Below are 144179 nucleotides of genomic sequence, written 5' to 3'. Positions count from 1 at the left end.
TGCGTCTCTTATCTCTCCACACCAGAGTCAGCTGTGGTCTCTATGCGTCTCTTATCTCTCCACAACAAAGTTAACTGTGGTCTCTATGCGTCTCTTATCTCTCCACAACAAAGTTAGCTGTGGTCTCTATGCATCTCTTATCTCTCCACACCAAAGTCAGCTGTGGTCTCTATGCGTCTCCTATCTCTCCACACCAAAGTTAGGTTAGTCTCTATGTGTCTCTTATCTCTCCACAACAAAGTTAGCTGTGGTCTCTATGCGTCTCCTATCTCTCCACACCAAAGTTAGGTTAGTCTCTATGTGTCTCTTATCTCTCCACACCAAAGTTAGCTGTGGTCTCTATGCGTCTCTTATCTCTCCACACCAGAGTCAGCTGTGGTCTCTATGCGTCTCTTATCTCTCCACAACAAAGTTAGCTGTGGTCTCTATGCGTCTCTTATCTCTCCACAACAAAGTTAGCTGTGGTCTCTATGCGTCTCTTATCTCTCCACACCAAAGTTAGCTGTGGTCTCTATGCATCTCTTGTCTCTCCACACCAAAGTCAGCTGTGGTCTCTATGTGTCTCTTATCTCTCTCTCCACACCAAATTTAGCTGTAGTCTCTATGCATCTCTTATCTCTCCACACTAAAGTCAGCTGTGGTCTCTATGCATCTCTTATCTCTCCACACCAAAGTCAGCTGTGGTCTCTATGCGTCTCCTATCTCTCCACACTAAAGTCAGCTGTGGTCTCTATGCATCTCTTATCTCTCCACACCAGAGTTAGCTGTGGTCTCTATGCGTCTCTTATCTCTCCACACCAAAGTTAGCTGTGGTCTCTATGCGTCTCTTGTCTCTCCACACCAAAGTCAGCTGTGGTCTCTATGCGTCTCTTATCTCTCCACACCAGAGTTAGCTGTGGTCTCTATGCGTCTCTTATCTCTCCACACCAAAGTCAGCTGTGGTCTCTATGTGTCTCTTATCTCTCTCTCCACACCAAAGTTAGCTGTAGTCTCTATGCGTCTCTTATCTCTCCACACCAAAGTCAGCTGTAGTCTCTATCCGTCTCTCATCTCTCGACACCAAAGTCAGCTGCGGTGGCATGCATGTAAATGCAATGAGAACAGTCCAGAGAGAACACACACTTATTAATCTGATACCATTGTAACACACTTGAAAGCATAAGGCTCTGGCTTTACAAGATTATTTTTGTATCCAACTGGGTGAGTACCTGGAGTGCCTTGACACTGGAAAGAAAAAAGGAATTTGTGTTTTATGATTATTTGTGTGTGTGTGTGTGTGTGTGTGTGTGTGTGTATGATTTTTATTTTATTTTATTAGGATCTGCAATAACTGACACCCATGGCGATAGCTAGTCTTACTGGGGTCTGATACATAATGCAAGATACATTACAGACAAAATACTTTACAATTTACATGCATTTAAAAACATTAACGTGTAGTGTGTGTGTGTGTGTGTGTGTGTGTGTGTGTGTGTGTGTGTGTGTGTGTGTGTGTGTGTGTGTGTGTGTGTGTGTGTGTGTGTGTGTATCTATCAGTTACACATACATGTCAGTACATACACACAAAAACAAGGTCACATGGGTGAGAGGCGTTGTGCCGTAAGGTGTTGCCTCATTTGATCTTTGAAACAAGGTTTGCTGTTCACTTGCGTTATATGAGATGGATGGGGAGTTCCATGCAATCATGGCTCTGTATAATACTGTACATTTCCTTGAATTTTCTCTGGACTTGGGGACTGTGAAAAGTTCCCTGTTGGCATGTTTGTTGGGGTAAGTGCGTGTCTGCCAGTGCTGTGTGTATGATGACACAGAGCAATTTGGAATTTCCAACACATGAATGTTTCTTATTGTTGGGTTCTGAGAATATGAAATATACTTGCCGCTTTCTTTGTGGAGTGTGGTGTCAAAAAAGCAGATAATCTTTTTATCACTGATAGACCTCCCCATTTTTATTTACAACCATTGAAGCAATATGTTTTGACCATGACAGTTCCCAAATGAACTGGGGCTCTGGAGCTGAGTGGTGATCTGAGAGCAGAGGACCGAGATAGGCATTGGTACAACGCACATCTTGGAGCTTTAGCTCTGCCAAATAAGGGACACCATTCTTCCTGGGTTCCCCGAACACTACTCTTTCTCTCTCTGTTCCAGGACAGGCAGCTGTGCGGATCTGGATATCGCCATACAGAGATGTTCATTTTATTTTCTATGTTGTCATGTCTGTCTTTCGCCCTCCCTATTTTGTCTTATAGCAGGAGAGTTCTTTAGGGGGGTTGGCATAGTAGTGCAGGGCCAACGACGGGCCCCATACTCTGTTCAGAACCAGGGTTAGATTGTAGTGCCTTTCACCATATTGTTTGCAGTGCCTATATTGTTGCAATGCCATTTCAGAATAATGCGGGGTGCCACTTCCGCATGGCCGATACTTACCTGAGGTAGTAAGGGGGAAGGCAACCTACCTGAGGGGAGGCTCTACTGTGTCGACACAGTCTGCTGTGGGGAAACGGGTCCTGATCCATGTTAACCCATGAATTTCAATTAAAATTGACCTTAAGCATACTTACCTGTTCTGGTGTTCTGTGCTGGGGTTGTGTGCTGGGGAACATTGAATCCTGTGTTGGGTGGAGTTAAAGGGGTTCACACTAAACTGACATAATCATTCAAATAATTGGCAACATCAAATGGTTTTGTGATAGATAAACCATCTGATTCGATGAAAGAGATTTGAATGTGTGTTTCTGCCCATAATTTTTAGTTCAGTCACATCATTTCTTAATTTGCAGTAAATCAGATGTGCAGCCAGACTTATTAGCCACTCCTTTTGCCCCGTCCCGTTCAAACCATACAGTTGTTCAATTCCTCATCAATCCATGGAGCCTTGACAGTTCTAACAGTCAGTTTTTTAACAGGTGCTTGTTTATCAATTGGAAGAAGCAATTTCTTAAATTCCTCAAGTGCCATGTCTAGATGCTCCTTATTAATCACATCAGACCAACAAATGGTTTTATCATCCACATAAGAGGCCCCGGCAAAATTTGTTTTTTTGCGTGATCTCTTATACACTATTTTAAGCCCAGCTTTTGGAACCTTGGCTTTCCTGGATGGAGCCACTATATTGTGATCACGGCATCTAACTACCACGGATACCGCTTTAGAAAAAAGTTACACAGTATTAGTAGAAATGTATTAGTAAAAAAAAGCGATCACATTTTCACCCAATCAATCTCTTCTCAATTTAATCTTGTCTTTACTAATATGTCAAATTTGTTTAGATTTAGAATGGCCCATTATCACATGGACAGGAGGGAAAATACATGCCATCTATATGCTCTCAAATAGAGATGGAGTCTGTGCTCTTTCCCACCGGTCCGCTCGGCTACTTCAGTTTTACAGCAGAGAATGTGCTCAGAAACAAATATAAATACACTTATTTCCCTGCATGCATCAACCACTCTTTGAAGACCATGCTCTCGCTGCCCAGCAGGTGATATTCCACTTGAACTCTGTATGCCATGGACTCTCAAACCTTGTTCCTGCAGGTGAAATCTGTTTGTGGTAACATGTTTTTCACAAAAAAAAAGATATTTTCACTAAACTGTTGACAGCCCGCCTGCACGCTCGAGAAAGGAATTAAGGGAGAGAGGAGATGGAAACGCACAGTGGTGAGATATTCTGTGTAGCTGAAGGTAAATGTCACTCAATTAATTATGAACATGTAAACAATTCCCTATTACCTGGCTATTCAAAATCAAATACAAATTCACTCTATTTTATAACAGAGAGGAAGGTATAGATCAGACTGGGCAGTTATTGGTTTTATGGTGAATATATAAGAAGGATACGTGTGGAGAACTAACATGAACTAATGTCTTATAATGGGCATACACTGTTGGCTAAGCTTTTGGATTGATTTTGATAGGATCTGCTGGTCGTCTGCCAATTTTCAAGATCAGAGTGAAATCCTCAGGCTGTAGGCCTAGAATGAGACGTCTTTCATTGTTACACAGTGTGAGAGGCTCAACGACCTCCGATTAATTGGCCCTGCATTCTCCTGACCCCTCAAAGACACTACGGGAACCACAGAGGAATAACCCATGTAAGTACTGTATTAAAAGATAGCACACACACACACACACACACACACACAGCGATGGAGGAGTGCTATAACTGCCATCCTCCACAACACACAAACCCCCTGGTCTCTTTTATTTATTGACATTTCCATGTTTCTAGTAGAACTCATACTTTTTAGCTTGTGTGGAATTTCCACGAGGGAAATACCATGCTGGAGTCATATTAGATTGTTCCTCGTCATCTCTCTTCATCTCTTTCTTTGACTTGGCCTATAGTGAAAGTATGTGAGGAGAGAGAGAGAGAGAGAGAACTTAACCTGGTCGCTGTGGCAACGGCTGTCAGGTAACCTTGCCTCCGAATCAGGCTGCTGACTAAATGAAACGTAATGGGGGAAACTAGACAGTAGAAAGAGAAGGATACGGGGAGGTTCAGAAGAGGTCTGGGAGGGAGAGAATTAGACAAACAGAGTGAGTGAGCAAAAGAGTGAAAGTGAATTGGTGGAGTAATTATCTCCTATCCTCCGCTGCACTCTTTATTTTGAAGTGTGATCTTTATGGAACAAAGGCAATTAACCCTCCATCCACAAGATGTTTTTTTTTTAATCAGTCCCCATAGGAAGATAGGGAAATATTAATAGAACTCATCTGTTGGAAAACATGCTCAGTCATGATCCCTATCCACATCCTCGTTTCTTTCCTAATCCTAGTCTCAACCACAACCCTAACCTAACCCCAAACATAGCTTTGTCCACATCCTGTTTCAACCTTAACCATCAGCCCTAACCCTAGCTTCATATCCACATCCTGGTGCAACCCAAAACCTAGTCTCAACCTCAACCCTAACCTAACCCCAACCCTAGCTTCATATCCACATCCTGGTTCAACCCAAACCTTAGCCTCAACCACAACCATAACCCTAGTTTCCTATCCACATTCTAGTTAAACCCTAACCCTCAACAACAACCCTAATCCTAGTTTATTATCAACATCCTGGTTCAACCCGAACCCTAGCTTCATGTCCACAGCCGGGTTCAACAGTAACCCAAGCCTCAACCACAAACCTAACTCTAACCCTAGTTTCCTATCAACATCCCGGTTCAAACCTAACCCTCAACCCTTACCATTCTTATACAGGATGGTGACAACAATGCCATGCACTGTATATACCACAATAATGTACACTGAACAAGAAATGTAACCTGGTCGATATGGCACCGTCTGTCAGGTAACCTCGCCTCCTAATCAGAGTGCAGATTAAATGAAAAGAAATTGGTAAAATGAGACAGTAGAAAAAGAGGGATAAAGGGAGGAAAATGAAAGGTGTGGGGGGGGAGAGAATTAGACAGAGTGAATTGGTGGAGTAATTATCTCCTATCCTCCGCTGCACTGTTTTTTTTATGGAACAAAGGCAATTAGTCCTCCATCCACAAGATTATGTTTTCTAATCAGTCCCCATAGGAAGATAGGGATATTAATAGGACTCAAACATGCTCAGTCATGATCCCTATCTTAAAAGATCTTCATGTCCACATCTTGGTTCAACCCTAATTCAAGTCTCAACAACAAACAGAACACTAACCCCAACCCTAGCTTCATGTCCACATCTTGGTTCAACCCTAATCCTAGCCTCAACAACCCTAATTTAACCCGAGCTTCATGTCCACATCCTGGTTCAACCCTAATCCTAGTCTCAACCACAACCCTAACCTAACCTACCCCCAACCTGAGCTTCATGTACACATCTGGTTAAATCCTAATCCTAGTCTCAACCAAAACCCAAACCTAACCCTAGCTTCATGTCCACATCCTGGTTCAACCCTTATCTTGGTCTCAACCACAACCCTAAACTAACCCTAGCTTCATGTCCACATCCTGGTTCAACCCTAACCCTAGACTCAACCCTAACCTAACCCTATCCACATACTGGTTCAACCCTTATCTTGGTCTCAACCACAACCCTAAACTAACCCTAGCTTCATGTCCACATCCTGGTTCATCCCTAACCCTAGACTCAACCACAACACTAACCTAACCCTAGCTTCATATCCACATCCAGGTTCAAGCATAATCCAAGTCTCAACAACAACCACAACCCTAACCTAACCCTAGCTTCATGTCCACATCCTGGTTCAATCCTAATTGTAATCTCAACCACAACCATAACCTAACCCTAACCTGAGCTTCATGTCCACATCCTGGTTCAATCATAATCCTAGTCTCAACCACGACCCTCAGCCCTAACCCTAGCTTCATATCCACATCCTGGTTCAACCCTAATCTTGGTCTCAACCACAACCCTAACCTAACCCTAGCTTCATGTCCACATTCTGGTTCACCTCTAACCCTAGACTCAACCACAACCCTAACCTAACCCTAGCTTCATGTCCACATCCTGGTTCAATCCTAATCCTGGTCTCAACCACAACCCTAACCCTAGCTTCATGTCCACATTCTGGTTCACCCCTAACCCTAGACTCAACCACAACCCTAACCTAACCCTATCTTAATTTCCACATCCTGGTTCAACCCTAACCCTCAGCCCTAACCCTAGCTTCATAAGTCAGGAACCAATACACGCAGTCATTCACGAAAGCTAAGGCCAGCTTCTTCAGGCAGAAATTTGCATCCTGTAGCTCCAACTCCAAAAAGTTCTGGGACACTGTGAAGTCCATGGAGAACAAGAGCACCTCCTCCCAGCTGCCCACTGCACTGAGGATAGGTAACGATAAATCCATGATTATCGAAAACTTCAACAAGCATTTCTCAACGGCTGGCCATGCCTTCCGCCTGGCTACTCCAACCTCGGCCAACAGCTCCGCCCCCCCCGCAGCTACTCGCCCAAGCCTCTCCAGGTTCTCCTTTACCCAAATCCAGATAGCAGATGTTCTGAAAGAGCTGCAAAACCTGGACCCGTACAAATCAGCTGGGCTTGACAATCTGGACCCTCTATTTCTGAAACTATCCGCCGCCATTGTCGCAACCCCTAACGGCCATCGATAAAAGACAGTACTGTGCAGCCGTCTTCATCAACCTTGCCAAGGCTTTCGACTCTGTCAATCACCATATTCTTATCGGCAGACTCAGTAGCCTTGGTTTTTCTGATGACTGCCTTGCCTGGTTCACCAACTACTTTGCAGACAGAGTGCAGTGTGTCAAATCGGAGGGCATGCTGTCCGGTTCTCTGGCAGTCTCTATGGGGGTGCCACAGGGTTCAATTCTCAGGCCGACTCTTTTCTCTATACATATCAATGATGTTGCTCTTGCTGCAGGCGATTCCCTGATTCACCTCTACGCAGACAACACCATTCTATATACTTCCGTCCCGTCCTTGGACACTGTGCTATCTAACCTCCAAACAAGCTTCAATGCCATACAACACTCCTTCCGTGGCCTCCAACTGCTCTTAAACGCTAGTAAAACCAAATGCATGCTTTTCAACCGTTCGCTGCCTGCACCCACACGCCTGACTAGTATCACCGCCCGGGATGGTTCTGACCTTGAATATGTGGACATCTATAAGTACCTAGGTGTCTGGCTAGACTGTAAACTCTCCTTCCAGACTCATATCAAACATCTCCAATCGAAAATCAAATCTAGAGTCGGCTTTCTATTCCGCAACAAAGCCTCCTTCACTCACGCCGCCAAACTTTCCCTAGTAAAACTAACTATCCTACCGATCCTCGACTTCGGCGACGTCATCTACAAAATAGCTTCCAACACTCTACTCAGCAAACTGGATGCAGTTTATCACAGTCCCATCCGTTTTGTCACTAAAGCACCTTATACCGCCCACCACTGCGACTTGTATGCTCTCTAGTCGGCTGGCCCTCGCTACATATTCGTCGCCAGACCCACTGGTTCCAGGTCATCTACAAGTCCATGCTAGGTAAAGCTCCGCCTTATCTCAGTTCACTGGTCACGATGGCAACACCCACCTGTAGCACGCGCTCCAGCAGGTGTATCTCACTGATCATCCCTAAAGCCAACACCTCATTTGGCCGCCTTTCGTTCCAGTTCTCTGCTGCCTGTGACTGGAACGAATTGCAAAAATCGCTGAAGTTGGAGACTTTTATCTCCCTCACCAACTTCAAACATCTGCTATCTGAGCAGCTAACCGATAGCTGCAGCTGTACATAGTCTTATCGGTAAATAGCCCACCCAATTTTACCTACCTCATCCCCATACTGTTTTTATTTATTTACCTTTCTGCTCTTTTGCACACCAATATCTCTACCTGTACATGACCATCTGATCAGTTATCACTCCAGTGTTAATCTGCAAAATTGTAATTATTTGCCTACCTCCTCATGCCCTTTGCACACAATGTATGTAGACTCTTTTTTTTCTACTGTGTTATTGACTTGTTTATTGTTTACTCCATGTGTAACTCTGTGTTGTCTGTTCACACTGCTATGCTTTATCTTGGCCAGGTCGCAGTTGCAAATGAGAACTTGTTCTCAACTAGCCTACCTGGTTAAATAAAGGTGAAATTAAAAAAATAATCCTGGTTCAACCTTAATCCTAGTCTCAACCTCAACCCTAACCTAACCCCAACCCTAGCTTCATATCCACATCCTGGTTCAACCTTAATCCTAGTCTCAACCTCAACCCTAACCTAACCCCAACCCTAGCTTCATATCCACATCCTGGTTCAACCCTAATCCTAGTCTCAAACCGAGCTTCATATCCACATCCTGGTTCAACCCTAACCTTAGCCTCAACCACAACCACAACCATAACCCTAGTTTCCTATCCATATCCTAGTTCAACCCTAACCCTCAACAACAACCCTATAACCCTAGTTTATTATCAACATCCTGGTTCAACCCGAACCCTAGCTTCATATCCACATCCTGGTTCAACCCAAACCTTAGCCTCAACCACAACCATAACCCTAGTTTCCTATCCACATTCTAGTTAAAGCCTAACCCTCAACAACAACCCTAACCCTAATTTATTATCAACATCCTGGTTCAAACCTAACCCTCAACCCTTACCATTCTTATACAGGATGGTGACAACAATGCCATGCACTGTATATACCACAAGAATGTACACTGAACAAGAAATGTAACCTGGTCGATATGGCACCGTCTGTCAGGTAACCTCGCCTCCTAATCAGAGTGCTAAATTAAAAGAAATTGGTCAAATGAGACAGTAGAAAAAGAGGGATAAAGGGAGGTTCAGGAAAGGTGTGGGGAGGAGAGAATTAGACAGAGTGAGTGAGCAAGAGAGATGAATTGGTGGAGTAATTATCTCCTATCCTCCGCTGCACTGTTTTTTTTTAAAGTGTGATCTTTATGGAACAAAGGCAATTAATCCTCCATCCACAAAATGATGTTTCCTAATCAGTCCCCATAGGAAGATAGGGATATTAATATAACTCAAACATGCTCAGTCATGATCCCTATCTTAATTAAAAGATATACATTAAGCTTCATGTCCACCTTCATGTTCAACCCTAATCCAAGTCTCAACAACAACCACAACCACAACCTAACACTAACTTCATGTCCACATCCTGGTTCAACCGAACCCTAGCCTCAACAACCCTAACTTAACCCTAGCTTCATGTCCACATCCTGGTTCAACCCTAATCCTAGACTCAACCCTAACCTAACCCTATCCACATCCTGGTTTAACCATAACACTAGCCTCAACCCTAACCCAAACCCAGCTTCATGTCCACATCCTGGTTCAACCTTAATCCTAGACTCAACCACAACCCCAAACTAACCCGAGCTTCATGTCCACATCCTGGTTCAACCCTAATCCAAGTCTCAACCACAACCCTACCCCCAACCTGAGCTTCATGTCCACATCCGGGTTAAATCCTAATCCAAGTCTCAACCAAAACCCTAACCTAACCCTAGCTTTATATCCACATCCTGGTTCAACCCTAATCCTGGTCTCAACCACAACCCTAACCCTAGCTTCATGTCCACATCCTGGTTCAATAGTAATCCTAGTCTCAACAACAACCACAACCTAACCTAACCCTAGCTTCATATCCAAATCCTGGTTCAACCCTAATCCTAGTCTCAACCACAATCCAAACCTACCCCCAACCTGAGCTTCATGTCCACATCCGGGTTAAATCCTAATCCTAGTCTCAAACAAAACCATAACCTAACCCTAGCTTCATATCCACATCCTGGTTCAACCCTAATCCTGGTCTCAACCACAACCCTAACCTAAACTTCATATCCACATCCTGGTTCAACCCTAATCCTGGTCTCAACCACAACCCTAGCTTCATGTCCACATCCTGGTTCAATATTAATCCTAGTCTCAACAACAACCACAACCTAACCTAACCCTAGCTTCATATCCAAATCTTGGTTCAACCCTAATCCTAGTCTCAACCACAATCCAAACCTACCCCCAAACTGAGCTTCATGTCCACATCCGGGTTAAATCCTAATCCTAGTCTCAACCAAAACCATAACCTAACCCTAGCTTCATATCCACATCCTGGTTCAACCCTAATCCTGGTCTCAACCACAACCCTAACCCTAGCTTCATGTCCACATCCTGGTTCAATATTAATCCTAGTTTCAACAACAACCACAACCTAACCTAACCCTAGCTTCATATCCAAATCCTGGTTCAACCCTAATCCTAGTCTCAACCACAATCCAAACCTACCCCCAACCTGAGCTTCATGTCTACATCCGGGTTAAATCCTAATCCTAGTCTCAACCAAAACCATAACCTAACCCTAGCTTCATATCCACATCCTAGTTCAACCCTAATCCTGGTCTCAACCACAACCCTAACCTAAACTTCATATCCACATCCTGGTTCAACCCTAATCCTGGTCTCAACCACAACTCTAACCCTAGCTTCATGTCCACATCCTGGTTCAACCCTAACCCTAGACTCAACCACAACCCTAACCCTAGCTTCATGTATACATTCTGGTTCATCCCTAACCCTAGAGTCAACCACAACCCTAACCTAACCCTAGCATCCATATCCACATCCAGGTTCAATATTAATCCTAGTCTCATCAACAACCACAACCTAACCTAACCCTAGCTTCATATCCAAATCCTGGTTCAACCCTAATCCTAGTCTCAATCACAACCCTAACCAACCCCCAAACTGAGCTTCATGTCCACATCCGGGTTAAATCCTGACCCTAGCCTCGACCACAACCCTAACCTAACCCTAGCCACATATCCACATCCAGATTCAACCCTAATCCTGGTCTCAACCACAACCCTAACCTAACCCTAGCTTCATATCAACATCCTGGTTCAACCCTAATCCTGGTCTCAACCACAACCGCAACCCTAACCCTAGCTTCATGTCCACATCCTGGTTCAACCCTAACCCTAGCTTCATGTATACGTTCTGGTTCATCCCTAACCCCAGAGTCAACCACAACCTAACCTAACCCTAGCTTCATGTCCACATCCTGGTTCAACCCTGACCCTAGCCTCGACCACAACCCTAACCCAACCCTAGCTTCATATCCACATCCTGGTTGAAACCTAATCCTGGTCTCAACCACAACCCTAACCCAACCCTAGCTTCATGTCCACATTCTGGTTCAACCCTAACCCTAGTTTCAGGTCTACGTCCTAGTTCAACCCTAACCCTAGTTTCATGTCTACATCCTAGTTCAACCCTAACCCTAGTTTCATGTCTACATCCTAGTTCAACCCTAACCCTAGTTTCAGGTCTACGTCCTAGTTCAACCCTAACCCTAGTTTCAGGTCTACATCCTAGTTCAACCCTAACCCTAGTTTCAGGTCTACGTCCTAGTTCAACCCTAACCCTAGTTTCATGTCTACATCCTAGTTCAACCCTAACCCTAGTTTCAGGTCTACGTCCTAGTTCAACCCTAACCCTAGTTTCATGTCTACATCCTAGTTCAACCCTAACCCTAGTTTCAGGTCTACGTCCTAGTTCAACCCTAACCCTAGTTTCAGGTCTACGTCCTAGTTCAACCCTAACCCTAGTTTCAGGTCTACGTCCTAGTTCAACCCTAACCCTAGTTTCAGGTCTACGTCCTAGTTCAACCCTAACCCTAGTTTCAGGTCTACATCCTAGTTCAACCCTAACCCTAGTTTCAGGTCTACGTCCTAGTTCAACCCTAACCCTAGTTTCAGGTCTACGTCCTAGTTCAACCCTAACCCTAGTTTCAGGTCTACGTCCTAGTTCAACCCTAACCCTAGTTTCAGGTCTACGTCCTAGTTCAACCCTAACCCTAGTTTCAGGTCTACGTCCTAGTTCAACCCTAACCCTAGTTTCAGGTCTACGTCCTAGTTCAACCCTAACCCTAGTTTCAGGTCTACGTCCTAGTTCAACCCTAACCCTAGTTTCAGGTCTACGTCCTAGTTCAACCCTAACCCTAGTTTCAGGTCTACATCCTAGTTCAACCCTAACCCTAGTTTCAGGTCTACGTCCTAGTTCAACCCTAACTCTAGTTTCATGTCTACATCCTAGTTCAACCCTAACCCTAGTTTCAGGTCTACGTCCTAGTTCAACCCTAACCCTAGTTTCAGGTCTACGTCCTAGTTCAATTTGAACCCTAGTTTCAGATCTACGTCCTAGTTCAACCCTAACCCTAGCCCCAAACCTTACCGTTCATATACAGGATGGTCGACAGCCATACGATGTACTGTATATACCACAAGAATGTACACTGCACAACATGTTTAAGGCAACATGCAATCATTTCTAAGGTTTTACTGACTTACAGTTCATATTAGGAAATGAGTCAATTAAAATAAAGATATTAGCGCCCTAATATATGGATTTCGCATGACTGGGAATAAAGATGTGCATCTCTTGGTCACAGATACCTTTAAAATGAAGGTAGGGACGTGGATCAGAAAACCAGTCAGTATCTGGTGTGAACACCATTTGCATAATGCAGCACGACACTTCACCTTCGCATAGAGTTGATCAGGCTGCTGCTTTTGGCTTGTGGAATGTTGTCCCACTCCTCTTCAATGGCCGTGTGAAGTTACATGCTGTCGTACACGTCAATCCAGAGCATACTCAATGAGTGACATGTCTGGTGATTATGCAGGCCATGGAATAATTGGAACATTTTCAGCTTCCAGGAATTGTGTAAAGATCCTTGCAACATGTGGCCGTGCATTATCATGCTGAAACATGAGGTGATGGCGACGGATGAATGGCACGACAATGGACCTCAGGATTTTTCCACGGTATCTCTGTCCCTTCAAATTGCCATCGATAAAATGCAATTGTGTTTGTTGTCCATAGCTTATCCCTGCTCATACCATAACCACCATGGGTCACTCTGTTCACAATGTTGACATCAGCAAACCGCTCGCTCACATGACGCCATACACCCTGTCTGCCATCTGCCAAGTACAGTTGAAAACGGGATTCATCCATGAAGAGCACACCTCTCAACTTGCCAGTGGCCATTGAAGGTGAGCAATTGCCCACTGAAGTTGGTTACTACGCCGAACTGCAATCAGGTCAAGACCCTGGTGAGGACATCAAGCATGATAGATGAGCTTCCCTGAGACAGTTTCTGACAGTTTGTGCAGAAATTCTTCGGTTGTCCAAACCCACAGTTTCATCAGCTGTCCGGGTGGCTGGTCTCAGACGATCCCTCAGGTGAAGAAGCCAGATGTAGATTTCCTAAGCTGACATGGTTACACATGGTCTACGGTTGTGAGGCCAGTTGGACGTACTGCCAAATTCTCTAAAACTATGTTTGAGGTGGCTTATGGTAGAGAAAATGAACATTCAATTATCTGGCAACAGTTCTGGTAGACATTCTCATGCCGTCAACATGCCAATTGCAGGCTCCCTCAACATGAGACATCTGTGGCATTGTGTTGTGTGACAAAACTATATATTTTAGAGTGGCCTTTTATTGTCCCCAGAACAAGGTGCACCTGTGTAATGATCATGCTGTTTGATCAGCTTCTTAATATGCCAGTTAGTTCGGCAGCTGGGGTGAAAGAGGAGCGTTTACAAAAGAGGAAACCAAGTCTAGATTTAACCTTAGCATGCAGCTTTGATAAGTGCTGAGAGAAGGACAGTGTACCATGTAGCCATACTCCCAAGTACTTGTATGAGGTGACTACTTCTCTAAATCCTCAGTGGTAGTAATCAAACCGGTGGTGAGAGGGGTATTCTTCTTACCAAACTACATGACCTTTGTTTTGGAGGTGTTAAGAACAAGGTTATGGGCAGAGAAAGCTTGCTGGACACTAAGAAAGATTGGTTGCAGGACTTTTAACACAAAATCTGTGAGGGGCCAGCTGAGTAAAAGACTGTACAATCTGCACATAAATGGATGAGAGAGCTTCCTGCTGCCTGAGCTATGTTGTAGATGTAAAGTGAGAAGTGTGTGGGGCCTAGGATCGAGCCTTGGGGTACTCCCAGACAGCAGATGTTCTGACTTTATACACTGCACTCTTTGAGAGAGGTAGTTATCAAACCAGGCCAAAGACCCCTCAGAGACACCAATGCTCCTTAGTCGGCCCACAATAATGGAATGGTCTACCGTATCAAAAGCTTTGGCCAAGTCAATAAAACTAGTAGCACAACATTGCTTAGAATCAAGGGCAATGGTGACGTAATGTAGGACCTTTAAGGTTGGAGAGACACATCCATAACCTGAGCGGAAACCAGATTGCAAACAAGAAAGAGTTGATTATTGGCAAGTTTTTCCAACACGTTCGATAACCAGGGCAAAACAGAAATAGGCCTATAACAGTTAGGATTAGCTTGATCTCCCCCTTTAAATAAAGGATGCACCGTGGCTGCTTTCTAAGTAATTGGAATCTCACCAGAAAAGAGAGATGTTAAAAAGGTCAGAGAGGTTCTGCGACAATAGGGGCTGCAACCTTAAAGAAGACAGGATCTAAACCATCTGACCCAGATGTTTTTTTTTGGGTCAAGTTTAAGGAGCTCCTTTAGCACCTCAGACTCAGTGACCGCCTGCAGGGAGAAACTTTGTAGAGGGGCAGGGGGAAAAGAGGGCGGAGCATCGGGGCTATTCGCATCAGAAGGGGTGGGAGACGAGGAAATGTCAGATGGGCAATGAGGCATCGCTGAGTCAAATAGGAATCCTGACTTAAGTAAGTGGTGATTAAAGAGCTCAGCCATGTGCTTCTTGTCAGTAACAACCACATCATCAACATGACGGGACATGGGCAGCTGTGAGGAGGAGGGTTTATTCTCCAGCTCTTTCGCCGTTTTCCAGAACTTTTTGGGGTTAGACCCACAGAGAGAACTGCTCCTTAAAGTAACTAACTTTAGCCTTCCGGATAGCCTGAGTGCACTTATTTCTCAGTCAGCTTGAGTATGCGTGTGCTGAGCGTTACGCCAAATGGAGTAATTATGCCAGATCACGGTCGAACCAGGGGCTGAACCTGTTTTTTCTATATGGGGGCGTGTTTGTAAACAATACCACTGAAAATATAGACAAAGAAGGTCCAAGCATCTTCGACAGAGGGGATCTCTGCCAATGTATAGATGCCAGGTCATGACCGAAGGCTTGCACATTCAAGTTTTTTAGCAAGCATCTATGACACACCAGGACAGGTCGTTTCACTGAGCAGACATTACGAACACAGGCTGCAAAACAATGATCACTCAGGTCATTACAGAAAAGACCAGACTGATACCTATCAGGATTATTTGTGAGGATAACATCAAGGAGAGTAGCCTTTTTTGGGTGTTTAGAGTCATACAAAAAAAAAATAATAATAATAATATTTTTGAGAAAGATTTATGGAGTCCCATTGCTTTAGGACTTGATCAGGTGGTTTAAACATGTCCCAGTTTAGGTCACCTAGCATGACAAATTTAGACTTAGTGTAAGGGGCCAGGAGAAAGCTTAGGGCAGGTAGGGTATAGGCCGGTAATGATGGTGGACGATAACACAGAGCAACAGTCAACAAAGAGCTATTTGAAAGTTGAATGTTTAAAACCAGCAAATCAAATTGTTTGGAGACAGACTTGGTGAAGACAACTGAACACCACCTTTGGAAGATCTGTCTTTTCGAAAAAGGTTCTAACCAGAAAGGTTAACATGTGTGTTCAAATCACTTCCTTAACCACGTCTCAATAATGACCAAAACATCTGGATTGGAGCTCTGAACCCACACTTTCAATTGATCAATTTTAGGTAATAAGCTTCTGGTGTTAACATGCAGAAAACACAAGCTTTTACGAAAGCAAAAATTAGTGATCAGAGCACAAGTCAGAATTAGGGCTAGCAACAGCAGATGGACCAGGGTGTACAAGGAGAAAGGAGGCTGTGAATGGAGCGTGAAAGCAACATTAAGGATGACTCTGAGAACAGAGAGCTAGGGAGAAAAATGAAAAGAGGCAACGATGAGAAGGGGAGGAGTGGGCTGAGTGTGAGGAACTGTGACAGAAGGTGATAGGAGTGAGAGAGGAGAAGAGAGTAGCGAGGGACTTGGAAAATGGGAAATGCATTTGTTTTTGCAGTCAATGGCAGGAGTCTGACTGAGGATCAGGTGTGTGTGTTTGGTTTTATTCTACTTGTGGGGATCAGGAGGACATCTCGCCGGTCCCCACAAGGAAAAGGCTATTTTAGGCTTAGGGGTTAGGGTTATAATTAGAGTTAGGGTTGCAATTAGGGTTTGGGGTTAAGGTTAGGGTAAGGTTAAGGGTTAGGATTAAGGGAGATGTCATGCATCCTCTGAATATCATTATTGTTTGTCCACAGAGCACCGACATATATTCCAGGGAAAGCAGGGGAGAACACACACACACACACTGTGCTGTTGCATAAGCTCCTTGAGATGCGAGAACAAGGGCTCCTTATGGTACTCTTCAGGGTGGCTGATGAGTATGGGAGGATCAGACAGAGGACGAGAGGACGAGGAAGATAAATCGATATCCCCTCCAGACCTGAGCAGTGTGTTTCTCGCAAGATCACTAACAGCGATTGCGTAATTGCTGTGATATCACATTAGACCGACAGTGCGGTAGAATGATGCTAGGTTTTCGAGACAAGTGCCACAGCTTAGCACAGCAACTACTGCTATTATTGCTGAGCACTTGAACACTACCAGCGTCATACTACTACTGTTAGGATCAACACCATTGCTACTACTACTACTACTACTATTAATATTAATAGTACTACTACTACAGCTCTCTCTCTCTCCACCCCCTCTCTGTTATTGTGCTTAATCTGCCTCCCAGCTGTTTTTCTGTCTCTCACCCCCTCCCCTCCTTTGAACCCCTCCCCTCCTTTGAACCCCCCCCCTCTCTCTCTTCCTGCTGCTGTCTGCTCAGCACTAATCATTTTACACAGTCATTTTAGGGGTACATGTGGCCATCAGTCGTTGACACTATGGCATTTTGGGGAGCACACAATTAGCAGGAATCTTTCTACGCAAATTACCTCAAAAACGGATATCATTCATAACCTGGGTCTTTGAGCTCTAGATCAAAATATGACATCATCGACGTTCTATCTCGATGATGTCATCTAATTCAACCACTAGGGTGCCAGACTTCCGCATTTAACAACGCCGCATTCTTTCCTTGCTTTGTCATAAGATAAGTAGAAACCTGGCCCTGGCTAATATATTAAGCAGTACATGTACCATATATTAAGTATATTATATTGCTTTTAGGTAAAGTAAACGGGGATACCTAGTCAGTTGCACAACTGAACGCATTCAATTGTGTCTTCCACATTTAACCCAACCCCTGTAGTTGTACTTTGTTTGAAGCTTTGTGTGTGGGGGGAGGGAACGGATAGTGTTTCACTGTGCCTTTAAAGAGGTCACGCAATCCATACTGGAGTGGCCCATCACTACAATAGGGAGATCTCATACATAATGGATTGAGCTGCCAGCAGTGGTGACCACAATATGGTGTGATTCCATTCTCTCTTTCCCCCTCTTTCACCAATAATCTCTCTCTCTCTACTCTCTCCTTCTCCACATCTCTCTCTCTCTCCATCACCCTCCCTAAACTCTCAATCTCCCATTGCTACTCTCTTTCCCCATCACTCTCTACTCTCCTCTCCACCCTCACTCCTCCACTTTCTTCAGATTGACATGCTCTCGCTCGCTCTCTCGCTCGCCCGCCCCCACCCAGCCATCCAGCCATGACACACTGGTTCTGGCGGAGCATGAGAAGTACTGGGAATCACTTTTGGGGAGAGTTTCTGTATTAGTTCAATAATTTGTGTGCGTGTGTGTGTGTGTGTGTGTGTGTGTGTGTGTGTGTACCACGTGATCCCGCACCCCACACCCGTTGCACGAGCCAATCAGGTCTTCGGGACTGAGTGCAATGCCGGGTTGGCTCCATGCAAGCTGACGGATTGGATCGACTGACTGACTTGACATAAACCTCTTGGCGCCGTTGGGAGCATAGGGCGTCCACCATGACCCTCAACCTCACTCTTACCTGAGCAAGGGATTTTTGCCAGAAGATCCCTACTTTATTCAGTTCTTGAAGAGTGGAGCATCTCCAGTTTGTTTTGGCCTTCCCTGCTTTCGTTTTCCGTATGGGTTGTAGTCTTATGTTTCATGTGTGTCCAGTCCATTTCCTTCTCCTGATTACATTGCTGATGGCCTCCTGTTGATTTATTTTTTCTTCTACAGGTTGTGGTTGTATATTTTGTTTAGCCACCATATCCTCACAATGTATTGCGGGGAGTTTTCGATACAGACTACTTTATTGATAAGGGATTGTGTGGTTTTCCATGTTTTACAGCCATAGAGAAGAACAGATGTTACGTTTGTGTTGCAGATGTGGTTCTTGGTGTTTATGGAGATCTGTGATGAGACCCACATTTGGGGCGGAGCTTCCTGAAGGCATGTCGAGCGTTGATGAGGTGTACTGTGGCTCGACATCCTTGTCAGTCCCTCGTCAGTGCCTATGTTGCTTCCAAGATAGAAGAAGTCAGGCATGTTTTCAACAGTTTCCCCCATCTACAATGCATTCGTAAAATATTCAGACCCCTGGACTTCTTCCAGATTTTGTTACATTACATCCTTATTCTAAAATGGATTAAATTGTTTTTTCCCCCTCATCAATCTACATACAATATCCCTTAATAACAAAACCAAAAACAGGTTTTTATACATTTTCTCATTTACATAAGTATTCAGACCATTTACTCAGTACTTTGTTGAAGCACCTTTGGCAGCAATTACAGCCTCGAGTCTTCTTTTGGGTATGACGCTACAAGCTTGGCACACCAGTATTTGGGGAGTTTCTCCCATTATTCTCCGCAGATCCTCTCAAGCTCTGTCAGGTTAGATGGGGAGCGTTGTTGCACAGCTATTTTCATGTCTCTCCAGAGATGTTTGATCAGGTTCAAGTCCGGGCCACTCAAGAACATTCAAAGACTTGTCCCGAAGCCACTCCTGCCTTGTCTTGGCTGTGTGCTTAGGGTTGTTGTCCTGTTGGAAGGTGAACCTTCACCCCAGTCTGAAGTCCTGAGCGTTCTGGAGCAGGTTTTCATCAAGGATCTCTCTGTACTTTGCTCTGTTCATCTTTCCCTTAATCCTGACTGGTCTTCCAGTCCCTACCACTGAAAAGCATCCCCACAGTATGATGCTGCCACCACCATACTTCACTGTAGGGACGGTGCCAGGTTTCTTCCAGACGTGATGCTTGGCATTCAGTTCAATCTTGGTTTCATCAGAACCAGAACCATCGTTTCTCATGATCTAAGAGTCTTTAGGTGCGTTTTGGCGAATTCCAAGCTGGCTGTCATGTGCCTTTTACTGAGGAGTGGTTTCGTTCTGGTCACTCTACCATAAAGGCCTGATTTGTGGAGAGCTGTAAAGATGGTTGTCCTTCTGGAAGGTTCTCCCATCTCCACAGAGGAACCCTGGAGTTCTGTCAGAGTGACCATCGGGTTCTTGGTCAACTCCCTGACCAAGGCCCTTCTCCCCTGATTGCTCAGTTTACCCGGGGGGGAAGCTTTAAGAAGAGTCTTGGTGGTTCCAAACTTCTTCCATTTAAGAATGATGGAGGCCACTGTGTTCTTGTGGACCTACAATGCCGCAGACATTTTTTGGTACCCTTCCCCAGATCTGTGCCTCAACATAATACTGTCTCGGAGTGCTACGGACAATACCTTCAACCTCATGGCTTGGTTTTTGCTCTGACATGGACTGTCAACCTTATATAGACAGGTGTGTGCCTTTCCAAATCATGTCCAATCAATTGTATTTACCACAGGTGGAGTCCAATCAAGTTGTAGAAACATCTCAATGATGATCAATGGAAACAGGAAGCACCTGAGCTCAATTTCAGGTCTCATATCAAAGGGTCTGACTACTTATGTAAATAAAGCATTTATTTATTTATTTTCATACATTTGCTTTGTCATTATGGTATATTGTGTGTAGATTGGTGAGGATATTGTTTTATTTAATCAATTTTAGAATAAGGCTGTAACGTAATAAAATGTGGAAAAAGTCCAGGGGTCTTGACGAGAGAGAGAGAGAGAGAGAGAGAGATGCAGAGAGAGAGAGAAGGAGAGAGAGAGAAGGAGAGAGGGAAATGTAGATAGGAAAGGACACATGGGATGCAGCTGGGAAGTTTGATAGGCTATGGTTTCTCCCTGCCTCTCTCAATGCAATTCAAGGGGCTTTACTCTCTCCATTTGCCCTCCTCTCCTCCCCACCTCTCTTCCGCTCTTTGTAAAGCCTCGTCTGATTCCATGACAGAGTTGCACAATGGCAGTGATAGAAACAGCGAGAGATAGTGGACGGCTCACTGCAAAATAGAGGTGGAGCTATACTGTACTACACTGAAAATCGTATATACGTTTTGAATATCCAGTGTCTTAAAAACCCATACGGGCTGGGTATCTGAAAAATGTAAGACACGGAAATAACAAATAATTAAATAAATCAAATCATGTACTAGAACCTCGATTTAACATCACATTATTAAAACAAAAATGTACAGCAGAAAGTTTTTTTTTTTTTTTAAATACCAAGGCACTCTTCAGATTTTTGGCAACACAAAAAAAAAAAAAAAAAATTGGTATTTTCACAAGGACATCAAAATCACACTCTCCTGTCTCTCCTATTCCATTTTTTTTTGTGCTCAGGGATGCGTTTCGGGAAGACATACCCATCCGTCAACTTGACGCTCCATTAGAGCGAGCAGCAGCGTGTTGTTGGGCGAAACCTTGAGATGAGCCATGGCTCCCTGAGCTAATGGGGAAGAACACTGTCTGTACTTGGGAAAACAATGCCTCTTGTGTAAAGGGCCTTGTCTGGTCTGGATGGATGGATGGATGGATGGACGGACGGACGTCTGGTCTGGTCTGGTCTGGTCTGGTCTGTCTGGAAGAACACTGTCTGTACTTGGGAAAACAATGCCTCTTGTGTAAAGGGCCTTGTCTGGTCTGGATGGATGGATGGACGTCTGTCTGTACTTGGGAAAACAATGCCTCTTGTGTAAAGGGCCTTGTCTGGTCTGGATGGATGGATGGACGTCTGTCTGTACTTGGGAAAACAATGCCTCTTGTGTAAAGGGCCTTGTCTGGTCTGGATGGATGGATGGATGGACGTCTGTCTGTACTTGGGAAAACAATGCCTCTTGTGTAAAGGGCCTTGTCTGGTCTGGATGGATGGATGGACGTCTGTCTGTACTTGGGAAAACAATGCCTCTTGTGTAAAGGGCCTTGTCTGGTCTGGATGGATGGATGGACGTCTGTCTGTACTTGGGAAAACAATGCCTCTTGTGTAAAGGGCCTTGTCTGGTCTGGATGGATGGATGGACGTCTGTCTGTACTTGGGAAAACAATGCCTCTTGTGTAAAGGGCCTTGTCTGGTCTGGATGGATGGATGGACGTCTGTCTGTACTTGGGAAAACAATGCCTCTTGTGTAAAGGGCCTTGTCTGGTCTGGATGGATGGATGGACGTCTGTCTGTACTTGGGAAAACAATGCCTCTTGTGTAAAGGGCCTTGTCTGGTCTGGATGGATGGACGTCTGTCTGGTCTGGTCTGTCTGGATGGACGTCTGTCTGTCTGTCTGGTCTGGTCTGTCTGTCTGTCTGGTCTGGATGGATGGATGGATGGACGTCTGTCTGGTATGGTCTGTCTGTCTGTCTGGTCTGGATGGATGGATGGATGGACGTCTGTCTGTACTTGGGAAAACAATGCCTCTTGTGTAAAGGCCTTGTCTGGTCTGGATGGATGGATGGACGTCTGTCTGGTCTGTCTGGATGGACGTCTGTCTGTCTGGTCTGGTCTGGTCTGTCTGTCTGTCTGGTCTGGTCTGGTCTGTCTGGATGGACGTCTGTCTGGTCTGGTCTGGTCTGGTCTGGTCTGGTCTGGATGGATGGATGGATGGATGGACGTCTGGTCTGTCTGGTCTGTCTGGATGGATGGATGGACGTCTGGTCTGGTCTGTCTGGATGGACGTCTGTCTGTCTGGTCTGGTCTGTCTGTCTGTCTGGTCTGGTCTGGTCTGTCTGGATGGACGTCTGTCTGGTCTGGTCTGGTCTGGTCTGGATGGATGGATGGATGGATGGACGTCTGTCTGGTCTGGTCTGGTCTGGTCTGGATGGATGGACGTCTGTCTGGTCTGGTCTGGTCTGGATGGATGGATGTCTGTCTGGTCTGTCTGGTCTGTCTGGTCTGGTCTGGTCTGGTCTGGTCTGGATGGATGGATGGACGTCTGTCTGGTCTGGTCTGGTCTGTCTGGATGGACGTCTGTCTGTCTGTCTGGTCTGGTCTGTCTGGATGGACGTCTGTCTGATCTTGTCTGGTCTGGTCTGGATGGATGGACGTCTGTCTGGTCTGGTCTGGTCTGGTCTGGTCTGGTCTGGATGGATGGATGGACGTCTGTCTGGTCTGGTCTGGTCTGGTCTGGTCTGTCTGGTCTGGTCTGTCTGGATGGACGTCTGTCTGTCTGTCTGGTCTGGTCTGGTCTGTCTGGATGGATGGATGGATGGACGTCTGTCTGGTCTGGTCTGGTCTGGTCTGTCTCCTGTGTGAAGTAGGTCTCCCTACTATGGGGTGTAACTGGTTTATGAGAGACTGTACTGTGTCTACCATATGAGTCTGCGGTCTTTCAGACTTGAGTGTCTTTCTTGAGCATCTCTCCCTCTCATTTATGTGCCATCCCTGTAAATGTTTCTCCCTTTTTTCTCCCCAAGTACTTCCACACACAGGGTTTGACTTCCTCTGTTGCGAGTTTGTCATTCCATCCACGATGATGACCCTGTCCATTTATATTGCGGTGATATTAGTCACACTGTGGTACCCAAAATACTTTGTGTTCTGACTAATCAAAAGGTTCTGGGATTTTCCTGCCACCCACCGAACCAACAAAGCCAATATCTCGAGACAAACAATCTCAAGCCACGATCCAGAAATAACTGTCCACTACCCATCCTTTGGGAAACCGCCTTAGAGGCAATACTGAGCTTTGGCCTTTGGGGGTGATCTAGAGCCTACAGGGGTCCTCTAAATTAATAGAAATATTGTCCAGAAAATACCTAATTGGAAAGAGAAAATGGTTCCCCCCTCACATAATTCATATTAGAGTTCAGGAAGCAGTAGACCTGGCACAAATCATGGTATATGACAGGACCTTTAAAGGGAAAACTCCTCTGCCATGCTTTTTTTGAATTATTTAGAATAATGGAGTTAGTACTGTACTGCTGCTTTGCGAAAACTGCGGTAATGTTCACACATTGTTCGTTATGATCACATTTCTGTCCTGATCGCTCTTTCATTCCTCTCCTCCTCTCCTGTTTCACTCTCCTCTGCCCTTCTCCTGTTTCACTCTCCTCTGCCCCTCTCCTGTTTCACTCTCCTCTGCCCCTCTCCTGTTTCACTCTCCTCTGCCCCTCTCCTGTTTCACTCTCCTCTGCCCCTCTCCTGTTTCACTCTCCTCTGCCCCTCTCCTGTTTCACTCTCCTCTGCCCCTCTCCTGTTTCACTCTCCTCTGCCCCTCTCCTGTTTCACTCTCCTCTGCCCCTCTCCTGTTTCACTCTCCTCTGCCCCTCTCCTGTTTCACTCTCCTCTGCCCCTCTCCTGTTTCTCTCTCCTCTGCCCCTCTCCTGTTTCTCTCTCCTCTGCCCCTCTCCTGTTTCACTCTCCTCTGCCCCTCTCCTGTTTCACTCTCCTCTGCCCCTCTCCTGTTTCACTCTCCTCTGCCCCTCTCCTATTTCACTCTCCTCTGCCCCTCTCCTAGTTCACTCTCCTCTGCCCCTCTCCTAGTTCACTCTCCTCTGCCCCTCTCCTATTTCACTCTCCTCTGCCCCTCTCCTATTTCACTCTCCTCTGCCCCTCTCCTGTTTCACTCTCCTCTGCCCCTCTCCTGTTTCACTCTCCTCTGCCCCTCTCCTGTTTCACTCTCCTCTGCCCCTCTCCTGTTTCACTCTCCTCTGCCCCTCTCCTGTTTCACCCTCCTCTGCCCCTCTCCTGTTTCACTCTCCTCTGTCCATCTCCTGTTTCACTCTCCTCTGCCCCTCTCCTGTTTCACTCTCCTCTGCCCCTCTCCTGTTTCACTCTCCTCTACCCCTCTCCTGTTTCACCCTCCTCTGCCCCTCTCCTGTTTCACCCTCCTCTGCCCCTCTCCTGTTTCACCCTCCTCTGCCCCTCTCCTGTTTCACTCTCCTCTGCCCCTCTCCTGTTTCACTCTCCTCTGCCCCTCTCCTGTTTCACTCTCCTCTGTCCATCTGTGAATGAAACAAACTGAGTGACTCAGAAAAAAAGTTTAATTTTAGCATCAACACGTAATTCCCTCTCCCTTGCCATCGCTTCTATAAATACACATCAATTTTTGTAGGGGATGGGGCGAGGGATGGAGGTTGCCTGGCAACCACATCCTGTCTTGCATGTCACATGAAATAGGTTTACTAGCACTGAATTCAGGAGTAGTAGCACACTGGTGGTATACAAAGCTTGACATAGTTGCTGGCAGCAGGCATCACATCAGAAACCCACACACATTCAAACACACACACACACACAACTACTAACAAGAGAGTCTCCTCACATCCATTTGCCATGGGGTGACAAAGAGGTGTCTGTCAAAGATTGTATGATTTTACTGTAGGCTAAATGTTAGATACAACTTTACGTGTTACTTAAGGCTGGAAAATGGAATGAAATGGAAGCAGAGGGAAATAGGGAACTGTGTGTACCAGATGACCTTTCTGCACATCATTCTGGATGACAGCACATCGTAAATGAGCAGCAGAGCTGATATGTGGATGAGAGAGGAAGTGATTGCTTCACTTTTGGTGAAGTGATTGCATATAGGTCGCAAGTGGGTTTGTGGGCATGACTTCGGAAAACTATCTAGCGTCTCTCCTCGAACCCCCCCCTCCCGCTCTCTCCTACTGTGGTATCGTCACCACAGAGGGGGACTTTATTCAATGAAGAGCAGCACTTTAGCAGACAAGTGTCATTCGACATGTTCCAAGCGATGTTGAGGTGAGAAACATTGAATAAGGCTCAGCTCAGTCGGCTAGATGTACCAACGAGGAAGTGATCGAGGAAGTGAACGATCACGCCTCTGAGCGTTCACATTCACGGCTGACGTCAGGCCCACCGCTCCCATTGGAGGAGGTAGAGCCACCGAGTATTCCGATTGGGTGTTAGGGGCCAGCCTGTTGCTGGGTTGTTTCCATGGTGATCACGGTTTTTCCGCGCCACATCGGGAGTCAGGGAATTCATGGAAAAGAGGAAATGGTGGGCGAGAGAGGGAGAGACTAACACATGGTTCAATTAAGAGAGAGAGAGAGAGAGAATTCTGGGATTGTTGTAGGCAGTTAAGATGGCTGACTCAGATGAGAGACAAGGGGCTTAGCAGATAGTTAGCATTGATCTAGAATCAGTTGTGTTCATTTGCTCATAATTAGTATATCTGGGTCTTTCCACGAAATAAGTGCCTTTTGTATCCCTTTAATATTTTAAGTAGACATGCACCAATATTGTATTTTAAAACCATGTTACAAATGGAGTACCTTTTAAAATAGACTACATGAAGAATTCAATAAATCAGATTTTTTTATATGAATAATGAGCATCGTGACATGTCCCACAGTCAACTCGGTGTCACTTCTAGGAAGATTTTAACCCACGAGATCCCAACATTTCTTCAAGTTTCTCCATCACCGAACTCTCGTTTTAATATGGCAAAACTATCACTTCTTGAATATTTTTTTCCAAAAGAAACATTAAACATCTAATAGTTCTAACATCTAACATCTACTGTTTTTGGCAATTTTCTGGTGTTTTTTTTACATTTTTTTGTGGGGACATTTTGTTAGTCCCCACAAGGTCAAATGCTACTTCTAGAGGGGTAAGGGTAGAGAAGGGTAGAGAAGAGAAGGGTAGAGTAGAGAAAGAAAAAGCAGCTGGAGAGTGAAGCCGCTTATTCCCATTGAAAAAGCAATATGAAAATCTCAAGGCAACTGATTTAATGCCAGTAGTTAATCCCGTGAGATGATGGGCCACTCTCAGCTCTACTCCCCACAGAACACAGTGTACAATACCACAATAATCACACAGTGTAGCCATTTGTTTTCCTACAAGAAACCACTATTTGGGGGCTAGTCCAGGATTTTAACCCTGGACCTCTCATAGCTCAGTATGCTGCGAATCACCAGAATGAGTTTGTAATAGTTTTGAAATAAAAACTTCTTCATCCCACTCAAAACATGTACACAACCCTATCATAGCAGAAATACCTACTAGGTGTACTGATTGTGCTATAGTTAATTGAGTGTGCTGCATTGAGGACCTAGTTGAAAACAGCACATGGCCTTGTCATGTGTATGACCGTCGGGTGTTTCCTTACAGACATTTCCATTAACAGAATAAGGTATGAAAAGCGTCATTATCTTGCCAGTCAACACCCCGCCTGTTCACATGCACACATCATGGTTGATCTCTGCAACCCACTGCTCCCTCTGGTGGCCGGTCTGGGTAAAACGTTTCTCCTCTGATTTGGAATTACTGGATGGCGAAGTAATTATATGACGAGATGTAAACATGATCATTTTTAGATTCTAACCATTAGGTAGTGTTTGTAAAAAAAAATATATATACATAATTTAAAAAAAAGTTGGATTCACTAAAGCAGGAAAAGTACATATGTATATATTTGTTTCCTTACCTTGAGAGTTTTGGAGAAGGAAAGACCCCAAATCCACACTGATTTAGCCACTGCCACCAATAGCTAATATTTGCATTTTCAGACCAAAAACCAATCAATGTATTCAGATTAGCATGTTTTAAATGTCATGCCCAAATATGCTACCAAATACTTTATTTAGTGTCACAAAGAGGAGCGATTTCACTGAAATGACATGCAAACAGAGAATATCAAATTAATAAAATCTTACCACCATATATCACTTCAACATACCAGACACACATTCATATCAGTCAGTGTTTTAATCCCAAATTACTAAATCAATTAATTATTTGATCTATAGTGTGTGTAGTTTAATGGAAGGTGGATATTGAGGTAATAGGAAGAGCAGGCACAACGATGATCTGAAATAGCTGCAGGCAAAAAGCTATTCCTGGTGATTTTCTTAAACACCCCCCCACCCACAAAAAAAAAGCATGTTATAATCTGCTGTTATAAATCTGGTCTGTGTTGGCAACTCGAGCCATGTTGTCAAACTGTTGATCTTATGGATCAGAGAAGGGAAGAAGTGTTGTTTGACTCCGAGGCCTACTTACAGATACAGCCACTGGTAGTACTTGGGTGAATATATTTAATCTCCATCACTAAGCACTCTAACCATAATTGAAAGTGCTTTAATATCAGACACTTCCTTCATCTTCAACACAAGGGTTAGTGATGTAGCATTAGCATCATTTTGGTTCCAGTCTCATTTAAAACCGCAATCTGGGATATTTACAGCCATCATCATTAATAATTTAAATTAATTATATATATATATATCCATTGATTCCTGTGGAATATCCTTTAGAAATGCATCATGAGTTTACCACAACTGTCTTCTATCATGTCCCAAAATGTAAGGTTGTTTTGTTCCATTATAAACAGTGTCTTTGTAAAACAATGCATAACTTTAAAGTACTTTTACAATTATCATGTGGATGTCATGGACTGTCAGTTCTTGCAGAAAGAGCCCCGTTTATGAATTTGAGGATTCATTGGAGGGGGTTACATGACCCCAGCCTCATCCCTCATCTGTATACCAAAACAAGTGACGGACAGCCCGTTTGGCTGGGGGGGGAAAACAAATCCCAGACTGCACCTTTAACGCTCCCTAGTGTGTTTAATATAGGCTTCAACACGCATCCGCATGCCTGGCTCAGTAGCTCAAAATAATGACAACACTTTTCACAAGCATCACGTCTAGTGGCGCCTAACATTTTTTTTGCGGCTAAAATAATACTCCTGGATTTGTCTGTGCTTGAGCCTCCGGAGGATATGTTTACACACAAATCTCAGGCATACTGTAATTTGCCATGTTATATGTTTTTTGGTTTTGTTAAAGTGTGAAAGTACCTGCCGCTTTGAAATGTGCTCTGGGGCTAAAATGTTGGATGTTGTACTAGCTGAAAATGATCTTAAAACATGTTCTGTCATGTTGACCCCCCCCCCCCCAAGAGGCCTATAGACCTATAACACTAATTAAAGACAGAGGTTAACAAATGCATGGTGACAGTTCTAAGGCCAGGCTATATCACTTGGGTGCTGGCTATAGAATGGTAACAGACACATACTTGTCCAGGGGCAACGAAGGGCAATCAGTGTCAGCTACCACTGGACATTATACTGCCACAGGATGTGATGCTGTCAGTGACACATGTTGGTTGGTCATTTAGGAGCCTTAAAGGACTCAAGGCTTGGAGGTCGTTGTGACTCAGTAGAAGTTTAACAGAATACAGCGAGACATTCAGGGCCTTTGGTTTACATTTTATTCGACAAGACAATGATCCTGAAAACATATAATAGGTTTTCAGAAAAGCAAATTACATTTTTAAAAAAGGGGGGGGGAAGGGAAATTAAGAACATGTTTACAAAAAAAAAAATCACAATGATCTCAAGTGTTTGGCTTTCCACAATCAGAGGTTACCTCGTCTTTTTTTAATCTCATATTTATTTTCTAAGACAGAAACAAATGTGTAAGTGAACAAGCTAAAAAAAATAAAAGTAACGAAGGCACATCTGGCTTGGTGATGAAAAAAAATGCGACAATGAATGTGAGATAATTAAACAAGCGGGGAAGGAAGAAGACCGGATTCAGATTAGCGTTAATCGCTAACATTCAGTTTGTATTTTTTGGCATTAAACCTATCGGGACGGAGGCAAACACACACTGCAACTCATGCTGCAGCGAGAAATCGTTATCAGATGCCTTGACTATAAAACAACAGAACTAAACAGAATGCTGACTCATTGGTCTTTGATAATAACAAACCCAGGGGGCCCAATGATTGTCGTTTTCTAAGCTCAATATATCAACACATCTTAAATGTTGAGGCTCTTTTTATAGGCAAAACACAAAACAGTACAATATATTTCCGACGGCAATATGAGGCAATAAATAAAAAAATAAAAAAAGAAGATGGAATCACAGTTTATAAAAGCAAATTTTAAAAAATGCAGTTCATTTCCCTTTGAACTCTGACCTGTGTAAGGGCTATAAAATTCAGATGTGATTGTCTGACACTGCACCACTTTATGCGAGCCCGCCGCCTACAGTCATACGTGTTCAGAAATGGCGGCACGAGTCTTTTTGCACAGAGAAGAAGTTGAGCTACCCATAGTTCCATGCAGCATGCAGACATTATCTTTAAAAGAAACACCATAGAGACCCGAAGTGCCACCAAAAGCCAATGAAAGTTGTTTTCAAAGTGATTGTCACATCAAAAAAAAAAACGACAATAGCGCAGTGGAGCACTGACTGTGATTGAATAAAGAACCGTGAGGTAGGCACTTACTACTGTGTTATATTTCTCTGTGTCCGTATGCCCACCTAGCAGTCTATATACCATATCTATTTTTTCCACATCTGTGCAGCAATCATTAGTGCCATAGTATCTATTTATTTACTTACAAAGCTACATGTGCTTTTTGTTCACGTTTTGTCTTCGCGTCGTTTTATTTAATTCAACAACCTAATGTACTTAGCGAGTATAGCCTCGCTTGCCTCTGAGGTGACGCGGACAGATCAATGCCCTCGTGGAATTGTGCGACTCAAGCTCTTTGGAACGGCCAGAACCAATGATTTTGGTTCCCATTACTCAGCAAGAGTTACATACAACTCTGTTTATTGCGCCCTGCAGTAAGCACTGTGGACAGAACATAGTCGTATGCTGACTGACTTAGTATCAGCTAAAAGCTATCTCAAGTCGTGCTGTGCGCCTTCTATACGGCCTAAATCACCCCGCTGCTCCACATCCATGTGTTTGTGCTTGAAGTAGACTATACAATGGAGGAACGCAAAGACATCGACAACATTCAAAAAGTATAAGCCCTGGTGTGTCTGTAAGTAGCCTTGGGGAAAAAGTGAGCCAACTGATTGAAACAAGCCACCGATCATGCCATGCAGAGTTACAAGGGCTAAAATCCACACAGCATTTTTAGATTAAAAACATAAGCCTTGTGACTGACAACCTCAATACCCGTTAAAGTAAAATGTATACTTTTTTTTCTTCCAATTTCACATGGAAACTGACACCCCTATACATAGAGGTTCTTGAAAACACCTACACTCGTTTTTTTGTTTTGACATTTTACACATTTCACCGACAATATATTAAATCAGCATTATTATTTACAGTGTTCGTTGATAATTTGGTTCACTTTGACATCTTTGACCAACTTGACACGGTCTCACATAATTGTTCATCAATGACGTTTTGCACATTTGTGTTTCGGTACATAAAAGAATAAGACTAAAATAGAGAAGATTTCAATTCATATTTCACTGCGTGTAAAATAAACAGCATATATTACAGCGTATAATAGCCACTTCATCTACATAAATTGGTACTAATGGCAGAATTTTCCAATATATGCTGGGTATTTTGACACTGAAAATACAATCCTTATAATTTGAACTTAAATGTTAATCTTTCCTGTGTGTGTGTGTGTGTGTGTGTGGCGGGGGGGGAGGGGGGTTTGCACACTCATCGATAATTGTGTTTGCATTGTGTGCTTTGCTGGAAACAAAGATGTCACACTTCGATACCCTAACAACGTAGTATTGCCAGCTCTTGCAATTTAGATTGAACCCAAAACATGAGTCAGATTCTTAAACGTTGTCATGTTGCAATGTTATAAAGCAGTGACAACCTCATTCTGTTCATACTGCCATAAACGGCATTTTGGTGAGGATGCTTACTGTACATTATAAACTGGGTGGTTCGAGCCCTGAATGCAGATTGGCTGAAAGCTGTGGTATATCAGACCGTATACCACAGTTCTAATTACGTTGGTAACCAGTTTATAATAGCATTAAGGCACCTCGGGGGTTTGTAGTATATGGCCAATATACCATGGCTAAGGGTTGTATCCAGAAGAACAGCCCTTAGCCGGGGTATATTGGCCATATACCACACCATCTCTGGTCCTTATTGCTTAAGTATAACACTGCAACATTCAAACAAACAGTTTCGAGTGATAATTCTGGTGATATTTTGAATTGTGTTTCTGGTGATATTACCTTTCCGGAATCACAAGAGTAGTAAACACTGCATTTAGGTTCTGATCACATCGGGAGGCTGGATTGGTCCAGAGCCTTCCTGGGCCTACAGGCACGTTGTTGTTGTCGTCGTCGTCGTCACGGAGGCTAAAACGTCATCTGCTAAACATACATGGCTGCCGACACAAAACTTTCTCCGCGGGCCACAGTGGTCGACGGCGGCTCGTCAACGTGGTGACCGCCCGCGCCGGAGTACGGCGGCAGGGCTCCGTCATTTAGCGTGTCGTCGACATCGGCATACCGTATCGAGTCCTCCAGGACAGCAGGGCCGCCGCCATTAGCAGCCCCACCGCCGGCGGCGTTTTCATCGTCATCGTCGCAGGCATCCAGATCCTGTAACAGCAACAGATCCCGGTTGAACCAGCAACAACTCTCAAGAAAATGTCATCAACTGTGGTATGGTAGACAAAATCCACTCCTTGACCATGCACCATTCAATAGTTTCACAATAGGTTCAAATAGCTTTTTTTGCTTACATAATAGTCAAGATGTTGAGGGACCATGCAGGCAGAACGTTATAATATAGTACAAAAGGGTGAGTAATCGGACGATAGAGACGAATCCAGAGTCTAGAAAGCAGCCGGCTGTACCTCATGAAGGGTAAAGGTCGTACAGGTAGTAAATCAACGACTATAAACAGCACTGTGTGAAAATGGAGACAGTCCGGGTTGTGTTCATAAGGCACCCAATGGCAGACAACAGACTGAAACATGGAGCAACTACCTGGACTAAAGTACGATAGGAAACATTCATTTTTTGGGGGGGGTTTTCTGGTGTGACCTAAAGATCACAACCCAGAGAATGGAGATTGGAGGATGTCCTCTTACCGTGACAGGCTCTCCGCTGGTCTCGTAGTAGACCTTACTTAAAGGCTGGGTCTCCGTCAACTCCTTCGTCACTGGGTCCGTGACATGCTTGTTCAACTGTGGGTAAAGTCAGATAACTGGGCCACTCATCTCCAATCAATAGCCATTAGCCCCATTACGAACTGCACTCCGTGTGGTTTATGACCTTCAATAATAACGAGCCCTGAGTGACAGGGAACGTGGACCACTCACCATCTCTGTGGAGCTGCCGGTCTTCACAGGCGGAGGGGGCTTGTGCTTGGGAGGACCACTGATTGGATGAGAGAAAAGGAGGGCAGGGGGAGAGGTTAGTGCAACTCACTCTGTCCACACCAAACAGATATTGAGTGAGTAAAACTCAATTGATTGGAGGAAAGATATGGATTTGCTAAATCGTACATATTGGAAAAAAAATATGACTGAGAAATCGCTAAGAGTGTCCTGAAAGGACAATTTGCTGAGAGCGGGGACACTCACTCTCCGTTCTCTGCGTTCTGCTTGCGTTTGCGGACCAGCACGATGGCAGCGCCCACGATCGCCAGCAAGAGGACCACACCAATGATGCCTCCGATAATGCCAGCAGTCGACGGCCCTGCTGTTTTCTTTCGCTGCTCTGAAAGAGAAGACGACGCGGGGGTACTTAGGATTTCGTCCAATTCAAATATATGTCATCACTCCTTGTGATAAGAGCTGGGGGGGGAACATCAGCTGTTAGAAATCAGAATCCAATCAGAAGTGTTAAATGAAAACAGCTGTACTGAAGAACAGGGGCCTGTTCAGGAGGATATTACAGAACATTCCAAAAAAAAAGGCGTCACACAGAACAGACATGACTGTTCATTCTATTTCTCTCTGCAACATTCAGAACGTTTCTCACCATCGAACGCACGCCAGGAAATGAGCTGTTAGGCATTTAAACGCCTGCCACACATCTTATCATCCCCCGATGTTCTGCGTTGACCTCAGCCTCCTTGCTCAATTATGCCTATGTTTGTGATTTCCAGAGGGCATTGAGGCTGAGTGAGGCGTCTAAATTAAATGTAAAAGCCTCTCATTATGTTGGTTTTAACCAGCTTGCAGTTTCCACAGACTGCCACTAGACCACTATTATCCTCAATATCACATTGGAGGACAATGGCGGTCGACTTCCTCTTTTCAGCCACATGGTGGTGTGCTGTTGCCAAGCTAGCACCTCGCTGCTGAGAGTGAGTGAGTGAGAGCATAAATTACTTTGTGGATTCTCACTCCGGCTTGCGTCCATATCAGAGATTCTGACTACGGGTGATTCCACTGGGAACGGCGCAGACCCGCGCATCTGTTAGCTGTGTAGGTGTAGTGGAGTCTGCTGTATCTACGCCGGGGACACGTTCAGAGACACACACTCATAACAACCTCAGTCAAAGCCGAAAAGAGACCGGTCAGCGTCAATCATTTGCTATCGCATAAACATGAAATGGAGAAGGGAAGGAGGGAGATATGGGGCGGTGGCCAGGGCTCGGTCCTGAATTGCTCGCTCTCTCTCGCTCTTTCTCAAAGCTGGATCCGCAGACACACACACAAAAATCTATACAGACAGAAGGCCCCCCCCTCCCCCTCCCCCTCCCTATTGGCATCCCTCTGTGGGTACCCTAGCTGCTGATCTGATGTGCTGTGCTTGATATCAGCGTTTACATTAGCAGCGTTTACCATTAATGTTTTCAGATAAAAATTAAACTGTATTTTCAATAAATAATGAGTCATGTTAGTTACTGCATTAAAAACAAGCCGTCTAACATGGAGGAAATTAACTGGTCTTAAAACAATTATTGACGGAAAAAGAAAACAAGCTGTCGTTACACCCATCCCTGTTTCAGTCTGCTTTCTTATGTTCAGTCTGTTTTCTTATGCCTGATGAATATAACCCTGTTTGAAGGGCGGGAGGGCTGAGGGAAGGAGGTAAAAGAAACAGACGATTGTATTGGCTGGGAAAAGGGGGGTAACGATAGGGGGTGCCCACCCACCCGATACCCACGGGTTTGGCAGAGAATGAGGGCCAAGACAGGGTGGGGGTAAGAAGAGAGGGAGGGAGCGAGAAAAAGGATTTGGATCAGATTTTGTCAGGGTGGATACAAGAATGGGGCGTGGTGGAGTGGAGAGGGAGACGATGTCATTGGAGACTGATTAGCTCACATAACAGATGTGATGTGAATAGACAAACCCCTGAGCACACTCAAACACACACTAAGACCCACCCCACACACACACACACTCCTACCCAGTCATCCTAACATATTCTACCCCATATCTCTCCCAGTTCAGTCACTTACCAATACCATTCTGTCAGCCCAGATTGAAAGAATGAGACTATCCCGAATCCACATTTTGTTACATTACAGCCTTATTCTAAAATGGATTAAATATTTATTTCTTGTCAATCTACACACAATAAACCATAATGACAAAGCGAAAACAGGTTTTTATAAATATTTGCAAATGTATTAAATATAAAAACAGAAATACCTTATTTACATAAGTATTCAGACCCTTTGCTATGAGACTTGAAATTGAGCTCAGGTGTATCCTGTTTCCGTTGATCATTCTTGAGATGTTTCTACAACTTGATTGAAGTCACCTGTGGTAAATTCAACTGATTGGACATGATTTGGAAAGGCACACCTGACAGTGCATGTCAGAGCAAAAACCAAGTCGAGGGAATTGTATGTAGAGCTCCGAGACAGGATTGTGTCGAGGCACAGATCTGGGGAAGGGTACAAAAAAATGCCTGCAGCATTGAATGTCCACACAATGACCGCCCGGGCAAACTGAGCAATCGGGGGAGAAGGGCCATGGTCAGGAAGGTGACCCGATGGTCACTCTGACAGAGCTCCAGAGACTGGGGCGAAGGCTCACCTTACAACAAGACAATGACCCTAAGCATACAGCCAAGACAACGCATGAGTGGCGCTTGGGGCAGGTCTCTAAATATCCTTGAGTGGCCCAGCCAGAGCCTGGACTTGAACCCGGTCAAAAATCTCTGGAGAAACCTGAAAATAGCTTTGCAGCAACGTTCCCTGACAGAGTTTGAGAGGATCTGCAAGAGAGGAATGGGAGAAACTCCCCAAATACTGGTGTGCCAAGCTTGTAGCGTCATACCCAAGGTTGTAATCGCTGCCAAAGATGCTTCAACAAAGTACTGAGTAAAGGGTCTTAGTACTTATGTAAATGTGATCATTTTCTTCTAACATATTTTCAAAAAATTCTAAAAACTGGTTTTTGTTTTGTCATCATGGGGTATTGTGTGTAGATTGATGAGGGAAAAATGTAATGTAATCCATTTCAGAATAAGGCTGTAATGTAACAAAATGTGGAAAAAGTCCAGGGGTCTGAATACTTTTGGAAAGCACTGCATATACATAAGATGTGTGAGGCTAGAGAGAGAGATGGGAGGGAAGGATGGTGCTAGGAGGGAGAGCGGAGGAGAGCGACAGGGGTGCGAAGGCTCTGAAGTGGGGCCAATAGAGGCAGACTGTAAAAGGTCCAGCGTCTCTCTGGGATACGGTTTAAGTGACAGGGAGGAACAACTAGCGAAACAACCCCTCACAGTCGGCCTGGCTCTCATTGCCATTGGCATTCTGCTGCTACACTCCTCCGCAAAACTCCCAACTGGGACAGCTCTCTCTATCTCTCTCGCTCTGTCTGTCTCCATCTCTCTCTCTCTCTCACAGTCCATTGCTCACTTTCCCTTCACTGGCAAGCAAGCTCTGAAATGTTCTCTTTTAGTCACACACTCGGTCAGACACAGAAGTACACACACACACACACACACACACAGCCCTTTGGGCCGAAAAATGTTCAAATTCTACATAATTACCTTATAGTTCAAAAATGAACCACTAAAAAAAACGATTTCTTCCTCTCCTTTTTCAAAATAGGTATTGTACAGTAAGTGCTGGAGCTAGAGGGGGAGCGAAGGAGTGAAAGAAAGGATAAAGAATGGCGAGGGAGAGGGATAGAGAGAAGATTTCAACGTAACATGAAGTCAAATACTGCCTTGTGGTTAGAGGCCAAAACTGGATTACCCCTGACATCCGCCTCACTCCATGTGTTTTTCTTTACCCCTCCCTCTTTCTCTCTCCTTAGTGACCTAGCGTGTTCTCGGCTTCCCGCCTGCTCCACCAACCCAAGCCTTCACACACACACACACTTACTTTGCTGGGCCGTCTGTGATTGGAGAACAGGCTCGCAGGAGTGTTGCTCTCCTGGACTGTTTAGCGTCCAATGAGCCTACAACTTATCTTTCCCCATTGCTCACCAGTGAGCAATGCAACGCAAGGCACACACACACACACACACACACACACACATAGACCTTCAGCACCAATAGTCATTGGATCATCACGCCTCGTGGTAGCACTCAGAAACAAACCCTGCATGTGTACGTGTGTATCTGTGCGCTTTGAGTGTCTCAGCGTTTTATGTCCCTCGTAGTCTTAATAGCTACACTTTTAAACCCTATCAATTGCCAGAGATTCTCTCTTTTTCCATGCCGGTCAACTCTCCCCATGTGTTTTGGTTTCCCTCCATCGTTCTTCCACTTAGTGGATTAAAAACACTGAGTTCGCTTCCTCAAATAGCATGACTGGACCAGAAAAAAAGTGTTTCTCACAAAAATAAAACAAGTTTATCGTCATTGTAAACGCCTCCAACCATTCCATTCCCAGGGATCAAACTGGGTCAAATAGGCACAAAACAGCAACAGCCACTTCATTTCGGCTCCAGCGTGGCCCACGTCCCCTGATCTTTGCCTTAAAACGGATCACGTACCCAGCGACTGTCACTTATCTGGGTCAAGTGGACCAGGGTTGGACTTCGGGGCCGCGGCTGCCGCCTTGTACTGGGCAACCTTCCACATAGGTAATGAGGCCTGGGTGTTTGCGGGGCCACCGAGGGTTTGTCAGGTCAAGAGAGCAGTGTGTGTGTGTGTAGCTCAGAAGGGCATGAAGCTGGTTTACTGAGCTGGGTGTCTCCAGACCAACAGGCACTTATACTAGCATGTCTTCGTGGCCACCGCTGCTTGTGCCTAGTAGCATCAAGCAGAGCCAAAGCTAATTTACTGCGATCCCTCCCCTGTTGGCCCCTGTGCATTTTAACTGTCTGGAGATTAAGCGGAGGTCAGTCAGTGACACTGTATGTTTGTTTTGTCAGATTGTGTCGCTATATCCTTCTGTCTGTCCTTCTCTCTCTGTGTGTGTGTGTGTGTCCCGCACTGTGACACTGATCTCCTCTACTACCTCCATGCCTCCCTCCCTCCCTCCTCCGCAGGCAGCAGTATGCTTCCTGCCATCCAGTGCCACAGTGAATCACAGCCCACACACTCCCATCCAGCCACTGCTGGCCCTCTAGCCCTGGGTAGACAGGCCTCTTACCCTTCCTCCAACCCCCCCCCCCCCCCATTGCCGCTCCACTGAGTGACCTTCCTCTAGCATACAAACAGACACAAAAGGGACACAGAAACACGGCAGAAACACAGTCAGACAGACAGACCCACGGACGAGGACAGCAGAAACACATACTTCCACCAAGTCCGCTCCTCCTGCTGCTACATGCCATATCAGTTTCTGATATAAACATTGGCAGTTGCAACGACACAGGAAACATATGCTGGGCTAAAACGGTTTAATAGGCTTAAACCCTGATACACACTGTCAGTGTGTAGGCCTTTTTCCCGTTCACTTTATCTTTTTAGAGAGAGGCCGTCTCTTAGGAATTGTTTTGACTGCATGCCGTGGATTCTACGTTGTGTTTTGACACCCCAGGTATGTAGGTACTTTCACTAACGGTCATACAAAATGGCCACCTCGTTCTTCCCGCAAAACAACATCACAACTTGTTTATCTGCGAGTGATTTGTTGCAGCTGGAGATGCTAGCATTGAACTTTGTAACCTCTCAACAGAAACACCGCCACTCACTATAATTCCCCTCACATACTGTGAACACACACACACACACACACACACAAAATCCCTGCAGGACTAACAGCTGATTTGTCTTAGCCTGCCTGGTATGCCTGTTGAGAACCAGACGTTTCATCATCCTCCACTCCCTCCCTCCCTCCCTCTCCCCTACACACTCATCCATCACCTCACACCTCTCCGTTCCGCTCCTGTAAAACTCCTCGTTTTACAACAATGGAGTTTTTCAGAGAACGGACAGATCAAGGGAGAAGCCCGGAGCGCACTTAAACCCCATTTCTGTGTCTTTCAGCATCTAATTTGCGTTTCCCGGACAATGGTTAGGAGGGGAGAGTAGGAATGAAAGAGAGAGAGAGAGAAAGACCAGAAAGAGAGGGTGAAATGGTTTTATAGAGAGAGAGAGAGATGAGCTACCTTGAGTGCATCGGTCTGAGATGGTGGTTAGTGGTTAACAGACTAATAGTGGAGTGAGCCGTGAGATTTTGCTACGCTAACGATGGTAAAGGTCTCTGGGATGGCTAGCCATGGCGTAACTAAAGGGCAGGCCCTGCGAGGCCACGGTTGGAGTGTGTTTAATGGACAGAGAGGTAGAGGAGGAGAGAGAGAAAGATGAGCGGAAGGAACAGAGGAAAGAAAAACCAGGGAAAAGGAAAAAATGTAAATAATTATATATTCATGAATTCTGCGAAACCATCTAAAAAAATGAATTGCTAGGAGACTGGAGAAAAATAAGAAAAAAAAAACTGAATTTCACATTGGAATGAACTGCATTCTTTTCTACCTGTGATTTCCTATAATTGGACTCAATGAAAGGATTGAACCTAGGGGTGAACATCAACTCTGTTGTTATGACAGCAGTGAGAAGCTGTTGTCGTGCAGCTGGGAAAAGACCAACAGTCATAGGAAAAACTGGAGAAACAGCCATGATCTGTACATATCGATATATGACTGAGGGAATGTACAACAAAGCCATTCCCATGGCAACACCGGCTGTTTTATATACAGAGGAAGTGAGTCATCATTGAATTACAGAATATTGTGTATCAAATGTATATAGAACTGTAAATGCCAATGCATTCTAAACAATATATACCTTTTATATTAAAATGGTACCCCACATTGTTTGCGACAAAGACTGTATTAAATACTAGGCTATTGCTGATTACCAGCAAGCACACAGCAATCTGTATGGCGGTTTACAGCATCAAAAAATATATACTCCACGGCTTATGGTTTGGAAGGTACTACTGAATAGAAGGAACTCACCCAATTAATTCCATCCAAGTGTTTTGATAGAGCATTTCGCTTTCATTACATCAATACATTCTGTGAAAGCCACACCTATTCTCTTGTGTGGAATAAGTGCTTCTGAAATCGGTTTAATTGCAGATAGCATTTTTTCTCTTTGTGGTAATTATCCACCTATGACAACCGCTGCATACTAATGAAATCTGAATCCATATTTAAAGGCCTTAACTGATAGCAAAAACTCAATTTTCTCTTGTGTCTTTATATAGATCGTCTAACCTTGGGTTGCTGGGGGCTTTTTATTTAAAAAAAAAACTGAACACTGATGTTCAGGAGCAGTGTTAATTGAATGACAGAGCGCAGATGTCACGGTAAGGTACAACACACATGCACGCGCACTCAACAAAAACCCTGTTAATCATGTCCCCAGAGAAAGACACCCAACGCCGGTACTCATTCTAACAAAACACAAACAGATAGAACATCTGCCGATCGAGACAAAAAAAACAAAACACACATACCTCTCTATATCGACATACTAATCAAAACACACACGCATAATATACAGGTACACAAGCCCAGGCGGCAGCCAGACGCATTAACGTCTTTAAGTGGGTTCCGCAGCAGGCATTATGTTGGGCTGAAGACTAAGCAGCGGAGTAGGAAGACTCGGTAAAGACACTGAGTGCCTCAGAGAGTAAACAGTAGCGGCTCATTAGCCCTGATCAAACCGCATTAAGACGAGTTTTCTAAAATCATTAGCTCGGAACAACGCGACTGTGTTTTATAACACATCTACAGACTGACTAACAGCTGCTGGCCACACGGTTCAGAGAGATGCGAACTAAATCGATTCAGACACAAAATGTCCACAACATTCAAAGAATGTTCCATCAAAACCTTCTCCGGGGAGCGTTGAACCATTGGTATATTGTGCCATTTAAAACGCCTACTAGTGTATGTAGTACATTCTTCGTAATCAGAGGGATTACGAATTGAGTCTTGGAGTCAAAGGTCACAGCTCTTATTAATCAGAGACACTTGGTTTATGAGCAGTGCTTGATGCTAATGGTTACTAATGATTGGGCCTAATTACTGTGGTGACTAGGCTGGTGTGAAGGAAAACGAGCCCCCGACTGAAGCAAACAAACACTGGTGTGGTAAAATGGAAGCCGTTTGACGAACTCTACTCGGGGAATGTCACACTAGTGGAAGGAACGCATGGATGTCTATGGGCCCTGACAGATACTTAGTGGCTGATCTCGATATCACCCAAGACCAGGAGTATCCCGCTAATACGACTCGTGTCAAACACTTTCAGGCCACATGAAATCATGGGCACACAAAACAAATAGTTTTACAAAAATATGAATTTTTGGGATCTTTATGTAAATAGTTCTAGTCACCTTGAAAGTAGCTATTTGCCCCCCATAAAAAATGATTACTTTCCACGAAGCATAGTTAAAACTATAGCTGTCCCAGGTAGCAACACATCTGCCATGCTGATCTTCAACACTGTAGCTCCCCAGGGGCGCATGCTCAAAGTCCCCTCCTGTAGTCCCTGTTCACCCACGACTGCATGGCCAGGCACGACTCCAACACCGTCATTAAGTTTGCAACACCGTCATTAAGTTTGCAGACGACACAACAGTGGTCGGCCTGATCACCGACAACGACGAGACAGCCTATAGGGAGGAGGTCAGAGACCTGGCCAGGTGGTGCCAGAATAACAACCTATCCCTCAACGTAACCAAGACTAAGGAGATGATTGTGGACTACAGGAAAAGGAGCACAGAGCATGCCCCCATTCTCATTGACGGGGCTGTAGTGGAGCAGGTTGAGAGCTTCAAGTTCCTTGGTGTCCACAACAACAAACTAGAATGGGCCAAACACACCAAGACAGTTGTGAAGAGGGCACGACGAAGCCTCTTCCCCCTCGGGAAACTAAAAATATTTGGCATGGGTCCTGAAATCCTCAAAAGGTTCTACAGCTGCACCATTGAGAGCATCCTGACCGGTTGCATCACTGCCTGGTACGGCAATTGCTCGGCCTCTGACCGCAAGGCACTTCAGAGGGTAGTGGGTACGGCCAAGTACATCATTGGGGCAAAGCTGCCTGCCATCCAGGACCTCTACACCAGGCGGTGTCAGAGGAAGGCCCTAAAAATGGTCAAAGACCCCAGCCACCCCAATCATAGACTGTTCTCTCTACTACCGCATGGCAAGCGGTACCGGAGTGCCAAGTCTAGGACAAAAAGGCTCCTCAACAGTTTTTACCCCCATGCCATAAGACTCCTGAACAGATAACCAAATGGTTACCTGGACTATTTGCATTGTGTGCCTCCCCAACCACTATTTTATGCTGCTGCTACTCTCTGTTTATCATATGTGCATAGTCACTTGAAACTATACATTCAGGTACATACTACCTCAATTGGCCCGACCAACCAGTGCTCCCGCACATTGGCTAACCGGGCCATCTGCATCGTGTCCCACCACCTGCCAACCCCTTTTTAAGCTACTGCTACTCTCTGTTCATCATATATGCATAGTCACTTTAACCATACCTACATGTACATACTACCTCAATAAGCCTGACTAACCAGTGTCTGTATATAGCCTTGCTACTGTTATTTTCAAATGTCTTTTTACTGTTGTTTCATTTCTTAACTCACCTACACACACACACATACCTTTTTTTTCTCCGCACTATTGGTTAGAGCCTGTAAGTAAGCATTTCACTGTAAGGTCAACACTTGGTGTATTCGGCGCACCTGACAAAAACTTTGATTTGGGTCCTGTGTGGCTCAGTCGGTAGAGCATGGCGCTTGCAACGCCAAGCGTCGTGGGTTCGAGTCCCGCTGGGGCCACCCATATGTAAAAGTAGTGGCCCCAGCCGACTTGTAAGTCGCTTTGGACAAAAGCGTCTGCTAAATGGGATATATTATTATTTATTATATGATACCACAAAATACACCAGTGAGAAGTGGGTGGCAGTTTTCCAAAACCCAGGGAAAGACAACTTGATCAACATGTTCAGGGTTGTCTCATTTGTCCTCAGTGTGCCAGGCTCAAATGCCCTTGTGGAGAGGATTTTCTCTCAAATGTCCATTAAATGGTCAGACTCAAGAAACAGATGTAGCAGTGCTTCAAATATCTGTGAACTGTGACTTGTCATGTAAGGACTTCTCTCTGGTTATGCAAAAGGAGAAAGGACTGCTTGAATCAGTCAAGAGCAGCAATTTTTTTTGAATATTATTCAGATAAGTTTACATAATGATACACTTTTAGTAAAGCTATAGAGTAAATGGAATATAAAAAGGTTTTGCCTTTCCAATTGACTAAGAATATGATATACAGTGTATATTCATTCACACAACACCATACCCACACAGCCGTGGCACTGTGCACTGGCACACCACCTTTTGTCCCTTATTTGGTCGTGAGAAAGTTGGCAACCCTATTAGAGCTTGATATCAAATGTTACTGTATTACCTTATGTCTCACCCCTTATGAAAATATATTAGTTAGTAATTTTGAAGCTGCAAATGTGGTCTACACTAATGTTGAGGTGATTCAATGCATTTACTTATAGGCTATAAGCCAGTTGTCGTCGATCACCAAACATTTCTGTAAAAAAAAAAAACATTAACTTCTTCGATATAGGGGGCGCTCTTTTAATTTTTGGATAAAAAAAACGTTCCCGTTTTAAACAAGATATTTTGTCACGAAAAGATGCTCGACTATGCATATAATTGACAGCTTTGGAAAGAAAACACTGACGTTTCCAAAACTGCAAAGATATTGTCTGTGAGTGCCCCAGAACTAATGCTACAGGCGAAACCAAGATGAAATGTCATACAGGAAATGCCCCAGATTTTGAATGCGCCGTGTTCCAATGTCTCCTTATATGGCTGTGAATGCGCCAGGAATGAGCCTACACTTTCTGTTGTTTCCCCAAGGTGTCTGCAGCATTGTGACGTATTTGTAGGCATATCATTGGAAGATTGACCATAAGAGACTACATTTACCAGGGTCCTCCGTCGAAATTATTGCGCAATCCCCAGCTGCGTCCACTTTTCCATTAGGTTCAGAGGAGAAAGGCAACTGCCACGAATGATTTATCATCAAATAGATATGTGAAAAACACCTTGAGGATTGATTCTAAACAACGTTTGCCATGTTTCTGTTGATATTATGGAGTTAATTTGGAAAAAAGTTGAAAAAAAGTGATGACTGAATTTGTTTTTGTTTTTTCTTAGCCAAACGTGATGAACAAAACAGAGCGATTTCTCCTACACAAATAATCTTTTTGGAAAAACTGAACATTTGCTATCTAACTGAGAGTCTCCTCATTGAAAACATCCGAAGTTCTTCAACGGTAAATTATTTTATTTGAATGCTTTTCTTGTTTTTGTGAAAATATTGCCTGCTGAATGCTAGGCTTAATGCTATGCTAGCTATCAATACTCTTACACAAATGCTTGTGTAGCTATGGTTGAAAAGCATATTTTGAAAATCTGAGATGACAGTGTTGTTTACAAAAGGTTAAGCTTGTGAGCCAATATATTTATTTCATTTGCGATTTTCATGAATAGTTAACGTTGCGTTATGCTAATGAGCTTGAGGCTATGATTACACTCCCGGATACGGGATTTCTCGACGCTAGAGGTTAAAGCCTTTGTGTTTCTTTTTTGGTTTGGTGCTGTTGGCGGTGCACTTGATTCAGCAGCCCTTGTGCCAGGAAAGCAAAAGTGTTCCCATTTTTAACCATTTAATGTGTCTGAAGATACCAGGCAGGCCCAGAGAGCAAATCAAACGCACCTATATTGGCCTACTGCTGGCCAATCAGTGAGCTCAGACCACCGTGTCTGCACAGTTTCCTCGAGACGTAGGCTGCAAAAAGAAGACTAGAGCGCACAGCAAAGTTGCTACTTTGCGATTTCACCGTTTTTAAAACCATGACTAGAGAGACTAGACTAATACAGCAAAGAGCTGCTGGTTTTTAAAACCATGACTAGAGAGACTAAATTAATACAGCAAAGAGCTGCTGGTTTAAAAAATAATAATTCATGGTTATGTTGTTATTCAGCACTGTTCAACACTTTTACAAGCCAAGCAGCTGCAATTAATGAGTATATCAATGTGTTCCGATAAGCTTACATTGTTATTCTTAGCAACTTGTCTTTTTTAATATCAAGGAATATTTCACTTTCTCTAGTCATAGGAGTAACCACATGAATTGGTTCATGAGGCAGAAATAACGCAGTGCGACTTGAGTTTCGCCATCAGCTGGAAGACTGTCCCCTTTCCTCAGCAGAAGGGAGGGAGAGAGGAGGGACGGGTGATGCAGCCTCACCGCTGCTCCCTCCCACCCTTCAGACTGACCATCAGTTGCAGGCCATCAGTCCAGTAAAATAAAAAATAAAAAGCAAATTATTATACTCCCTCAGCTGTGCCTCACAAGTAAATACAACAAATGATCTACTACCAGTGTGATCATATACCTACAATTTCAAAATGGTCTGAGCGCAACAACATTGGCAGTGCACTTCAAGCATAGCCAATAATCAGTGATCATTTATTGGGCCAAGTGTTTTTAAAACGGTTAATGTTGCACACAGTAGGTATATGTTTAAAAAAAAAAGTCATTAAAAAAAATACCTGAGCGGTCGATCTCGGCTTGCTTTTGGACTCTTGCCTCAAAGGTTGGTGACCACTGCTATAGGCTATATTAAGATTCATATCTGAGAGCCCTCCAAACCGTGTGCTGTTGTTGATATATTTAGACTAATTAAACTAACTGTTGGAGTTTTTGGTTCTTCATAAAATATCTGTCTGCCATCAAATAAATATTTGTGTTTTCAAATAGGTATTCAAACACCCTGCGTGTCCCCAGGCACCCTCATTTGTTGACTTCTGTGATCGAAAAAGCCGTGGTTTCATGCATGTCAACATCAGAAGCCTCCTCCCTAAGTTTGTTTTACTCGCTGCTTTAGCACACTCCGCCAACACTGATGTCCTTGCCGTGTCTGAATCCTGGCTTAGGAAGGCCACCAACAATTCTGAGATTTCCATACCCAGCTACAACATTTTCCGTCAAGATAGAACTGATAAAGGGAGAGGAGTTGCAATCTACTGCAGATATAGCCTACAATGTTCTGTCATAATTTTCAGGTCTATACCCAAACAGTTTGAATTTAAAATTTAAAAAATGAACCTCTCCAGAAATAAGTCTCTCACTGTTGCCGCCTGCTATCGACCCCCCTCCGCTCCCAGCTGTGAATTGATCGCCCCCCATCTAGCTTCAGAGTTCGTTCTGTTAGGTGACTTAAACTGGTATATGCTTAACACCCCGGCAGTCATACAATCTAAGCTAGATGCCCTCAATCTCACACAAATCATCAAGGAACCCACCAGGTACAACCCTAAATCCGTAAACATGGGCACACTCATAGACATTATCCTGACTTGCCCTCCAAATATACCTCCGCTGTTTTCAATCAGGATCTCAGCGATCACTGCCTCATTGCCTGTATCTGCTATGGGTCCGCGGTCAAACGACCATCCCTCATCACTTCATCACTGTCAAACGCTCCCTAAAACACTTCTGCGAGCAGGACTTTCTAATCGACATGGCCCATGTATCCTGGAAGGATATTGACCTAATTCCATCAGTTGAGGATGCCTGGTCATTCTTTAAAAGTAATTTCCTCACCATCTTGGATGAGCATGCTCCGTTTTAAAAAAAATGCAGAACTAAGAACAGATATAGCCCTTGGTTCACTCCAGAACTGACTGCCCTTGACCAGCACAAAAACATCCTGTGGCGGACTGCAATAGCATCAAATAGTCCCCGCGATATGCAACTGTACAGGGAAGTCAGGAACCAATACACGCAGTCAGTCAGGAAAGCTAAGGCCAGCTTCTTCAGGCAGAAATTTGCATCCTGTAGCTCTAACTCTAAAAAGTTATGAGACACTGTAAAGTCCATGGCGAACAAGAGCACCTCCTCCCAGCTGCCCACTGCACTGAGGCTAGGTAACACGGTCACCACTGATAAATCCATGATAATCGAACATTTCAATAAGCATTTCTCAACGGCCGGCCATGCGTTCCTCCTGGCTACTCCAACCCCGGCCAAAAGCTCCGCCTCCCCCGCAGCTTCTCGCCCAAGCCTCCCCAGCTTCTCCTTCACCCAAATCCAGACAGCAGATGTTCTGAAAGAGCTGCAAAATCTGGACCCGTACAAATCAGCTGGGCTAGACAATCTGGACCCTCTCTTTCTAAAACTATCCGCCGCCATTGTCGAGACCCCTATTACCAGCCTGTTCACCTCTTTCGTATCGTCCGAGATACCTAAAGATTGGAAAGCTGCTGCGGTCATCCCCCTCTTCAAAGGGGGTGACACCCTAGACCAAAACTGTTACAGACCTATATCCATCCTGCCAATCTAAAGTCTTTGAAAGTCAAGTTATTAAACAGATCACTGACCATATCGAATCCCACCGTACCTTCTCCACTGTGCAATCCGGCTTCCGAGCCGGTCACGGTTGAACCTCAGCCACGCTCAAGGTATAAAACGATATCATAACCGCCAACGATAAAAGACAGTACTGTGCAGCAGTCTTCATCGACCTGGCCAAGGCTTTCGTCTCTGTCAATCACCGTATTCTTATCGGCAGATTCAATAGCCTTGTTTTTTCTAATGACTGCCTCGCCTGGTTCACCAACTACTTTGCAGACAGAATTCAGTGTGTCAAATCGGAGGGCATGTTGTCCGGACCTCTGGCAGTCTCTATGGGGGTACCCACAGGGTTAAATTCTCGGACCAACTCTTTACTCTGTATATATCAATGATGTCGCTCTTGCTGAGGGCGATTCCCTGATCCACCTCTACGCAGACGACACCATTCTGTATACCTCTGGCCCTAGCTTGGACACTGTGCTAACTAACCTCCAAACGAGCTTCAATGCCTTACAACAACTCCTTCCGTGGCCTCCAACTGCTCTTAAAACGCGAGTAAAACCAAATGCATGCTTTTCAACCATTCGCTGCCCGCACCCGCCCGCACCAGCCCGCACGACTAGCATCACCACCCTGGACGGTTCCGACCTAGAATATGTGGACAACTATAAATACCTAGGTGTCTGGCTAGACTGTAAACTCTCCTTCCAGACTCTCCAATTCAAAAAATCAAATCTAGAATCGGTTTTCTATTTCGCAACAAAGCCTCCTTCACTCACAACGCCAAACTTACCCTAGTAAAACTGACTATCCTACCGATCCTCGACTTCGGCGATAATAGCTTACAACACTCTATTCAGCAAACTGGATGCAGTCTGGTCACAGTGCCATCCGTTTTATTACCACCCACCACTGCGACCTGTATGCTCTAGACGGCTGGCCCTCGCTACATATTCGTCGCCAGACCCACTGGCTCCAGGTCATCTATTAGTCTATGCTAGGTAAAGCTCTGCCTCATCTCAGTTCACGATAACAACACCCACCCGTAGCACACGTTCCAGCGGGTATATCTCACCGATCATCCCCAAGCCAACACCTCATTTGGCCGCCTTTCCTTCCAGTTCTCTGCTGCCAGTGACTGGAACGAGTTGCAAAAATCGCTGAAGTTGGAGACTTATTTCCCTCACCAACTTTAAACATCAACTATCTAAGCAGCTAACCGATCGCTGCAGCTGTACATAGTCCATCTGTAAATAGCCACCCAATCTACCTACCTCATCCTCATACTGTTTTTATTTCATTTACTGGTGTGCAAAAGAGCAGAAAGTATCTCTACTTGCACATCATCTGCTCATTTATCACTCCAGTGTTAATCTGCTAAATTGTAATTATTCGCTCCTATGGCCTATTTATTGCCTACCTCCTCATGCCTTTTGCACACACTGTATATAGACTTTCTTTTTTCTACTGTGTCATTGACTTGATTATTGTGTTATTGGCTTGTTTATTGTTTACTCCATGTGTAACTCTGTTGTTGTCCGTGTCACACTGCTTTGCTTTATCTTGGCCAGGTCGCAGTTGCAAATGAGAACTTGTTCTCAACTAGCCTACCTGGTTAAATAAAGGTGAATTTTTCTTTTTTTTTTTTAAACATGTTTTTCTGAGACCTGTATTTGAATATCAAAGAAAATAGTTGCCTTTTAGTTGAAACTATCAAAACTAAATTTGGCTACAGAGTATTTGAACTTGGCATATTCAAATAAACTACAAAATACAAATATTTTCTTCCCTTGTCTGCCACGCCCCCCTACACACTGCCTAATCAACAGGGTCATTAGCATAATAAACTGGGCTGCCCAGTGTCACTGCGATGAATTAATAGCTTCATACGTGACTGCTGTGTCACCAAGGTAGGAAGGCGGGGCGTTCAAGCCTGCAGACAAATACGTTGCTAAAACAGCAGGGGGGAGCTGCAAAACTCTTCCCCCTGACATCTTGGCAGGTTAGAGCAAGCCTGCCATTCCAAAGCGAGGATCTTGAAGCATGTCAAACCTGGTTACCTGTGGGTAAAAGGGAGGCGCGTGGCGTGTTAACGTGGGGGTGACACGAGCACACACACACACTCAAATGCGCATATACTCAGATACACAGCCTCCGGGCTCACAGTAATAGCCAGGTAGCACCTTGGTAACAAGCACGCAACGCCTGCCACTGGGCCGTATTCCCAAACATCAAGACTACAACAGAAAATCTATACAGTAGCATCAAAAGCATATTTCCAGTGAATATCATACATCAAAAGACTCACGGGCGCATCAAAGCTCACATTTCCTAATATACTGTGTAATACCCTTGAACCAACTAGGTCAGCTGGTTATGTGTAACACATTACCGTAGCTGCTATTCTGACAGTGCTATAAAAAAAGTGGGGCTATTACCAAATATGGCCGTAATATTTCAAATATAAAAATGACCGTAATGTTTCAAATATAAGTGCATGGTACTTAAATCGAATACAACAGATTGTATTTGCATTGCGTGTAAAGTTCATAACTGGTACGTTTGAGGGTTTTAACCCACATAAAATGATCAAAGGCTTTTCATAGCCCTCTTTTACAGTTTGTGAAATAAAAGCTGGGGTAACTACTGCATCATGAGTAATACATTCTTTCTAGAATAATCTCTGCATGCAATTTCTGAGCTGTCTCATAACTGGGGCCAAGTCATGAAAGAATCTTCCGACGAGCTCTCTCATCCCAGTTGAATGGTAATACAATGTGCGCTAACGCTGTTACAACAAACACAAACAAGGCCATCTTGAATACAATGGTCCTCTCCACATAATCAAAACAATTTATTTTTTCTACCTAGTGGCTAAATGTGCCAGAGAAAACAGTTTATTTCCTTGTTGGAGGAATGCGAGGTAGTGTCAAGCAGTCATGTGAAAACTGGACTTAGAAGGAATGAAATGTTAAGGCATCCGGCATCAAGCAAACAGTGATTTATATATATATATATTTATATATATTGGGGCGGCAGGGTAGCCTAGTGGTTTGAGCGTTGGACTAGTAATCGAAAGGTTGCAAGTTCAAATCCCCGAGCTGACAAGGTACAAATCTGTCGTTCTGCCCCTGAACAGGCAGTTAACCCACTGTTCCAAGGCAGTCATTGAAAATAAGAATTTGTTCTTTAACTGACTTGCCTAGTAAAATAAAGGTTAAAAAAAAAAAAAAAAATCAAGGCCATGTTAGCGGTAGCCTCGGTGCTCAAACAGCCTAGCTAAGCTAGCGCTAACGCTAAGGCCCGGGGAGAAGACTGGAGCCTTTCAGGGGGAGCCAATGACAGGAGGAGATGGGTGAGAGGAGCGGATGCCAGGAACCTTTCAACGGAGGTGAGATGGAACACACACACAGTGAGCGAGAGAGCGACGTGGCTACACACACACAAGCACACACACCGTGTCTCCACCGCTGCTCAACAGTGCAAAGGGTAGATGGAACACACACAAAGACAAATCGATATCTACAGTTTACACACCCATACAGGCGAATACATACACAACCTGAATGACCAAAAGGCGTATTCAACAGGTAGGGCACAACACTGCAGCTCCACAGCCCTTTAACAGATAAGGAACACACACATCCCCTTTTCGCCTTCACACTCCACAGCCCATTGGGCAGAGGGTAGAAAGCCTCCCCAGAGACGCAGCACGTTTCCACAGCAAGAAAGTGACTACAGGAGGGAGAAGGGCTACTCAGTCAGGAGCACAGAAGGGGGTGGGAAGGTAGGGGAGTCAGGAGGGGGAGAGAAATGTGTTGGGAGTCAGGCAGAGAAGACAGGGATGGGGGGGGCGGGTTGGGTGACAACTCGTCAACTGGGGAAACGTGAACTGAAGCCCACACCGGCCCCCAATGGCCCCTCAGGTCACACCAAGCGCTCCGTAACTCTCTTCTCCTCCTCCATCTGTCCTCCTCAGCTGCCAGGTTGCTTCAGACATCTCCCTCCTCTCTGGGTCTCTCCTCAGATTTATGTATCCCTTTCCCATCTGGCATGTGTGGAATATGTGTGTGTGCATACAGCATGTAAAATGTGTGTGTATATGGGAACTGTCGTGGCACACTTGGGGACTGGTTTCACCCCCATCCTCCCACCCCGTGACACACACTTCTCCCGCCATTCTCTCCCCCACTGAATATTAACATGGAATATACTTAAATTGCCAAGGTGTGTGAGAGGCATGCAGAACCATGGGCGCACACACGGACGGATTCAGGCCTGGATAGAGAATGTACAGTAGATACCACGCACAGCAAGGGGCTGCACTGCCTATTCCACACACAGCAGGCAGACAGAGAGCACACAATGCTCACATGCAGTACACACACACGCACACACACACCACACACACACAGCTGGCATGAAAAGAAAACTAGTCCATCTTGAATTCTCATTGCTCAATTGTTATTTTAAACTGGGTGGTTCGAGCCCTGAATGCGGATCGGCTGACAGCCGTGGTATAACAGACCATATACCACACAGGTATGACAAAACACTTATTTTTACTGCTCAAATTATGTTGGTAACCCGTTTATAACAGCAATAAGGCACCTCGGGGGTTTGTAGTATATGGCCAATATACCACGGCTAAGGGCTGTACTCAGAAGAACAGCCCTTAGCCGGGGTATATTGACCATATACCACACCCCCTCGGGCCTTATTGCTTAAGTGACACACACACAATATGAAGTGGATTTCCTTTACCATTCACACTGCCTTCTGCTGTTGTTCGCACAGCAGCACGCAATCACACGTTTCTAAGAGTACATGCAGCAACAGACACGTACATGTAGACAGAACAAAGCGAGCTGGAACCGATAGACTCCTCAACCCTCCCAGTGAACACAGTACAGCACGTCAACACAAGGCATTAGCACGCTTGGGCGTTTTGCCATTTCATGGCAAGCAGCAGGTTGTTGAATTATTTATAGCGTGTGTGTCTATGAGAGTGAGAGTGAGAGAGAACTGAAACAGGAGAGAGAGAGAAACACTGAAACAGGAGACAGAGAACACTGAAACAGGAGAGACAGAGACAGAGAACACTGAAACAGGAGAGAGAGAGAGAACACTGAAACAGGAGAGAGAGAGAGAACACTGAAACAGGAGAGAGAGAGAGAGACAGAGAACACTGAAACAGGAGAGAGAGAGAGACAGAACACTGAAACAGGAGAGAGAGACAGAGAACACTGAAACAGGAGAGAGAGAGAGAACACTGAAACAGGAGAGAGAGAGAGACAGAGAACACTGAAACAGGAGAGAGAGAGAGAACACTGAAACAGGAGAGAGAGACAGAACACTGAAACAGGAGAGAGAGAGACAAAACACTGAAACAGGAGAGAGAACACTGAAACAGGAGAGAGAACACTGAAACAGGAGAGAGAACTGAAACAGGAGAGAGAACTGAAACAGGAGAGAGAACTGAAACAGGAGAGAGAACTGAAACACTGAAACAGGAGAGAACTGAAACACTGAAACAGGAGAGAACTGAAACAGGAGAGCGAGAGAGAACACTGAAACAGGGGAGAGAGAGAGAGAGAACACTGCAACAGACTTTACGGATTCTGGGCCTGTAATCATATGCGGCAAGCTGTAATCATATGCGGCAAGCTGAATTTGGTCGGACACCGCAAATGACCATCATCGGCACGGCAGACACGCGCTAAAGCGTGCTCAGACACTGCGCATGGAAACGCCTTTGTGGGCAAAACAAACTGAAGACGCTCGGAGCACACAACGCAAGTTCAAGTGCGTACTGTGTACATATCCCAACACACAGAGGACTCGTGTTAAGTACACAGAAATGGTGGTGTTTAAAAAGGTCACACAAGCTATATACAGGGCGCTAGGCATTAGTGTGGACGCTGCTTCAAAACTGCCCCCAACCTCCCCCCAATAACAAACACACAACGATGAGAATCCTATGGGGCACCTCAGTAATTATCTCTGTCGTTATGTGCACGGCGCCAAGGACCTGACGGGGAATCTTCTTGGCCCAAGACATGATCCGGACAGACAAAGCGCACTATGAAACACAGCCACATAAAAAAAGGTCAATAGTGTAATTCCTTTAAAAAAAAAAAAAAATGGGGACTAAACTTTAAACCCAGGAGACGTAGGATACAGAGACCCACATGGCAGTTTGTGGGGACTTATGAAAATGTGTGGTAAGCCATTGGTGACATGCCCATTGAGTAACAGGTGTTGCCCCAATGTGAGAAAATTAAAAATGTTAAGGTGCTTCCAAAAAAAATGTAACTACAGTCCTTTGAATAAATATGAACATGTCATATAGTTAAGACTTTCATTTTGTCACTTCAACACAAGGCCTGTTTTCTTTAGTATTTAGCCCTAGGGCACATGTCAAACTCATTCCACAGAGGGCGGAGTGTCTGCTGGGTTTTCGCTCCTCCCTTGTTCTTGAATTAAGGTCGCTAATTAATAAAAGACTCCCTTCACCTGGTTGTCTAGGTCTTGATTGAAAGGAAAAAACATAAACCCAACAGACAGTGGAACCTCAATGAAATGAGTTTGACACGTGTCCAAAAGGATTATCATTCACAGTAGTCCTGATTTGTATTATTTTCTACAGTACTTCAAAAAAATATCCACAGGGAATAAGGAACGTACCCTTTTTTTCAATTTTCTCCTAAAATGACATACCCAAATCTAACTGTCTGTAGCTCAGGACCTGAATCCAGAATAAACATTATTGATACGATTTGAAAAGGAAACACTTTAAAGTTTGTGGAAATGTGAAATTAAATGTAGGAGAATAACACAGATTTGTTAAACAAACAAAAAAATGTTTTCAAAAATCTTTGAAATGCAAGAGAAAAGCAATGACAAAATATTCGAGTTTTAGGCACAATTTAGATTTTGGCCACTAGTTGGCAGCAGTGTATGTGGACATTTTCAGACTGATCCTGTGAAGCATTGCAATACTGCTCAATTATTTTTTTAATCAAGCCTGCCCAAATGTGCCAAATTGGTCAATTGATACATTTTCAAGTACATAACTATAGAGAACACACAAAACATGATATGGTAATAAAAAATATGTTTACACACTCCCAGGAAGGTCATACATGATGGAAAATTAGCTTCCCCACAGAAAATACACAAACCTTCATACATCAACATGGCCGGGTGTGGGGCCAGAAACGGCGAATACATTAGAACCCAGTTCCTACATTCGAATCTCAAAATGTATTTTATCAAACAAAACTACATTTTATCTCCGGGACCCTCAAGATGACAAATCAGAGCAAGATTACTGAATGTAAGTACATTATTTACCTTCAGATGTGAATGTATCAAGCCAGTTGCCATGATAAAAGTTTGTTGTTGTGCACTCTCCTCAAACAATAGAATGGTATTTTTTCACTGTAATAACTACAGTAAATTGAACAGTGCAGTTAGATGAACAATCATTTAAGCTTTCTGCACATATAAGACATGTCTATGTCCTGGAAAGTCGGATGTTACTTACAACGTCATTCTAGTCACATTAGCGCACAATAGCAACAACCATCCCGGTATAGGGAATTTTTTTATATATTTTTTTACAATAGTCACTTTTGAGGAGTTATTTTCTATGCTACAGGAAGTGTTACTTTTTTTTGTTGTCAGAATGCCTCGGTGTTAGTTAATGTATGATGTCACATCCTCTTGGTTAAATGTGGATGTGTTCTATGGCTGCAAAGAGCAGGGAGGAAGGGGAGCCATGGTTGGCGTCGATGCAGTGGTGCGCAAAAGCATAGTCCATGTTTTATTTTGAATAGCAGCCTTATGTTCCGCGATGTGAAGTTTCGATGCTCGTTTGGTCCGGCCAATACAAGCAGCCCCCTCAGATTCATCTGAGCATGTACAGTGCATTTGGAAAGTATTCAGACCCCTTGACTTTTTCTACATTACAGCCTTATTCTAAAATGGATTAAATAGTTTCTTTCCTCCTTATCAATCCACGCACAATACCCCATAGACAAAGCAAAAATATGTTTGTTTTTTAAATGTTTGCAAATGTATACAAAAAAAAAAAACTGAAATCACATTTACATAAGAATTCAGACCATTTACTCAGTACTTTGTTGAAGCACCTTCGGCAGTGATTACAGCCTTGAGTCATCTTGGGTATGATACTACAAGCTTGGCACACCTTTACTTGGGGAGTTTCCCCCCTCTTCTCTGCAGATCCTCTCAAGCTCGGTCCGGTTGGCTGGAGTGTCAACGCACAGCTATTTTCAGGTCTCTCCAAAGATGTTCAGCTCTGGCTGGGCCACTCAAGGACATTCAGAGACTTGTCCTGGAGCCACTCCTGTGTTGATTTGGCTGTGTGCTTAGGGACATTGTCCTGTCGGAAGGTAAACAGTCTCCCCATTCTGAGGCCCTGAACGCTCTGGAGCAGGTTTTCATCAAAGATCTCTCTGTACTTTGCTCCGTTCATCTTTCCCTCAATCCTGAATAGTCTCCCAGTGCCTGCTGCTGAAAAACATCCCCACAGCATGTTGCTGCCACCACCATGCTTCACCGTAGGGATGGTGCCAGTTTTCCTCTAGACGTGACGCAAACATTTACAAAAACCCGTTTTCGCTTTGTCATTATGGGGTACTGTGTGTAGATTGATGAGGAACGTGTTTTATTTAATACATTTTTGAATAATTTGTAGTGCTACAATTAATGAAGCTTTGTTTTTTGTCTTCTTTACCTATTCCCGCATGGTAAAAAAAACAAAAAAGCTTTAGTATTGTCACAATGAACACATTGTCCCCACTTGTAATTGCCAGTGGATGGGCCTGGGAGCCAAGTCACACGCTTCTTGGTAGCTGCATGCTGTGCATAACGGAATCGGCCTGATTGCCTCCATTTGCTTCTGTGGTACGCTCAATGTCGTTGACTCTAGTAGATCTGGATCACTTGAGGGTGTTTCGGTGTTCCAATACAATGGATTTGACGTGACCGGCACATGGGCTGTACTCCTTGGAAAAACACAAACGTGGGGGAAACACAAACCCCCTGGTTTCTATTAGTGCCAGTGAGTAGAAGTTCAGTCTCTCCAGCACGGGTATAGATAGGCCTGTTCAATGACACTCTTATCATACCCGCCTTGAAAGGAACCTGGTGCACATATGAATTGAATTAAAGCCATTGTGTGTACAGTATTGTACCCCACAAGGCTATTGTATCTATAGACAGCGCATGGAGTATAACATTAACCAGATCCCGATCACACTGAATTAGACTGATTAGATTGGGCCTCAAATGGAAATAAAGCATTGCGTAAGATATTGTATAGCATTAACAGAGTATGGCATTAACAGAGAGATAAAGATCCCCGTTGCGCTCGTCGCTCCATTTCATTTCCCTCTGGCCTGAAGGTCTTTCTCCCTCTCTCCCTCCCTCCCTCTTTATGGGTGACAAACTGCGAGACACTTGCTCTGCCAGGCGAGTGTCGAGACTGGCGACCCAGGGGGAGTCAGGCAGCCAGAGAGCCAGGCCGTACAGATGGCATCTCAAGACAGACAGAAGCCACCGCATATATCACAACACGGACGCCAGTGTAGTAGCTAATAGGCCTTGGGGCATAATAACGAGGGTACGAGGCGGGTACAATGGAAAGGGTAGAAAAGACATTAAAATATGGTTTTTACCCGTGCTGCCACCCAGTCATGGGGACAACAGGTCATGAATTGTGGATAGAGGCATGGTTAAGACTTTCCTATTAGTCACTGTGTTAGAGGGGAGTAAGGAGACAGTCTGCTCTCAGTGCAGACAGTCACGAGATGTAGATCTGTAGGGGGGGGGGGGGGGGGGGTGAAGGGAAGACCGATAGAAAGATGTAAGACAGAAATTAAAAGTGTTTCTGTACCTAAAGCAAGACAAAGCAATAAGACACCAACACTATTCACAGGGATCAACAACGAAACCGAGACACGAAAGGCCATAAGTCTTCGAATGGATCTTCGCCTAGGCGCGCGGCTCCGCATGGGTGCCCATTTCCCAGGAGTCCGTGCTTTGAGACCGCGGGGCCGGACCGCCCACTCAGGCTTTTGAGTGTAATCAGGCCGAGTAGGTGAGCCACGCTCGCTCGTCGTCTCTACTCGTCAGGCTAATGCAAATGGATGGATGGATGGACGGCGTCCCGGACGGGTGATAGAATGAACGAGTGACAGCTGGGTAAACGGCGGGGAGTGAGTAATAGAGAGAGAGAGAGATGGAGGAATGGGAGTCATAGGATGGACTGGTTTATTAAGACAGTAAAGATGGTGAAAGGTAGTGGCAAGATGTCTCCACGTGTCCGGAGGGAAGAGCCCCCAAGAACCGTAGCCCTGATGAACTGGATTCTGTTAGTGAGCCTGCCGTGTGAGAGGGCGGGACAGTGTGGGTGTATGTGTGCGTGAGACAGAGAGCTAGAGAAAAAGGAAAGAAAAGGAAATGGAAAGAGTAAGAGAAAGAGAGAATGTGTGTGTGTGTATACTGCCCGTGTGTGTGTGTGTGCGTGTGTTAACCAAATAAAGATAGTGGAGATGGATTGAGTGATGTGAAAGCGGATATGAGACTCCATTATATCACCCTCACGTTTGTCGGGCGAAGCCGGTCGCGAGACGAAGACGGAGGGGATGAAAGACAAAATGAAACTGATATCCCGGGTGAAGATGTTCTCAGTAAGATCCTGACAATGAGATATGATCTGTCGGCTGGAAGAGAGATGGAGAGGGGATAGACGGACATGACAATGCCTCAGTCTTCAAAATGAGAAAGCGAGTGAACGTGTTCAAGGAGGTAGACGGATGGATAGTTGGAGAAAATGAGAGAGGGAAATACAAGACATGAAGCAATACGGCGAGCTGCACATGGAGGAGTTGTGCGAGTCTGACTGATACACAGAGTAAGGTGACAGGAGAGAGGTGGTGATGAAGGGAGCGAATGAAAAGAGCGATATGAAAGAAGGGTGAAAGGATGAGGAAAGAAATGAGAGCGATATGAAAGATGAGAGTGGACTGAGGGGTTGAGTGGCTATTCATCATGCACTGAATAGATGGGTAAATATTTGAGGAATGAAAAGGCTTCTCTCCCCCTCTCCTTCTTGCTCTCTCTCAGATGGAAAGGTATAGGATAAACAAACCAAGCTGTTTTTGTTCAAACTAATCCTCAAATTCCCTAGAGGCTGATATTGATTTTCAACAAACAAATGCAAAGGCATTCCCACAAATTAAAAACATTTTTTTAAAGGCATTCCCACAAAAGTTAATAAAGGGCATTCACACATACTGTAGAAACGGTTCTGTTCGGTACAGGAGTAAATCCAATGAGACAAACACACACACGCAATCATCCAGCCACGCGCACGCAATCATCCAGCCACGCGCACGCAATCATCCAGCCACGCGCACGCAATCATCCAGCCACGCGCACGCAATCATCCAGCCACGCGCACGCAATCATCCAGCCACGCGCACGCAATCATCCAGCCACGCGCACGCAATCATCCAGCCACGCGCACGCAATCATCCAGCCACGCACACACGCACGCAATCATCCAGCCACGCGCACGCGCACGCAATCATCCAGCCACACACACACGCGCACGCAATCATCCAGCCACACACACACGCGCACGCAATCATCCAGCCACACACACACACACGCACCCAATCATCCAGCCACACACACACACACACGCACCCAATCATCCAGCCACACACACACGCACCCAATCATCCAGCCACACACACACGCACCCAATCATCCAGCCACACACACGCACCCAATCATCCAGCCACACACACACGCGCACGCAATCATCCAGCCACACACACACGCGCACGCAATCATCCAGCCACACACACACACGCACCCAATCATCCAGCCACACACACACACGCACCCAATCATCCAGCCACACACACACGCACCCAATCATCCAGCCACACACACGCACCCAATCATCCAGCCACACACACGCACCCAATCATCCAGCCACACACACGCACCCAATCATCCAGCCACACACACGCACCCAATCATCCAGCCACACACACGCACCCAATCATCCAGCCACACACACGCACCCAATCATCCAGCCACACACACGCACCCAATCATCCAGCCACGCACACACGCACGCAATCATCCAGCCACGCACACACGCACGCAATCATCCAGCCACGCACACACGCACGCAATCATCCAGCCACGCACACACGCACGCAATCATCCAGCCACGCACACACGCACGCAATCATCCAGCCACACACACACACACACGCACGCAATCATCCAGCCACGCACACACGCACGCAATCATCCAGCCACGCACACACGCACGCAATCATCCAGCCACACACACACGCACGCAATCATCCAGCCACACACACACACGCACCCAATCATCCAGCCACACACACACACACGCACCCAATCATCCAGCCACACACACACACACACCCAATCATCCAGCCACACACACACACACACCCAATCATCCAGCCACACACACACACACACACACGCACCCAATCATCCAGCCACACACACACACACACACACGCACCCAATCATCCAGCCACACACACACACACACGCACCCAATCATCCAGCCACACACACACACACACGCACCCAATCATCCAGCCACACACACACACACACGCACCCAATCATCCAGCCACACACACACACACACGCACCCAATCATCCAGCCACACACGCACCCAATCATCCAGCCACACACACACACGCACCCAATCATCCAGCCACACACACACACGCACCCAATCATCCAGCCACACACACACACACCCAATCATCCAGCCACACACACACGCACCCAATCATCCAGCCACACACACGCACCCAATCATCCAGCCACACAGGCAAACCCATCTACACACAGATCTCTGCACACATCAATCACCCATCCCACTCCACACACACTCCCACCATTCATCTCATCTTTGATTCCCTCTGCAAAGATGATGATTAGAAGAAAACACAACCCCGGGATATCAGCCCAGAACGTACAGAAGTGCGTCATTTTCCCCTCTCTTTCTTCTCTTTGGTTAGGATCTGGAGGAAGTAGCGCAACTCTAGAGTGGGAGCTGCCTGTTGGGAATCGTGCTGGCGGGGGAAAGCGCTGGATTAAACATGGAAGGATCTGCAGAATGCCCGGAGCCACGCACATAACACACAATCACGCGCACACCCTCCACTTCGCATTAAAATCATTTCCGTTTCGCAGGTCTATTCTTAGGCGGTAGAATACCCACTTCCTCCTTCCCAACACGCATTAAGCAGCAGTAGAATGCTGGAGAACCAGAGGCCCTGTTGAATAGCTCTCCTAAGAACGAGTCATCAATCTTCTCCATTACCCTTCTTAGAACGCCAATTAACCGTGGCTGGACCTAAGTGGAGGGAATAGAGCGCTATGCTACTAAGCGGTAGGTAGCCTACCGGCTACAGCGTAGGGCCAGTAACCAGTGCTTCTGGGGTGTCATACTAAACTCTGTCGATAACAAAAATTATCTTGGTGAATAAATAATTCTAGCTAATTGGGGGCCAGAATATATTGTAACGACCCTGGATTTATAAGCACGGAAATCGACTCTGCCGCACGAGCATGCTTTTACGCACGAGCATGCTTTTACGGTACAGTGGATAGCGCGCCGGACCTCGGGCTAGAAGGGATGGGGTTGGATAAATATAACCACTTGTTTACAATTACACAAGCTTATAAGCTATATATACACACAAAGCTTCAAATTATTGGAGTCGGCCATTTCAGCGACACAACAGGTGTATAAAAAAATCGAGCATACAACCATGCAAATCGCCATAGACAAACATTGGCAGAGGAATGGCCTTACTCAACGTGGCACCGTCATAGGATGCCACCTTTCCAACAAGTCAGTTCGTCCACTTTTTGGACAAATCTGGGTTTGGCGGATGCCAGGTGAACGCTACCTGCCCGAATGCATAGTGCCAACTGTAGTTTGGTGGAGGAGGAATAAAGATCTGGGGCTGCTTTTCATGGTTCGGGCTAGACCCCTTAGTTCCAGTAAAGGGAAATCTTAACGCTACAGCATACAATGACATTCTAGATGATTCTGTGCTTCCAACTTTGTGGCAACAGTTTGGGGAAGGCTTTTTTTCCTGTTTCAGCATGACAATGCCCCCGTTCACAAAGCGAGATCCTTACAGAAATGCTTTGTCAAGATTGGTGTGGAAGAACTTGACTGGCCTTCACCGAGCCCTGACCTCAACCCCATCAAACACCTTTGGGATGAATTGGAGCACCGACTGTGAGCCAGGCCTAATCGTCCAACATCAGTGCCCGACTTCACTAATGCTCGTGGATGAATGGAAGCAAGTCCATGCAGCAAATATTCTATCATCTAGTGGAAAACCTTCCCAGAAGAGTGGAGGCTCTAATAACAATAAACGGGGGACCAACTTTATATTATTGCCCATGATTTTGAAATGAGATGTTCAACGAGCAGGTGTCCACATAATTTTGCTCATGTAGTGTATTTTGATTTACGACAGTTGAACTAAGCTCACGAGGCATGTATAAGTTATATTCTTCAAGAATCACTGGGTGGAGATATATATAAAATTTATATATATATAAAATTCATTTAATAAGTAAAAAATGGATGCAGCAATCACAGATTGACCCTTTAAAAACTATCATTTCAATTTGACATTAAACATGTTCTTGATGGGGGAGAAAAGTATATAAAATGATAGTGGATTTAAAAGGCCTCTAGACAGTATGGCTGAGAGCAGTGGGGCAGGACTGAGCACGCCTATCACGTCGCAGACTACATAAAAAGGGTTTGAGAACTGGTGGACTCTGACCATCATTTCGCAGGGAACGATGGGGACCTAAGAAGCGATGGTGCAGTGGTGTGTTGAGGTGTCAGTCTTATCTTCACAAGCCAGAGAGAGAAGAGAAAGAGAGAGCAGCCGTCTGGTATCGCTCCCTCTGCTTTAGTCACCGCTGTGCAGGGAGCCAAACCGAAGATGACATGTCCGGTCTCCAAGTGCTCCAACCTCCTCTCCTTGGCTCAGTGTCACTTCCCTGGTTCAACATTCTGAACCTTGTCATTGCAGTTAGCGAGCCGGCGCTATCCATTACCCACTGTCCTGGGATCAGTTCAGATTGGCAACTTTAACCCGCATAACATCACATACCAACTGGTGACCACTTTACGGGTGGTAGGTAGATGCTGATTCTAGATCAGCTGGAAACGCGTTGAATCCTGTTGCTGCCGTAGCCTTCTCAAAAGCTGCTGTAGCGAGGTGCGCTCCCCGAGTTCTGCCTCGTGTGCACGCGTATGACGACGGGACACCCGCGAGTGTGAAACAGGCACAGCTGACGAAGTCACGAGGCTTTTCTTAAGAAACCTGCGTTCTAATAAATAACAGTGCGTGACATGTGATCTTCACACATTACTGTAGGTTTTCCCTGGCAGCTGCTGCACATCGACTCGGTACTGGTACTCCCTGTATAGGGTAGCCTAGTGGGGCGGCAGCGTAGCCTAGTGGTTAGAGCGTTGGACTAGTAACCGGAAGGTTGCAAGTTCAAATCCCCGAGCTGGCAAGGTACAAATCTGTCGTTCTGCCCCTGAACAAGCAGTTAACCCTAGGCCGTCATTGAAAATAATTTGTTCTTAACTGACTTGCCTAGTTAAATAAAGGTAAAATAAAAAATAAAAGTGGTTAAGAGCGTTGGGCGAGTAAACGAAAGGTTGGAAAAGGACTCTTAAATAAGCACTGTACCGTTAGTCCGCACCTGTTGTTTACAAAGCATGCGACAAATAACATTTGACTTGAACTCACAGGTGATGTGACAACTGACGGCAAAACTGTTCACACAGACACAAATGTGAGTTTCTGACGAGAAATGGAGAGAACAATTCAGGAGGTGGTGAACTGGACAGGATTTTCTCCCTGGCTGACTATCTGTCCATCTCACTGAGAGACTGGCCTGGAGAAAAGACGCCGTAGGCCATTTATCTGTCAATCTGTGTCAATCCACTCAGCCTGAGTGGCGCGGGAAAGGTGAGAGAGGTGTCAGGTCCCAGGGTGGTCCACATAGGGCTCAATGGAAGACCCCCCTGCGGCTGTCCACAGTTCTGCCGGTCTATTAATACTGGACAGCCAGAGCCATTAGTGGCCTTGTCAATATACTGTGGGCAGGGCAAGCAGCCGGCGGGCCCCAACATAGTAGGCAATCAGGCGTTTCTGCAAGCCCTGCCCGGACACCCTCTGGTTAAGATCACAAGCCCCAAGGTAAATAACGAGCTACTAGGTCATGTGGGCGAGACACTTATTGACTAGTTGAGGAAAATCTTTTCAAGCATTCCAGTGCAATTTTATGGGCTACCGAGTACAAACAATGACATTCCACAAATAACACTACGGAAGAACATGTTAGGCAGTTTATTTTACATTTCAGATTTAATTTTTTATTTATAATCTCTCTCATTTAAAAAATAAATAATCTATTTTTCTAATTTGGCATGGAATTTTGACATGCCTGGGAATGCAGACCTGCCCGTCTTCCATTCATACGTGGGGATAAAGGAACGTTTTAAATAAAGAAAAACGATATGCATAGATGGCGGCCAACAAAATCCATAACAATTCACATTCTCTCACACATTGGTCTTGTGAGGAGAAATAGGTCCAAAAGAAAACAAAGGGGAACTAATGGAATAATATGCACCAAAATAAATAAATAAATGGAGTGTCAGCTAATGACATGATTTTGCATTGAGGCAGAAAAACGACATCCCATTACTATGACATGTGGGTCTACTTCAGTCGTTAATGTGCCCTGCTACATTATTTAACATTCTGCCTGTATGCCCCTCCAGAAACAATTGGTATCCTTCCACTTTGACAATTGACAACCAAAGGACTGTAGATTGTCTGAGGTACAGTAATGGTTTGTTTCTTGTCACAATCCCACCTTCCAAAGCCATTACGAAGATTTACATGCCAGCAGACTTGAGGTTGATTGACTTTTGTAAAATATGACTCTTAAAAAACAAAATTTTATAAAGTTTTTTTTTTCAGTACCGTTCCCTGAACTAAAACTAAGCCATTCGTGTCACAATCACCTGCATTAGGTCAACAAGGATAAAAGGCCCGAATGAAGAGGGATTGACAGAGTGCTGCAAAGAGGCGTAGTCAAGGCAACAGACAAGGACCTAAAGTGGACTCAGGAGGACCAAAAATGTCTTGACTGCAGTCAAGAATTTTGCGGGGCAATGTAGTACCACAGGTTTGGCTGAATAAACCACCTTATTTAAGTCCATATTTTTTTTTGGGGGGGGGGGGGGGTCTGCAGTCAACAAACATCATCCAGCCCACATGTTGTAAACAACACACTCGGCGAACCACGAATGCATCCATTTTAAGATACTGCTCGTTGTCGTCAGTATTCTTTGCATGGCGGTCTCTAGCACTTTGGGTAACTGCACTTGTCTCGATAGGATGGTTGTCAAAGCATGTGATAGAATGTAACCGAACAGACCGTCCTGTGTGTAAAAAACGAGAATCATTTCATTCCTATAATAAAGCGCCACCTAATAACCGCAAGGGCCGAAGCAAAAAAAACATTGTCGATATACATGTTACATACGCAATCAAATCCGCAGACGGATCGCTAGGCTGGCTGAACGTCACACATAACGGACTCAAAATCATATTTAGAAATCCATCATACTTTAATAAAACACCAGAATACAAATATAATGTTGACAGGACGAACCGGAACCAAAGGTTCCAAATGAAAAACCACCAACACACACAGTCAGACGGTGACACAGAAGACATTGTTATTCTAGCAGCTTGTAGTGAGGAGACAAACATCTTGGAATATAGGAACATTTTAATATTATTCATATTCTCCAGGTCACCGTCCTGTCAATATTGTACACAACAACAACAAAAAAACACTGTAGAATTGACCAGAAAAGATGAATATCTTGTAACCACATCAATTAGTAATGCATGTTGCAAGTATGTTGGATTTATTTATACTTTGTACACAAGGGACACGGGGAATAATGCATGTGGCAAAACTGTGAATTTAAGGCTTTGTTTGGTGGTCTTGAGATTAGAGTCGGACAAGAATTGTAGGATGTCGTGACCCATTTATGCTTTTTAAAACCACCACCACCCTTATACAGGGCTGGTAATTGCATGCCAGAGACATTGCTTTTTCTTCTGACATGGTCCTTAGAAGCTGGAGCACCACTTCCCACAGAGTGAAATTGGTGCTTGTTTACTTCTAAAAAATACAATAAAAAAAAAAGGGGAATGGCGAATCAAAGGTTTTAATCCTCTGTAGAGAAAGACGTTGCCCCTCTGTTCATCTTAATAACAAGATGGAGAGTGATGGAGTCACAGGAGCCCAACGAGGAACAATCTTGCCCCCCCCCCCCCCGCTAATGGGAGGCATCGAACTCAAAGTGTGTGGCGGGTCAGGGAAATATAGTGTGTGTGTGAGAGAATTCTATGGGTGAAACAGATCTGCATGGGTGTGTGATTATATGCTCTCTTGTGGGAGTTTATCTGTGGAAGGGAGCGAGAGAGTGTTTGCGTGGAAAAGATGGTCAGAGCAGATTGGAGAGCAAGGCCCTCGATAATATACACCTCTACATACCAGCAGGCTACAAGATGCATGCCTTGACGCACATGTAATTAAATTAAGGTCATTTGTAACCATCTCCCATGATAGTAGTCTGTGACGTTTACCAGTACCCACACTGCACTTATAAATAACATCTCTTAAGGGAGTATTGAAGATACACACACCTACTTCATTAAATGGATATCTTACATCAAGATATACACAACCAACACCTCACATAAGAACACTTATTTTTCTTAATTTGAAAATAAAATGGGTACACATTCGCATAAAACATCATAAGGAAAACAGTTCATTTGAACACAGTGGTGATGATCTGATAATGTGACAGGAATCTGTGATTAGAGGTCGACCGATTAATCGGCACGGCCGATTTCAAGTTTTCATAACAAAATCGGTAATCAGCCTTTTTTGGACGCCGATTACATTGCAATCCACGAGGAGACTGCGTGGCACGCTGACCACCTGTTACGGCAGGCTGACCCACCTGTTACGGCAGGCTGACCACCTGTTACGGCAGGCTGACCACCTGTTACGCGAGGGCAGCGTCGAAAGGACCTTGTGGCTGCAAGGAGTCAAGGTAAGTTGCTAGCTAGCAGTAAACTTATCTTATAAAAAAAACAAATCAATCTTCACATAATCACTAGTTAACCTAGTAATATCATCAACCATGTGTAGTTAACTAGCTTGTCCTGCGTTGCATATAATCAATGCGGTGTCTTAATTTATTAACGAATCACAGCCTACTTTAATTTCAACAAACGGGTAATGATTTAACAAAAGCGCATTTGCGAAAAATGTATCTCGCCATAAACATCAATGCCTTTCTTAAAATCAATACACAGAAGTATATATTTTTTTTAAACCTGCATATTTAGCTGAAAGAAATTCATGTTAGCAGGCAATATTAACTAGGGAAATTGTGTCAGTTCTTTGCGTTCAGTGCAAGCAGAGTCAGGGTATATGCAACAATTTGGGCCGCCTGGCTTGTGTGAAGACCATTTCTTCCCAACAAAGACCGTAATTAATTTGCCAAAATTTGACATAATTATGACATAACATCAAAGGTTATGCAATGTAACAGCAATATTTTGACTTAGGGTTTCCACCCATTCAATAAAATACAGAACGGCTCCGTATTTCACTGAAAGAAAGATTTTGTTTTCGAAATGATAGTTTCCAGATTTGACCATATTAATGACAAATGGCTCGTATTTCTGTGTTTATTATATTAAGTCTGATTTATTATTTAATAGAGCAATCTGACTGATGGGTGGTAGGCAGCAGCAGGCTCGTAAGCATTCATTCAAACAGCACTTTACTGCGTTTGCCAGCAGCTCTTAGCAATGCTTGAGGCACAGCGCTGTTTATGACTTCCAACCTATCAACTCCTGAGATTAGGCTGGCAATACTAAAGTGCCTATATGAACATCCACTAGACAAAGGAATCTGAAATACAAATGGTATAGAGAAATAGTCGATGCATCATAATTACTATAATAACTACAACCTAAAACTTAACTGGGAATATTGAAGAACTAGGAATATTGAACCACCAGCTTTCATATGTTCTCATGTTCTGAGCAAGGAACTTAAACGTTAGCTTTTTTACATGGAACATATTGCACTTCTACTTTCTTCTCCAACACTGTTTTTTGCATTATTTAAACCAAATTGAACATGTTTCATTATTTATTTGAGACTAAATAGATTCTATTGATGCATTATATTAAGTAAAAATAAGTGTTCATTGTTCATTCAGTATTGTTGTAATTGGCATTATTACACATATATATATTTAATTATAATAAAATTATAAAATAACTAATTTAAAAAAAATGTTTTAATGTTTTTTTATTTAAAAATAAGAAATCGCTATTGGCTTTTTCTTGGTACTCCAATAATTCGGTATCGCCGTTGAAAAATCATAATCAGTCGACCTCTATCTGTGATAAGAAAAAGCAAAGGAGGGGGAATGGGTCACAATATTTACAGAGCAACGGCCCGGACACCAATACCCAATCAAGTTTCCATCTGGCCGGGGTGGCACAGGAGACCACTCCAAAGGCCCTTTGAGCCGTCCGGCATCATCCCGGCTCCGCCAGTGTAATATTCATGTCCACGCGGGTCCCCGTGCTAAGCAGTTTCCTATCACCGTCCTCCAACCCCTTCATCAGTGAGGTTACTGTGCATGAAATGACTGATGAATGACTCAGAGATAGGCTTAGCCATCCATATGTATGACATTATGCAAAACAACTCCTGCATAACATTGGGCTATTGCGCGGTGAATCAGCATGTGGGATATACACAACTCGAATCTGTACAATCACGCTACTTACACCCTTGCACAATACACACACACACACACACACACACACACACACACACACACACACACACACACACACTAGGCCGCTACGTTAAAGTGAACTGCGGCAATCTGACAGTGGGAACATACTGCGGGTGGGGTTAGCCCCTTAACCTTGTTCCAAGTCTGGCAGCGATTCAAATTTGGTCAACTCAGAACTCGAAAAACACATATGCCAGCCAGGCTTAGAACTAATGGGCCTCGCACATGGTCAGAAATATCCCCACACACAGTCACAGGCGTATTTTGTGTGTTACTGCCCCCCCCTTAGAAGGCCCGGCAGAGATTTGCCCATTAACATACAGCAAAAAAAAACAACTCGACTCAGCATTTCACTCTGCTAAAATAATGATAATACTGTATTTTGAAGTAGATGAATCGATCGTTGACGGTCGACAACAAGGCAGACGGTTGACCTCATAACTCCTACTGTGTTCGGGAGTGAAGCTTCGCAATTTCAGCCGTATGTGCGGCTTGTCTTATTATTAATGCTTGGGCTTGTCTGCATTAAAAAAAATAGCGAAAGTGCTCAATACCAGCCAGAAATCAGCCTCTCTCGCTCTATACCTCTACATAAGATAATGGCAACACTTTTATGCTTCTTCTACTCCTGAATTAAACATGTGGGCTAGGAACAGTTTGTTCTGGTATAAAAAAAAAACACACAAAAAAACGAGGGAAATATTCCGCCTCCGGTCCCTCGAGCATCAGCGGCGAAACATTTCTTTACCATTAAATAGACGGCGCGTTTATTGACTTGCCGGGGAAATGGAGTCCGCTTCCTTTTTGTTTTTTAATTGGTCAAACTGACAGGCAGAGCAGGAGGTTCAGTTAGAGCTGGGTGTGCATGTCGATCTGTCTCATGCTATCGCTAGGCAGACTAGACGTGGCTCCGATCATTACAGGAGCTGGCTGCTCCCTCAGCGTGGAAGGCCAGTACAGCCTAGCACTGGGCCCAATACCCTGGGATGGTGCCAGCTGACCCGCTGCCCTTCGCTTTAGCAGTGACGTTCCACCAACATGAACCGCCAACAGACAGTTGGAAAAACAGATCTGGTCGCACCATTTCTCTCATCCAAACCCCAGCTCCAGCTCGGTACCACGTCGCTGGCCTCCCATATGTAAAAGAAAATAATGAAGAGAGAGAAAAAAAGAAAAGAAAAAGAAAGAAGAAAATGGAAGTTGGTGGGACTAACTCTGCCTAAGTCATTATATATGAGTCATTAACACCAAATGTGGTTTCAACAAGGCCTGAAGGCCCAAACATCTTGATAATACAAAAAAGACCATTTTTACGTAACACTGTGCTATGGAACGCCTGTGATGATGCACACGAAGACAACAAGTTACAGCTCGGGTTCCTCGTCCTCCGCACGGCAGTCCGCTGGAGGACGTCTTCAAGCAGTAGCCGTGGTGTTAGAACGAGTGTGGCCATCTAGGAATGCGTCTAAAAGTTGTACCACGAAGGCGACATTGAACAGTACGTTTCCTTACCGAGAAAAAGTCTTCAGTGTTTGCAGTTCTGTGGATTAGTGGGCTACTAAACGCAGTCACATGGTCACTCTTCACGTTTCACTTGCTAAGATGAAATGGAGCAGTAAGCAGCATTGAAGATGAGTTACATTGTTACAATTTATTTTGGTAGACTGACTGACTTATCGAGATGCCGAGTTATTGACCAGCGCACTCAAGTCATCATTCCGCTTGTTCCTCAGTTACAGTTCAGTTTCAACACCTTCTTTTGTTTCTGTAGTTATTTTTTTGTGTAAAATTACCATAAGCGTAGCATGTCTATTTAGTATGCAGGGGGATGGGGATGGGTGGTTGTTGGTGGACTCTCCACCCTGTCCTCAGCTCTCCCTCCTGGACCCTGTTGGTTGACCGCCCCTCTCTAGACGTAGATGGCAGTCCGGGAGATGACCGACCCGTCCCGCTGTGACTCCATGTCGTCGTCGTCGAGGTACATGCTGACCCCTCCCATCTCTTCGTTGTGCCGGTGGATGTGATAGGCTGGAACCATGCCCACGCTAAAGCTGTCGTAGCGCTCCTCTTCCTCCTCCAGGCTGTCGTCGAGGGCGTCAAATTTCCTGCGCTCCGCCTCATCCATCTCGCTGCTCAGCAGGATGTCGTGGGCGGTGGGAGTGGAGCCAGGCGGGCCGTGGAAGTCGTTGACATTCTCCGCCAGCGCTCCGGGGTCGCTCTCGCGGTACGTATAGATGGGCCCGTTGATGTTGGCCCCCGTGCCTTCGTTCTTGTTGCCAGCTCCGCCGAAGAGGCGGGCTTTGTTCCCGTAGGCGCCAGGCTCTCCATTGCCGGGGTAACCGCGCCGTTGCCGGCGACTGCGGGTCACCAGGACAGCAATCAGCGAGCTGACCAGCAGTAGGGCCAGCAGGCTGCCGATGATAGCCCCCGCCACCACGCCCGCGTTGGACGGGTCCACTATGGCTTCTGAAAAGGGGGGAGGAGAGGAGCAAAAGGTAGAGGGAGAGACAAAAAAAATGGGGGGAGGAAAGAGGGGGTTGGTCGGTTTTTAAATGGGCCTCTTTCCGTAGGAGTAGTGTTGTTGTTCTGGTGCTCTCCTGGTGAGATGCGGTCAGTGAGGTGGTGTCTCGATTAGTGTTGTAGCGATTTGACTGGTATTGATTCCTCCCCTTTAGTTGCAGTTTTTGTTTTTGAAGCCCCCCGATGCCCATTTCTACGGTCCTAGTACCGTTGGTGTGAGCCAAGTTTGAGCCGGTCCACTCTTGTTTCGGTAGAGAAACAAAAATGAGGAACACATTTTGTGACCCACGATGTGACGAATCCCTGGTCTGAGATGTTGACCGAGGCGTACATCGGGCACAACAACGCAGAGACGAGAGACAGGGAAAGAGACAGGAAAAGGGAAGTGAAAGGGGACTATAGAAGTGGAAATGACTAGCACACTGTGGTCATGCATGATGGAACTGAAAAATAGAACACGACCCCCCCCCACACCTAATCGGTCAGTTAGTTTAACCCCGGGCTATGAGCGCTCCCCCACTGTAAACCAGAAACCAGTGTAAACGAAGCAACTCAACTCAGAGTCACACAAGGCTATAAGAGGCAAAAACCCACCTGCAGTTTGATCCATTCCAAAAACCAGACCCCATACAGGGCAGCTTGGAATGCACTGCCAAGACAGAGGGCTAGGGAGATGCAAGGCTCTGATGTCCATATCTAAATCTGGGTATAGGGAGGTGAAAACATCAAAGCCACAGCAGAGGGAGAAACAGGACCGGGGTAGTTGGGAGTCAGGACTAAATTAACCAGAAAGGGGTAATAAATGTCAAAAATGATCACAGCGAGCTTATATCACTGCCTATATTACTGTCACTCATAGAGATTAGGGGGAAGGAGCACAACAGCCGACCTGAACCATCTTTTCCTGTTTCAGCGAATCATAATTTAGCAAACAGGAAAAAGGCAGGGAAAATAAAATGGACCTGGAATGGATGTTCAAAATAATGAGGAGTACGATTTCAGGTTCTTGCTGTACAGTACAGATAAAGTACCCATATGTATAGAACTGTAAATATCCAATAATACTTATAAGGTTGACTCACTCAAGGCACTTAACATGTCGAGAGGGAATGTAGTTGGGCTGCCAGTGCTGTACAGTGTGAACTCTATCAATTGGGGTAAGAGCACCTTCTCAACCTCTGCATGCACGTTCACCTCAAACCTTCCGCCCCGTCTCCCCCTCCCCTGAAAAGCTCCAGTGTTTCCATGACAATCTCAATCATTTCAATTTCAAGTAGTCTAGTCTGAAGCGACAGGGGCGTTTCTTCAAATCACCCCAATTCCCTCCCTCTCTTTCCGTGTTGGAAGCCGACAAAAACGAGCACAGTCTTTTTTTTACTCCTCAGTTTTCCTCAGTTCTCTACAGCCCCTTTAATCCCCCTCTCTCTCCCCGGAGACGTGGAAGTTTCTAAACAATTTATTTCGGAGAACGCCGGGCAGATGTGCTTAAACTAACACACAGAGCTCTCCCTCACACGCGCACACAGAATTTAATTGCGGTGCTTGTTCTTCCCCCTAGAGGTGAGAAACGCTAGGAGGCATCCCCCCCCCCCCACCTCACCCCGGTGACACCCCCACCCTTAAGTCAATCTGCTTCCTCATTCACCAACGCCTTCTTCCCAGCTGCAGTCTCTACGCAGCAGTAACACCGTATTCACACAGTCGGCAAGCACTCTTAAGTGGCCTTGCTGGCTGCTGTGAGGATGTGTCGACAGCACACAACAAGGGCGGGGGTGGACTAGCGTAGCGCCGAGGGCGCCCCTCCCAGTCTGACACGCCACCACGACAACGTAAGCTAGGAGTTAATGAAAAGAAACGACTGCATTGCATGATCGTAAAATAAAAACACATCCTGGAAAGCAGATGGGTGAATCTGGATCGGGTATTGATTTTCCAGTGTTGGGTGTCTGGCGGTACGTGGCTAGATGTAAACACACCGCATTTCATAGCTGCAAAGGATAAGCATCTTGTTAACGGCTACACTCTGCATACTGGATGATATAAACGTTGAGAGGTCCATCAACAAATATTATTGGGTTACCGTCTAAACACATCTGATGGTTTAGCTTACGGCACATCATTTAGACACCAATGTTACAGCACACGAGGCACACAATTTACACATTTGTTAGCACCTGTCTGTCTTTAGACTCAATAAATTCATAACATGAATTTCTATTCATAGATAAAGGACTCGGATTCTCAATCAGTTCTGCAACTACTGTACCAAGACTGCATTATACACAGGCATACGTTTCGAGACCAATTCTAAGTTGGACAAATCCTGCTGCGATGATTGAATCCAGGACCTTGGCTGTTGATAGAGCTCAACAAACCAACACACGGTGAATAGCAATGCTGCAATCTGCCTCAAAATGAGTTATTCTGTGTTTCCATGAGTCATTCACAAGGGGAAGCTGAAGGGACAGAGAACAGGAAAGAGCGAGAGAAAATGTGTGTGGTTCCAGCTTCATTCTTCCAGTACAGAGTGAGGAGGCCCAAAAGCTAAGGTCGAGGGGGGGGGCAATCACAGTACTCGTCCTGAAGGATTTAGGGCACTGGGTCTTGCGTTGACTACCCATTGATTAATGATGGGGGATTATTGAGACAGATAGTCATCTGATGTGCCATAAGAGCTCACCCTCTGGCTAATTGAAAAAGGTAGCTTCATGACCCTGGAGGATTACAGAGCTATCATCCTGCCTGAGGCTATGCAGATAGTGCAGTCTGTTTCTGCTGGGCCAGGCCAGGGGGCAGTTGCATTTACAAGCCTGGGGGGAAAAAATGAGGAAAATGACAAAGCACAAAATGGCAGGGTGTGAGCGGTTAATTCAATGGCAAAGCGTTCGGGCTTAGACTTTATCATTCGAATTGAAATGCAGCCGCTCGCAGGCAAGGCAATCATTGCCCTCTGCTTGGGTCTGTTAGACGTCTGGCAGTGGAATGACAAATCAGGCATATCATTCTGTCGCTCGTTGACGTCAAACGGCTGAGGCAGAGCGGGATTGGAATTGGAGGGGTGGGGGGGGTGTCTCTCCTGAGCAAGTCTGGCTGCTACCTCAGGTAGGGTTGGTGGAGAACCTGACCACCAGAGTAAATAAAATTGAAAATGTGGCCCAAGTTCAGTGAAGGAAGCACAAGGTGGTTGCTGACATTTGAATGAAAGACAAACAAAGTCTTCCTGACTAGGAAGTCATGAACCACCCATTTCCATCAGAAATATTTAGGAGATATACGGTGCATTCAGTCCCCTCGACCTTTTCCACATTTTGATACATTTACAGCCTTATTCTAAAAATGGATTAAATTAAATGTTTTTTCATCATCAATCTACACAGAATACCCCATAATGACAAACAACTTTTTAGAAATGTTGGCAAATTTATAAGTAAATAAAAAACAGAAATACCTTTTTTACATAAGTATTCAGACCCTTTGCTATGAGATTCGAAATTGAGCTCAGGTACAACCTGTTTCCATTGATCATCCTTAAGATGTTTCTACAATTTGATTGGAGTCCACCTGTGGTAAATTCAATTGATTGGACATGATTTGGAAAGGCACACACCGGTCTATAAGGTCCCACAGTGGACAGTGCATGTCAAAGCAAAAACCAAGCCATGAGGTCGAAGGAATTGTCCGTAGAGCTCTGAGACGGGATTGTGTCAAGGCACAGATCTGGGGAAGGGTACCACAAACTTTCTGCAGCATTGAAGGTTCCAAAGAACACAGTGTCCTCCATCATTCTTAAATGGAAGAAGTTTGGAATCACCAAGACTCTTCCTAGAGCTTGCTGCCCGGCTAAACTGAGCAAATCGGGGAGAAGAGCTTTGGTCAGGGAGGTGACCAAGAACTCGATGGTCTCTGACAGAGTTCCTCTATGGAGATGGGAGAACCTTCCATAAGACAACCACCTCTGAAGCACTCTACCAATCAGGCTTTTATGGTAGAGTGGCCAGACAGGAAGCCACTCCTCAGTAAAAGGCACATGACAGCCCGCTTGGAATTTACAAAGGGCACCTAAAGGACAACGACCATGAGAAACAAGTTTCTCTGGTCTGATGATACCGAGATTGAACTCTTTGGCCTCAATGCCAAGCGTCGCGTCTGGCGGAAACCTGGCACCATCCCTACGAAGAATGGGAGAAACTCCCCAAATACAGGGTTTAAAATGGACCAACCTTGGACATCAGCATTCCACCAGACTGGGTTAGCATGCAGAGCTTAAAGGGATAGTATGACATTTTGGCAACTAAGCCTTTTTTCTACTTACTCAGAGTCATATGAACCCTAATGAGCATGTTCTGGTAGACTTCCAGTTAAGCGCTAATGCTAATTAGAGACATAAAAATGGCATCCATGAGTTCATCTGACTCTGGGTAGGTAGAAAAAAGGACTTAATTTCCAAAATGTCATACTATCCCTTTAAGCTCTGCATGCTAATGTCCAAGGTTTGTCAATTTTGCTAGTTCTTTGGGGTTAGTTCTTTGTAACACACCTCTTCAGGCCACGGGCAAGGTTACTGGGTCACATTGGACTAGCACTGCAAACTACCTCCAGTACATCTAGTGTCATTGGAGGCAAATGGGCAGATGTTCATGGTAGATATTCTCTAACTTGTTTATTTGTACCTTCCCGCCAGGCTCTCCATTGGGCAGGCTTAGCCTCTTTCTGAGCACCACGGGACAGTCTCTGATAAACCACCATGGCCAGGTGCCTGCCTCTCTCCTTATCTCCCTCACAGAGACGAAACCTCACGGTCTGGCAGTTCTCACTACAACCCCCTTAACATGGCCTGAGGTGCGAAACAAACATCTGATAAATGAAGGAGGATTAAAATCGGCTCAATGGAGACGGATTAATCAAGATGTGACAATCAATTAAAGGAGGAACTTCCAGTGGCCTTCAGCCATTCCAGCCCTGAGGACAAAACCAGAACTAAGGCTACAATACTAGCACCGGGTTTATGTCAGCAGCCATTCAGTGCCAGCATTTCTCTCTAAGCTAGATTAGTTTATTATTCTTTCCCTGTGGAGGAAAGTCTGTGTAAGCCCAGAGGATGGCTTGCCTGAGGCAGTAGAAGAAGTAGTGTGTGTGTGTACGTGCTGGTCCCTTCAGAAGTGTTCCAGTGCACAGTGAAAATGGACAGAGCCAGCTGGACAGCCCACAAAGGGAGGGGGGGGGTGTGTCAAGGGAGACAAGGGGTCGCGAACCCCCGCCAGGCCTTTGAAAGTCTAGCAGGAGTCATCTAAGAGTTCTATGGAATGTTCTGTTATTGTTTTTCCCCCCTCTCTGCCGCTCTCTCTACGAGGACAGATCCAGCTGGCACCTCGTCGACACTAACACGCCATCTCTGGCACGTGCCCGCTGAGCAAGTGTCGAGCGAGAGACCGGCGCATTTTCCTCTCCTGTCAGCAGAACTTACTTCTGTATTTTACTCAGAGGTTGTGGGTCACGTGACCGAGCACGCCTCTTTAAAACCTAGAGGAGAAACGTCATATTCTACTTTGTGCTCGGCACCTCCGTCAACCCTCGCTACAATCACAACCTCAAAAGGGGTGCTACGAAAGCCACCCCCAGACAAATAGAGCTTGGCGCTTTCATCTGAAGTTAAAGGGAACAGAGAGTGCTTTTAAAATGGTTTCAGGAGTGAAAATTAAGGGAGCCGATTGTGTTTGTGCTACAATTGGTTTCATTTAGAAGAAGAAGAAAAAAAAATGTCTGGCACCATCGCTTGGGATGAAACTGGAGGTTGGACCAGATTCTCTCAAGTACTTGCAAAGACGTGGTGCTGGTGGGAGTGCCAGCCAGCCCTAATACAGTGGTCACAAGGCAACGCTGCTAGCCAGAGCTCACTTCTTCCCCACCTCCCACACGTTTCAGTGCCTACAAAGCACCTTGGAGAATAAAGGGAGACAATTCAAAATCTCTGAAAGGATTCCCACGGATTCTAAATCTAGCTTTCACAGCGTCTTTGGTGAGAACAAGTGCTAACTGCACTGGCTCCACTGATCCAAAAGGCAGCACCCGTTTTGACCAGGCAGAATCCAAATGTGACAAAGCACAACTGACATCTTGCAAACCATAACTGACGCCCAAGTCAAGGTTAGCCAATGTAAGGCTGTTTTTGTGTTCATTGAATCAATGTGTGAAAGCAAGGGAGGAGAAACCGCAGCATATATGAATACAGGAGAAATCTGTTGAAAGTGCATGCAGAGGAAGAGCGGACTCTTATTTTGAAGGGAAAGGGGGGGGGGGGTCCAGACCTACACTAAGGATGTTAGTGGGGAGAAGAGAAAACCCGGCAAACTGGCTCACACCAACTGATTTCCCGCATGAATAGAAGAACCCTTCCAAGAAACCCCTAAAAGCCAAACCTTCACCCCCTTTAACCTGCCCAGCAGACGACAGAGTTAGCTGTGAGAGAGCGTTGGTCTCTCTGACAGTGTAAATGATGGAAAAGACCCCTATGTAGCTCTGATCCCTGTGTGTGTGTGTGTGTGTGTGTGTGTGTGTGTGTGTCCACAAAATGTCCACACCTGTGTTCGCTCGTGGGCTGGAATGTGTGCATCAGTGTGTGTACATAAGACTAAGTAAGAGTACGCAGGCGGCGGTCACGTGCTCAGTGGGCTTGACTCACCGATGACCGCCGTGGTGACCTGGTGCTTGCTCACTCCCAGCCGGTTCTTCACCTCGCAGACAAAGGTGGTGTTCACAGCCTCGTCCACCTTCCGCACGATCAGCTTGTTGTCGGCGATCTGTACCGTGTCAGGCATCCGACCGGACATGCTGTGTGTGTGTGTGTGTGTGTGAGGGGGGAGCAGGGGTGAGAGAAGGAGGGAGGAGACAGAGATTAACGACTTGGAAGAAGCACAGCCTGGACCTCAACTGGAGGAGCAGGCTGTAACAGTCTAACTGCCGTCTGTCTATCACCGCCAGACAAAATTAAGACCATGTGGATAATCAACAAGAGAAAAACAAATTAAATATGTTTTTCTTTTCCATATAACCGATGCAGAGATACTTGTGTCCCCCATTAAGAGATGAAGGCAAGCTGCTGGGACCCAGAGGACGAGCAATATTGGTGCTCGAGCAGATCAGATTGGAATTGCTAATTGATTGTTTTTGGATGACTTGACTCCCTTCTGTTGTCTGGGATAGATCGGGGAGACGCTGTCTAAAGTCGTTCTCTCGTCTCAGGGTAAATTAAGACCAAAACGGGTAGGGATATTCCTAAAGTCTGGGATAGTCATGAAATGGATAATCACTGAGTCAGGGACTGCAATGGGAGGGATACTCCAAATGCCTGGGACTGTCATGGATGCTCCAATCCAAAAGCCTGGGACTGTCATGGATGCTCCAATCCAAAAGTCTGGGACTGCAATTGGGGGTACTCCAAAGATCAGGGGCCAGCTATGGGAAGATTAACTCACGCTGTCCAAGTAACGTTGGTGGGGGCAGGGTTGCCAGTGGCCTTGCAGGTCAGGACAGCGTCGGTCCGGCCAATGTACCAGTTGTTATCATAGCCCACTATGGACACAGTCGGGGGATCTGAGAAAGAAGGGGAAAGGAACAGAGAGAGTAGAGAGAGAGAGGGGAGGTGTTACTGTGAATTGGAGCGACCAAGTGAACACTGATTGCCTACTGGGGTGCAGGAGTGGGAGAAGCTTCAACACAGAGGTTTTCACAGCGAGACTTGTCCTACAAAGCATCACTGAAACTGAAACCTACCGCCGGAGGATTGCAGAGATATGACTGGGGACCGATGAGTCACGCCAGGTAAAAACAAAACACAGGGAAGTCCCAAAATGCTTCAGAAATGGAGGTGGTGAACCATGCTTGTGCGATGAGTAACCCAACCTTGTCTGAGACCTAATGCAAATATTCTGTGCCCCCCCCCCCCCCACTTGGTTGAATAAGACGGTTATTCAAACATTTGTTATTTGAGTAATGCCTAGGCCTCGGTTCAGAGGGTTAACAATCTTGTGGTCTGGGTTCGAAACACTTACACTCGACGGACAGCTTCATGGGGAAGGTCTGCGGCTTGTCCTGAGTGCGCTGGCTGATCATGCAGGTGACCTCCTTGCCGTTGTCCTCAGGCGTGGGCACCAGTAGGTACACGCTCCTCACCGTCACCGTGCCGTCCAGACCTTTTTTGGAGGTGGTGTTATCGGTGCCACCGACTTCTCCCATCCACTTGATGGTGGCTGCTGGCTTGCCGTCAGCCGCCTCACACTGGGCCACGACCACTGGTTTGCCGCTTGTGCTGGCTTGGACGACAACGGGGGATGCAGAGTTCTTGGGTTTCGCTGAAAGAGAGACGGTAAGCGAATGCATGAGTGAGTTTGTTGTTGTTGTTGTTGTGCATATACAGGAAGTGTGGTCCCTCCTAGAGTCTAATAAAAAGACAACAGTGCAAGAGAAAGGCAGCAGAGATTCAGCTGGCGAGGGGGAAAAGTGAGGCCATCGATGCGGAGGCTTAACAAGGTGGGCGCTTCGGAACGGATGCGTTTCGTGATGCCGCATTCATTTGAGGACACCATTAGTCATCGCACCGGAGCCCTCTCTTCGCCGAGAGCAATTAGGGCGCAGTCTGAAAGAAAACAAAAACACCAGCTGCTCACCAAGTATGACCAGATTGGTGGTGCCTTGCTCATTGCCGCTGGGGTAAGTGGCGTACTCGCAGGTGTAACGCCCGGCGTCGGCCATCTTGAGGCTGCTGATGGTAATGGAGGGGTTTGTCAAGGTGCCTTGGATGAAGCGGACACGCCCGTTGAAGGGCGAGTCGGGGAAGCTCTCGCCGTATATGGGGTGAAAGACGGCAATGTTGTCCCTCTGGCCCTCCGTGGGCTCCCATATCCACGACACCTGCGTCCAAGAATGACAAGGAATTAAGAGGGTTGCAGGATGGCAGGCTATGCACATACAGTCTATGCACATACAGTCTATGCACATGTCCAGTCGATTTCATGAAATAGCATGAAGAACACCCACACTGACAGCATTTCAATGCAGCAACGTTCGACCACAACAGTTGCTACATTAAAACTCTAGAGAACATCTCTACAGTACTGTCCTTCCTTTTCAAAGAAATCAGAGGGCAATATTTAATGGTTCAATGCGTCAAGGCCGACATGCACCGCAGGCTCTCTCCTCGTGTGTTATCTGGCTACCTGTGTGAGCTTGGTGTTTCCTCCGTCGACAAACTGACAGCGCAGGTCGACCGACTCAGTGGGGTACGCCTCCACCTCTGGTACCACCCTCACCCGCTGACACGAAGCAGCTGTGGATGGAGAGAGAAAGAGTGAGTGAGTGAGTGAGTGAGTGAGACACATATCAGCTTCTCCAGTTTCTGCCTGTGGCTCACGCGTACAGAACCCACCCTCTTATAACCCATACTAATGCTGAGTGTAGTGATTGAGAAGTGCTCTGCCATTTGAACCAGAATTCTCCCCCGCAGGGAGACAATGGGGGCCGGGGGCTGTCAAAAGCAGCAATCAGCCATTCTTCGCAACCCCTCCTCCCCAAAACGACATATTAAAATCACTGGGATCAAAATAGACCTAGATCTAGTTTCAGGACATTATGCAGTGTGTAAAGCTCTCTCGGACTCAGGTATAACTACCAAACGGGCTATAATGCTGAAAGAGAAATAACCACTTATCACTACAGACTGAGCCTATTATTTACAAGTATCGAAATGGAAGGCTCAGATTCACCCCTCACATCCTGATAATGGCTGTCTATGATTTCCAGTAAAACCGATTTCCTTGTATGCCAGCGTTTTAGATAAACGAGATATGACTATAGTGGAACTTAAAAGGTGCATTCAGAGGTGACGCTGCATGCAGGAAGTAAACACAAAGCGGATCAATTCCCCCAACAACTAAGAGCGTGCACATGCGCGGACACACCGTGTGACTGTGTGAGAGCAAAGTCTTGCATCTCTCTCATCTCAATATCTGCGGTGCGGTTTGTTGCGACGTCATCTCGCCGAGTGTGCCTTTAACCATGCTCCGCATGAAAGATCCGAGGAGCACAGCCTTGAACCGGTGCCTACTGTAAGCTAAATTGACATGAATAAAAGGCGACAGATTAAGATCTCTTACGTCTTTCGTTCAAAGCACTTCAGTGTGAGCTTTGAGCTGGCAAGCACGGAAGGAGGAGTTCCTTTGAAAAACAATGACTTCCAGCGTCAACAGAAAACAGGTATTAGATCCGAGTGAGCGCACCGTCGAGAAATCAGCTCGACAGTATCACAAAAGCGAAAGCTGTGCTTCAGCTCAATACGGGCTGACATAGACATATGTTGGAGAAAAGCAGAGGAAAACCCACATCATTATGCCCGTTTCTTACTGGGGAGTACTGCACAATTAACCATAATATAATGGAAATGTATATATTTGTTCTCCATTCTATAGTCCTATGACACTCTTATCAGGGCTACTCCTTTCATGTAGACATTTAATCATAAAAGATTCCTGCATTAGTCAGGAATCATTAGGGTTCATTAGCATCACTAAGCAAACGGGAGTGAGCAATAGCCTATTGTCACTGGGCTCATTATAATAATATAATACACGCAGAGTCAACGTCATATACATCTTCCGGCTTGTAAAGCAGCAGTGAACCGGAGAGAAAACACAATTAACACCTCAGCCATAAAATCAGTGGCGTTAACCACACTGGGGCAATTACAGGTTTCAATGCAAACAGTTTTTCCCTGCTGCCTAGTTGGCCAAAACGCTGACCTCGTATGTACAGTGTTGATTTGTTAACCCAACTTCATCAAATGCAGTTTAGGTCTAAGTGAACGTGGGAAGAGAAAAAGCGGTCGAAATGGGAGAAATATTAAGAGGAAGCTTTACGACCTGGAGTCTGGGTCGTTTAAAGAGTGGGATCGGTCCAGTACGTGGAGCACCCTTGATACACTCCCGAACGAGCCAAATCAAATCCAATTTTACTCGTCACACGCTTCGTAAACAGGTGTAGACTAACAGTGAAATGCTTACTTGCGGGTCCTTCTCAACAATGCAGGATTGGTCATCAGCACGTAAAAACGGCTGCTATCCACTGCAGCGGCTAGTCAAGCGCAAAGGTATAATTACCGATATTTCTGCCTGAATGATGTAAAAGTGGCAAGTAACGGGATAAGGGAGGGGGGGGGGCTGGATTGTAGACAGAAGAATAGGTACAGGTGCTGGCCGAGTTGAGGCACCCGAAATGAAAAGAGAGAGCCCGAGGGAGGGAAAGAAAACGAGAGCGAAGGAGAGGGAGAGGAAGATGGGGAGGGAGAGAGACAGAGAGAGACACACAGAGAGGGGGAAAGAGAAGGAGAGAGAGCCAAGGCCCACAGAGGCAGTACTAGAGGAGGGTGGAGAGGACAGGAACAGAGAAACTAGAGGGAGCTGGAAGAATTGTATGTGGGCACTCTGTTCTTTCTTTTACACCAAAATAAATGAAGAAAGACAAAGCAGGAAAGAGAATCGAGTGCTGCTGTGTACTTCAGGCCAGAATGTGTCCAACGCGAAATGAGTCGAAAGCAAAGGCACTTTTCCCACCCGCCACTCTTTATGTGACCCCTGCGATGAGCGTTGGCGCAGTGATGACATCGCTGCCATATTAAAGCAGACCTCCGGTAGTGCCGGCCTATTCGTCTCCCTCCTCCCTCCCTCATCTGAATCCATTAGCTCTGCAGGTACACTGATCACAGCCAAATGGCCATACTAGAGGATTAGGCTCTGGCAGCTAGGGTCATACCCCTCTTTCCCTCTGTCCTTCCCCTCATCCCTCTCACTTATACAAACACACACATAAACGCAAACCGTAATACAGGCAGAGCAAACTCAGTAAACACACATCATGCAGAGACAAAGACACACACACACACACACAGAGAGAGAGAGACACACAGATTGGACACACACACACACTCAGAGTGCCTCCAGCTGTTTCCCCTCACTCTCCTGTCGATCTGACAGACACTAAGCAGACTGATCCTCTCAACTCTGGCTGTCACCGACTGCCGGCTAGCTCTTTCGCTCTCCACTGCACTCTTTTTCCTCGCCCCCCCTCTTCATCGCAAGGTCAAAGCAGTGCTCCCTTCCATCTTCTCTGTACTCCCCAATCCTTTTGTCCCCATCTTTCTCATCTCTACCATTTTGCTCCGTGTCAGTGCGCCTCTCCATCTACCTCCCTTCCACTTTTCACTCCCAGGGTCTCAAGTCGGCTCTCTTTTACATCCAATGTCCTATCACGTCATTCACTCTCTTCTTAAGCTTGTAGTCTCCGACTCACTTTTTCCCCCCACTCTCTTTGTGCTGTTCTCCTACCCCTCTGTGCTGTCTTTGTACAGGGAGGATGGTAATATGTGGAGTGTGTGCGCACACGCTGCGATGCATTGGGAAAGTATTCAGACACCTTGACTTATCCCACATTTTCTTACGTTTACAGCCTTATTCTAAAATGGATTAAAGAAAAAAAAAAAGTCATCATTCCACACACACACACACACACACACACACGCACAATACCCTATAATGACAAAGCGAAAACAAGTTTTGACATTTTTGCAAACGTATTCAACATACATACATACATAGTAGGGCAAAAAAGTATTGTCAGCCACCAATTGTGCAAGTTCTCCCACTTAAAAAGATGAGGCCTGTAATTTTCATCTTAGGTAGTACACTATGACAGACAAAATGAGAAGAAAAAAAAAATCCAGAAAATCACACTGTAGTATTTTTAATGAATTTATTTGCAAATTATGGTGGAAAATAAGTCTTTGGTCAATAACAAAAGTTTCTCAATACTTTGTTATATACCCTTTGTTGGCAATGACAGAGGCCAAACGTTTTCTGTAAGTCTTCACAAGGTTTTCACACACTGTTGCTGGTATTTTGGCCCATTCCTCCATGCAGATCTCCTCTAGAGCAGTGATGTTTTGGGGCTGTTGCTGGGCAACACGGACTTTCAACTCCCTCCAAAGATTTATGGGGTTGAGATCTGGAGACTGGCTAATCCACTCCAGGACCTTGAAATGCTTCTTACGAAGCCACTCCGTTGCCCAGGCAGTGTGTTTGGGATCATTGTCATGCAGAAAGACCAAGCCACGTTTCAACTTCAATGCCCTTGCTGATGGAAGGACGTTCACACTCAAAATCTCACGATACATGGCCCCATTCATTCTTTCCTTTACACGGATCAGTCGTCCTGGTCCCTTTGCAGAGAAACAGCCCCAAAGCATGATGTTTCCACCTCCATGCTTCACAGTAGGTATGGTGTTCTTTGGATGCAACTCAGCATTCTTTGTCCTCCAAACTCAACGAGTTGAGTTTACCAAAAAGTTCTATTTTGGTTTCATCTGACAATATGACATTCTCCCAATATTCTTCTGGATCATCCAAATGCTCTCTAGCAAACTTCAGACGGGCCTGGACATGTACTGGCTTAAGCAGGGGGATACGTCTGGCACTGCAGGATTTGAGTCCCTGGCGGCGTAGTGGGTTACTGATGGTAGGCTTTGTTACTTTGGTCCCAGCACTCTGCAGGTCATTCACTAGGTCCCCCTGTGTGGTTTGGGGATTTTTGCTCACCGTTCTTGTGATCATTTTGACCCCACGGGGTGAGATATTGCGTGGAGCCCCAGATCGAGGGAGATTATCAGTGGTCTTGTAGGTCTTCCAGTTTATTTCTTCAAACCAAGCTGCTTACCTATTGCAGATTCAGTCTTCCCAGCCTGGTGCAGGTTTCTGGTGTCCTTTGACAGCTCTTTGGTCTTGGCCATAGTGGAGTTTGGAGTGTGACTGTTTGAGGTTGTGGACAGGTGTCTTTTATACTGACAACAAGTTCAAACAGGTGCCATTAATACAGGTAACGAGTGGAGGACAGAGAAGCCTCTTAAAGAAGAAGTTACAGGTCTGTGAGAGCCAGAAATCTTGATTGTTTGTAGGTGACCAAATACTTATTTTCCACCATAATTTGCAAATAAATTCATAAAAAATCCTAGTGTGATTTTCTGGATTTTTTTTCTCATTTTGTCTGTCATAGTTGAAGTGTACCTATGATGAAAATTACAGGCCTCATCTTTTTAAGTGGAAGAACTTGCACAATTGGTGGCTGACTAAATACTTTTTTGCCCTACTGTGTGTGTGTGATATATATATATATAGTCCCCGATAAGTAGTCAGACCCTTTGCTATGAGACACAAAATTGAGCTCAGGTGCATCCTGTCTCCATTGATCATCATTGAGATGTTTCCACAACTTGATTGGAGACCACCTGTGGTAAATCCAATTGATTGGACATGATTTGGAAAGGCACACATCTGTCTATATAAGGTCCCACAGCTGACAGTGCATATCAGAGCAAAAACCAAGCTATGAGGTCGAAAGAATAGTCCATAGAGCCCCGAAACAGTATTGTGTCGAGGCACCGATCTGGGGAAGGGTACCAAAAACTGTCTGCAGTATTGAAGGTCCCCAAGAACAGTGTCCTCCATCATTCTTAAATGGAAGACGTTTGGAACCACAAAGACTCTTCCTAGAGCTGGCAGCCCAGCCAAACTGAGCAATCAGGGGAGAAGGGCCTTGGTCAGGGAGTTGACCAAGAACCCGATGGTCACTCTGGCCAAGCTCCAGAGTTCCTCTGTGGAGATGGGAGAACCTTCCAGAAAGACAACCACCTCTGCAGCACTCCACCAAACAGGCTTTTATGGTAGAGTGGCCAGAAAGGAGCCACTCCTCAGTAAAAGGCACATGACAGCCCGCTTGAAGTTTGCCAAAAGGCACCTAAAGGACTCTCAGACCATGAGAAACAAGATTCTCTGGTCTGATGAAACCAAGATTGAACTCCTTGGCCTGAATGCCAAGAGTCACGTCTGGAGGAAACCTGGAACCATCCCTACAGCGAACCATGGTGGTGACAGCATCATGGGGATGTTTTTCAGCAGCAGGGACTGGGAGACTAGTCAGGATTGAGGGAAAGATGAACAAAGCAAAGTACAGAGATCCTTGATGAAAACCTACTCCAGAGCACTCAGGACCTCAGACTAGGGTGAAGGTTCATCTTCCAACAGGACAACGACCCTAAGTACACAGCCAAGACAACGCAGGAGTGGCTTCAGGACAAGTCTCAATGTCCTTGAGTGGCCCATCCAGAGCCCGGACTAAACCCGATAGAAAATCTCTGGAGAGACCTGAAAACAGCTGCACAGCAAAGCTCCCCATTCAACCTGACAGAGCTTGAGAGGATCTGCAGAGAAGAATGGGAGAAACTCCCCAAATACAGGTGTGCCAAGCTTGTAGCATCATACCCAGTAAAGGGTCTGAATACTTACGTAAATGCGTTTTCTGTTTTGTTTATGAATTTGCAAGAATTTCCAAAAACCTGTTTTTACTTTGTCATTATGGGGTATTGTGTGCAGATTGAGGGGGGGGGGACAATTTAGACCATTTTAGAATAAGGCTGTAAGGTAACAAAATGTCAAGGGGTCTGAATACTTTCCAAATGCACTGTATATAAAAAGAGACCATGTGAGAACATTAAAAAGAGTTTGTGTGTGTGAGAGAGAGAAAATGTTTTGTGTATCTGTGTAAAACGAAAGGAACAAGAACTGGTGTGTGTGTGTGCGCGTGTGTGTGTGTGAGGACTGGCGATTGCAAGATCTGCATAATATACAATGTGATTCACTCCGAGTGAACCCTCCTCCCATAGCACCCTGGGTGGTTCTGTAGCCATGCATCACGTCTATGGAATGGCTCTCCAGCCCCACGGCTACAGCTCTACTGCCCAGCCCTTCTATGATAAATGTATGTTGGCCTCAGCACCTCACACAAACCTGCTTACATACCCCCAAAACACAGTTATCCACACAGCCCCTCTATACACACACAGAAAATAGAATAACCTATTCATTTGGCTGCAGACGCATGGCTTCTAAAACATGTATGAATTAGGCTGTGCCTGCCACAGTATGTACATGCTCGTCTTCATACTTCTATATACAATTATTTAATCATTCCTCTTCACAAAAGCCCAAACACAGCCCCGCAGCATTCCAAATAGTTAATAATTCATCCGCCTGGTTATGAGCGAGTTCTCCCGCTTATTAAATTATTGACAAGCAACATCTATACTGCACCTGACCAGGGGGGAGAGAGGAAGAGGATGTGGGAGGAATGAGATGAGGAAAAGGGTGGTGGAGTTGGTTCGGGGATGCCTTGTTGCCATGGACTCCACTGCTTCTGTCACGAGGGCCGCAATATTCATTTGAGAGCCATTAGAGTCGGTCGCTTGTCTGTCGGGCACACAGCACTGGAAGTTAATGACTGAATGGAACAGGCAGCGCAGAGTGAACGTCGGCTGACGGGAGAACAGCACTTAAGACGAATGGAGTCCAGGTGCACACCGTTGCAACCCAATGGCTTTGACAAGCTGTTTTGACGCACGTCAACAATCGTCCCTATTAAGAGAGGTAAACTACAAGTCAGACCCCCACCCATGTAAATGTCTTTGATAGAGGAGGTCTGTTGAAAGAATGGACGTCACACCTTCCTTCGAACAAATATGAAAGGGAAAAGATATGTAGGAGCTGCAGAAAGTGGAAGGGAGAAGTCCTTTTTGGACAATTGACATTGTTTAGACAATGCCTATATTCCGTAGTGGGGTCTGACTATATTCCGTAGTGGGGTCCTCCTCCCCCCCCATTACCGCATGTCAAAGCCATAAAGAAAAGCCACACCACCACAATTACAGGGCACCCACTTCGGGTTTTTTTGACAGAAATCCCAGACTGTGGGCTTAAAGTTCCACAATCCATCCAAAAACGAAACTTCCCTGAATCATCCTTTGGCTGTACATTATTTACAATGACAGTTTGTCTCTACGGATGTTACACCTCCCTTTGCCCTCAGAACAGCCTCAATTTATCTGGTCTTGGACTCTACAAGGTGTCAAAAGCGTTCCACAGGGATGCTGAACCATGTTGACTCCAACGCTCCCCACAGTTGTGTCAAGTTGACTGGATGTCCTTTGGGTTGTGGACCATTCTTGATACACACCGGAAACTGTGAAAAACCCAGCAGCGTTGCAGTTCTTGACACACTCAAACCGGTGACCTGACACCTACTACCATACCCCATTCAAAGCCACTTCAATATTTTGTCTTGCCCATTCACCCTCTGAATGGCCCAAAACACACAATCCATGTCTCAAGGCTTAAAAATCATTCTTTAACATGTCTCCTCCCCTTCAACTACACTGATTGAAGTGGATTTAACATGTGATCTCAATAAGGGATCATAGCTTTCAGCTGGAATCACAGTGGTCAGTCTCATGGAAAGAGCAGGTGTTCCTAATGTTGTGCATACTCAGTGTAGATCCGTCATGTGGCGAGGCAAAGACCTATTTAGCTAGGGATTAACGTCAGGCATGATATTTATTCCTGAATCTAAAGGGTTACTCGTATAATAAAACTAGCTCTGCGAGCGCGAGGAACAGCACCGGAAAGAGGAGGGGTTGGGTTCTAACACCGAATAGGGCGAGTTTCTAAAGATCACACTACCGTCACCGAGCCACAGGCAGCAGTGTCTACATTTATAGTCAAACATCACGGTAAGAAAAGCCACCCAGGAGGGGAAACGCGGAATTACATTAAGGGCTAGTGACGTATCCACAAGAATGAGAAAAGGCAGCTTAATCCAAGTTTGCATCATAGACCAATCACTCTCTTGAGCACAGATGAAAAGATCCTGGGAAAGGTTCAGGCAAATACAATGACAAAGGTCCTTGGAGGAATATTAGACTGGGCTTATTTCATTGTTACAGTTCAGACAGTAAGCCATTAAAGAAGGTTGATTAACAGAGTGCGGGTTGTTGCGTACTCACCCTCTCAATTGCCTGGCTATGGATTTTGTACAACGCTCTTTATTATTTGGTAGACTTTGTAGACCGGAGTGCTCCACTGCACTCCATTGGGAGACGTCAGGTTATGTTTATTCTCTTGCCTGAGTGAGCGACCGCACCGCAGAGGTTAGCCAACGTCAGTTGCTTTGTCTTTTAAGTAAGCGGGTTGAAAATACAGCTCAGATATTGCGCAATTGATTTTATTTCTTCTTTTTTTTTTCCACACGCGGGACCAACGATCCGTTGATTTTTCCCCCGCACTGAGCAAATTTCATGGCTGCTGAGTGCAAACTTCAACGTGAGAATTCTGTGTTCTGTGCAACTTTAATGTGAACACAGGCTGTACCCGCTTAAAGCTAGTTTTAACAGCGGCCAAGTAGGCAACCTGATCATAATAATGTAGGCCTACCTGAGTGGCCTACCATCAAAAACAATGAAGAAAATGCATCCCATAACATTTTAATGAAAACAGCTATTCTATCATTCAACCTACAGTAGCAGCCAATGTGGTGTTCAATATGGGCCTACATTCCATGAGACTGAACAAAGAAAACATGCAGGGCTTGACATTAACCTGTTTAGCCACCTGTCCTTCAGACAAAGGCGACTGAAAATGTTGTGTTGTTTGATGCAAGAATCCACTTTACAAAATAAAATGGATTATTATTCCCATACCATTATTACAGAAAAATCAGACAAATTATTCTATCCTCTGCTTACTGGCTACTTAGCTTATTCAAGCCGGTCTCAAAATACAACACTGACCCTTTAAAGACAAAAAAAAATAATAAATGATTTGCTCTTCAAGGTGTCTAGAAATGTGCACGTTTCGTGCTCTTGTAGGATGACGACAAATGATCTATAACTGGGCTAATAACTCACTAACTCGTAAAGGATATGAACAAAATGTGCACACGTGGCTTCATGCAGCTAATTCTATTTGATCTGGACTCACGACCACAGCTGTAAACACAGTCCAGTTCAAAGTAAAACGGCACAGATCCATATATGGCAACGATCTATTTGCATATACGCCTACTACAGCTCTGATTGGCTATACCGCACAGGTCTGTGTATGGGCGGAGTCGTGCGCAATAGAACAGTCTCGGGCAACTGCCCGCCCTCACACACAGCTTAGAGAGAGCCTTGCATGGGACCCGATGGCTTGGAAACGATGATGATTCAAATAGCAGGTGATTCGCCCCAGGCAACCGGGCTATCCGTAAGGAAGATACTTCACCTGATTAGCTTGAAATGGATAACGAAATGTGAGCAATGTAAACAGCCCCAGATGATGCCATCAGTTAGCTAGCTGAATACCAGGAGACTAATGTATTAAGATACTAAGGCCTCTGAATGGGATGCAACATGCAGTGAGTACACTATTCAATTGCAACAGCCTCCGTTTCAACTCCAGACAGCAGTCAAAGGTCGCACTGTGCCCACCATTTCTTTTTTGTACTTTTAAACCCTTTTTTCACCATACCCAAATTGGTCGTTATAGTCTCGTCCCATCGCTGCAACTCCCGTACGGACTCGGAAGAGGCGAAGTTCTAGAGCCATGCGTCGACCCCGCCGAGCTGCACTGCTTCTTGACACACTGCTCGCTTAACCCGGATGCCAGCCGCACCAATAATGTTGGAGGAAACGCCATCCAGCCGGTGACCGAAGTCGGCGTGCATTCGCCCGGCTCGCCACAAGGAGTCGCTAGAGCGAGAGTTGACAAGGACACCCCTAGCCAACCAAACCCAGACAAAATTAGGCCAATTGTGCGCCGCCTCATGGGTCTCCCAGTCGCGGCCAGCTGCGACACAGCCCGGGATCGAACCCGGGTTTATAGTGACGTCTCCAGCATTGCTATGCAGTGCCTTAGACCGCTGCAACACTCGGGAAGCCCTGTGCTCACCATTTCTGTCAACTCAGCAAACCTAACATGCATGCACAGTTTTTTCATCAACATGCCATAGGTAAAGATTTGTAGACGTCTGAGGTTTATAACTCAGTCAAGGACGTTGCCGTAAGGGCAACACAGCGGGTCAGGACTGGAGCTGCATTAGAGCCAACCTGGTAGAGGTTTATCTCGGCTGTGTGTCAGGAGTTCTCACAAACACACAGGTGGCAAAATCGTGCCGGCTTTGTGACTTTAGTCCTCAAATTAGGGGTCTTGCTGCTTCAAAAAAAAAAATGGCCCTATTGAGGGATTCACACCGATTAAAAATACCCAAATCTCTCGCCTCTGGCTTCTAGGCCAGGCTGCTCTCTCCTGTTGATTACATACATATCGGACTCTGCTCTAATCCCTGGATTTCCAGGATCACAGGCACAATCTGTCAGATGGGTGGGGAGGAAACATAACGGGAGAAATTTAATTAAGTAACAGCAGGTCCTTGGGCTAAAAGATACTCTAAGTCTAGCACCCTTTTCACCTCTACCCGATAAAACTGACATGTGATAGGCCGGTCATAAAGTTCCAGTCACCTCTTCTTGAATAAAGAAATATACGATTGACAAGGTCAAGGTCCCTGAATGTCACAGACGAGCTGCTCACACGGAGCGCCAAAATGAGGAGGGCCGTCAACCTTGTCCGATTCTATAAATTCAGTTTTGGTTCCTGGTCACATCAAATGTTTTCACTTTCCTCGCAGTTCCTTCTGGTTCGTAATCCTAAACTATCAAAACACACACACACACACACACACAATATTGTACCAGTGCCCTTCAATCAAAACATATCAAAATGTCCTTGGCTGAGATTAGTCTGGACGAGAAACTGTCCAAATCCCTCCCCTCTCTCCCGGCAACAATATCAATATTTTCACGACTCACTCAAGCCAACTGTAAATAAGTCATAAACAGACTGAAATTCGATCCCAACCCAGCTCGTGACTTCCAGGAACGCATGCTGGGCTATTGGTCGTCAAGGAGATGTGATGGAGTCACTGTGGACGAGGCGAAGCAGCTGTGAAGCTGAGCAACATCTGCTATTTCTCAGTCACATCTGGTGACAGCCCCGCTCATCACAAAGCAGACAGACTGCCAAGAGTGGACCGGGGATAGGGAGGGGCAGGAAAGGGGGAAGGATAGGGAGAGATAAGGGGGTTGGTGGGTAGAGTTGGAACAGACCATAGTCCTATATGCCTGTACAAGGACAGATAATTGCATAGTAAATTAACATATTTGCAAAGCTGTTATTCCATCCATGACAGCAATCAAGAAAATACGCATTCACTGGCATATGTTACAGACAGATGATCAGGATCAACTTCAGAATCTGAGGTATGGCAGTTGTCATGTGTCGATATGCCGACCAGTGAAACTAATGTACGGATGGCGAGGAACGACTCCGTACAAGACCATACATTTCGAGAGAGAGAGCAGGTAGGTACGCTTTCTTCAAGAGCATTGACATTTCAAAAACAGGCTTCTCCCCAGGAAACCTGATCACTTGCTAAGCCCGTCTTCAAGAGAGACTCTTCACTCCTCCTCTACACACTCCCACCCACTGCATCTGTCATTCACCGGCTGTCCTTCCTCTCAGTCACTCGCTTTCATGTTTCCCCTCTCGCTCTACACCACATCAGTCTCCCCTTAAAAGACAAACAGAAAATGCCCCGCCAAGTCTGTAGAATATCCATCCATCTGCATTTCTTTTAACACCTTGCCAAGCCTCTGTCACAGCACGGATAAGGCAAGCAAAAGAGATCATCAATAAAGTGACAGGGGCACGCACAAACAAAACAAGAAGGTTGTACATCTGCATTGCTTGCTGTTTGGAGTTAAGGCTGGGTTTCTGTACGGCACTTTGTGACATCTGTGGATGTAAAAAAGGGCTTTAAAAATACATTTGACTGATTGATATGGTTGCTAAATACATTTGATTGATTGACAGGGTACACTCACATGACAGTTTATTAGGTACACCCCCCCCCCCCAGGTTCACGGAAATGGATCGCTCCTACAGACAGTGAGACATATGGCCGTGGCTTGCTACACAGTGCATTCGGAAAGTATTCAGACCCCTTGACTTTCCCATACATTCTTCTGTTACAGCCTTATTCTAAAATGGATTAAATTGTTTTTCCCCCCCTCAATACCCCATCATGAAAAAGCAAAGAAGTTTTTATACATTTTTGCAAATGTATTAAAAATAAAAGAACTGAAAAATCTCATTTACATAAGTATTCTGACCCTTTACTCAGTACTTTGAAACACCTTTGGCAGCGATTACAAGTCTAGAGTCTTCTGGAGTAAGACGCTACAAGCTTGGCACACCTGTATTTGGGGAGTTTCTCCCACTCTTCTCTGCAGATCCTCTCAAGCTCGTTCAGGTTGGCTGGAGAGTGTCACTGCACAGCTATTTTCAGGTCTCTCCAGAGATGTTCGACTCTGGCTGGGCAACTCAAGGACATTCGGAGACTTGTCCCGGAGCCACTCCTGCATTGTTTTGGCTGTGTGCTTTGGGTCGTTGGCCTGTTGGAAGGTAAACCTTCACCCCATTCTGGAGGTCCTGAGTGCTCTGGAGCAAGTTTTCATCAAGGATCTCTCTGTACTTTGCTCTGTTCATCTTTCTCTCGACCCTGACAAGTCTCCCAGTCCCTGCCACTGAAAAACATCCCCACAACATGATGCTGCCACCTTACTTCACAGGATTCACCGGAGCTCAATTTCAAATCTCATAGCAAAAGGGTCTGAAACCTTATTTACATAAATAGTTTAAATTTTAAATACATTTGCAAACATTTCTAACAGTTTTTGGTTCGTCTTTATGGTTTATTATCTGTAGATTGATGAAGATTTAGTTTTATGGAATCCATTTTAGAATAAGGCTGTAATGTAACAAAATGTGGGGGGGGGAAAAATCAAGGGGTCTGAATACTTTCCGAATGCACTGTATAAAGCAGGAAGACAGGCATCAAGGCACTCAGTTACTGTTCGAATTGAACGTTAAAATGGGCAAAACGACTGACCTAAGTGACGGAGCATGTTATGATCAGCGATGCCAGACGCAATTGATCCAGTATCTCAGAAACAGCTGCCCTCCAGGGCTTTTCACTCACGACAGTGTCTAGGGTTTACCGAGAATGGTGCAAAACAAAAAAAACATCCAGTCAGCGGCAGTCCTGTGGACGAAAACAGCTTGTTGATGAGAGAGGTCGAAGGAGAATGGCAAGAATCGTGCAAGCTAACAGGTCACAAACAGACATAACGGCACAACAGTGGTGTGCAGAACGGCATCCCAGAACGCACAACTCGGTTCTTGTCACAGATGGGCTACTGCAGCAGACGATCACACTGGGTTCCACTCATATCAGCTAAAAAACGAGAAGCAGCGGCGCCAGTGGGCAACGCCATCACCAACACTGGACAATTGAGGAGTGGAAAAACATCACCTGGTCCGACGAATCCCGGTTCGCTTTGCGTCATTCTGATGGCAGAGTCAGGATTTGGCGTAAGCAGCATGAGTCCGTCCTGCCTGGTGTCAACGGTACAGGTTGGTGGATGTGGTGTACCGCCGTCCAATCTGCAGCAACTGCGTGATGACATCGCGTCGGCATGGTTCAACATCCCCGTGGAACATTTCCGACTTGTAGAATCCATGCCCCGAAGAATTCAGGCTATTCAGGAGGCAAAGGTGGGCCCGACCCAGTACTAGATGGTGTACCTAATAAACTGTCTGGTGAGTGTACACCTTCACTGTGGTCTACAATGGACTTTACTGTCTGATTGTAACATCCTAATATAAAAATACCAGTGAAGAGGCGCTCTCCAGTCACCCACCTCTTTGGGTAAATGTGCCCTGTGTAGGTATCAGCTTACATAGTTAATGGAACTTGACCCCTTTTTATGTAGCAGTACGTTCACCACTATGACCGTGAGACTGATTTCGCACATACAGTGGGGAGAACAAGTATTTGATAACCTGCAAAATCGGCAGTGTTTCCTACTTACAAACATGTAGAGGTCTGTCATTTTTATCATAGGTACACTTCAACTGTGAGAGACGGAATCTAAAACAAAAATCCAGAAAAATCACATTGTATGATTTTTAAGTAATTAATTTGCATTTTATTGCATGACATAAGTATTTGATACATCAGAAAAGCAGAACTTAATATTTGGTACAGAAACCTTTGTTTGCAATTACAGAGATCATACGTTTCCTGTAGTTCTTGACCAGGTTTGCACACACTGCAGCAGGGATTTTGGCCCACTCCTCCATACAGACCTTCTCCAGATCCTTCAGGTTTCGGGGCTGTCGCTGGGCAATACGGACTTTCAGCTCCCTCCAAAGATGTTCTATTGGGTTCAGGTCTGGAGACTGGCTAGGCCACTCCAAGACCTTGAGATGCTTCTTACGGAGCCACTCCTTAGTTGCCCTGGCTGTGTGTTTCGGGTCATTGTCATGCTGGAAGACCCAGCCATGACCCATCTTCATTGCTCTTACTGAGGGAAGGAGGTTGTTGGCCAAGGTCTCGCGAGACATGGCCCCATCCATCCTCCCCTCAATACAGTGCAGTCGTCCTGTCCCCTCTGCAGAAAAGCATCCCCAAAGAATGATGTTTCCACCTCCATGCTTCACGGTTGGGATGGTGTTATTGGGGTTGTACTCATCCTTCTTCCTCCAAACACGGCGAGTGGAGTTTAGACCAAAAAGCTCTATTTTTGTCTCATCGGACCACATGACCTTCTCCCATTCCTCCTCTGGATCATCCAGATGGTCATTGGCAAACTTCAGACGGGCCTGGACATGCGCTGGCTTGAGCAGTGGGACCTTGCGTGTGCTGCAGGATTTTAATCCATGACGGCGTAGTGTGTTACTAATGGTTTTCTTTGAGACTGTGGTCCCAGCTCTCTTCAGGTCATTGACCAGGTCCTGCCGTATAGTTCTGGGATGATCCCTCACCTTCCTCATGATCATTGATGCCCCACGAAGTGAGATCTTGCATGGATCCCCAGACCGAGGGTGATTGACCGTCATCTTGAACTTCTTCCATTTTCTAATAATTGCGCCAACCGTTGTTGCCTTTTCACCAAGCTGCTTGCCTATTGTCCTGTAGCCCATCCCAGCCTTGTGCGGGTCTACAATTTTATCCCTGATGTCCTTACACAGCTCTCTGGTCTTGGCCATTGTGGAGAGGTTGGAGTCTGTTTGATTGAGGGTGTGGACAGGTGTCTTTTATACAGGTAATGAGTTCAAACAGGTGCAGTTAATACAGGTAATGAGTGGAGAACAGGAGGGCTTCTTAAAGAAAAACTAACAGGTCTGTGAGAGACGGAATTCTTACTTGTTGGTAGGTGATCAAATACTTATGTCATGCAATAAAATGCTAATTAATTACTTAAAAATCAATGGCATTTTCTGGATTTTTGTTTTAGATTCCGTCTCTCACCGTTGAAGTGGACCTATGATTAAAATGACAGACCTCTACATGCTTTGTAAGTAGGAAAACCTCCAAAATCGGCAGTGTATCAAATACTTGTTCTCCCCACTGTACATAAAAAACAACTAGGGCACAAAAACAAGCGAGGTAAAACAGACTGAGCAGGAAACCGGGCTGGCCTATTTTCTGTTTGTTCTGACATACTAGCCTGTCCAAGGTCTGAGAGTTGAGCAAATGGCTCCACGCCGCGTGAGGTCTTCACCAGAGGAAATGCCCATGATGCAATAAAATGGTGTTTTGTTATTCTGTGATTTTATCTGGTTGGGGGGGGGGTTATTTAGTAGCCCACTTCCAGAGGTCTACCTGCCTCGGCACGAGCAGTCAGTCTACCCACTTAGCAAGAGCAACAATGGGCATTTCCTCACTGTCCATTTGCTCTACCCTAATTGAATTTGTCTCGTGAATGCAGCTGGACAGAGCCCTTGCATCACCTGACTCACGGATAGAAATGCACAGTGTCGAGTCTATCCATTTCACTGTCAGCAAGATAGATGGCTAGCTATGCACAGACACAGTTCAATACAATTCTAACCAATGAGAGCTGTGCAAGAATCCTCACATCATTTGGATTTACTGATGTCGATTCACAGGGGGTGTTCGAGTCCATCCGTTCAGCGTCAGATCAGTAGATCTGTGCAGATTGACGCGGAGTTCAGACGATGTGAGACAGCCCCCCCGACTCTCCCCACAGGCTTCTGCGGGAATCTCCCACGCCAGGCCTCCCTAATCATCATCACCCCAGTTTCTTCCCTCTCTGATGTGCGCTCACGAAGCACAGACCTTCATCACTTCAGCTCATTACGGAGAACAGTAGACACCTTCCCTGTCAGCTTAGCACTCCCCCCTCCCCAGCCCCCGTTCCTCGTTTCTAGATTCCATTACTTATAATGAGGCAACCCCACCCCTCTCTGCCTTCTGCCCTCAGTCTCAGTGACAGATCATCTCCTCCATTATCTCTACCTTCTCTAACTACTCTCTTTTGTCTGCTGCGGCAAGTTTCTCTCTTTCCTGCTGTTAGCATTCACCCCATTCTGGCTCTTCACACGGTTCCCTCCAGCTCTTCTTTCTCCATGTCCTCTCCTCTGATTTCTTCCTGTCAGATCTCTCGCTTTCTCCACCTCCCAATTCATCAACACCTGGGTCATTATCCCAGTGGATAAGCAGCGGCAGATTGCGCAACTGTTTTCTCTAAAAGCACAGTTTTTCCGAGGTCAGCCGAGCATCACCTGATCCAAACCTACAACACAGTATGAAGAGCCTTAGTTCTGATTCCGGGTCAGCCGTTATGGACACCTCTTCAGGAGGATGCCTGTGTGGCGAAACAAAAGCCTCTGCTCGGGCTCCCGGTGTGACCGCTAATTAGGTGCTCGTCAGCGTCAGCCTGTCCTGTTCAATCCGGCACAGTCCCCCCCCCTACAGTGTCCCCAGAGTGTAGGTACTGCCTAATGAAGTCCTGTAGCCATCACTGCTAATGGAGCAGTCACATTGCTTATTCCAACAGTGCCAGGGCCTGGACCCTCTCCAGTATCCGCTGCCTTAGACGATGGGAGGCGGCACCGCGGCACAGTTTATCTGGCAGACTACTGGAGTGACAAATATCGAGAGGGACAGTCTGTGTGCGAGTGTGTCTGTCGGGGTCAATGGCAGAGGTGTCACTGGAGATTCCCAGCGATACGGTGACACATTAGCCCACATTTGTTTTCCGGAAGGAAGGAAAGTGTCCACTGAGCGATACTATACTGCCGCCGAGACGGTGGCCCTGGGTAGTGTGACTGTTCATTCATAGTCCGACGGCGATTGGGATCTCGTTCACTAACTACCAAATGCAAAACGTACACCGCCTCCGCCAAGCTCTACTCACTGAGGCTTCACTCATTGAGAAACTGTTGAATTCCGTTGGCTTTAGATTGGAAATTGGTCATCTTTTACCCCTTCTATCTGGAGGCTGACCGTACTAACGGAGAACGTAATGCCAGAAATGCTCACTTCATGTTGGTTGCTCTGAGGGAGCGCTCATTGCGTTTCCCTGGTTCCCCTCCCTTGACACCCCCACCTTCGCTACCTCCCTCCCTTACTCTCATTTGCTAGCCTTCACATCTGAATAAATAAACATAGGGAGGGGTGGCGGAGTGGGAAAGTAGGGCACTTCAACCTGAAATGTACTGCACCAGTCTAACCAATTTGCAGAGATTGGACAAGGAAAGGCAGTGGACAGACAGACAGACAGACAGAGAGAGAGAGAGAGATTGAGAACATGTCTGCTAAAGAGGGGGATGGTTTGCAACAGGAAAATAAACCAGGCAGTCTGTCAAGGAGAGCTAAAGAGGGAGAAAAAAATGGAAATATAAGCGATGGAGGGCTGGGTTGAAGAGGTGAACTGAATCAAGGGAAGTGGAGAGGTGGCCTGAGAGGGGAGGTAGATGGAGAGAAAAGGAGAGAAAGAACAGGGGAAGTGGGGGGAGAGAGAAAGCGGAAGGGTAGCGTTTCGACATGGGGTACAGAAGGGCCACATTTCCACAGTGCATTAATAATCTATGCAGGTTCCTGTGGGCATGACGTGCAGGCACCGTCCCCCTCCTTTCTTCTTCTGCTCCCTCCCAAGGCAGTGTCTATTTAAATGTGTGTTTAAAAATCGGGGAGTACAATAGCTCTGATGGCGGCTGGCGTCACAAGCCCTCTCTTCCCCTCGTTTTCCCCTCTTTTCCTTCCTCTCTCTCTGGAAGAGAGCAGGAGAAAAGAGGGCGAACAGGGAGAGGGTAAAGCAGTCCCTCGGCCCCTGAGCACCGGGCCTTGTGGTGATGACGATGAATTAATGAATCGCTGACAAACTCTTGGGCTGCAACCGAGTGTAAGCACTTGCTGAGGGGACGTGATGGGGGGGCTAAAAGCATTGCGTCTGAAATTAGGAAAGAATAAAGTTGGGTTGCAGCCAACAGGGTGGCGCCTGGGGGGAAATCACCGGGGAGAAGATTCAGCCCCCCTTCCAGCTCCCAAAAATACTGGCACGCGCAGCGCCCATGCCCACCAAGCAATCATAAACACAGCTCGGCTGCAACGTGAGGCCCAAATAAAGGGGGAACCAGGGAAGAAAAAGGCCCTTGGGGGCCCACGGGGTGGATTTTAGTTCAGGGGAGGTCCTCAGCAGCACGCACTAATGCTCTCCACAGGCAGAATGTGCAGCGAGACGGAAAATAGCAAAGCTGGGAGATAAAAAAAAGAGGATATGTCTCTCTTTTACATGATGCTTCACTCATCCGGTTTCTTCATCGACAACTCCAAGGCACAAACCCTCTCAGAGTCCTCGGGCATTACATTCTCCTCATGTTTCTCCGGTCATCGTCCGTCCACGGTTTTCTGTCCGAGGGAGATACTGGCACCCCGCCACCGTGACCTTATCCTATCTGACCTCCATTAACCTTCATCTGGTATGGTTTCACAGTCTTCTCTTCATGACACATGGATCGGGGTCTGACTCGAATCCTGTCAGCGCAGTAGCTCCATTAAAGGGATACTTTGGGATTTTGGTAATGAAGCCCTTTATCTACTTCCCCAGAGTCAGATGAACTTAGGGATACCATTTGTCATGTCTGTGTCCAGGACATGCTAATAAATACCTGTAGACTTCCAGTAGTTAGCGTTGGCTCGTAAAACTACCTCAACTGCTCCCATATACTGGACACAGAGACATAGAAATGGTATCCACAAGTTCATCCGACTCTGGGGAAGTAGATAAATGGGCCTTTGCCAAAATCCCGAAGTATCACTTTAAGCCATAAACGCTATCTTGATTTAGCACAGGGGGTGGGGGGGCATGGTCTGTTTGTCCTCCATGGTGGGGGGGGCATGGTCTGTTTGTCCACCATGGGGGGGGGGGCATGGTCTGTTTGTCCTCCATGGGGGGGGGGGGGGCATGGTCTGTTTGTCCACCATGGGGGGGGGGGGGGGGCATGGTCTGTTTGTCCTCCATGGGGGGGGGGGGGGCATGGTCTGTTTGTCCACCATGGGGGGGGGGCATGGTCTGTTTGTCCACCATGGGGGGGGGGGGGCATGGTCTGTTTGTCCTTCATTGGGGGTGGGGGGGGCATGGTCTGTTTGTCCTCCATGGGGGGGGGGGCATGGTCTGTTTGTCCTCCATTGTCGTGTCGCTGGGAAAGCTCTTCTAATCTGGTGGCAATTCTTATCCTGGGTATATAATTAGCAACTGGGTGGGGAAAAAGGTCACAAAACCCAGGGTTTTTTCTCTGGGAATCCCCCCCTTTGGATTGCGTCGTCTGCCTCGACTTCGACGGCGCACCAGTATCATTAACTCTCATCGGTAATGGTTATTTCTATGTATCAACAGGGCGGCTTAAATATAAATGTTGTTTTTTTTCCCTCCCACATGAATAACATGTACTTCTCCCCAGTTACGCTGGCCTTCAGCGATAATGAATTAGTGCTACGTTGCTCTTAAGACACGGAGGACTGTTATTTATCCTCACAAAAAGAGAGAGTGAAGTACCGTGAATGCTCTCTCCCCGTCGCCTATTGGCGGTACCGCTTGAGAAAAGCATGGTTCCTCTAAACCAGGTCCAGATTGAGTGGCTGTCGCTACAGTAGATTCTAGATATGGAACACAGGTGTTCTTTGCCACAAGGACTATCGTTTGAAACGGAATCTCTATGGAAGCGAAGCTCGTCCTTCACACCATAATGGAAGAAAAAGGTCAACAGGCCGGGCCACATACAAACAGCGATGGTCTAATGGGAACAAAATCCTAGCAAAGTATCTATTCACCCCCATTCACGAGTGGCAAAAAAACAGGAAGCTACTCTCTGGAGTGCTGTTTGGCAGGATAAAACATGAAAAAGAGCCACTCAAAAGGTTGATCTGGAGCCAGTTTGTTTTTTGGGTTTAAAAAAAAAAAATCTATGAATCCCAGGGGCCAGTGAGATCAGATCCCAGAACAGTGTTACCGTGAACACTGATCCAAATGACTTATGGAAAGCTTGTCTCATACAGGTTAGGCGCACAGGCTTCAAAGGGCCTCCCTCTCAATACTCGGTCACAGCGAGAATGGTGGGAGGGAGAACATTCAAAGTCTATTTCTGTCTGGAGAGGCCAGGGCTCCATTTTCCCAGATAGACTAGGACTCCATGATGAATAGGACAGCGGACGACCTGTCACAGAGTCCGCCCGCAGGCACGGCACAGGACTTTGTGGACTGGAAAGCCATCTGTACATCATAGGGGCACAACACTCAGTTTAGGTGGCAATTCAGCTCCAACCCAGAGGGAGTCTGTCTGGCTTCTTCCAAAGGCAGGACAGCAAAGGGCACCAGGAAGAAAGTCATGCCTACAGGGCAGGTCTGTCTAGATCCGCAGGGTCATCTTTTACTGTCCTCTTAGTGCAGACACACCCTGTGCTGTACAATACCCATCCTCCTGCTCGTACTAAAAGTCTGCAGTCGGAGTCAGGCAGCAGTAGGGGTTCTGAGAAGCTCTGACACACCGTGTTAAATCAATCGTCAAAAGCGACACTGCAAATGAGTCTGTGCTACATTTCATCTGATGTATGGCGCAAAGGCAATGTTTGAGCTGTCATGTGTTTTCCGGCGTAAGAAATGTTTTTCTCCTCATCTTCATTCCTTGCGAATGGGGAGACGCGTCGTCCCAGCTACGCCGGCACAGCGCTGAAAAGACGCAACGCTATTGGCAATCCGTGTTCAAAAACTAAATGCTAAATTGTGAGAGGAAACCAACATTAGTCTAGCAAACACAGACGGGCAAGAACAGCGATTGAACAAACAATATTAACTGTACTCATTGTTGGACGTTCTGGGGGGGGGGGGGGACGACAGTGTAGACAGTGTGGAGAGAGACAGCTGGAAAATCAGGGATGGTGGGGTGGGTGGGGGGGGGGTCAGGAAAGTCCTCAGGGGAAGAGAGCTAAAATAAGCACTTCTTCCAGCCTTTTTGTGCTATAATATCTGGGTTCAACAACTCAGGCTGAAAATCATGTGTCAGAATGATAGATTATTTTTGTCTGCTCCCATAACAGAGAACTGGGAAATTGGAGAACGAGATAAGAGGGGGGGGGGGAAGAGGCGTCTTATCTTTGATAGTACAATATTATGTACATCGTTTGGCAAAATGAGGGCACATGTATCATGACAAGACGGTACACTCAATTGAATAGTGGGGGAAAGGGAAGAAAAGTGAGACGGTCAAACTAAGCCGCTCTACCGTGTGTAGTCGCCTAGACGCAGGGTGTGCAGAGGAATGGCTTGAAAAGAGAGAGAGAGAGAGAGAGAGAGAGAGAGAGAGAGAGAGAGAGAGAGAGAGAGAGAGAGAGAGAGAGAGAGAGAGAGAGAGAGAGAGAGAGAGAGAGAGAGAGAGAGAGAGAGAGAGAGAGAGAGAGAGAGAGAGAGAGAGAGAGAGAGAGAGAGAGAGAGAAGGGCGGGATAAGGAAATGGTGGCTGGAGAGGCAGAGCAGCACAAAGGGAGAAATATTGGATGTGGTGAGAGGAGGAGAGAAGGGGGGGGGGGGGGGACGAGAGACCGTAATATATGGTTGCTCGGTCTGAGGGTCACCGTTTCAGATAAGCACTAAAATAAACATGACCATGCCTGACCCTCTCTGCCGCCGAGTCAGCGAGAGATGGAGGGATTTCAGGGGGAGAATATGAAAGAGAGAACAGATAAAGAGAGAGCGAGCTAGTGAGGGTACCGGGGATTAATCTTAGAGGACTGGCTTTAATGTGCGAGGGAGAGAGAGACAGAATGGGAGTTGGAGAAAGACCGAGGGCAGAAAGCCAATTTAGCTTTCACAAGTAATCACACTGGTAAGCCTTTTACAGGAAGAGAGGACAAAATTATGTTCTATGACATGGTCATTTCAGACAGTATTTCTCAGCCCTCAGACAACACTCAGTTTGGAGCTCTGTGTGGCGCTGGCTGAATATCAACAACAAACCAATCAATATATACCTAGTCCTGCTATAGAGGCACATTAAGCCTGCCGGAAGGATAAATTCCTGGGAAAATATTCAATGAAACATTTATTCATCACCTTTGTGCAGGGCCAAGGAATCTGTTGTGCGTGCCTGAAGAGACACAAGTTAACGCCGTCCCCCATTACTTTTCGCTTGGCACTGCTTATCTGATCGCACTTTGAACAGAGGAGTGGGAGACGTGAACGAGAAAAGATTGAGCACAAGAGAGATCTTGAGATAGGGGAGACAAAAGTGGAAGGGAGGGATGACGAGCATAAACACGAGAGTAGAGAAAGACAGCAGCGAGGAGAGAGAGGCTGAGAGAGCGATTATGTTAAAACAACCCCGCGGCCCACGGTAATTGTGCTGTCTCGCTCCACTGCCCAAATAAGGCAATGGAATGCGTGAGCAAAGGGGTAAGGATAACCTGTATTGGATTCAAAACCCTTGCTACGGTGCTTTCCAGACAAACAATATATTGACTGTGTACAGAAACTAGTGCACCCACACACACCCAAAAGACTAACAAACAGAAAATGGCATTTCCAATGAACTTGTGAACCTCGCTGCGAAGCTTATCTGGAAATTCTTCAAATTCTGCCAGAAAGGCAGATGACCTCCAGCGGTGACCTCACCAGAGGGGGTACAATGAGAATCACCCCATGTGACACACACCGACTGAGCGATAGCAACTGATGGAGGTGGGACGCCTGCCATGTCTTCCCTTAGGCAGTGTCCAGCCTGCATCATCCGTGAGTCACAGACAGACATAAACCTGAACAGAGGAATTCAACCAACAAACAAGCTGGCAGGGAGGAGAGAGAGGGGGGGGGGTGCACGGATATGGAGGCATAATGCGCTGTCTGGAAGCAGGCGTGCCAAAGACGCCGTCACTGCCATGCCTTACATAGCATGCAGTCACCTTGGCTTGTTGTGGTCGGTGTTAACCCACCGCCAGTGCAGAATTCTGGGTATGTGTTGCATATCAGAGGGTGAAAACAACCAAGCCTGTTGAGGGTCGCTGCCATCGACTGACTCTCTGTCAGAGAAACGGTACACACTAAACGCCTTAACCGTTTTCCCCCTACAGTGCTGTGTGCTGTCATGAGCCTCAGAGCAGTGTCTACCTCCAGACGTGCCAGTGGATACCTTCCCGAGGCGGAGGCGTCCAGCTCCCTCTGACACTCTCCGGATGGCTCATTCCAGGAAAACCAGAAACATTTTGACACTCAACAGGGTTGCAGCAGTGTCACAGTGCAATAAACCCAGATACTAGAAAAAAAAGAGTTCCAGGAATAGCGAGAGCCTGACAATCCCCACAAACCTGTCAAGTTCAATGCGGTGTGTTACAGACGGAGACTCGATTCCAAATCCATGTAAGGTGAAAAATAAAAAAACTAATGCGTTGACAAGAGGAGGATGTTTTTTTCAGGACAGTGTAGCCTACATTCTTAATTTTTTTCGTTGCCATATGTACACTGAACAAAAATGTTAAAAAAGCAACATGTAAAGTGTTGGTCCAATGTTTCATGAGCTGATCTACAAAGATCCCAGAAATGTTCCATATGCACAAAAAGCTTATTTCTCAAAAATGTTCACACATTTGTTTACATTCCTGTTAGTGAGCATTTCTCCTTTGCCAAGGTAAGTCATTCACCTGACAGGTGTCACATCAAGGAGCTGATGAAACAAGATGATCATTACACAGGTGCACTTTGTGCTGGGGACAATAAAGGGACACTAAAATGTGCAGTTTTGGTCACACAACACAATGCCACAGATGTCTGAAGTCGAGCGTGCAATTGGCAAGTTGACTGCAGGAAAGTCCACCAGAGCTGCTGCCAGAGAATGTAATGTTCAATTCTCTACCATAACGTTGTTTTAGAGAATTTGGCAGTACGTTCAACTGGCCTAACAAATCACAGACCACGTCAGCTCAGGACTTCCACATCAGGACAGCTGATGAAACTGAAGAGTACTTCTGTCTGTAATAATGCCCTTTTGTGAGGAAAATTGTGATTGGCTGAGCCTAACTCCCAAGTGGGTGGGCCTATGCCCTCCAAAGCCCACCCATATTTTGTTTCAATATATTTAGATTTTCTTGCAATTGATTTACTGTTTCATGAGTAAATTAGAGCAGATGGTGTTAAACTATATAGCCTTCCTGCATTTTATTTAAAATCAAAGCACATTCTGCCTAGTAGCCTACAGTCGCATGCTGTTGAGTTTGACCTCGTTCGATTTTTGTTGTTGGACTATTCTGCTTACAATCACCTCACAATCACCTAATTTCTTCTGAGATTTTAGGTTATTTTTGGTGTACCAGTGACATTATACTCTGCTATTATATGTGTCTCTGTAGAATACTAATGAATCCTTATGTGATCTTCCAAGACATGAATTCATCTTTGCTCTTAGACACTTCAGTGGGCTCTAGCAGTACTACTACACCTCAACAGTGCGCTGCACTGAACTAGCTAATAGCGCAACATCCGCACCTAGTCTATCCTTTTTCCTCATCCAAAATTTGGTGATGCAGAAACGAGAGACCACGCGTGGCCCTTTTATGAACACCCAGGAATATGTGGACAAGGAAACGTTGGTTGGTCTCAGTGAATGTAAAACGGTTAGCAAGGGAGACTTCTAAAAACGGGATCGAGTGACGTAGCAGCATATATGTTGAATGAACAACTAATGAGCATGGAGACTGGAGAGCCTCATGGAGACTGGAGAGCCTCACAAGTTTGACAAAAAAAAAGTACCTTATAGCTTTCAGTCTAATATGGCCAGTGGGGGTTGGTGCCGTTTAAGATTAGGGAGGATGATTTTTTGTAATGAGTATGTCCTTATTTCTATCACAGCATGTTGGATGACTGTCATTCATATTCCATTCACCCGGTTCAGTGTAACAACGGTAGGTTTAGGCTACTACATGATACAAAAATGTTCCCCAACCCATCAGGTTGCTACAACCTAGCCTACGAATGAAAGTGTACAATGTCGGTGCAGAGATTGAGAGAAATTTTTGAGTAATCAATTTGACAGTCAGGGACACATTCAATACCACCTTGCACTCTCTTGCCTGCATCTAGCCGATCTAAAGTGTAATCATTAGTGCAAATGAGTTTCTATGAGACAAATTCTGGTATTTTTATCCCAGTTTTGTTTCCGTTTAAGAAACCTTTTCAACAGGATTAGCGGAATGAATACACCCCTATCACCTGCACACGCAGTTCGCGTTCATAGCAGCCACATACAAACAGCTTGATCACTTTGCTCGTTGTATAATTCCTTCTCGCATCTGTCCTCTCACCTTTTTCCTTTGATTGTGGACTTCAGTGCACAACACAACAGATGTCTGTGACCAGGCGAAAAAAAACTACTTTCCAAGCCAAACCTTCATACCATAACCACTACGCACAGTCTACATCGTTTTCACCATTAGCTAACTTCAAAGTCAGCATAGCTACTGGAACTAATGTCAGTAAACCTGCTACAAACATGCAGTACAGTGTACAGCAAGTAGTTACACCGGCAGGCCCCGGTAGCAAAACATTTATAAAACCAAAAGCTTACATAAACATGGAAGAGTTCCAGTGTTGGATAGCCTTAGCCAGCTAGCTAACATAGCACCCCTCTCTGTTAGAGCCAAGCATTTTAAACTAGCGAGCTGCATTCACTAGCTAAATAAGTGAATCAAATACCACAAAATATAGCTAGCTCTGATACGTTGGAGGACATCCTCTGGAAGTCATCTTAATTACTGTGTAAGTGTATGGAAGGGGGTGAGAACCATGAGTCTCCAATACAAAACCTAGAAGTCAATGTACCCAGGGACACCATGTGCTACCCCAGGGAGTACTGTCGAGGCTACAGACGACATTCATTGCAAAAAAGTATGTTTTAATCAATTATTTGGTGATGTGAATATATTTAGTATAGTTATATCTAAGAAGGATAACTTCTGAAAATGTTTTAACATTTTTATGAAGTTCACTGAGGATGGGCCTCCCCTGAATACGGCTATTTACTTACTTTTGTAGCTCTTTGTCAGAAGCACGCTTTTTGTAAGTAGTGAGACCTAACTGTACTCTCAAAGTTTAGCCTGAAAAGATTTGAGAAATGTGATCTGTATATCGTCAACCAATGACATTGGCCTACGTCTCCTCTTGCGCTGCGCAGAACATCAGAGCTCAACAACGATTGGAGAAATGTTAATCACCAGTACAACATCCTTATGATACAATATATAGAGTGCGTTCAGAAAGTATTCCGACCCCATGACTTTTTCCACATTTTGTTACGTTACAGCCTTGTTCTAAAATGGATTGAATAGTTTTTCGCCCCCTCATCAATCTACACAGAACACCCCATCATAACAAAAGCAAAAACAGCTTTTTAGACATTTTTGCAAATGTATTAAAAACAAAGAACTGAAAAATCACATTTACATGTATTCAGACCCTTTACTCAATACTTTGTTGAAGCACCTTTGGCAGCGATTCCAGCCTCGAGTGTTCTTGGGTATGACGCTACACGCTCGGCACACCTGTACACGCTCGGCACACATTTGGGGAGTTTCTCCCATTCTTCTCTGCAGATCCTCTCAAGCTCTGTCAGGTTGGATGAGGAGCATCACTTTCCCATAAGTGCAACGTGACTGCAAGAGAAATGTTGGAATGTCTGACTGAAATATTGGACAACTCTACCTTTTTTTCTTTTCTTTTTTACAGTGTTTGAATTTGTTGATAAAAATGCGGGAGATGATTGTTTGGTCGCGGGACACGGAACAATGGGCTGAAATGCGGGACTGTCCCACACAATCCGGAACATGTGGTCACGCTTACAGGGAGGTTGTTTTGAGTTATTCCAGTTGTTCTGTATTCTAGTTGGATCAGATCATGCCCCTATATCTCATCAACGGTGTTCAGTGCCGTGTGCCAGAGGATTCCGACAACCTCCTGTCAATGTGCATGAACGTGTGATGCTGCGAACAGCAAGTCTCCTTAGCATGTGCCCACATCCCTTCTGTACTCGCGCTCCTCACCAGTTAAACATTCTTAACTGTTTAAACATTTGTGTAGGCCTGGATTTTATACGCCTGGAACATCGGATTGGGCCTGCTGGAAATGGCATGCAAAAAATGTAACCGAGCATACTTGAAAGATAATGCATCTTATTGGCAACCTCTGCAGCAATCCCTCACCCAGTGTGACAATTGGGTGCCTATAAGTCACTCCCCCTGAAAGTAAAAGACCAATAGAAACATCAAGGTATTAGGGTCTCATCGTCACATTCGTAAAAGCCTCTGCATTGAAAATAGACTCTGGGGTTAAGACTGTCAGGCCTAGACATGCCTGTCAGTTTCATTTGCCAAAACCACTGGAAAATGGAAGCAAAATGTTTAGATTTTTGTTTGCTACCCAAAACAGTCATGAAAATGCCTCAATGTTTTCTGTTTTTCCATGCATATCATTTCATTCCATTTTTGCTTTGATGCCTAGGGAGTTAAGGGAGCTGCCCAAATTAAAATCAGAAGGAGGAGGAAGTGGTAACCAGATCTATTTACAGGAAGCAACTAGATCCATTTTCATTTCGTCTCCCGGTTTAAATTTCGCCTCGACTCCACAAAAGTGAACTGATCCAAAAGTGATGGAAAAAGGGACAGTGCTCAGCTCCTCTTTGAGCCAGACCAGAGACGGGTTATGCCGTCGACCATAAAGACACCAAGCATTTGTCGTGCCTTTTAACAGCCAGACAGAATGGTCGACCAGGCCTGCAGACACGCCACGTCGTGGTGAAGTGCTCGAAGGAGAGTACACCGAAGTGGCGAGGACTTGTTGTGCTGCAGCTGCCAGGCACAATTTTCAATCAACCCTAGAATTACTGAGGGATATAAAAGTAATTAATAAAGATTGCACTGGACCGGCGGGATTTTTTTATTTATTTATTATATTCTGTGTCTGTTTTACATAGAGAGGTGCTGTGAATACATTTTCAGCCCGACACTGGTGGAGAGAGATGTCGGTGTGCAGTATGCAAATGGGAATGACATGCTAAACGCAGGGGAGTCGCAGGGAGCCAAGTCAGACATTCTGATTTAGACAGAGGGCACATGGAAGGGCGAGAGTTCTCCTAGCCCACTCAGAAATCCATCTCTTTAGCCTCCGTTTCATCTCAAACTGCAGGTGGGTGGAGGAGTTTTGAAGAATAGGAGGGGGGGGGTTAGGTTATCTGACACCATCTCGCTTGCATCAGCAGGAGGGGTTGACCTCAACAACTTGTTGAAGTTACTTGGTGGTGGAGAGGGTGTTTATTTCCGGTGAACCCATCTCATTACTCCACCATAGTGCTACTCGTTTATGTTTCTAGTTGCATGGATTACTCCTCTGCATGTCTTTATGCATTTGTGAAGGTGCCGTTCTGTTCCGTTTGCCTGCAAGATTATCTGGGTTATTCCACAGTAAATCCTTGAGACGGCTTGACCGGTCAGAAAAATTCTAAATGTATCATTTATCTTTTGAAATTGTTGTCATTATAGAGAGTAGGTCATTTAATTTGACCAGGCCTGAAAACCTCTACATATAAGACTGAGTAAATTAGGAAATCATAGTTGATACCTTCCCCTTCAGCGAGAGGCATGGTTTGGGTGAGTTGAGGACATGCAGGAACTTTTGGCTGCCTCCCCCCCCCCCCCGACATCTATAAACAATGGGGCCCAGAACTCCGGTTGGAGAGGGAGGGGAAGGGGGGGATATCGGACCAATGACTAAAGCTGCTCCAACAAAGGGCCCGGACAGGAGCTGGAGCAAAGTCTGAAAATAGGCTAGAAAGAGAGAATGGGCATACTGTGAAAGGGCTGGGATTTTTTTTAACTCTGGGTGGGGGTATTGGATGGGGGAGTGGGGGGGGGTAGAAGTTTGTTATGTTCAGTTTATTCAGGGTGCTTCGAATGTTGATTGAGCTCTGAAATCGTAAACAATCAGAAATGTATGCACAAGCAAGGAGCCCCTTTTTTTTTTTTTTTGCTTAAATTCTACTGCAGGCTTTACAATACTGACACCTGTTTGCAATGAGGATTTGTATGGACATAAAATTTTGCAAAATGGATTCCTAAAAAGAAAATGGAATTTTCTTTACACTTCCTAAAACATTACAGTACACAAAACGGATGTATTTTTTTCCACACATCCCAAGCCTGAATTCAAGATGTATCAAACGGTATACAAGCAAAGCCACCAGACAAGATGGACATCTCAATGTCCCAAATTCATGCTGCCACTCAGGAGTATCCATGACAACCAGCTCAAAATCTGAACTATAAACCCAGGCAAACCTCTACCCAGAAACTCTTAATAGAATTAAAAGCATCAGGCTACAGTAAATGTAGAGTAAACACTAATTACGTAGGCCTATGCAACACTGTGCAACACTGTGCGATCAACCATCAAAATCAATACATTCCTCAAATCTAGTAGCCCTAAACTCTGAAAGGCTCAAGGCATCTATACTCTCTCTGGTCAAACACCAGTCCAACCTTAGGAGAAACCTTATTTTTAATATCCATGCTCAGGTTTTGGCAGTGATGAGGCTTGCAGTCAATGCACTCTTCAATTGTGCTGAATGCAGGAGACATGACAACTGAATTGTTTAGAAGGTTAACATAACTAGTTCATAGGCTATGTAGGCTACATTAGCCATCTTCATTTGACAGTTTTGAGGCTACAATAGATTGATATTTGGTTGGTAAAAAAACAACAAAAAAACAGTAGGATAAATACACATGTAGGTAGAGTCCATTCTCGTTTTTTTCCCCCTCTTGTCACAACGGACCAGTCAGTCAAACCACACAAAACGCCCATAACCAAGTGTCTTTGCTGACAATGTCTTGTAGCCTACAGGAACACCCTGTTGCTTTTTCTGACTTCATTTCAGTTCTTGTAAAATATCAGCTGGATGGATCACCATTGGCTGAATGAAACTTGATCTGCGGATACCAACAAACAAAACAAAACAAAATCAACCTAGACGGTGTCGAAACAGACCACGACTGGATTAAGGTGATTCGGAACAATCACACCTGCGCTGCAGTCTGCGCGCTCTGAGAAATAAATACCCCGGGAGGCCACACCTTGCATGCATAACATGGCGAACCGAAACTCGGGAGTAACCAGACGGTATTGTGTAGAAATAAACTTCCATAACAAGTCTTGAGAAATCCAATATCGCCACCTCTGAAATCATGTATGACCGTGTTGATGAGCCACACAATGTGCATGCGTTTCATATGGGACTGTGGGTGGATCTATGGCACAGTTCGGTTGCCGATACCGAACACTTGAATGAACGTGACCCATTGAAACACATAAAGAAAACGTAAACGTAATAAAAGGACTGGAGATTACAGAAAACAGGGTCAATGTCCATGGTTCTTACCTTGAATAATCAGAAGTATCCCTGCTGTCACCAACAAACTGTTTTTCATTGGTGATAGGGGGAAACGTTTAGCGTCTCTCGCCATTCTTCTAAAAAGACGAGGTGGATATAAAATCCCCAGCACCCCACCAGAACAGAATTAATACTCCTTGACTGATTGCTTCTCAATAAAAAAATATATAATAGGAACTAGACCGCAAAACAGACCGGAGTCCGTAAACTATAGGTTTGATCTTCAGTCCGACGTCTTATTTTCTCGATTTCAAATTAGAGTCGACTTGACAGTCACACAAAAACATTCAAAACCCCTCCCCGTCTGGGGCGGACGTAGTGCGTACAGGTATGTCTCTGGTGTTCGCTAAATGGCACCAGAAAAAAGTAACACTCATGTTCCGTGTGTCGGTTATCTCCACTAAGCATTCGCACGCATTCTGAGTGGGGGAGTGGTTGTGATGTCACAATATGCCGCCTAAAACCAGAGCCATATATTAAGGGTGCGTTCGTAAATTCAATCTGGAGTGCCAGAGTACACTCAGAGTGCCCTCTGGTCGTTCGTAAATTCAGAGCGTTGTCAGATGGTCCGTTTGTAAATTCGTCAGTTATTCTGCGCTCTGACACACTCAGACGAGATTACTCTGAAATCGGAGTAGAGAGCCAGAGTGAATTTACGAACGCACCCTAAAATAGTTAGGTAAACTTTTAGAATTGTGAATATTGTTCTAATTTTAGACATTAAATTGCATAGCATGGTTTAAATGTTCCCCATGTAATGTTAATGGTAAACTAACATGGCATCGTAATGCTCATTCTATACATTTCGTTTCATAGTATTTTTTTGTATATTCCCATGTAATATTAATGGGGAGCTAAAACGGCTGTCATCGAATGTTGAAGTGTCATGTAAAATGCACATAATGCAGAAACCGCATTGGCCTGAAGCCGCGTTCAAAATAACTGGAATCTCGGAAATCTCAGACTTTCGAATCCAAAGCGTTCAAGACAACTGGGAACTCTGAAAAAAACAAGCTCCGACTCGGAATACCAAGTCGGTAATTGAGGATTTTTTAGAGCACTCAGACCTCAAGATCACTGACGTCATCATTTGACCTCGTTTTTTCCCGAGTTCCAAGTTGTCTTGAAAGCACGATGAACGCGTCTCTAATGGTGCTTTAATGACCAACTGGGAAGTCAGAAAAGAACGAGGTCAAATCATGTAGGCCTAACTTGTTATTCAATTTATTTCAACATTCTGTCATAAAGAGCACATGTTCAACTTCATTTAAATAACAGGTTTTCCCATCTCATGAGGTTACATTTTTAAGATGGCTGTAGAAAGTGCATATTTATGTGCCAAATAAAGGAACAGGGTTGACGATTTCATCTTAAATCACCCCTAAATCTTGTGATAAGGGAAACAAATGGAAGATTGTTGTGTGCAACAGGGAGGGGCAAATGAATGCAAGCTTTAAAAAATAAATTGTAAAAATTATAAAAATGTTGAGCATGTCTAAGACTAACATAGTTGATGGATAACAGTTGTTATGCTGGACTCACCGAATTTTCCAAACAAAACACCATAAAATGGCAATAAAAAAATAAAAAAAAGAGTAGAACCAGCTCACCTTCTTTTACACTATGATTTGACTATTAGATGTTAAATGTCTATTTTGAAAAAAAACAAAAAAAACAAATAGTTTCACCATATTAAAAGAGAGTTCAGTTAATATAACAGGGTTGACCTTAAAATGAATCACTAATCACATGAAATAAATAGTAATCTTCAGAAATTACTGTCAAAGCAACAAAATAACTAGGGATCTACAATGCCGGTGGAAATTTGGGAGAAAAGTTGGGGTTAAATGGATTAAATACTTCCTGTATGTCACCGAGGGTGCATGGAGGGGCATGTCAAAAGCCTTTATTTATATACAAAAAAAATGATATAACAGGCTTTTAAAATTTCTACTTAAAATATCAAAGACACTCATTACAAAAATTTTAAAAAAAATCACAAGAGAACATTCTTGCATATTCTGCTGACTTATATGAATGGTTGATCCATTTTCTGTCTATTCGTCTATACATTTATCACTGTAGGATATGGCATGAATGTTATCATAGGTGGTAGACTAAACAGAGGATAATTGGGCTATTTTGAGTGAGTGGGACTCATGATGAATATATCTATGCTGAGACCACAGGTTGAGAGGCAGCATAGAAATCAAAATGCTTCAGTTGAAATGATCATGTTGTGAAAAGCAGTGAAGTTTAGGGATTTTCCAACCACAACCACTCATTCCTATGAAACATGACATTCAGGAACTTCCCCAAAATAATATTTGCAGAGCAAATTTTATAGCTGACCAGCTATTTCACAAGTATTCAGACCCTTTACTCAGTACTTTTTAAGCACCTTTGGCAGCTATTACAGCCTAGAGTCTTCTTCGGTATGACGCTACAAGCTTGGCACACCTGTATTTGGGGAGTTTCTCCCATTCTTCTCCGCAGATCCTCTCAAGCTCTGTCAGGTTGAATGGGAAGTGTCGCGGCACAACTATTTGCAGGTTTCTCTGGAGATGTTTGATCGGGTTCTAAGTCCGGGCAGTGGCTGGGCAACTCAAGGACATTCAGAGACTTCTCCCAAAGCCACTCGTGCAATGTTTTTGCTGTGTGCTTAGGGTCGTTGTCCTGTTGGAAGGTGAACCTTTGCGCCAGTCTGAGGTCCTGAGTACTCTGGAGCAGGTTTTCGTCAAGGATCTCTCTGTACTTTGCTCTGTTCATCTTTCCCCTTGATCCTTACTAGTCTCCCAGTCCTTGCTGCTGAAAAACATTGCCACAACATGATGCTGCCACCACCATGCCCCACCGAATTGATGGTGCCAGGTTTCCTCCAGACGTGTTGCTTGGCACTCTACCATAAAGGCCTGATTGGCGGAGTGCTGCAGAGATGGTTGTCTTTCTGGAAGGTTCTCCCATCTCCACAGAGGAACTATGGAGCTCTGTCAGAGAGACCAATGGGTTATTGGTCACCTCCCTGACCAAGGCCCTTCTCCCCAGATTGTTCGGTTTGGCCAGGTTGCCAGCTCTAGGAAGAGTCTTGATGGTTCCAAAATTCTTCCATTTAAGAATGATATGGAGGTCACTGTTCTTGAGGACCTTCAATGCTGCAGAAATGTTTAGGTACTCTTCCCCAGATCTGTGCCTTGACACAATCATGTCTCTGGACTCCACGGACAATTCCTTCGATCTCATGTCTTGGTTTTTGCTCTGACATGCACTGTCAATTGTGGGACCTTATATAGACAGGTGTGTGCCTTTCCAAATCATGTCCAATCAATATAATTTACCACAGGTGGTCTCCAATCAAGTTGTGGAAACATCTCAATGATGATCAATGGAAACAGGATGCACCTGAGCTCAATTTTGAGTCTCATAGCAAAGGGTCTGAATAGTTATGTAAACAAGGTATTTCTGTTTAAATGAAACCTGTTTTCGCTTTGTCATTATGGAGTATTCTTTGTAAATTGATGAGAATTTTTGTTTATTTAATCCGTTTTAGATAAGACTGTAATGTAACAAAATGTGGAAATAGTCAAGGGGTCTGAATACTTTCCAAATGCACTGTACATTCATTTAAATCCTCTGTTGATCAAATGTGGTATTGATTATAGGTTGGCGTTGTTTGTCCTTACCTCATTTCCAAGATGTCACCTATTGAAATATTTGGCATAAACACACCTTCAGTAACCTTCTTATGTATACATGTCACTCAGAGGAGAATGCTGCCTCAGAATATGGCCCTGTGATTGGTGGTGTGGCCATAAGCTATGAGATACTTCTCTATCAGCAGTTCATTATCACCGTGGTCACCAGCTGACTGTCTTGGCAATACTCTCAATCAAACACTCAAAACTGGTAGAGCATCAAAAACCTTCTGTCCTCTAAACTAGTGACCCCCCCCCCCCCCCGTGTGGGTGTACACAGCATACAAATCACCAACTACAGTGTGCCATCTGTTGTCAGTTCGATGCAATTGCGGCCACATATACCACCTCGTGTTCAGGTCATCCTGGCCTTTGCTCCTCAATCTCCTTCCGGGAGGGAATATAAATCAACTCCCACCCCCTGACTGGCTGTCAGCTTGGACCCCTATTGTGTTACTTACCCAAGATGCTTTGATCCACCGCTGGAGCCAGGCAAGCTAACAAAGTGCTCTCTCCCTTATTGTTTTCTTTATACAGGAGCCCATGAATTTTATATGTGGCCCTCTGTTTTCACTCCCATTCCAAGAAGCCACAAGGCCCATATGGTTTCCATGTGATTTGTGTGGATATAGATTCGTATGTTTTTCTATGAGGGAAGGGGACCTGTAGCTCGTCAGATAATCTTTCAATCTTCAAACACATGGAGCGGTGGGTAAGAGGCTGCTGTCCATCATGATAAGGAGCCTGCTGACATGGCTGTGATTGGGGGTCGCAAACAGCAAACGGCAGGGGGCCAGAGCTGTGCCTGAGCAAAATGGAGGCAATGTTCACCATCACTCAACGAAGGGTAGATTGGGTTGGCCATATCATCTGCCACATCTAGCCGGTACAGATGTAGGTCAAAAGGGTCTTAATGCTTAACTTCAGCCCTGGGGTTTATTGGGGGTTTATGTTATCTCCATGGAGACCAAGGGGTCCATAAATAACAAAGTTAATACCTCCAACTACCACTGGAAATTAGTTCTGCTTGTGAACTGTAAACACTGAAATATTGCACTGTTCAATGGGTAATCTTTTTCAACTAATAAAATAATGTGTTTATCTGTCCCAAAGCTCTGCCAATTGTCTGACTGGCACCACTGATGGCTCGACCCAACATTCTGCAAGGAGGCTTCAATGGAAGACTAGTCCTTCTACTGTGACATGCAGAGCAACAGAAACACCATGTCTACAGTATCTCCGGAGAAACTAACTGCCCGCCAAAAAGTTGATTTGGTAAAACCATGTCATCAAAAAAGATGACTACAGTAAATGCATCTCATGTTTACTGGCCTCTTCCATCTCCCCCTCTCTGTCAGACCCTTTCCGTGCCATTTGAGAAATTGCCCCTGTGGCCAGAGATCGGCTCAGAGGAATGAGAGCGATTTAACAAGCTGTCGCTTAAATGTGATCGTGTATCAGCCAGAGCAACACATTTAAGCGCCGTACATCTTAGCCGGTGGCAGCCTCCTTCATTTTCTGAAGCGTTGATCTCCCATCTCCCTTCTCTCTCCTCCTCCCTCCATCTTTTCCCTCCCCCTCGATATGACTTCCGTCTTCCCCCTTTCTTTCCCTTCCGTCATTAGAGTTTACCCCTTTCCCTTTCCCCTCCCTTATTAGCTGAGCTGTAGCTAAGTGTCGCTTTGGTAAACTCACTCCAAGGGAGCAGCAGATAATACTGTTCGCTTTAATTAAAGACATTAAAGGGCTAGAGAGACATGGAGCCCCAGGGAGGAAGTGTTCTCACACCTCCTGAAATATTCTTAATTTCTTCCCCTCCCGCTCTCATCCTCTCTCCCACTCGTTTCTCTTCCTCTATCTGTTTCGCTCTCTCGGTGTCTCCGCCACCTTCTCCTTGGTGTTCTCCGACTCGTGAATATCTTCATTAGTTTAGTACCGTGGACTTTGTTTACAGTTAATGAGTGTTTTCCCTGCTCATTTATTTCCAGTACGCTTGTTGCTGGATTTAAGAAACTGTGTGGGTTTGAGTTTCAGGCACAAGGGTGGTAGCTGTATGTTTGTGAATATATACTGAAGCCCATACGGGTGGGTGGGTGGGTGTGTGTGTGTGTGTGTTTACAGCTTCTGTGAGTTGGCATTTGTCTCACCTAAAGTGTAGGCTTTTGTCCTCATGCCGAGAGAGCCTCTCCTAGAAGGCGTTGTTGCATCTGGTCCGTCTTGTTTCTCCATATTTTGCCATTTTACCCATAATCACTGTGCATCTGTTCTGTTCCCCGTACGGCGTCACCCGCTTCCTGTTTGTGTGTTCGCTCATCCACTCCTCATCTACAATGCACAGCTCACACACAAACGCAACGCCAGGAAGGTGCTTTCTGATTGTCTCACATCCGCTCAACACTGCTCCATAAATAGAAAACCGGCTCCCCAGGGGTGAAGACAATGTTTGGTGGACAGATTAAAGGGTGGAGAGCTCATTGAGTGAGGGGCAGACTGGCTAGATGGGTGAGTCTGGTGAGATGAAGAAACAGGATAATTTTCCTCACATTCTCCCAGTGTGAGAGGGCCTGTGGGTTTTTACATCCATTGTGCTTGACTCATGTTCGCTGCTTGGCCCCTCTGCCATGTGAAATAGTAGGCCTTTTACTCCCATCTCATATAGACTGAGCAAAAACAATTACTGGGAATGGACCTACCATCACCGCCCCCAGGTGGTGAGGGTAGGTAACAACATCTCCACCCCGCTGATCCTCAACCCTGGGGCCCCATAAGGGTGCGTTCAGAGCCCTCTCCTGTACTCCCCGTTCACCCACGACTGCATGGCCATGCACGCCTCCAACTCAATCATCAAGTTTGCGGACGACACTACAGTGGTAGGCTTGATTACCAACAACGACGAGACGGCCTACAGGGAGGAGGTGAGGGCCCTCGGAGTGTGGTGTCAGGAAAATAACCTCACACTCAACGTCAACAAAACAAAGGAGAGGATTGTGGACTTCAGGAAACAGCAGAGTGAGCACCCCCCTATCCACATCGACGGGACAGTAGCGGAGAGGGTGGGTAAGTTTCAAGTTCCTCGGCGTACACATCACAGACAAACTGAATTGGTCCACCTACACAGACAACATCGTGAAGAAGGCGCAGCAGCGCCTCTTCAACCTCAGGAGGCTGAAGAAATTCGGCTTGTCACCAAAAGCACTCACAAACTTTTACAGATGCACAATCGAGAGCATCCTGTCGGGCTGTATTACTGCCTGGTACGGCAACTGCTCCGCCCACAACCATAAGGCTCTCCAGAGGGTAGTGAGGTCTGCACAACGCATCCCCGGGGGCAAACTACCTGCCCTCCAGGACACCTACACCACACGATGTCACAGGAAGGCCAAAAAGATCATCAAGGACAACACCTACCCGAGCCACTGCCTGTTCACCCCGCTATCATCCAGAAGGCGAGGTCAGTACAGGTGCATCAAAGCAGGCACAGAGAGACTGAAAAACAACTTCTATCTCAAGGCCATCAGACTGTTAAATAGCCACCACTAACATTGAGTGGCTGCTGCCAACATACTGACTCAAATCCAGCCACTTTAATAATGGAAATTGATGTAAAAAAATGTATCATTAGCCACTTTAAACAATGCCACTTAATATAATGTTTACACACCCTACATTACTCATCTCATATGTATATACTGTTCTCTATATCATCTACTGCATCTTGCCATCTTTATGTAATACTAGCCACTTTAAACTATGCCACTTTATGTTTATATACCCTACATTCATCATATGTATATTCTGTACTCTATACCATCTACTGCATCTTGCCTATGCCGTTCTGTACCATCACTCACTCATATATCTATATGTACATATTCTTTATCCCGTTCCACTTGTGTGTGTATAAGGTAGTAGTTGTGGAATTGTTAGGTTAGATTACTCATGAGTTATTACTGCATTGTCGGAACTAGAAGCGCAAGCATTTCGCTACCCTCGCATTAACATCTGCTAACCATGGTGTATGTGGCCAATAAAATGTTATTTGATTTGATTGAGACAAGAACGCTAATTTACTGTCAGCAGTGGCGCAGATGCAGAGCAAGTGTATCACATAATTGGCAGTTCAACAGACTTCACTCAATCACGTAAAAGACTTAAATCAATTACGGAGAGAGATCTTATACAGCCTACTGGGAGGATGCTTTCGCTTTCTTTATTACAAGCAGCGGATTTAGAGAAAGTGTGCCACGTAATTGGTAGTTCAACAGCAGTTTGCCGTTGTGGAAGACGAAGTGGGCACTGCTTCACATCCCACAATAAAGCCACCTGCCATTGCTCCCATTTACTTTCATCCACTGAGAAATAGCCGTGCGACCTGTGGGAAGGTGAGGTGGGAGCCGTGGAATGATAACAAAGACAAATTGTTTTTAGCATTCCCCAACACAGAACCCCGTAGGTGCAGTTAAGTACAACCTTGTTTTGATGACTCCAGAATTCTCCAACACAGACACCCGTAGGTGAAGTTAAATACAATCTTGTTTGTGAGATTCACAATAATAATGAACTGCTCTTGCGATGTTAACCTCACCACCCCAGATCACTCAAATACCAAGACGCTGGAGGGTTGATATAGCCGAATTGATTAGAATAATAAACTGCTCTTGTGATGTTAACCTCAACACCCCAGATCACTCAAACACGCAGACATTACCGTGCAGATTGTAGTCCCATTTGTTTAGAGATTAGGATAGACTGGCAACTGATGGCTGTTCTGTTTACCACCTGTGGACTGAGTTCAGAGAATGAAGCATGCCACCCACTGTGAGATGCTGCTGTGTGAGTGATGGCCTGTGTGTGTGTGTGTGTGTGTGTGGGCGCACGCATGTTTGTGAGACAAAACTTGTGTGTGTTTGATCCTAAGCATATGTGTTCTTATGGGTGGCATAACTGGTCATTTCATTACATGCTGTGATACCAGGGTGTGTTGTATGCTTGGGCAGCGTGTTAAACCCTCTCTGATGAGCCTAATGACAGATGGACATGCCACTTTAATGGCAGCCTAATTACCGCTACACTTACTCTCCCCTCCCTGACACCAGGGCCATCCATCAAAGTTAGTTATCAGCGACATAAAGCCTGGTCATGTGCGATGACCATCCCCCTACAACTGGCATATTAAGGATAAGGAACCTTTTTTTGTACAATTGAATGCATTTAACCCAACCCCTCAGATTTATAAAATGTTTAATATGTGTACCAGGCTTATTCGATCCCAAGTTAAGTATCTGACTACAATTTTGGTCAGCTCGAAACAGGGCCATGAATGTATGAATGGACTCTATCCCATTGCCCACCTGTGGCGATGAGTAATGCATACATTCTTCCCTCGGTTCTACTAAAAGTGATTTAAATAAATCTTTTCTAGAATCATACTTTTATAACCTGTTGTTACAGGCCGTGTTTTATTCATTATTGAGAGTTGCAACTTTGAACCGCAAGCATTATAACCCAAGTCCTATCAGCCATTCATTTCCATGGCCCATTAATATTGTCTGAGTGTAATTGATACACTCATTAAATTGAAACACAGGGCTTATGAACAGTGCGCTCATTGTGTTCCAGGCACTTACCTCTCAGGCTGTACTAGTGAGTAGAAAGGTTTTCCCCTCCTCTCCTGACTAGTGCTGGAAGCCCACCAAACCAGGGTCAGGATAGGGGTCGGGAGGAAATAGCAAGCGTCTCATATCCTGCGCTGAGGGCAGAAACAGGTTCTTGGGGGAAGTGGCGGCTGCTCCAGTGATCCCATTAGGCTTCGGTTAAGCCTGTGTGTCAGTCACACCACACCTCTCAGGAACCAGAGCACATACGGGCCAAACTCAGTTTGGCTGGGGTGTCTGACAATATTCCATGGCAAATAATGCACTGTACACCATCCATTCCAAGCCTATTTTGGCCCACACAGTAACTTCTCTCACCCGCATGCATTCAAAAGATATTGAACTCTCGTTGAATTGGGTAATGAAAACATGATTTTCATTGAAAATAATTGGGAAAGGCTGCATAAATATATCCAGACAGGTAGTTTTACACCAGACACGTCTAAGCCATGTCAAAAAGCCATAGAGTTCACTTAAAAGAACAAGACAGCCCTCTGCTGGTAATGAACAATAACAATGTGAAATAGCTTTTCAGCTCCATGTTCTCGTTACCACCCTCCCGATAACAGTACTGCATTTTCCCTCAGACTACAATTATCCGAGTCAAATAGATTTCCCCCCTCCCTACCATCTCATTTCCAATCGCCTCCAAGGTTCCCAGAATTAACATTGCCTGTTGCTGTGGCTGGCCGAAAAAGTGTTGCCATGGAAACAGACAATGTTATACTCTCCCTTGAGAGTCGGGCAGCTCTATAATCTATTCCCCTGGCCGTCTGAGGCAGTCTGCAGAAATCTGACTTGGTATCACGTTAACCAGGGCTTCAGGGCACACCTCACTAACCCGAGAGGAGACGTACTCCAATTGGTGAAAGAAAATCTAGATGAAAAGCTATTACAGGACAGAGAATGTTACCACGACTCACAACCCAGAGCCATAACCAGATGGATATGTACCCCCAGAGGGCCGAAGTACGAGTCATTGGTAATATCATGGTGAATTGAAAAGAAGCTCACACCGGTGATCTTGATGCTCCGCAGAAGATCAATTAAATCTGTGAAGCTGCTGCGTCAAGATCACCAGTGTGCTGAAGTTCCTTTTCAATTTACCACCGTTTCCCCCCCCGCGCACCTGGTAATTCAATAGCCACAACAGGTGTGCGTTATACTTTCTCAATGCGACTCACGGCGAACAGACGGACTTGTGAACTACAGGTTGGAAAATATACTCCAACACATTTTTAAATATATTTTATTTCTTCCCTAATAACTTTGAAGAGAAAACATCCAAACTGTAACGCTCTCCCGCGAGCTGATCTTATAATCAAAGTGAAGAAGGCGTGAAGTATTTTGTGACCATATATCAGGTGTCGCAAACCCTCCTTCCCGGAGAGCCGGCTTTTACTCCAGCCGTCCCACGCCACACCTGGTTCAGCCAATCAAGATCCTGAAGGAGCAACTGGTGAGCTATAGTAGGGCGGGAACAAAACCCTGCAGGTTTTGGCAATCCCTGCTCCACAGCTGAAATCTCGTGTTTTGGACCGATACGGATACATTGTTAGATATATGAATCGAAGTCATCAGACAGAAGAACAAAATAAAGTCGGCGTCAACACAACAGAGAGTGAGTGCAGAAAACCCACGCTCATCTTTACCGCACGGGATAGAATCAAGCTCAAGATCCTATTGTGTGATGAGAGCCTTGCGATCCACATTGTGTTACGGCAGATAAGAATTTGGCAAATTCTCCCAATACCACCTTCATTTAGCCTCAACAGCAGAGTTTATTCACAACCCAATATGAAAGTGCTTCGTACAGGAAGTTAGAAAACCTGCAGCCCGTCACTGTCAGCCAACTGGTTTCGAGACTTGTACTGTTCACCAGAGTAGCCTGTGTGCAGCTAAAATAGTTCAGTTCATATCAGTCCCCGGGGTTACCACCAGCTAACCCAAGTACAAGCTTTCATTGTAATTCCTCAAACCGTTGCTCAGCATCAGAGCGAGCTTAGATGAGCACGTTGACAAATGTCAGTTAAGGGCAGCCTCTAACCATTAGGTACGAGACCCATCCTACTGTTCATAAGAGCCTCAGTCGCAACTTTTTCTTTTTTACCTCCACGAACACTGTACAACATCTATTTTGATCATACAATCCCCGTTATACAAGAATAAAATGTATCCCCCCCATAATTCATTGTGGTATGATTAAGGCATTAAGTGTACTCTGGTGTAGGGGTCTGTGACCCACTCCTGCTGTATCAGCGGCAGCCACAGTGGAAGTCTGCGTTGGGGTCCAGCAGGAGGTTCTTGCGGTCGCGGTGCAGGCAGTCCAGGTGGTACCAGGCGTCGCAATCGTCACACTGGACCCACTGCACCGTGTCCTGCTGGGGCAGGCGGCAGCGTGGTGCGGCACACGGCTCCACCCCCTGGGACACTCCCTCCACCTCGTCTTCTGAGGACGACGAGGATGAGCTTGAAGAGGAGGACGACGACGAGGAGGAAGACGAAGAGGAAGGAGGGGGAAGGGAGGGCCGCGGAGGAGGGTGCTTCCTTGGTCTGCCCCGCCGCTTGCTGGGAGGGAGGGAGAAGAGCGAGGTGTGAGTGTCACATTCGACTTTCAACGTATTCACTATACATCACAAAAAAATACATATTTGAGAATGTGAAGTGAGAACGGAGCGTATTCGTTTCCAGAGAAGGAAAATGTACAATGAGAAATAGTCATATATGATAGAGCAAAGTCACTGTAGTTTGGATGCCTTCACACGACGGCATTCTTACCCAGAGGTAATGTGAAATCTGGCAAACTGCCCTGCCCGTCCTCCATCCTCTTTGCAGATCCTCAAGGATGGAGACCCCAGGGTGTAAGTCTTTCCTCCCACCACCACAGGGGAGCTGTGAGCCCGTTGCCTTCCCCGCCCAGAGGATGGCGGCGAAAAAATATTCTGCTGGCGAAACACAGAGACATTTGGGACAGTTCTTTGATTGTTTGGGTCAATCTCCCGCCTCTGACTGATGTTGAAGGAAACATGGTTGAGTTTGCCGTTAGCGACGATGGTGTGGCAGTTTGCGACCGGTTTGGGCACAGGCACACGTTTCAGTTCAAACTGGCGTCGTACATCCTGGTCCGTTTTGGGTAAATGAGCGTGGAAACCCTCAGATTCGGACTTGTAGAGGCGCCTTCTCTTCGTCCCACTCGGTCCGTCTTTCACTCGTCGGTGGTTCCCGGGCTCATCCGAGCTGTCATCCTCCAGAAGGACAGTGTGGGCTGACTTGCGCCTGCTCTTGGATGAGGGCGGGAGTGACTTGGATGAGACCACAGAGGTTGTGGGTGGAAAGGGAGGAGGGGTGGAGGGCGGGACCATGGATGTAAAAGGAAAGAAGGTGGAGCTTGCGTCTGTGATATTGCCGTCACACGTCCTCTTAAACGTCCAAGGAGTCCCAGTCATCTTGCTCAGGCTTCCGATGGAATTCAGAATGACGGTCGCCCTGTTGAGATCCAAGTTGGCCACCGCCTTGCGACCCAGGCTCGTTCTGATTCGGTTCTTCAGGTCGGAGGAGAAGGTGCCGGCCTTTGGGATGGTGATGGCGTCGAAGTCCAACGGCCGCACGCTAACCTTCTGGAAGAGGAAGTAGAACTCTGGGCTCCCTCTCTCTGATTGGCCACCGAAGGTGAGCGTGTCACCATCTGAGAGCTCCCATTGGACACCTGGCTGCAGCCGGACCTCATTCACCCAGGTACCTGGAATGGGAAGGTGGAGAAGAAAGCTCAGATGAAAGGCTAGTAGAAGAGTTGAATGAGACCTAAGGAAACTAAACACAAGTGTGTGTAGTTCTAGAATATGTTACAAGAAAATAAACAAAATAAATATTAAATCCCTCCCAAAGAAAGAATGACAGACATCATATCAGACTACATCACAGTTTAATGTCTCTGGTGGTGATTCTTCGAAGAACCGTGTACTGTAATCATGTGGGATGGTGTGGAACTCACTATGGCTGCTCCGATCCTTTATCTGCACCTTCCAGCCCCCCTCGGCTGCTCCCTCCGCCTCCCTCTCAGCATGCAGCTCGGCGTGGATCCGAGACACAGACGTGGAGTCCAGTGTGACGTCACACAGCTCTGCCTCACGGCCCAGCCGGAACACGGAGTGGGTCAGCGCAGGCCGGAACGTGTACAGGTCCCGGGCTGAATCCGTAGAGGAGGAGCCGATTCTCAGCAGCTGGAAACACGGCTGGACGCCGGACAGCATGGCCACGACTAACCGATCCCCACCCCAGTCAGTAACAGCTACTTTCTTACATAGAGCTTTCCATTGCTTAAATAGCACTTAAGTCAGTGAATGTGATGACAAAAAAAGCTGTCTGTAATGCTGGTATAAAAGCTTGGTTCTTAGTATGTGATGTTGAATGAATTTGAACAGATTAAACATTAAAACTCTCGTTTTAACAGTCAAACATATCGTATACAATCTATAACCTGCACGGTTATTTGCTGAGTAATGTCAGCGAAATATCAGTTGTAAGGCCGTGTACATTTGACTAAGCTCACTAATTCATAAATTGACACGTAAAAGGGCTGGGCGCTAGAAGCTTGAGGTGGTTCAATCTGAAAAGACAGAAGAGGGAACGTTTGTAAGACAGCATGCCCATGACTCACTCAATCTGTCTACACCATAGATAGTTAACTTGTTTATATTGCTAATATAATCAATTATGAGCATTTCATATTTAACAAGTGATAATCTATGGATTGATGGCAATTCAGCATCCTATTGCCTAGTGATGGGGAGCAAAAAAAGTAGATAGTTACTACTTTGGACGATATTATATCGATACTTTGACTACAAGTATCGATTTGTACATCTACCTTTTGCTAGGTAGTGTTAGCTAGCGTTAGTCGGCTGTACCTGTGCCAAAACTCTGGTACAATATTTTTTTTTTATCCTATAGCTTGTTCTCCATCTTTTTAAACGTGAACCTATTTTCAGAACTTATTTCCCCGACTGATCAAAGCCAATTTTCTCATGCACTCTGCAGAAGACATATAGTGAGCAATATGTTTGGAACATTGAATCACAATACATATGATATTGGCACCTAACTATTGTGTTGTGAGGTCCATGGCAATTCCCAGCTCTATTGCCCTATCTGGCAGCCCTGGGCCCCCCTTTTGTTGGCCCACAGATCAATTTCCAAAAACGAATACACACACACACACACACACACTTCCAAAAATATATTTTAGGAACTCAAATCGGGATCTCAGCTTACCGTTGAGAGTTAGAAGACACCGATGCAATTCGAAATGTGGTTGTGCATCAGCAGTTTCTCTTATGATGTCAGTCAGAATTGCAGAAAGGCTACGGCCAGGCCCTGATCACTGTGGCCTCTCATGATGAATTCAGGTTGTGGCCCCCATCAAAGTTGCCCATAGCTGCACCTCAGAAAAGTTGGATACATTTTAAAAATGCATCAAAATATACGTTTACATGTAGTTGAATTGTAGGTACGACCTTGCCGTTATGAGCGTTCACCAATATGATGCACATTGTTCTACGAAAAACGAACAAACTGCATGTAGCTAATAGCTAACGTTACTGTATGCCTGACAGTGCTGCTGATTTGCTAGTGTAGCACAAGGCTCGTGTGGTGAAATGGCACAGGGACAAAGTAGTGGACAACTAGTGAATCACTTTTGTTAGGTAACTAGCTAAATTACAACGAATGGTTTTGCCAAGATTACTTTGCAAATGTCAACAAACTAAACCATCGTTACACCGCATCATATTAAGCGCATCATATTAAGATGTCAAAATACACTACTTGGGAAAAAGCATTTCACAATCAAGGCGTAGACAGCCGGATAGTTCCTGTAATCCACATTGAAAGTCATACCTCCACAAAAGTGTCTCGAATCTGGCGCACTTGAACTCTTATCCACTGTCTAAATATGATGCTAACGCCGCCGATTGTTTCAAACTGTCTATATACTTTAGTCTTTTGATAATTTATGTCCAATTTAAACGTCGTTGTTTGCTGAACGGAGATTTTCGCGTTCTTTTCCCCCAGGAAGTCCTTTGAAATTTGGCGCGCCATCCAGGCTTCCTTGCGCTTGATTCACGCCATTTCCGCCCGCCTCTGCTCTGTCACTCACAGCTGTGGCATAGTTTTAAATGAAACTCAGTTGCACCTGCAGTAGCAACCGGTTGTAGGCCTACTACACCAGATGATGTGATATAACCAAAGGTTGTTGGCGTCCATTACTGAATTTAACAGGTTTGCCTATACCAAACAGCGCCATAGATTTTGCATCTAATCTGCAACTCCCTTTGTTCTTGATTCTGGAAAACAATTTCTTCTACATGAGACATGGCCACATGTAGAAGTAGGTGACCGGGCGACTAAAACAGATGCATGCAGTAAGCATATCTCACTCGATACAAAACATGTATTTACTATCTTCCTGAGTTTTATATGGTGTTTGTAGAACCACCTGCAACTGGATACAGACATTTTATAAAGTTTTCCTTTATAAACTGTTTTCCTGAATCGAGAACAAAGAAGAGTATCACCAAATGCTGGTTAGTAGAAAGATTGTTGGTGAAGTTTTGTACAGGCAAGCTTATAACATTTAGCAATGGACACCAACAATCTTTGGTTATATCACATCATCTTGTGTAACAATCTGTAGACACACCTCCAGTAGGCCCTGGGTCTACACATTACAGGAGGAAACTCGATTCACTTCTAGAATTTGACTTCATTATGGAAATGACTTGCCCAACCCTCCTACGCTAAGAATGTTCCCTAGTGAGTTTACCTCAGCTCAGTATTTTCATTATATTGGAAGAATATTATTGCAGACATGGCACAGACACAATTATGGCATCCTTTTCCATCGGTCTCTTCAAAATCCTTTAATGGACATTGCTCATTCATTACAGAAGAAACAAAATATTTCTAAAAATTCTGTGCATGATGCCAAAAGTATAACATTTTCAAAACGGTTCATTCTAGCACACAAGGGCATAGTTGTTCGTACGTGATAGCGAAGTATTATAAAAGTCAACGATAATATAGCTAGAGAGCCAACAGTATGAATTCTGGACTTTAACCTAACAGGCAAGTTTGGAAAGTAATTCATTTTAAATGAAACAAAACAATAAAATATAATCACAATAACCAATAACGCATCATTTCATTTTCAGAAGCAGTTTTCCTGATTACATCTGACATCTTTTCCCACCAAGGTACCTGAAATAAACCTGCCAGGTATACAATTCTGAATTCAGCTATGGACTTCAGCCTTGTGAACTCAACCCTGAAGTAGATCAAATGGACATAGATTGCTGAATATTAAATACTACTAATAATGAATTACTTTGTAATGAATGGTCATACTTTGTTTCCGAAATCCCACGTTTTCTACCTGTATATAGCATAAAGTCACTCCAGACTTACTCTCAACTCTGGGTGACCATTTGTTTTACATACCATTTTGGCTGACATCAATATTAAGGAAATAGAATCATTGTGAAAATTGCAGAGGTGATTTTGTAATGGCTTTTGCGGGCGACGTGTACATTATTCCAGTCTGAGCCATAGTAATATTGACAATGAGAATACCTCTTTGACTGCATGAACAGACACCAACAAGATAGTATTTACGTTGCAATTTAAATATGGCAGTATTCCTGCTGTCTCACAGGCAACCTACGGCTCAACATGCAGCAGTAGTTTTTGGGTACACTATAGCTGACAGCAGTTATCTGCATAAGAAGAAAAAAGTGTAATATTAGTTAGAGTAGTCTTGATACTAAGAGTTCTTATGAAATGTTCAAGCATGTCTAGCATTTTCCAAAAAACATTCTGAGGTTCGGATACTATCGTGTGATACTCTAGGTAGATGATGTGTGATGCAAATGAGAGAAGAGAACGAGAGACAGAAAAATAGGCATTTTACTGCTATTATGTCTCCTCGATCACTCAGTCTAAGGCATCTCCTACATTACGTGTATCAGTATAACTACTGTGAACTTAGTGAAAGGATAAATTACCCAACTCAGGGATATAAAATCTTGCATAACTTTGCAGTAAGAAACAGTATTGGCTATACACATGCAATATATCTCGGCTATATACAAGAGTGCTTGAAAGTGAGCTTTGGGTAAGATTTTTAAGGTAAGATTTTTATATATATATATCTTTGTTTTTCGGTGCTAAAGCGCAGATATTGCTCAAGATTCAATTAAAAATCAATCCCCCTTTAATTAGTTAAAATAGGAATGGGTCAAATGTACCTAATCAGACCATGGATTCAGTAGCTTGTTACCTGATATGAAAGGGATAGCTTTAAAGGTGGCTTTTACATTGTCTTTAGTCAAAGTTGTCATCAATTCTAAATAATTAGTGCAAATGAAACACTAATTGAACACAAATCTATAAATAAATTATATTCTACAAAACCAATAGAATAGCCGATAGAATAGCAACATCATATATGATGAATTTACACGTATGATATTTATTTACGCTGTCCGGCATTCTCATGTTGCATTAAAAACAATTTAACCTTAATTTACAACCAAAAAAAGGAATGTAGAATCATACTTTTTATTTTGTCGGTAGTGTTATTTACAACAGCTGCAATTAAATTCATGTTGAACATTTTTGTTATACTTTTAACTGTTTCTCGTGTTATATTTGTGCTTTTTCTTTCAGACACCAATCATGTCTGCCTTACTCAGTTGAGATCCACTCACGGACATCCTAAATCGGTCACAACACGAGGTAGCGATATTGCCAGCAGATGCTGTCCCCCAACAACAACTATGCCGCGTCCCAAAATTCCCGGGACTGTTATACCCCTTCATTCCATTTGTTTTGACCTTTTTAACATGATCATGTGTACACACAACAATTATCGACATACAGAATGCCCTCGTTAATAATATGCCGAACCTGATTGTACTAGAGTTGAAACCAATGGGAATCCTTAGTGGAATGGTTTGTCAGATGTTGTAATGGGTGTATTAATCTAGTGTTACTGAAGCAAATGGATGGTGGATGACTTTGCAATATATATTTGCAGCAAATGGACAGACGGACATCTCTCACTGATGTTATCTGAACGGTTGGCGAACGGTTCTGCGTTTTTCCTGTTCAGACTGAATATATTGAATAGATCCGGGATATTAGGCCTATTTTAGAGTACAATTCTCATAGGACTTAAAACAATACAATAATCTTGACATTTCAACAGTTCAGCAACCACGATGTTGGATTAAGAATCATGTTCTGTTTTGCATTGGGACTTTACCGCTTTTTTATAATCTCGTCGTGCATCCTCACCCATCTGAAATACAATGCGTTTGAAAATATGTTGTACTGAATTGAGATTCTGGGTGGGATGTTTGGTTCAAATAAATGAATCTGACAGTACATAATGTGTTGAAAGGAAATGTGCAAACCTTCTCCCATAAAGACTTTGATGAATGCAGCGGCAAGTGCATTGAATCTTAATAACTTTGCTGGCTTTGTTGGCGCGCCAATCTCAGTAAGCGATGTATTTTCAGTCTTGTCAGGAAAGTTGGCTTAATCGTTAGCATTTATCAATTCAGCACTTAGTTCATTTTGGGCCGTGGAGTCAGGCAAAATAGGAATGAAAAAAGGGGGCTTCCCGAGTAGTGCAGTGGTCTAAAGTACTGCATCGCAGTGCTAGCTGTGCCACTAGAGATTCTGGGTTTGAGTCCAGGCTCTGTCGCAGCCGGCCGGAGACCCATGGGGCAGCACACAATTGGCCCAGCGTCGTCCGAGTTAGGGGAGGGTTTGGCGGGTAGGGATGTCCTTGTCCCATCGCGCTCTAGCAACTCCTGTGGCGGGCCGGGCGCAGTGCTCTCTGACACGATCGCCAGGTGTACGGTGTTTCCTCCAACACATTGGTGTGGCTGGTTTATGGGTTAAGTGGGCATTGTGTCAAGAAGCAGTGCTGTTGGGTTGTGTTTCAGAGGACGTGCTCTCGATCTTCGCCTCTCCCAAGTCCATATGGGAGTTGCAGCGATGAGACAAGACTGTAACTACCAATTGGATACAAAAAGAAGGATGGGTGACATCATGCAGGTCATTCATTGTCAATAGGTCTATCTTATCACTCCTGAGTCTGTCTTTATTAAAGGGCAACAATCCAAATGTTTAGGTCCCTTCCAACCAGAAGTCCCTGTTCCAAGGCGTTTTCTGCAGTGGCTGGGGTTGTAATGAGAAACATGCCCTTATGTAGATGGGTTCAAAATGGCGTGATGTGAAGTTGCTGTTGTATTAGTTCCGGGTCATTTGTGTTGCAAGCTAAGGGATGTTTAAAACATGTGTTTTACTGGATGATGTCATCAAAAGTGGCAGAGATTTGGACACCTTGTTACATGCCCAGGGACACTACGAGCTTCCTTGCATAGCATGGTGTTATTCAATCTACGAGGCTTGTATCAGTTATCAAGAATTAGCTCTCTGTAGAGGCCATATGCTGAGACAAGCGCTTTCTCTGAGTTGGTGCCAAAGCCTTGCCTGTAATTTCTGTCATGTAATGAAATTGTAGCGGTATAGGCCTATGTCAGAAACTATGGGCTTGTGGTTGTCAGAAGCGTTATTTACCAAGATTTGTTTTGAAAATAAAGTTGTCTTTATTGGTTTTGTTAGTCTAGTATTACAATTTTATTTTTAAAATTAAGTTGGTCTATTACTCTGGGCCTATGTCATACATTTTGCTGCTATGTCTATGGCCCCACATACAGTATCAGTGGTAGGGACATTCAATGCTAATAAGAAAGATGGATTAAATATGTTGTAGATCTGTCAGAAATGTTATCATTTTTGTCATTATAGGAAATCTGGGATACATTTTTACAGGATTATTTAAAACATTTTTTACTTTGATATCAGTGTGCACTCATTCCTTTTGGACATTTTAATCTTGCATTTTCCCTTAGTCCACTAAGTTATCTTAGATATTATCTCTGAGTCTGTGGTTCTTAATACTTAGTACTATCAGTAATTAATACTATCAATTCCCTCTTGGGCCAGCTAAGGATACATTCTAGCTTTAAGTCTAATTTAAAAACATGTGTAATGGGGGTCAGTGTGCTGTTAACAGCTTAGCTTCTTCCACAGTCCAACTGCCACATACTGGGCTCAAACCAGTGATCCTCTGCTTCACAACACACGTGACGGCCCTCCTTGACAACATTCCAACAGGTTGAGCCACCCAGAAGGTGCCAATTGGATGGCTCCATCCGCGACATTTCAACCTAGCTGTGGAGTGAGCTTACGGTACGTTCTTAATGATTTTGATTTGATTTGATGATTTGATTTGATTTGATTTAACTCCGTTACACATGCATTTCCTGTATGCACAGAATTCATGTGTTCTAATGAGCTAAGTTCTTGTATTTTTCCTCTTTAGAAAGTCTAGTGCATTTAGACTGGCTATTTTTACACCAAGTATTTTTTTGTAGCTTTAGGTTAAAAAAAAGAAGCAGTGATCGGGATTTTTGGTCGTGTCTGTGTGAGTGGGGGAGTAATTGAGGCTGAAGAGTAAAGATTGTTAGGGTGTCCGGTGGTTTGTGTCTGACTTTTAGGAATACAATGCAGGAGCTCTCAGGTGATGGTGTTCTCTGCGGTGGCACTGGGAATCAATAGGCTGCTTGCTTAATCGCCAGGCTCAGCAACACTGTCGGCTGCTTTAAGTCCGCCAGCCAGCTCGGCGCCCCTGGATGTCATTTCTGGCGTGCTGTCACCCATCAGGTCTTCTTCAGGGGCGTCGGCCTCAGAGCGGGCCTGGGTCACGAGGCTGGGGCTCATGGCCGAGTCGGGGTTCCGGTTGGCGCTTTGATCTCCCTCTGGGATGACAGTGGCTGCCACGCTGTCAGAGTTGTTGAGGAGCAGCTTGTGGGAGGTGAAGGTCTGGGGCACGTCCGTCTCGTATTCGCTGTCTAACGGGATGCCGGAGGAGTTGAACTCTACCCCCGAGTCGCTCATCTCCAGGAAGTTCTTGTCCGAGGAGAGAGTGTGGTAGCGGCCTGCTTTAGATACCTCCAGACCCTGTGGAAGGAAAGTCGTGTGGGGGGAGGGGTGTGTGAAGAAAGGGCCAGCAAAAAAAAAGAACATGAATGATTCATGATGTTTCTGCAAATGTCGTTTAGGTACTGCTTGGCATGGAGGTTATTTTCAGCCTTTTATGGAAACATTACCCCCGTATTTCTGTTTATGTCTGTCTTTATTTAAAACATTTGCAATTGTAATGGTGGAACCTGTTTTCCTGTTGCAACTTAACAGACGCACCGGTAGGCAACTTCCCACCCCATAATGTTTCCCTGAGCCCTGCTTACCTTAATAGTGACCTCCGTGCTTTCTGTGGCATTGGTGTTGTCCCACGTAGACGTCAAAGTGGACTCCTCAGCGAACCGCGTATAGGCCTCTTGAACAACCTACCAATAACAGCACAAGAGGGTCGTATTTTAGCAGGAAACCACGGCAAGCACACATTACAGTAGCAATCACAGGTTCACTTCATCATGTATACTGCGCGTCATAAAAAACACATACGGGTAAACAGGAGTTGGCGGGAAAAAATGTACATGTACTGCACATTAAGCTCTTATATCAATGTATAAGATCGTAAGGTGTGTGTATATATATAGAGTGACAAGTTGAGCGACTGGAGTTGTTGGTGTGAAAAGAACACCCTGGAGGTTTAGAGGAGCAGGCTTCGGGGAGCCATCGTTCTTGAGGGACAAGGAATTGCATTCTAGTGTGTATGTCAGGAGAGAGCGAGAGATGAGGTAGATCAATCGATTTTTATGTCGGAAACGCTCCGGAAACTGCTGTGGGGCGCGCAAAGGCAATCAGACAGGCTGTCCAGGTTTTGTCGACCTAGTCTCCAGAAATCCATAATGAAGTGGGAGATGAAGCCTCGCTGCATATTGATAGTGTCGTCTAAGCCTCCAGAGCAAACACCTTACAGGGGAATTAGAACAGTTGAGGCCCCTCACATCATGTCACAATATATACATGTAAGTTATCTACGGTACACCACTTTCAAACACAAAAATGTATAGCATCAGGTGTACAGAAATTACACAGACACACACGTAGACACAGACAAATAGAAACAAACAGAAATGGCACAGCTTTGACACAAATGTCTGTTGGGCTAGTAGCTGATTAAGCAATAGTTCCCCTAAATTTTTGGCAATCAAGAATACAATCTTACTTGGACGTACAGTGTCGCATACTTTGAATATTACTACAGTACTTGAATTGGCCCGGCTTCCCGAACCCAGATTAAGCCTGTAACTGGACTAAAAAGCATCCTCAACAGAGATTCACCGTTGAGCATGTGTTTTAGACCAGGAGTAATCTGTGTCCAGAGAACCCACCCAGTGTGTACTCTTAAACTACATGATGTCATAATGCCTAATGCTCTTGCTCGATGTATAGTACAGTAGTTATTTGATGCACTAATTCATGTCTATGAACTCATCTCCACATTATTCCATTACTAGAGAACACTAATTGCTATAATGCCGTACTGTACAGCTGTGATAGTCCGGGTGGCAACTTAATCCAGTGTATTATACAGCCTAAACCCACATTATGTCTGTATACTCTGCATGTAGGCTACTGTAAGTGTGCCACTAACTAGGTGGACATATGTACCACTGCATGTACCACTGCATATAATCAAGAAAACAAGTGGTAGATCTAGTCCAGTATCACCAAGCCAATTGATATGTTAATCGCCACTGCCCCGATCTTAGACAGACGCACAGTAGATTCACACACACACAAATCAGCACATACTCACACATACACATAAATACATGTTTACCTTGTAACTCTGCCCCCCCCCCCCCGAACAACAACATATGTGCATGTGTGCTTGAGAATAGCTGAATCGTATTGGACGGCTGCATCTGTATGCTTATTTGCACTGAGGCTATGCCTGCAGTTATCATGAATTATCATGAATGAGTAACTGCAGTTATTTGTCAGCTTGGAGATTTGGCGAAAGGAGGGAGGGGTGAGGAATGGATGGCACAGACAAATAATCACTGACGGTGGTAGGAGGCCCACACAGCATAGTGACGCTATGACCATCCCCAGAGCGTTAGTACAAACACCAATACAGATTCATCCACTTAACACTACAGAATGAAGCCAGAACACAGTTCTCTCACCAAGCAGAGGCTCCATCTGAGGCTCCTTTAAGAGGGAGAAACGTAACCAAAGGCAAATCGTTAACTAGATGTTCCCCAAACTTGTAATTAGGCTGACATCTATTGGGTGGACCAAATACATAAGGATTGAGATAAAGATGATGGGGGGACACATTGTGGGCTGCAAATGTACAAAACACTTCAAGTTGCCACTGATAGATTCTGCAATATGGAGCGAGCGATGATATATGTGTGATCTCATTGTGTGACACCGGCAACATTGTGGGCTGCAGACAAAACACTTGAAATGGCCACTGTGATGGAATCTGCCGTGTGGAGAGAGTGATGACTAATGATATGTGGATGATCTCATTTTGTGTGATTCAAAGCGCCACACATCCAGGAATCCGACATTGGGCAGGCAGGTTTTGTTCCATGGTGAATTCCAGCGAATTAACAAACTTAAATTAGGGCCTTAAGTGTAGTTAAAGCTACTGTATATATCTGAGACTAAAAGACTAACACAGGAATGCACTCTAAGGAAAGGAGAGTGGGACAGACAAAGGTGCACACGAACACTCACAGATACAGTTAGATGTCCACTGACATCTTTCTTTGACCATATTTAAAGTGATCATTTTACAGAATTACATGTTGTTTTCCTTACCCTTGTAAGCAGTCTATGGACAAGGTATGACAGCAACACATGCTTTAGCTTTGTTCAACTTTTTAGCATTTGTGGCACAAATCCAATGCAAGTCAATGGGAACAACGTCAACATTGTCATGTCCAAATCATCTCTAAGTAGCTACACGGAGTCGCAAAACCAATTTTAAGATACTTTAGGATGATTTGGACATATACTCATGTTGTTCGAATTGACTTGCATTGGAGTCGCGCCACTAATGCTAAACGGTTAGCAGTTGAAACAGAGGCCAGGTAAACTAAACCAAAGCATGGGTTGCCGTCATACCTTGTACATAGACTGCTTACAGGGTAAGGAATCCAATATGTCTCACTATCCCTCTAAGAGGGGTTACCATCACCAATATTTCTCTAACAATCACTTTGCATTCTGCGACCTGTGTCATAGCAATACAGCATTTTCATTTTGGAATCATATTGAGCCATTGTCGCAGTGTGCTATGTTCTACGGGGATATGAGGCTTACAATCAGAGTAACATGGTTCCAGAATACTCATGAATAACCAAAATGTGAAAACTGCGCTCTTGAAGAGACAATGGCCGATAATTGTTCATAAATGTAGGTGTTTCGACATGAGAATAGCACACAGGTGTGATAAATCAGATGCTGCCTAACTATAGTAAAAGGGTTGCATCGTGGTGTCTTGAAGTGTTCACCCTTGTTGAGAAAGCGTTTTGGGTGAGTTACCTTGACGAATGCGTCTCCATCCCCTTTGCCCGCCTGCTGGGCGATGAGGGCAATTTGCCGCGCCTTCTCCGCCCGACGGCGCACACTGGTCAGGCAGGAGAACAGGCACACCAGCAAGAGGAGGACCAGGAAGCCCAGTAAGGAGAGGATTGCAACATACAGCGTGGGTAACTTATAAGCTAAAAGAGAGAGGGAGGATGGAGGAAGGAAAGGGAAGACAAAGAGGCAGAAAGGAGGAAAGGAACACCAAGAAAAGAGGAGAGACGGATGACGGAGGAGGTGAATGTGGAGAGTTCCAACATGAAAACAATAGAGTGAAATAGACAGTCCGATCGATGACAATAACAAGAAAGAGAAAGGAAAGACCATTAAAAGGGGTGATACATGGATCCATATGCTAAAGCCCTAGTCTCCTCTCAGACAACCCATGGTTTACCTTCTACCTCCAGGTAGATGTTGGTCACAGGGAACCCCAACAGGTCTGTCACTCTGAAGAGCCCCATGTCACTGAACCGGACCCTCTCCAGAATGCACATGGAGCCTTCTACAGTCAGCCTGCCGTCCAGTGAAGGGTCCAACGGCACCACCAGCTCTCCTTGCTCCAGTATGACCCGGTCCTTCCGGTCCCAGTCTGGAGTGTACAGGAGGTTGACTTTGGTGTGGTCCACAAACAGGTTGATCTTCAAAGTACTGCCATATGATAGGTGGAAGAAGTTCTGGTGCTCTTTGGAACAAAGGGGCGGGACAAAAAAAGGATCAAAGTTGTCAAATAGTTCTGTTTGCTCTTACCTTGGCCTGTGTCTTTCAAGCTTTGTTTACCATATTTTGGCCACACCACTAACCACAATTTCAAAAACCCCGTTCCATCTCTGACATTGACCACTCCCTCTCGGACTGTGGTCTTCCTCCTCTCACCTTTCACGTTCAGGCATGACCTCCTCCTGACCTTCCCGTCGCGGTCCAGTACGGTGAAGCTACCTTCATCTGTCCCCTGCACCATGCTTAGAGACACACTTTTCTCGGACACACTCAGACGGCCCTTGTACTCTTCAGCGGGGATGGAAGTCTGGTTGAGCAGCACCACCGCCGGTGGCTCCGTGGTCTGATTGGCCTGGGCTTGACTGGGCCTGAACTCCAGGGTGATAGGGCCCAAGATGTCGCTGAGCGGGATGTGGTATGTCTCACCGTACTTAACCACCTGCTCCAGCGCGCAATCTGCCAGGGAGCACACAACAGCACATTACTGTCACTCTGGGCTCAGGGGGAGTATTTTATTCCTATACAGTTGCACTTGCATCAGAACAGTGATCGTAATCGATTGCAGGCAACAAAAAAATGCAAGGAACTCTCATTCAGATCGATATCTGCGTCTAAGAAATACAATCTTAGACAGTGAATGTATTGGATAAACACCAATAAGTAGGAGGATACAAACATTGCAACGTTAGAAGAAAAGTTAGAAGAATTAAAAGGACAGAAGATTATTTAACTGTACAGTGATTGGAAAAACAGTACCCCTGACGAGGAGGAGGATGTGTTTGACATCGGCAGGCGCCTCTGTGTTCTTGATCACGTACATGCCCTCGTCCTCCTCCCCCACATCCTCCAGGATGAGGTGCTTGAGGGAGTTGAGCTGGGCCCGGTGGCCCACCACCCGCCCGTCCCTCATGAGGACCACCTCGGCGGTTGGGTTGGAGGCGGGCTTGAAGAGAACCTCAGTGCTGTCTAGGGATGGGAGTGGGATGTGCACATCCTCGCCGAAAAAAGCAATCTTGTGTTCTTCTTTGACTGAAGACAGAGAATGGAAAGGTGAGTGGAGATTGATAAGGGGACTCAAGAGTATAAGGAATAATATGTCCGAATCAGGGAAACGTTAGTGATGGTATTCATATTCAATCTTCAGGTTTTGACAGTCATAGACAGAATAAACTGTAGATCATGCATGACTTTACCTTTCAGGGAAGCAGTCAGAACTGTAGAGTAAAAGAGAGGTTTATTTTAGTATTACTTTATGTTCTTTGTCAAAGATCCTTCAAGAAGTTAGAAATTCTTTGTTCTGCTGGAAGAGAAACCACAGAACTTGGCAAATATCTCAAAGCGTTTGCAATGTAAATGCCCTAGATTCTCACCGCCAAAAATAGAACTGCTGTCAACAACATCAAACCCTCCATAAATTAATGAGGGGGAAAAGGAACAGATAATAAATGACTCTTGCAATTTTGTACTCAAGTGAAGAAAATCGGATGTAATCATGTGACTGTGTCAAACTTTGCTTTATGCTCTTTCAACCTCTCAACCTAAATCCCTGGTGACTAATTCTCCAATATACTTACCAGTGCAGAACATGGCTCCAAACACAGCAACACCAATTATCTTCATCTTGATTGAATCTCTGAAAACACCAAATAAAAAGTGTTTTTTTTTTACAGCAGGATATTGCTTATCTAAATATGGATTTAATTATTGTACATGCATGTAGAGATATGAAGATTCACTAAGCATAATAGGGTATAGTTTCAATCTGGACATGAAGAGCTCATATTCAATCATGTACTCCCAGTAAATTCTACTGTAACTGAAGAGAAAAAGCCAAAACAAACAAGGTGTCTGCAGTGGTATTGACATCATTTCCTGAGGTTAACAGGAGTGGCTTGTAGTTCCCCAGGGCATTAGTCAGCTCTTTTGTATGATGATGAGGCTGACCACCATTGGACTAGAGTGGACATGAGCCCAGGCTCAGACCACCATTCTGCTTACAGTGACAGGAGATGGGAAGGAGAAGGAGTTAAGTGGCTCCAAAGATCTGGCTTACAACCATGAAAGAACACAGAGTGCTGTTTAGCAAGCATTGACTCTTTCAGCGGCATAAATTAAGAAATTACAGCACTAGCTCTTCCCTATTTGCATCTCATATTCAGGACAATCAAAGTGTATCCAGAGTTTTGAAAGCAAATGATTTACAATGGGTTGTCTTTAGTATCTGAGAAGAAGGATGCTAATCTACGTTCGAGTGAAGCTTGCCTTGAGCCTGTCGCATGCAATAACAATGTACATCAATCAGAACTCTGAAAGGTCAGGAGTCTATTTAACAAATTCAGAGCTGAAATTGTTCACCCCAATTTCTCGCACATATGTCATCAGTTTGACATCCCCGTGCTGCTCTTCCTCCACTACACACTCTCGCACGAGCAGCATCCTCTTTCTTGTGCTATCTCTCAGTAAAACAGTGCAGTCTTATACACCGGTGGTGCGACAAGGGTGTGTCACGCTCCGCTGCATGGGCTGTCCTAACAAGATAACACACTGTGGTAATGATGATGACTATATTGCTCTGAGGAATCTGAAAGACATAGAGGAGACTCCTCCTCGCTCCAGTTAGGATTTCTGTCACGCGTGTGGATTTGTATTCTCTCTGCAGTACGTGAATATGTGATCATACCAAACACTTACTCAGCGACTATGCTACATTTGCCATCTGTCGTTCCCATTAATTACGAAGCGTAACGATTGGGTGTCCAGTCAGGGTGTCCACGCATTAACGCATTGGGCAGGACATCAAACGAATAATGAAGAATCACCAATTTCACATTGAACTACCATTCGTTCATCAATTACATAAACGATTGAGGGGGGGGGAGAGGTGTGGACGAACCCTCCTCATGGTGTTTGCTCTGGTGTTTATTGTAAGGATATAGGCTACAATCTGTAGATGCAGAGAGGGCGTTCAACCTTCCCAAATAGCATAAGTAGCCTATGAAATGCTGCCTGGTGCCCAACAATAGTCATTGTCCCCGTTTCTATCTTCTATTATTAGCCTTTGTTTGTGGGAAGTGCTATACTCTACATGTAAAATAATAATGCTTTTTTTTTAATGTGTTCTAGGTGAAGATGAAGGTAATTACTGTCATCCTACCCAATTCTGCTGCGTTATTACCGGTAACACGCCCTAAATCACGCATATTGGATATAGCTGTTAGACATGCATTAAAAAAACAGCCAAAATACCAGCTAGCAAACGAAAAAACGGTCAAATTGAACCCATACATTTCCCGGTAAAATAAAAAACCGCTAGAACTGAGCAGATACCAATGAATCATAATTCGATGCTGGTAAATACCTTTCAGACAGGCTTGGATCCGAAAACAGCAGATGGGACGGGCGGGGTATAGGAAGTAGGGTTTTCTGCTAAATTATTATTTTTTCTTCTTAATATCGTCCCCCTATCCCTCACCCCCAACCCGTCAAATAAAGGGACTTCAATGGTGTTACGAATCGGGATTATCTGGAGAGCCTCGGTAGGTGTCGGTTTGTGGTCTATTAATGATCGGTGGAGCTCGTGCAATTTCGTTAGAATCCGGACTCCGGAGGTTCGGCTTTGCATTATATCCCTTTATAAACTAGGTGGTTCGAGCCCTGAATGCTGATTGGCTGACAGCCATGGTATATCAGACCATATACTGTTAAAGGTCCCCAAAGCACACACATCCCTGGGTCGCTCCTCTTTTCAGGTCGCTGCAGCTAGTGACTGGAACGAGCTGCAACAAGCATTCAAACTGGACAGTTTTATCTCAATCTCTTCATTCAAAGACTCAATCATAAATACTCTTACTGACAGTTGTGGCTGCTTTGTGTGAAGTATTGTCTCTTCCTTCTTGCCCTTTGTGCTGTTGTCTGTGCCCAATGATGTTTGTACCATGTTTTGTGCCCCTACCATGTTGTGTTGCTACCATGTTGTTGTTATGGTGTGTTCCTACCATGCTGTGTTTTTTATTTATTTAATTTTTTATTTAACTTTTATTTAACCAGGTAGGCCAGTTGAGAACAAGTTGTCTTTTTCAACTGCGACCCGGCCAAGATAAAGCAAAGCAGTGCGACAAAAACAACAACACAGAGTTACACATAAACAAATGTACAGTCAATGACACAATAGAAATATATATATACAGTGTGTGCAAATGTAGAATATTAGGGAGGTAAGGCAATAAATAGGCCATAGAGGCAAAATAATTACAATGTAGCATTAACACTGGAGTGATAGATGTGCAGATGATTATGTACAAGTAGAGATACTGGGATGCAAAAGAGCAAAAAGATAAATAACAATATGGGGATGAGGTAGTTGAGTGTGCTATTTACAGATTGGCTGTGTACAGGTACAGTGATCGGTAAGCTGCTCTGACAGCTGATGCTTAAAGTTAGAGAGGGAGATATAAGTCTCCAGCTTCAGTGATTTTTGCAATTCACTCCAGTCATTGGCAGCAGAGAACAGGAAGGAAAGGGGGCCAAAGGAGGTGTTGGCTTTGGGGATGACCAGTGAAATACACCTGCTGGAGTGCGTGCTACGGGTGGTGTTGCTATGGTGACCAGTGACCTGAGATAAGGCAGGGCTTTACCTAGCAAAGACTTATAGATGACCTGGATCCAGTGGGTTTGGCGACAAATATGTAGCGAGGGCCAGCCAACGAGAGCATACAGGTTGCAGTGGTGGGTAGTATATGGGGCTTTGGTGACAAAACGGATGGCACTGTGATAGACTACATCCAAGTTGCTGAGTAGAGTGTTGGAGGATATTTTGTAAATGACATCGCCAAAGTCATGGATTGGTAGGATAGTCAGTTTTACGAGGGTCTGTTTGGCAACATGAGTGAAGGATGCTTTGTTGTGAAATAGGAAGCCGATTCTAGATTTAATTTTGGATTGGAGATGCTTAATGTGAGTCTGGAAGGAGAGTTTACAGTCTAACCAGACGCCGTGGTATTTGTAGTTGTCCACAGAGTCAGAAATGTCCAGAGTAGTGATGCTAGGCGGGTGCGGGAGGCAATCGGTTGAAGAGCATGCATTTCGTTTTACTAGCATTTAAAAGCAGTAGGAGGCCACTGAAGGAGTGTTGTATGGCATTGAAGCTCGCTTGCAGGTTAGTTAGCACAGTGTCCAAAGAAAGGCCAGATGTATACAGAATGGTGTCGTCTGCGTAGAGATGGATCAGAGAATCACCAGCAGGAGCAACACCACTGAGAAAAGAGTCAGCCAGAGATTTGAACCCTGTGGCACCCCCATAGAGACTGCCAGAGGTCCGAACAACAGGCCCCCCGATTTGGCACACTGAACTCTATCAGAGAAGTAGTTGGTGAACTTCGCGAGGCAGTCATTTGAGAAACCAAGACTATTGAGTCTGCTGATAAGAACACGGTGATTGACAGAGTTGAAAGCCTTGGCCAGGTCGATGAAGACAGCTGCACAGTATTGTCTTTTATCGATGCCGGTTATGATATCGTTTAGGACCTTGAGCGTGGCTGAGGTGCACCCATGACCAGCTCGGAAACCAGATTGTATAGTGGAGAAGGTATGGTGGGATTCAAAATGGTCGGTGATCTGTTTGTTAACTTGGCTTTCAAAGATTTTAGAAAGGCAGGGCAGGATGGATATAGGTCTATAAAAGTTTGGGTCTAGATTGTCTCCCCCTTTGAAGAGGGGGATGACCATGACAGCTTTCCAATCTTTGGGGATCTCAGACGATACGAAAGAGAGGTTGAACAGGCTAGTAACAGGGGTTGCAAGAATTTTGGCAGATAATTTTAGAAAGAGAGGGTCCAGATTGTCTAGCCCAGCTGATTTGTAGGGATCCAGGTTTTGCAGCTCTTTCAGAACATCAGCTGTCTGAATTTGGGTGAAGGAGAAGCGGGGGGGGGGGGCTTGGGCAAGTTGCAGTGAGGGGGTGCAGAGCTGTTGGCCGGGGTAGGGGTAGCCAGGTGGTAAGCATGGCCAGCCGTAGAAAAATGCTTGTTGAAATGATCGATTGTTGTAGATTTATCGGTGGTGACAGTGTTTCCTAGCCTCATTGCAGTGGGCTATTTGATACTAATGCATAACTCCACAGGATGTTTTTGTGCTGGTCAAGGGCAGTCAAATCTGGGGTGAATCAAGGGCTATATCTGTTCTTAGTTCTGCATTTTTTGAATGGGACATGCTTATTTAAGATGGTGAGGAAAGCATTTTTAAAGAGCAACCAGGCACCCTCCACTGAAGGGATGAGGTCATTTTCCTTCCAGGATACCCGGGCCAGGTCGATTAGAAAGGCCTGCTCACTGAAGTGTTTTAGGGAGCGTTTGACAGTGACCCATTACGGACGCAGGTAATGAGGCAGTGATCACTGAGATCCTGATTGAAGACAGCAGAGGTGTATTTAGAGGTCAAGTTGGTCAGGATGATATCTAAGAGGGTGCCCATGGTTACAGATTTAGGGTTGTACCTGGTAGGTTCCTTGTTCATTTGTGTGAGATTGAGGGCATGTAGCTTAGATTGTAGGATGGCTGGGGTGTTACGCATATCCCAGTGTAGGTCACCTAACAGTACGAACTCTGAAGATAGATGGGGGGCAATCAATTCACATATGGTGTCCAGGGCACAGCTGGGGACTGAGGGGGGTCTATAACAAGCGGCAACGGTGAGAGATTTGTTTCTGGAAAGGTGGATCTTTAATAGTAGAAGCTCGAATTGTTTGGGCACAGACCTGGATAGTATGACAGAACTCTGCAGGCTATCTCTGCAGTAGAT

At 45.1% G+C, this 144179-nt stretch overlaps 3 protein-coding genes across 4 annotated transcripts; all 3 read right to left on the bottom strand.

Annotated features, from left to right (window-relative positions):
* Positions 1-28949: 28949 nt before the first annotated feature.
* Positions 28950-112090, bottom strand: pvrl2l (PVR cell adhesion molecule related 2 like). Of its 2 annotated transcripts, XM_064983741.1 has the most exons (10): positions 111668-112084; positions 80082-80191; positions 79533-79776; positions 78918-79217; positions 78342-78459; positions 77549-77697; positions 33082-33217; positions 32818-32875; positions 32587-32682; positions 28950-32092 (listed from the first exon to the last, which is right to left on the bottom strand). In XM_064983741.1, the coding sequence occupies exons 1-10, from the start codon at positions 111750-111752 to the stop codon at positions 31862-31864; spliced, it is 1527 nt and encodes a 508-aa protein (XP_064839813.1). In that variant the 5' UTR covers positions 111753-112084; the 3' UTR covers positions 28950-31861. The 2 variants fall into 2 exon arrangements, with proteins under 2 accessions (XP_064839813.1, XP_064839812.1); XM_064983740.1 differs by lacking the exons at positions 28950-32092; positions 32587-32682; positions 32818-32875; positions 33082-33217 and adding an exon at positions 65044-70815 and having other exon boundaries at positions 111668-112090.
* A 10176-nt stretch (positions 112091-122266) lies between these two features.
* LOC135551421 (transcription factor 19-like) lies at positions 122267-127089 on the bottom strand. Its single transcript, XM_064982636.1, has 5 exons — positions 126921-127089; positions 126297-126459; positions 125017-125631; positions 123804-124764; positions 122267-123593 (listed from the first exon to the last, which is right to left on the bottom strand). The coding sequence occupies exons 3-5, from the start codon at positions 125273-125275 to the stop codon at positions 123281-123283; spliced, it is 1533 nt and encodes a 510-aa protein (XP_064838708.1). The 5' UTR covers positions 125276-125631; positions 126297-126459; positions 126921-127089; the 3' UTR covers positions 122267-123280.
* An 838-nt stretch (positions 127090-127927) lies between these two features.
* Positions 127928-140884, bottom strand: LOC135552236 (uncharacterized). The gene is made up of 9 exons (XM_064983739.1): positions 140743-140884; positions 138959-139017; positions 138578-138598; positions 138141-138413; positions 137541-137840; positions 137062-137349; positions 136626-136804; positions 133403-133501; positions 127928-133115 (listed from the first exon to the last, which is right to left on the bottom strand). Exons 2-9 carry the CDS (start codon positions 139002-139004, stop codon positions 132723-132725), a joined length of 1599 nt encoding a protein of 532 aa, XP_064839811.1. The 5' UTR covers positions 139005-139017; positions 140743-140884; the 3' UTR covers positions 127928-132722.
* Positions 140885-144179: the final 3295 nt, after the last annotated feature.

This window comes from Oncorhynchus masou, chromosome 13 (genome assembly GCF_036934945.1).
Source record: "Oncorhynchus masou masou isolate Uvic2021 chromosome 13, UVic_Omas_1.1, whole genome shotgun sequence".
Taxonomy (NCBI): Eukaryota; Metazoa; Chordata; class Actinopteri; order Salmoniformes; family Salmonidae; genus Oncorhynchus; species Oncorhynchus masou.
The sequence above is the reverse complement of the archived record's forward strand: the minus strand, read 5'-3'. Positions and strand labels throughout refer to the sequence as shown.

What these genes read in the sequence shown, in the direction of transcription:
- LOC135552236 (XM_064983739.1), bottom strand. Translation starts at nt 139,004, where the DNA reads ATGAAGATAATTGGTGTTGCTGTGTTTGGAGCCATGTTCTGCACTG. An exon ending in ATGGAGACGCATTCGTCAAG is followed by an intron (nt 133,502 to 136,625) that starts GTAACTCACCCA and finishes TGTTATTGGTAG; the next exon opens with GTTGTTCAAGAGGCCTATAC. An exon ending in GCACGGAGGTCACTATTAAG is followed by an intron (nt 133,116 to 133,402) that starts GTAAGCAGGGCT and finishes TTCCTTCCACAG; the next exon opens with GGTCTGGAGGTATCTAAAGC.
- LOC135551421 (XM_064982636.1), bottom strand. Translation starts at nt 125,275, where the DNA reads ATGCTGTCCGGCGTCCAGCCGTGTTTCCAGCTGCTGAGAATCGGCTCC. An exon ending in AAAGGATCGGAGCAGCCATA is followed by an intron (nt 124,765 to 125,016) that starts GTGAGTTCCACA and finishes TTCCCATTCCAG; the next exon opens with GTACCTGGGTGAATGAGGTC. An exon ending in AGATTTCACATTACCTCTGG is followed by an intron (nt 123,594 to 123,803) that starts GTAAGAATGCCG and finishes CCTCCCTCCCAG; the next exon opens with CAAGCGGCGGGGCAGACCAA.
- pvrl2l (XM_064983740.1), bottom strand. Translation starts at nt 111,752, where the DNA reads ATGGCGAGAGACGCTAAACGTTTCCCCCTATCACCAATGAAAAACAGT. An exon ending in GAAACACCAAGCTCACACAG is followed by an intron (nt 79,777 to 80,081) that starts GTAGCCAGATAA and finishes TCTTGGACGCAG; the next exon opens with GTGTCGTGGATATGGGAGCC. An exon ending in CATGAAGCTGTCCGTCGAGT is followed by an intron (nt 78,460 to 78,917) that starts GTAAGTGTTTCG and finishes CTTCTTTCTCAG; the next exon opens with ATCCCCCGACTGTGTCCATA.